Source organism: Engystomops pustulosus, chromosome 3 (genome assembly GCF_040894005.1).
Source record: "Engystomops pustulosus chromosome 3, aEngPut4.maternal, whole genome shotgun sequence".
In the NCBI taxonomy this organism is placed as follows: Eukaryota; Metazoa; Chordata; class Amphibia; order Anura; family Leptodactylidae; genus Engystomops; species Engystomops pustulosus.
Window position 1 is genome coordinate 95,775,567 of NC_092413.1, and position 140,553 is coordinate 95,916,119.

Below are 140,553 nucleotides of genomic sequence, written 5' to 3' on the forward strand. Positions count from 1 at the left end.
TATTTATATAATGCTCACAGATTACGCAGCACTGCATAGAGCTTGCCAAATTGGTCCCTGATCCCAATGGGGCTCACAATCTAATCAACCTACCAGTATGTTTTTGGAGTGTTGGAGGAAACCAGGGGACCCGGAGGAAACCCACACAAATACAGAGAGAACATACAAACTCTTTGCTTGTGATTTTATTGCCTACTGTAGGGGAATAATTGTGATAGCTACAGGAGCAGCATAGCATTATTAAGTATGTGATAAGGTGTTAACATTTTTTGTTGCAAATCTGCATAGATGAGTTGTGATTGGAAGTATCTAACATGCTGAACCAGGTAAACGGAGAAAATTAAAAAGAAATCCTTCAATCAAAGGCATCATTGGTGAATCCCCAGATTTACAGTAAATCTTTGTATCATTCATAAGCTTGCAATTTAGGGGTAGCTAAATAGAGGCAGTCATACTGGAGACTAATGCTACATTCACACTACTGTATGGAGGACGTATATACGACGTATATACGACCGATATACACTCACCGGCCACTTTATTAGGTACACCATGCTAGTAACGGGTTGGACCCCCTTTTGCCTTCAGAACTGCCTCAATTCTTCGTGGCATAGATTCAACAAGGTGCTGGAAGCATTACTCAGAGATTTTGGTCCATATTGACATGATGGCATCACACAGTTGCCGCAGATTTGTTGGCTGCACATCCATGATGCGAATCTCCCGTTCCACCACATCCCAAAGATGCTCTATTGGATTGAGATCTGGTGACTGTGGAGGCCATTTGAGTACAGTGAACTCATTGTCATGTTCAAGAAACCAGTCTGAGATGATTCCAGCTTTATGACATGGCGCATTATCCTGCTGAAAGTAGCCATCAGATGTTGGGTACATTGTGGTCATAAAGGGATGGACATGGTCAGCAACAATACTCAGGTAGGCTGTGGCATTGCAACGATGCTCAATTGGTACCAAAGGGCCCAAAGAGTGCCAAGAAAATATTCCCCACGCCATGACACCACCACCACCAGCCTGAACCATTGATACAAGGCAGGATGGATCCATGCTTTCATGTTGTTGACGCCAAATTCTGACCCTACCATCCGAATGTCGCAGCAGAAATTGAGACTCATCAGGCCAGGCAATGTTTTTCCAATCTTCTACTGTCCAATTTCGATGAGCTTGTGCAAATTGTAGCCTCAGTTTCCTGTTCTTAGCTGAAAGGAGTGGCACCCGGTGTGGTCTTCTGCTGCTGTAGCCCATCTGCCTCAAAGTTCGACGTACTGTGCGTTCAGAGATGCTCTACCTTGGTTGTAACGGGTGGCGATTTGAGTCACTGTTGCCTTTCTATCAGCTTGAACCAGTCTGCCCATTCTCCTCTGACCTCTGGCATCAACAAGGCATTTCCGCCCACAGAACTGCCACTCACTGGATGTTTTTTCTTTTTCGGACCATTCTCTGTAAACCCTAGAGATGGTTGTGCGTGAAAATCCCAGTAGATCAGCAGTTTCTGAAATACTCAGACCAGCCCTTCTGGCCCAACAACCATGCCACGTTCAAAGGCACTCAAATCAACTTTCTTCCCCATACTGATGCTCGGTTTGAACTGCAGGAGATTGTCTTGACCATGTCTACATGCCTAAATGCACTGAGTTGCCGCCATGTGATTGGCTGATTAGAAATTAAGTGTTAACGAGCAGTTGGACAGGTGTACCTAATAAAGTGCCCGGTGAGTGTACGTCCTCCATAGACAGCAATGGGCGCACGGCGCCTTATAGGAGCGGTACAGTGCAGCACACGTGCGGCACTGTAGCGCTCCGTACCTGGGAAAAAAATAGGACCTGTACTATCTTTTCCCGTAATATGGCACCGTGCGCCATTTAGCTCTATGGAGAGGGGCGGGGGTGAGCTGCGCTCACCTACCCCTCCTCTCCCCGTGCACTGCCGTTGCCCGCTATGGTACGGTACGGGCGGGCAACGGCAGTGTGAATGTAGCCTAAGTCATATTTATCATCCAGCATCAGACTTTAGATTTATCAAGCTCTCTAAAAGTCAGAATATTCTTAGTTTCCCATGGCAACCAACTACAGCTCAGATTTCATTTTACTAGTGCTCATGAATACTTTAAAGGGGAGCTGTGATTGGTAGCCATGGGCAACTACAAATATTCTGCCCCTCTATGTTATATCTGTTGCAGTATAAAGCTGTCTGACTCTTCAATTCTGTATATTTTTAGTAAGCTTGGTTCTCTTCCTGTATCTAGGATGTACGCTTGGTTCCAATGCTGTTTCTATTTAGTAGGCTTTGTTCTAGTAGTGTATTTATTTAACAACCTTTGTTCTGGTACCCTATTTAGGTTGTAAGTTTGGTTCAGTTGTTGTATGTATGTAGTAAGATTGATTTTAGTAATGTTTAATGTTTAGTTATGTTATAGTTCGTAAGAAATTTTGTTATATTACTGTTTTATGCACTAAAAGTCAGATCATTTAAAGACTCTGGACTATTGGGGAGACCTCAGCCCATGTTAGTCTTAAACTTATACTACTACTATCCCACACCAAAAACATAAGATAGAAAACTAATGTGAGCTGGGGAATGGGGGGGGGGGTAAGGAATTTGTCAGTCAGGGGCCCTGAAATATGGATACAGAAAAGAATAAAATTAGGTTCCCTCATCTAGATCTAGTAGGGGATGCCCTCTTGTGGTCAAAAGCCGAAATGTAAATAGATCGTTAAAGATAAATATACTGTCCATTTAAATTTTTCTGCATTTAATATGATTATCTATTTATTGATTTTTTTGTTTTAAATGTATTAAAATCTGTTATGGTGCAGCAATTCACCTATTCCCTTAAAAGGCTGTGTCAGAAAGGTACAAGTAAGCTGTCATCACATAGAATTTAATTTCAGCCCCCTGCTCTCCAAGGGATAAACCCAGATACAGGCTCTATTACAGATGCATCAAAATGACGGTATGCTGCAAAGTAGTTGTTTTGCAATATATTGCATGAGCAATCAGACCGCTTTAGGTTCAAAGACCATACTGGGCCTAATGAATAGTAGAAAAACAAGTAAAATGTCAAACCAACCCAGACTATCATGAACACAAATAAAAATTGGCATAATTATAAACATGTTATGTATTCCCGTATTCCAAAACTTCCCAGTCTAATACAAAAATAATTATCCAATTCAATTTAAAAAAAATGTATATATGTACTCAGTATTCAAATAACCGATACTAATCAATGGGGCACATTTACTGAGAACAGTGCAAACTGCACTAATTTTAGTTTGCCTGTGTAGTGTGCAGAGGGTGCCAAATTCAGGATTTCTGGCACACTTTCTTCATGAATCTGGTTTCCTCTGCACTTCCCCTACACCTCTTTTTTTTAGTGCACCTTTAACATGGAGTGTGCAACACAATTCTATCGGAATCTATTTCATTTGTATTAAAACAGTACAAAAACTATAAAACCTTGAATAGTACTGACCAATAGAATGGCAGAACAGTTTTTTGCTCAATGTTGCTCCATTTGGATTTTTTTTCCAGCTTCCCAATACATTACATGGAATAATAAATATTGATAACAATTACAGTTCTTTTGGCACATAAACGTATATGCTGCCAATTAATAACATGTCACCAGTATCAAAGATGCATAAAAAGAACTTCACAAATTCATTAGAAAATAAAGTATTTGTCACAAAATCATAAATGCATACAAAGTCATAAAAGCAGTGCGGATATAATGAACCCAATGAAGACTAAATCATTACCAAAAAATATATTCCCCTGTACTACAGTCGACTTCAGGGGGATTTTGGTCCCCTCTTCTCCAAGTAGATGGGCACTAGCAATATCACACATGGAAACAGGATAAGTGTCTATTTTGGCACAACTTTTTTATTTCATTTGGTCCCACTAGTATGCAGTCTCTAAAGTTCAGCCATGTTCTTATTATATACAGTTGCCCAGAATTGTACATAACATTCCATTTGTGGTCTGCAAAAAGCCAAAAATGTCTTGACCCTTAGGTCTGCAGATACAAGTCATGGCTGGAAAGAGCAATAATGACAGTCCAGGCCACATAATAAACAAAGAAAAAGTCACCACCTATGAGTCATTGGGTTAAACTTCACTGCATTCATTGTCCGTGCGGTTGGACAATTCAGTGCCGGGTTCTGTCTGGTCTGCCAGGAACCGCTGCAGGTTATAGCTAGTGCATCCCTCTACATCCCAGCATGGCCATGCCTCCCAATGTTTTTATTTACTATTTATGATATTATGAAAGCCCAATCATTCTGTAGTTCTAAGATGGTTTCTGTGTAACAAATATCAGAAAATAAAGCCATGGCTAAAGCCATAAACAAACAGGAATGGACCCAGAACAGAAATGATCACTAAATGGGATATTTGCATGTCCTTTGTGTTCTGTATCCACTCCTGCTTTTGGCTATCAATCCTGAAGCTTGTATTTCCTTCTGACAGATGAAATGAAGGGGAAAACCAAACTTAGTGGCAAAGTGTTGGAGGGTGAAAATAGCATTATGGAAATCACAGGTTGCTCCACGGAGACAGCGGTCAGTTGGCAGCGGCATGAGTAGCCAACAGAGTGGCACAATGACAAATTATGGAGGTGAAGGCAACATGGTAGGCTACAATGTGGCACAATGACAGAGTGTGGCGGCAGCAGATGCAGCAGCAGGAGCCCACAGGTGGCAGCAACATGGTAGGCCGCAGAGTGGCATAATGACAGAGCATGGAGGTGGCGGCAGCAGCAGGAGGTCAGAGAGTGGCACAATGACAAATTCTGGAGCTGGCAGCAACATGGTAGGCCACAGTGTGGCACAATCGCAAAGTGTGGAGGTGGTAGCAACATGGTAGGCCACAGAGTGGCACAATCACTATGCATGTAGGTGAGCGGCAGCAGCAGCAGGAGATCAGAGAGTGGCACAATCACTGTGTGTGTAGGTGGGCGGCAGCAGTAGAAGCAGCATGAGGCCAGAGAGTGGCAAAATGACAAATTCTGGTGGTGGCAGCAACATGTTACCCCACTGTGTGGCACAATGACAAATTCTGGAGGTGCCAGCAGCAGCAGGTAGTCGGAAAGTGGCACAATGACAGAGTGCAGAGGTGCCGGCAGCAGCAGGAGCTCAGAAAGTGGCACAGTGACCAGTAGTGCGGGTGCAAAAGGGTGGAGAGCCAAAAGTCATCCCTATGCCGGATGTTGACTACTGTCATGTGCTTCTGAGTCATCTGCCTAGTTTTCTACCTCCTCCGGATGCTCCTGCTTTTCATCTCTTGTCATCTGAGTAGAAAAACCACTAATTGCACCAGACTCTGCCTGTGCTCCAAAGTCCTCCTCCTCCTCCAGTTCAACCCCCACTGGACTCATGTGGCCATGAGATGTAGTCGCCACTTCTCCAGTGCCCTGAACAGACAGATTTTGCAGCATCTGTTTCAGGACATGAAGCAGTGGAATGATGTTATTCATCCCGTAGTCCTGGCGACTGACGAATAACAGGGCCTCTTCAAAGGGCCTGAGCAAACAGCAGGTGTCACGGATGCCAGTATCTAACATCAAAGTTACACAGGGGAATACTCATGTCCGCTTGCATCATCAAAAAATCATAAATGGCTTTTCTCTGTTCATACAGGCTGTCTAACATATGGAGGCTAGAATTCCAATAGGTGGAAACATCGCATATCAGTCTATGTTGGGGGAGGCCGTTCTGCCGTTGCAACTTGAGGAGGGTGTCCTTGACTTTGTAAGAATGGAAGAAGTGCATGCACAGTTTGCTGGCCATTTTTAGAATGTCTTGGAGATGGGAGGAACCTTTTGACAACCAGATTGAACACGTGCGACATGCAAGGCGCATGGACTATCCCTCCTCGGTGCAGCAGGAACACCATGTTCCTCTCATTGTCTGTCACCATGGTCTTGATTTGCAGTTGTCTCGGAGAAAGCCACACATTGATTTCTTCTTGCATGACGCGGAGCAGTTCCTCCCCTGTGTGACTTTGTTCGCCCAGGCAAACCAGGTGTAGAACTGCTTGACACCACTGTGACCTGTATGGTGGAGCAGTACTTAGACTTGTGAAGGCTCAGGTGGTGGTGGAGAAGGCGGAGTCAGACACTGGTACAGGAGCAGCAGTTTGACAACGTGGAGGAGAAAGCAGTGTCTCCTGTTCAAGTTTTTGGTGTGGCTGGGCGGGACGCACATTCACCCAGTGGGCCGTAACGGACATGTACTGGCCCTGACAGTAGTTACAGCTTCACACGTTCACGCTGCCATGTACCTTGGAAGAAACCGATAAGCTCAAAGACTGGCCCACCTTCTGTTCTACGTATTTTGAAGGGCTGGTACTGCTTTTTTGGAAAATAAATTTCGTCTTGGAACTCATCACCTCAGTTCGGCAATAGCCATTAGTTCTCTGAAGCGTGCAGAGTCCATGAGTTAGAAAGGAAGGGACTGCAGTACTAAAAACTTGGACAGGAGCGCAGTCAACTTCTGCACCTTAGGATGACTGGACGCATACAGTTTTCTCTTTATAATCGCCTCGTTCAACGACTGCTGGCACCATGCGTAGCAAGGAACAGGAGCATCTGGACTGGGAGATGATGTCAAAAACAAACAGCTCCCTTCGGCAGAGGTGCTGGAGCCTTGACTGGCTGAAATGACATGTGTTCCACTAGGTGCTGCTGCTGTTGCTGTGGCGGCAGGATGGACCACCAAATCTGAGACATGTTTCTCCCAGGCCATTGGATGGTGACGCTGCATGTGTTGATGCTGGGCCGTGGTGTCAACATTAGCTCCCTGGCATGCTCCACTTTCCACCCGTAGATTATACATATACACAGGGTTGGCTTCTCTGGTGTCTTAACAAAAAACTGCAACACTGCTGAGAAGGTCATTTTATCGCCAACACTCTGCACTGAGTGACTATTAATGCTGCTGCCTCGCTGAGCCCCTGTGCCACTGCTAACTTGGACCTGCGAAGCAGGTTTTGTACCCAGCGGCCTTTTGGTTCCCGTCCTCACACTGCTGTCACCCTGCTGACTCATGATCACAGTAGCGACTTGCTGCCTGCTTCGCTGCCTGACGCGCAAACTGACACCCTCTTCTCCCGACAATGATGATGACACTTGAAATTTGGGGTATAGTTTAGCATTACAGAGGGATTTGTGGAAGCTTGAGGGATGGGCAGAGAAATGGTTGATGAGGTTTAATGTAGATAAATGTAAAGTTATGCACTTGGGCCATGGAAACAAAAAGTATAATTATGTTCTAAACGGTCAATTACTTAGTAAAACTGAAGCTGAAAAGGACTTGGGCGTATTGGTGGATGGTAAACTTAATTTTAGTGACCAGAGCCAGGCGGCTGCTGCTAAAGCAAATAAAATAATGGGATGTATCAAGAGAGGAATAGATTCTCATGATAAAGACATAGTTCTGCCCTTATACAAATCCCTGGTCAGACCACACATGGAATATTGTGTACAGTTTTGGGCACCAGTATATAAAAAGGATATAGTAGAGCTGGAACGGGTGCAGAGGAGAGCAACCAGGATTATTAGGGGAATGGGGGGACTAGAATACAATGACAGATTACAAAATTTGGGATTATTCAGTTTAGAAAAAAGACGACTGAGGGGAGACCTCATTACAATGTACAAATACCTGAACGGACAGTACAAGGATCTCTCCAAAGATCTTTTTATACCTAGGCCTGTGACCAGGACAAGGGGGCATCCTCTACGCCTAGAGGAGAGGCGATTCTACCATCACCATAGACAAAGGTTCTTTACTGTAAGAGCAGTGAGACTATGGAACTCTCTGCCGCAGGAGGTTGTTATGGCCGACTCTATGTACATGTTCAAGGGAGGCCTGGATGACTTTCTGGAGAGAAAAAATATCACGGGTTATGGGGATAAAACATTTATTTAATTCTTGAAGGTTGGACTTGATGGACTTGCGTCTCCTTCCAGCCTTATATACTATGATACTATGATACTATGATGCAAGAACTGACACCCTGGACTTTGAGAAAAAATCACTCCAGGAACTATGTAGATTTGATTCAGATTTCTTGATATCTACTTCATCAACAAAAAAATATTTAAATTTGGGGTATATAGAACCACAAGAACTGACACCCTGGACTTTGAGAAAAAAATCACTCCAGCAGCTACTGAGCATAAGCAGATATACGCTACAGATAGCACATAGAGTGTGAAATGACAGGATTGCAAATGGCCGTCTGTTTTTATAGGGCTGTGACATCACATAAGCCTGCCGGTCGCTGATTGGCTTACATGTCTGCACATGTGATCAAGGGTGCTCCTTTCATCTTCCCAGAGTTCTCTGCCCCATATAACACGTTGTGCTCGCAGCCACTTTGCTAATAAAGGTGAAAAAAAAATTGTTCGCGCAAATTACCGTAAACTTCAGATTTGTGCAGAACCGAAGTTTTACTGAAATTCTAAATGAATTCCGATTTGTTAGAATTGATTCGTCCATCTCTAATAATAATAATACATTGCAGAGTACAAATTGTCACATGGAAAAATAAGATTGGGACCCTAATCGCAAGAGCTTATAGTTTATGAGGATAAAGCAGGTGACACAAGAGGTATAAGTAATTGTTTAATGGTCCACCCATTGTTTATAAGGGAACAGTATAAAATAATTTAATAAATAAAACTTCTGCTGCCTGGACTAGCCATCAGCTGGTATCTTATATTGACTTCCCAATGTGAAAATGACTGCGGAGAAGCCTGGAGCTTAATATATATCTGTTTGCCGGATTACAGACGGGAAGAGGACAAAGGACGGGTTAGTAAAGAGAGAGTTGACATTTCATACAGTTAGTGAGTGTGATAGACTTGTCGAAAAACATGGGTTTTAATAGTATGTTTGAAACTTTAGAGGGTGGGTATTAGTCTGAGAGTCCGGGGTAGGGCCTTCCAGAGAATTGGTGCAGCTCTGGAGAAATCCTAGAGACGTGCATGAGAGGTTCGAATTAAGGTAGAGATTAATCTAACATCACTGGCAGATCAAAGAGCATGGGTTGGGCAATAGACTGAGATGAGAGAGGAGAGGTAGGGCGGTGCAGCATTATGCAGAGCTGTGTGGATGAGAGGCATCATTTTAAACTGAATTCGGAAGGAGACAGGCGGCCAGTGCCATGATTGGCACAAACTGGAGGCATCTGTGTAGTTTTTTGCTCTGAAAGACACGCCTGGATGCTGCATTAAGAATAGATTGGAGGGGAAAGAGTTTAGTGAGTGGAAGAGGAGTTACAGTTCTAGTTTTTGTCTAGTTTTCCCTTCTCTGGCCGGCTTGCGGCTCACGACACACGTCCACCGCTGTGGACATATGCATGAAGCCTTCCAAAGTAAATTTTTAAGTTTCATCATCTTACCGTTAACAAAACTTATTAAGTTTGGAAACTTTTAATACAGTGCTGTATGACCCTCATTTTCTGAGGCCATTGTGGATACTCTGGAGTCCAGCCAGTACATACGTGGACAGTGACAGCGTTCATCTCCCACAATAGCACAGCTGCAGGATTTGGATGAGGGGTGTAAGCTGTAATGGCTTTTTGCTTTTGGATTTGCTTTTGAGACTTTCAGAAAACAGACCAAATTGGAGACACACATTTAAAATCATTTAAAATAACAAATGTACACAATATTTCATTGGTCAATTTGACCAAGGTGTAGGTCAACACCACAACACCCCTGTCCAATCACCTGATAATGATATCTAAACTCCCTATAATGTCATGATGTCAAAAATTATTTAATACCGGTACTACTAGCCAATTTGTAAACACTACCCTATAGACAACGTCCAACTGCTGGTACACCTAATTGCACTAAGCCCAAAAACAGGGATAAGAAAGTGTATGCTGATAAAGTAGGAATATACCAAAGTGCATGTTCCAAAGAACAATAAGAAATGATAAGTAATAAATGAATAGCTATGACCAAGTGAACATCCACATATTTACCAAAGAAGGTACACGTATAGGTAGGACATCAACTATAAATATCAATAGGCTGACAAACAGGTTGGAGGAGGAAGAAGGACATAATCGGCGGGCTCCCCACGTGTATCGTCATGCAACACGACTTCTTCAGGGGTATATTTAACATGCAAAGTCAGACAGAATTGTATTGCATGCCCAATGTTACAGGTGCACAGATTCATGAAGACTATATACAGGCAAACTGCATTTAGAGCAGTTTGCACTGTTGTTAGTAAATGTGCCCTAATGTGTGTGGTTACAGCCCTCCATGATTAGATTTTCATGGTCGATCCTGTAATTTTTAACATTTTGTAAATATGACTGTCCTTTCCTCAGGGAGGTCCCCGGGTCCCTCTTTTCCGTCGTAAGAAAAAGCTGTAATCCGCCCAACATATCCTTATTGGAGGAGAAAAGCATAAGGGGGGAACTTATTAAGACTGACCTATTAAACTCTGGCGAACGTATCTAATAAGAGGCTCCGGACGCTTAGTAGATTTAGGCATGGTCTCTGCCAGGTCTGACCTGGAAGAGATTTTTGCCATAGTCTCTGCCGTTTTGCAACTTTGGGTGGAAGACCCTCCAAACTGACAGAGATGGGGAGATTTGTGTGCCTTCTCTACCGAAAAACTGACAGAAAAGGCTAAATAAATCACTCCCAAGATGTGAACCTAGCCTAATATATATATATTTTCGGGAGATAGCTGTTGACTTTACTATTATTGGTATAGTATAAGGATCAAAGCACATGAAATATAACTGGCAAATGCTAGAAAGCTGAACTGTCAGATATTGTTTTTAACTTATTTAATTTTTTTTATTTAGAACAAACTTACACATTATATGGTGATCTGACATTTCACCATTAAGAACATCCTTGTTGTAGGTCTTCCTTCTCAGCTTTTTCCTCATGGTCTTAATTAGCCTTGGACATGGTAGGGAATATTTTTTGGTCGTTGTGTGGTATTTCCATCTCCTACTGCTGGAACGGTTGTGAACATCACAAATATTTATAATGAATTTCAGTAAACAAGTCCGTTGTCCAGGTGAACGTTTCTGATGTTTCTCCCTTGGTGAGGATCACATGACTTGTGTACAAGCTTCCTTTAGTGTAAAATGTCGTCTTACCTCATCGGAGAATATCATAACATTTTCCCTGGTAACCAACAAAATATTGGTCTCCTGAGAAATAATTATAATTATGACATCGTCACCTATGACACTTCAGGTGAAAAACAAATGTTTGTGGTACTTCTGAATACTTCTTTTACTGACAAACAAAATCATGGGGAGCTTTAGTACTAGTAGTTATTAATACCATCTTATATAAGTTGCTATAGTCAGTTGTAAGAAAAACAGAAAAAATCCAAATGTCTTAAATAATCTTTATTAAGAGTTACCACCTCATCTGGGGGGGCTTTATAGTATTACCCCAATGTAACCATGTGCAGTTATAAAGTCACTAATCTTTTAGACAAGGTTTCAAATCTTCATTTGAGGTCAATATCACCTGGTTTGTTCAGGAAAGTAGCATCCCCTTGCAATCTCTGTATGATCCTATCCTGATCTTCATCCGTGTAAGTGAACACTTTCAAAAAGTCACCTGGAGTAGACTCCATATTGATGAAAATTGAAGAAAAAGACGTGCATCAATATGGAGTCTACTCCAGGTGACTTTTTGAAAGGGTTCACTTACACGGATGAAGATCAGGAGAGGAACGAAGATTTGAAACCTTGTACAGTGAACATTGTTATATACAGGCGGTCCCCTACTTAAGGACACCCGACTTACAGACAACCCATAGTTACAGACGGACCCCTCTGCCCACTGTGACCTCTGGTGAAGCTCTCTGGATGCTTTACTATAGTCCCAGACTGCAATGATCAGCTGTAAGATTTCTGTAATGAAGCTTTATTGATAATTCTTGGTCCAATTACACCAAAAATTTTGAAACTCCAATTGTCACTGGGACAAACAAAAAAAATGTGTCTAGAACTTCAATTATAAAATATACAGTTTCGACTTACATACAAATTCAACTTAAGAACAAACCTCCAGACCCTATCTTGTATGTAACCCGGGGACTGCCTGTACATGTATTTGAAACCGATGCACTTTATCTTTGAATGTATTTTTTATATATATTTTTGTACAATGATGAATAACACAATATTGCACAGGCACTTAAGACACGCCTCTTTATGCTAATCACTTACTATGTTTTGCTATATATCCAATGTGGGTCACTTGTCTGTTGCTTGATAAAGGTGTCACACACCGAAACGTCGCCACTTGTTCAATAAAGTTCACCTTTTATTTTGAAATTTGAACCATGGAGTGCTGCCCGCTTTTTACTTGATATATATATATTATTCTAGTTTTCTGGTAGATTTTGCACGTTAGGTGCAAACCTCTTGCACAGGTATTAAAGAAGTGTCCACACTACAAACATTACGCACATGGCCGTTTTGTGGCGCAGGTGCAGATGGCATCAGGGGAAGTACCTAGAATTGGTGAATAAAGGGTTAAAGATGTATGCAGTTAACAGGTGTGATAGGCCTGCCTAAACAAATTAGTTTTAAGAGCATGTTTGAAGCTTTGGAGGTTGGGTTTTAGTACAACAGACAGCGGTAAGGCATTCCAGAGAAATGATGCAGCTCTGCATATGTCCTGGAGACATGAGTGGGAAGTTTGAATTGAGGGAGACTAATCTAAGATCACTGGCAGATCGAAGAGCATGGCTAGGAAGATAGACAGAGATGTGAGAGGAGAGGTAGGGGGGTGCAGCATTATAAAGATCTTTGTGGATGAGGATTATTAATTTATGGTTTTATAACAATATTATTTGGTATGCACATTGACAATTAAAGTAGATTATGACAATCATATCAAGTATAAAGGTTCAATTATGTAGAATGCTTAGATTGTCAGAATTAAGTACATTATGATATTAAATGTACTGGAACAAGCAAATTAAAAATTGGAACAGTCCAAAAAGGACTCTAAACAATAACGCAATTAACAAAGTGCGAACAACATGGGAACACAAGACAACATAGGGCGTAAGACAGAAAGGGTAGTAGGTATGGGGGTAGGGAAAGCAGAGACACACCCTGGGTACAGAAGTTATATTTTAAGATGTAGGGTCGCTAGCCGTTAGCCAAGTTTCCATAGCCGGTAGGGTTCTAAAAGTGATCCTGGGACTCCAAGTTTTTTGAAAAAGGTCATGTTTGCCCTCATCACTAGCCTTCGGCTCCTCCATGTTTAGTATTGCACCCACTGTGCCTTAGTAGGCGGAGAGGGAGATCTCCATAGCTTTGGGATTATCTGCCTCGCTACCATAGAGAAGTGGTAGGCGTTTGGACTAGAGGGTATAAGGAGAAAAAGACCAGCGTGAAAAGACTCAAGTGCAGGAGTAGGTACAACCAATTTAGTAAAGGAGTAGTAGAATGCTCACCTTTATGATTGAGATTATAGGCATATAGGTAGTATCTTTTTTGCGGTAGGAAGTGCAGCTCACAGTGGATTTGGAGTTACAGGAAAGGAGTAGTCCACAGCTTTAGCCCGTTTGGAGATCAGAGATTTTTTGCAAGAAAGGGTTAAACCACTCTACAGGCGCATCTTCCAAGAGTATAAAGGATTTTTATTCTTGTTCATAATACAGGTTTGCAGAAAATCTCTGACCATAGGGAAGTGTCAGAGCCAGCTCTTTTTGAATTTTAGAAAGTACCTGGGAACATTGAGAGAAGGGCCAACTCAGGTGAGAGGTCGATTCCTGGTGGGCATTTGTCTTTATATTTGTCTTTTCCCTCCAGAGTTTGTATATCGGGCAATCCCACCATATGTGTAGCATCTTACCCTCTGATTCTCCACAGCGCCAGCACAGGGATGAGACCCCCAGGAACATTCCATGCAGTTTGGCAGGCGGTCTGTCCATTGAGATAGGATTTTATAGTAAAGTTCTTGAAGGCAACAAGAGACTGAAGCTTTATGAGTTAGAATAAGCGCTTTTTGCCATTGCACATGTGAGAAAGACTTTTGAAGGTCCCTCTCCCAAGCTTTAGCAAACAGAGGTAGAGCGTCCCCAATTCTTTCCCGTATCAGCATAGCATATACCAAGGAGATTGTGTGGATGGGAGGGGAGGAATCCAGACACAGTTCCTCAAATGGGGTAAATGTGGTAGAGAGTGCAGGTGAGCCTAGAGTATCAATTAATCCATGAACCTGGAAGAATTGGAGCCATCAAGAGGGGGCCAGGCTCAGCACTGTGGTCACATCTGTCATGGAGCGGATCCCGTTCTCGTCAACCACACTATGTACCCTAGGGGGGGGGGCTCGCAAATTGGAAGGCATGTTTTGTACGTTAGGTAAGTCAGGGAGTGAGGAAGCCTGGAACTGCAGCAAAGGCGGCGGATTGCATGAATTTGCGCCAAGATTTAAGCAGCAGGGTTAAGTGGATTATTAATTTAAAATGTATTTGGAAGGAGATGAGCAGCTAGTGCTGTGACTGGCACAGACTGGATGCATCTGTGTCGCATTTCTTCTGAAAGACAAGCCTGTCTGCTGCATTGAGAATAGATTGTAGAGGAGAGAGTTTTGTAAGTGGAAGAACAATTTGTAGGGAGTAACAGTAGTCTAGACGAGAGTGAATCAAAGTGACAAAAACTGTTTTAGTGGTTTCAATTGTAAGAAATGGTTGGATTCTAGAAATGTTTTTTAGGGGCATTCGGCAAGAGCGAGCAAGAGATTGAATATTTGGTGCAAAGGAAAGGTCAGAGTCCAGCACAACCCCAAGACAGTGGGCCTGCTACCTCTGCGTTATCATACCATCACAAACAGAAATGAAGAGATACGGCTTAGGTTGGTTAGTAGACAGTGGAAAGACATGCAGTTCCATGTTGGAAGGATTAAGTTTAAAGAAGAGAAAGGACATGATTTTAGTGATGGCAGAGCGACAGTCAATGGTGTTCTGCAGTAAGACAGGAGTAATATTACGTGCAGACTTATAGCTGGGCATATAGCGGCAGTTAGAGAGATAGGAAAAAAAAAGAGAATGCAGTCCTTCAGAATCTTATCATGAATAGATCCTCCTGTCTGACACTCCAGTGTGTCTTCATTGCCCCCCCCCCACCCCCGACACTGGCTGTGTGTGTGATATAGTTGAGTTAGCAGTGCTGGAGAGTGCCTTTGTGTCATCCATCTCATCATCTCTGATCTCTTATCTCTGATCTGTCTCATCCCTCTTCTTCTATGTGTCGGAAGCTAAGTAAAAGTGTAGATTAACCTGGGCCTTGATAATGTTACCAGTTTGGCAGCACACGGCATCTCATAGCACAGAGGAATCATAATGGGGCTCATTTATTAAGGGTCCGTGGACCGCACTTTTGCCGGCTATTCCGACAATGTCCGATTTGTGCTGCATTTAAAAGGGGTTTATGTTGCACGCGATTTTGGCGCATCGGTGCCGGCTTTCATACGACACAAGTCGGGGGGGGGTCAGGTCGTTGGATGATCCAACTGATTCGGACTAAGCGCAGGATTTAGCTTTTAAATTGTGTCGCAAGCATGCACTTACAGACACCGGGAAGAAGATGGTGAACTCCGGCGGACCGGATAGGATATTGGGCGCACGGTCTACGTGGATCTAAGTGCATCATCGTCGACAGTCCGGATCGGGGATCGCAACTGGGACGGGTAAGTAAAAGTGCCCCAATGTGTCTGCTTAGAGAGTCCCTGCCCACACTCTGGAAACTTACACTGACCATCACTGAGTGTTAGGAGCCAAAAGAGCAATAAAACTGAGTATAATTGTAAAGTAAAGGGGTTAAAAATTATGTTTATAGTGTAAACATCACTAGGGAGTTAAAATTTGAGAACTTTTGCAATAGACTTGCAATAGACTAAATAGAAAACTAAATGGTAGGGATACATCAATCCACCCAAGGCTATGTAGGTTTTACGGCTTAACTGAAGCTATGGTGAATTCGACCAACAATTTCCAATATATCCAACAACTAGGTTTTTCATTTTACCTTTAAACGTTTAATGTTTCTTTCATGGTCTAGAGAGGTGGCAGCACCTGAATCAACCTGAGGTCAAGCGCTTACAGCCTCAGAATGCCCCCTCAGCTGTCAGTGACATTCCTGTTTCCAGGGACATTGCTAGTCTGCTCCTCTGAACTCTGGTTTATGACATCAATCACAATGGACGGGGCATTCCAGGGCAGGGAGAGCTTGACTAACTCTCCTTCTCCATAACTTTATACAACCATTTTGCATCTCAATTCAAAGTCGATGATACCACCAGGAGGAGCAATGATAGAAACATGATGTGAAAAGTGTTATTCTGCATCATAATGCAACACCCCTGCCAATACATTGGAAGGCTGTTAGTAGCGAATAGCGCCCTCTCCAGGTCAGGAGCTGTTAGGGGGAGTCGCAAGCCCTCTATGAAGGTTCTAGGACCTGGTCATTGTGTAGGGGGAGCACATGGTCTTTTGAGCACATGCTCCAGTCCACTTTGACCTCATGATCTGAGTGAACAGAGAGATACACCTTTAGTGCTGTCACAGAAACCAATCCCAGGAACTGGGAGACACTAACTCAGGAGAAACTAACCCAGAGCTGCATCTTCCACAGTTTGGACACAGCTCCATCTAAATTCTCCCAGCCTACATCTATTATCAGGCTGGTGCACTATTCCTGCAGACCACTCTCCACGACCACTCCAGTACCAGAATCTGAATCTGCTGTTTGACCGTTTGGCCCGTTGCCTGCTACCTGTTGTTCAATAAAGAACCGTTGATTTGCACAACGTTGCCTACGTCTGATCCCTGGATATGGACTCTACTACCACAGGCTTCCCCATCCATTACCCAGGAACCTATCTTACAGACACTCAGGGGTTGCCCCAGGGAGAACCGGTACTTCAGCCTCTCCCTCCATATTTCTTGCACAAAGTACCTGCCAGGCTGTAGGACAGCCCTCCGGTCCCCATACCAAGCACCATGACATCAGCGTGCCCTAGGCCACAATAGCCAGCCACTCCAGTATTCTGGGCCTCGGCTCCGTCCAGGCTCCAAGAAAAGCCTAGGCCCCAGTGGGGGATATTACAATAACATACTGATTGTTCTTTTTTATAAGGTCAATTTCTGCTGACAGGTTCCCCTTTGAAGTATGGTTACACATGATGGACTCATTGTGATAATAAATTCACTGTGTTGGAGTTAATCTGTTATTGTAATTAGCATTTAAATGATTGTCTCTCACATGTAGAGATTTTAAGATCAAGTGAATAAAGGTTTGTTGAGCTAATTTTGTCCAGACCTTATAATAGATACCCTCATATCTAAGGTATGACTAGAGTCAGTGTCCTCATATATAACTTATTGGTAATCTTTTCTATTTGGCCTAGACTGTAGTTTCAATTTCCTTATCTGAAGGTTAATTTGTTAGTTTCAGGAGAATTCATAATGCCTAAACATACATATATGCCTTTTATATAGTTGCTTAAAGGAAATGCATTATGAATCAAACATACCTTGAGAATGCTGTAGCTACACTGATGCAGGATCATATCTTGTTTAATCCCTGAGATGAGTGGTTTTGCTGAAAAAAAACTATTATATCATTATGATAATGAAGCTCTGTCACTTTGCGCTGGGGCTCAGTGCTTGTCCTCTCACATTAAGTATGCACTACTCCAGATAATTATGTAATCACTGTGTTATGCCTGACAGGCAGAAGTAATCAATCGCCGCACCATCCCCCAGCTGCTATGCATGAGTCATCGAGCTCAGGTTGATTAGTCTCGTCTGCACAGTTCAGGAAGCTCTGTGTAACATGCAGGCTAAAGGCAATCCAGCTTTCCCAAGATCCTGAATGTTATAATTGTTTTTTAAGCAAAACCACTCAGGGATTAAACAAGATATGTATCTGCATCAGTGTAGCTACAACATTCGCAAGGTATGTTTGGTTCATAATGCATGGAATGAAATGGTAGATTTCCTTTAACAAATCCTTATAAGGTCCATAATGTACCGTCCTTATTATCACCAGATGTCGAGAGACCTAAATTATGATTATTTTATCTGAAAGGAGGAGAAATTATCCAAATGAAATTTTAGTGGATTTTTGCAACTTACACAAAAGATAAAAAGACATGGAAACTTTTTCTCTAAAAAATTTGAACTAGTGTTAATGATCTGAAACCACATAGAAGTGGGCCATTTGAATGGATTCCAGTTCCTTTCTACTTACAAAGACAGGGATTTAATAAAGCTATTGGCTTTCTGACATACTCCCAGAAATAATAAACTTTAGCTAGCGTTCTTACATTCCTTGTAACGAGCAGAGCTGTATTCTTGTTATTGCTTTTATAATGTACTGTCAGCTAGAAAGTACTGGCAAGGGATTCTAGAAGTTCCTACTTAACTCACCCATATTTGTAATGTTATGATTCTGTCTTATTGCACTTTCCTTCAAATGGTTTATAGTGTGGTTACTGTTCTACAAAGTAAATGTAGCTTTTCATTAAAACTACAGCAGAGAAATTGGTCGGTACTTATATATGAACACTTGACCTCTCTTATTGCAGTTTTGTTTGTCCATCCAGATATATTGAATGACTTCTCATTTCATTTTATAGACATTATATATGGATTAACTATTGGTCTTATACTCATACTGGATCATAACGTATCATTTGATATACACCCAGTAAAATAAAATACAGGAAGTCCCCGGGTTACATACAAAATAGGTTCCATAGGTTTGTTTTTAAGTTGAATTTGTATGTAAGTCGATCCAGACAAAACATTTTTTGCCCCAATGATAATTGGAGTTTCAATTTTTTTTTGCTGTAATGGGACCAAGGATTATAAATAAAGCTTCATTACAGACACCTTACAGCTGATTATTTCAGACTGGGATTAAAGTAAAGCATCCAGAGAGCTTCACCAGAGATTACAGTGGGCAGAGGGGTCCGTCTGTAACTAAGGGTTGTCTATAAGTCTGGAGTTCATAGTTAGGGGTTAGCCGCTTAAAAAAATTAGCATATAAACTCATTAAAGTTTACAAAAGGATAGCTGGGACGTAAGGATTAACCCAAAAAGGGCTATCCTTACGTCGCATTCATCCACCTACCACCCGTTCTACCTTTATAGGTAGAATCGTGGTGGTAGGTGCCCTTTAAGCTACTTTATGAGTTGTACCGCTTGTACAACCAGAAAAGGTGAGCAGATTACCAATCATATTTTTTCCGAAGCCAGAAACTGTTTTCACACATGTGGCGCTTGTATCGCTTTTCTTTCTTCTAATTCCCGCATAAAATGCAATAAAAAGATATCAAAAAACGTATCTTTAAAAAATGGTACTGTTGTATAGCAAAACATGTCCCGCAATGAAAAAGATCTCATCCAGTTATATAGATCAAAAATTAAAGCAGTTATGTTACTTGAAAAATGGTGATGCAAAAATTATAGATCCCCCCCACATTAGGTTTGATTGTACAAAATTAGTAAAACATAAGCAAAAATATAGACGTTTGGTATCACGGTAATCATACTGACCTGTTGAATAAATCTAACATATCACTTAGGGCAGTGATGGGCAACCTTTTGAGCTTGGAGTGTCAAAATTCGCCAAAAAAACCAGCATAACTCGGGTGGTGTGTCACCTTGACAAAAAACACATAATTTTGTGATATTTATAGTTCAAATAACAAATATGTATATTATTTAACTTCTAGGGTACTTTAACCCTAGGTTGTCTGATTGATCCTACCATGTACCTCCATACTACAAAATGGCAGTATATGGGGATTTTCCACATCATCTATTACTATGTGCAAATCACACAATGTAATAGATTGGTTACAATCAGATACGTGTGGAAAGGCTTAGTAACCTGCAAACTTTCAGTCATGAAAGTTCACAGGTTATATAGCGAGGGCGCAGGCGCCGCTGTCCTCATTTTCTTCATGCCCTCTTGGCGTGGAAAAGGTGCGAGGAGCAAAATAATTGCAATCTCTGGCGATTTGCAAGGCGTTGCGATTATTTCAGGGCTTGTACGTCGCAAAACTGACACAAGCCCTGATGACTGTCTTCTATCATACAGTGCACTGACCTTACTCCCTGTATGATGAGAGTGGTTGTCCTCCCTCATCCCTTCTCTGGTGCTGGTCAGTGTAGAGGTGGCAGAGTTACAGTGACCTTACTCACTGTATGATGGGAGTGGTTGTCCTCCCTGGTCCCAGCTCTGGAGCTGGTCAGTGTAGAGGTGGCAGCTGCCTCCACAACTATCAGGAGCTACAGAGGAGTCTCCTATGGCCGGGTCACTTATCCTGCTGTGCCCCGTGCTGACATGGAAACCGGAGGCACAGCTCACACAGGGGGAGGAAGAGAAGGAAGAGGGGGAACAACTAGGAGCTGCAGAGGAGTCTCCTATGGCTGGTCACCTCTCCTGCTGTGCCCCTTTCTGATACCTGGAGACACAAGGCACAGCTCACACAGGGGGGAGGAGCCGGAGGAGGAGGGGGGAGTGCTGGGAGCTCAGTGCAATCTCTCAGCCTCCCGTAGAATGAAACTTCACTCTCGGGCAGCCGCATGTCAGTGAAGATGACTATGCGTGTCAGCAAATGTCGTGCAAATAATAACCTTTCGCATGGAAATATTAATAAAAAAACTAATATTTTATAGCTCAAAAAAGTGCGCCATAAGCCAACTAAAAACGACTAAATAAGGCAAAACTGGCTAATACATGACCATCCTTCTGCGATTCACTCTGTGCCCCTACAACAAGTAACGTCCACATGTGGGGTGTTTCTATACTTGGGAGAATTTGCATAACAAATTTTAAGATAGATTTTCTCTTTTTACCTTTTGTGAAAGTGTAAAATCAGCATGGGTTAATGAGGGATCGGTCCTGTCAGACTAATGTGAGCAACTTCTATAAGGATTTAAGTTCTAGACTGGACCTTTGGGAGGCTTTGTGTCACGGGTGCTCCCATGACCCATACCGCAGGTTCACCTGTGCCCCTCGCTGCCTGCCAGCGCCACCCTCGTGCCACCTGTCCTCGCTCCGGCTCTGGGTTTAGCATCCCGACGCGCGAGTCCCCGCCTCCTAGGGTGCACCTAGCTGGTGCTCGAAGATTTAAAGGGCAAGTGCACCGCTGATTGGTGCTGGCCGTCCCTGGAAATTGTTTAAAAACCAGTTTCTCCAAGAATTGCCCACCGGATCTTCATGCTTATGTAGTTGAGAAAGCTTGTGTCCCTGCCTTGTGCATGTGTCTAGATTTCTCATTGTGACCCCGGTTCTGTACTTGACTTTGATCCTTTTCTGCCTGCCCTGACCTCATGCTTTGTTCCTGACGATGATCCTGTGCTGCCTGTCTCAACCTCTTGCCTGTCACCTACCACAATTCTTCTTTGTCGTCTTTGTACCTCGCCTTGGCTGCCACCACAGACAAAGTCGCACCTATGGAACGACCTGGTGGTACCGTGCTGCATCAAGTCCAACCCGCTTTGCGGCGGGCTCTGGTGAAAACCGGGTACCACTTAGATTCTGGTCCCAGGTGTCTGCTTACTTCATTGTCCGCTTTGGTGCAGTGGGTCCACTACCCCTGGAGTCTTACACTGTTGAGGTTGTATATTTAAACTTTTCCAGGGCATTTGGTACAGTTTGGTACATAAAATGAGAATGCTAGGAATAGGATAAATTGTACATCCTGGTGGCAGCTTTTAAGCTTTTGAAGGTAACCTGTCACCAGAGACCTCATTTTCACTAAAGACAGGTTGCAGAAGCCCATCACACCTGCATTGCAAGTATGTCTTTCTGCCTTCTCTAAGCATTGAATCACTGCTGGATTAAGCGATGGGCATCCGGGGCTCCCACCACTTTGCTTCTATTGGAGACCCACCAATTGTGGTTTACAGTGTGGGTGATTCAGGCGATTGCATGTTTGCAAAACTAGCTATTCAAATCCAGCTGCTAGATTTGATGGCAGCGCAAGGGAACAATACATTCCCTGCTCTACCATGGACAGATGGGCAAGAAGGAAGTCATCATCCTGGCGCAGTGAAGTCACACACTGTGACGCCTGCATCAGATGTTTAACCTGGAAGAACAGGAAGTCGATACGTGCAACTGAGGAGCTGGAGAAGGTAAGTTTAATTATTTTACTGGGTACTTTATATAGTTACTGATCAGGGTGGGGGACTGTATATAGTTATTTCTGGGGGGTGGGAGGCTATATTTATTTCTGGTGGTGGGGGTACTGTATATAGTTAGTACTGGTGGTAGGGGGGCTACATCGCTATTGCTAAGGGTGGGGGGCTGTATATATTTATTGCTGGGGTTGAGGGGGGCTTTACATAGTTACTGTTGCGGTTCGTGGATGTATGTGATTATTGCTGGCTGTGGGGGAGCTTTATATAGTTATTGCTTGGGTGGGGGCTGTATATGGTTATTGCTAGGGTTAGGAGGTTGTATATAATTATTGCTGGGGTTGGAGGGGGCTGTATATAGTTATTGCTGGGGTGGGAGGGCTGTATATAGTTATTGCTGGGGTGGGGGGTTGTATGTATTTATTGCTGGGGGGCTGTATAATGTTATTGCTGGGGGGATGTATATAGTGATTACTGGGGGGGTGTATATAGTAATTACTTGAGGTGCTGTATATATTTATTGCTGGGGGCTTTATATAGTTATGGTTAGGAGGCTGTATATATTTATTGCTGGGGTCTCTATATTGTGATTTCTGGGAGCAGTACATAGTTATTGCTGGGGGTTCTGTATATATTTATTCTTGGGGGCCTGTATATATTTATTGCTGGGAGTCTGTATATAGTGATTGCTGAGGGTCTGTATATAGTTATTGCTAGGGCTCTGTATATAGATAATGCAGGGGTTGGTGGGGGATGTATATAGTTATTGCTGGGTGGGAGGGCTATATATAGGTATTGCTGTATATAGTTATATATATATATATATATATATATATATATATATGTATACAGTATATATATATATATATATATATATATATATATATATATATATATACTATATATAAAGATAACACATATTTAATGCAGTATGTTCCCAGAAATGGTGCATCTGTATTTGACCCTAGTCAATGTATGAAAGCAACTCTTTCCTGGCTGTCACAGAAACATGCACTGTGCAGTAACCAGTATTTTTATGATTTATGTTGAATTTTTTTCTTGTGTTCTTCAAGTCAGAAATAATCTTTAACGTAGAACACATACATTTTGTACTTTATCTCTGGAATTCTGTACATACTGTGCAGTCTTTATCAAGGTCAATATGTCAATGCTCTTGAGTTGGGAAATCCAGTTGTGCTACAAAGATTTTTTGGAGATTAGTGTAAAGATGTTACAAAAGATGCATACACATGAAAACCCAGGGGGAAAAGTTACTTAAGTTACATATCCACCTTTATCTTTTCTTCTATTTGACAGTTTAATTCCAGCAGAGAACAACCTGTACAGATCTCAGCACTGCCAGCATTTTGCCTCTATTTTTTCTCTAATTTAATCCTTGTTTATATCCAGTGCCCAAGCTACTATCTTCATGAAATGTATTTCACATTTTATCTTTTTGCTTGACTCAAAGTTATAGTTTTGTTATTTTTAGTTTCTAATTATAAAACTAAAGCTTGTTATTAAATGTCAACATGCACTTTGCCTTCGGCAGTACTTCTACTTGTCTGAAGGGGACAGCGCATATACTAAGACACAGTTAGTCCTGCATTTACAGAGTTCAATTTTAAAATTGTAAAGAAACTGCAAAGACAACTGTAAGAAAACTCCACTCTCAGGTCACGTCACGGGGTGCACTTGTGCTAGAGAACCTCATAATTTACTACATAAAACTCCACCCATCTACACTACATTATGCATGTATGCTAAATTCTACTCTCATAGTCCTGGCACATAGTCCAAAACTTAACAGCCACAGCAATACTTTACTTATTAAGTCATAATAAGAAGGCAAAAGGCAACTGTCTAAGTAAATCCCCCAACAATTTAGAAATCCAAAATACAGATGGACCGATTACCTATACAATTGCTTAAAATTAATGCATCAGTAACACTATTTCTTCAGAAACATATCTAGATGTAAGCAGGTGAAAGTGAGGGCAAGCCTGGAGTGGCTGGCTTGCCTGCGGCTTTTAAGCTTGTGTCATGGTAGCACTATGTCCAATGGTAGGCCTCATCTACCCCTGTCATGGGCTAGCTGGATGATACATAAAGAAAAGTAAAGAGTTTGTTTAATGTAGAGAACTCCAAAAGCAGCATGGTACAGGTTAACATGCTGATAACAATATCCTTAGGAGCAGAGATCTGTCAACTGGCTGGCTATGGTAGTGTTATCTTCAGGCACATGGACCAGGGTTCATGTGTAGCTAGAATCTTTATCAGTTTTATAAAGGAGCTGGACGGGCTCTGCTGGATGGGCAGCTGTAGTTGGTGCAATCTTTTTGGTGGTCTCTGGGATAATGCTAGAGCAATACCTCAGTGCAGTCTCCTTGGAATGGGATCCTGCCTCCTGGGGGGCCCATGAAAGAGACCTGCTCCCTGGCAAGTGGTGCATGGAAAAGCACACTCACTAGGCTGACTCACAGATAGGTCTTCATTAATATACCCTATGTTTGTGGTTGCCTTCTATGAACAACCAACCAATTGCAGAGCCAGGTATTTTTAACTCTATTACAAGTGTACTGCATGAGGACAATACTGACTTCTGCCATTTGGTGGTAGTATCGCATCACAAATGGGAAAGCAGTAATTAACATATAAGAATGACCATGTAAGTTGAATGGAGGGATGGAATATTTAGTATATACTTGGTTGAGTAGGGACCAGTAGAATTAAGTTGCCGTACTTAATTTAGAAATGGCCCAACTCCAGGGCATTACATACCCCTTAGGTGGGAAAACAAGCCTCCCTCAACTTGGATAAAGTAAACTGAGGTTGGTCCAGACAAACTTATACAATACAGAGATAATTGTTGCTGGACTCGTGGTAATATTACACTCTTAGCCAATTCAACCCAGAAGGTGGTGGCATCACTCTGTAGTCCTCCCAGAGCATCAAAGCCTGAATATTTGCCATTAGGCACATTACCTAGATGACTGTAAACATCAATGCACACAATGACACATTGTATCTGCTTAAGATGACGCTCTACTTTTAGTGTACAAGAATCTAGGTGCAATTGTATACACCCCAGGTCTTTTTTAGAGACCTCAGTGTTCAGACCCCATACCAGGCAAAGTAAAAGGTAGATGTTACAGATGCTCAGAAGCAGGACTGTCACACAATGATATAGGCAGAGGGTCAGGAGTTGTCTGTTGCGGCCCACACACAGGTTCAAAAACGATACGTCATAATAAGGGTAACATTTATTGATAATAACGCGTTTCGGAGTAGCGAAGACTCCTTTCTCAATTGTTGTGAGACTAAAGCGTGGGAAGCAAGGAATCCTTGCTTCGCACGCTTTAGTCTTACACCATACCACACCACTTTAGTCTCACACCACACCACTTTAGTCTCTCCTCTGTGCAAGACATATGAAAGTCTGCATACAATTTGAAAAAAAGATAATTTGGTCTAATGAGACGACACTTGTATTTTTTAATGTTAATTCTGAGTGATAGGTTTAGAGAAAAGCAGGCACTGCTGATCAATTCCAACAGTGACACATGGTTGTGGCAGCATCATGCTATGTGGGTGTTTTTCAGCTGTAAGGACAGGACAGCTGGTTGCAATTGAAGAAAAGCTGAATGTGGCCAAGTACAGAGATATCCTGGATGAAAACCTCTTCCAGAGTGCTCTGGACCTCAGACTGGGCTAAAAGTTCACCTTTCCACAAGACAAGGAGCCTAAGCACACAGCTAAAATAACAAAGCAGTGGCTTCAGAACAACTCTGTGACCATTCTGGACTGGTCCAGTTAGGGCCCTGACCTAAACCCAATTAAGCATCTCTGGAGAGACTTGAAAATGGCTTCCACCAACGTTCACCATCCAACCTGAGGGAACTGGAGAGGATCAACAAGGAAAAATGGCAGAGGATCCCCAAATCCAACTGTGAAAAACTTGTTGCATCATCATTTCCAAGAAGACTCATGGCTGTACTTGCTCAAAAGGTCCTTCTACTCAATACTAAGCGAAGGGTCTGAATACTCAATGACCATGTGATATTTCAGTTTTTCCTAAAAAATTAGCAAATATCTTTATTTCCATTTTTTTCTGTCAGTAAGCGTGTGCAGAGTGTACATTAATTAGCAAAAAAATAAATTTTTAGATCTTACCAATTGGCTGCAATGACACAAAGACTGAAAAATTTAAAGGAGTTTGAAAACTTTTCGTACCCACTCTACATTGGACATGGGACAGCAAAGGGCAATTCTTTATGATACACAAGCACCAGTGAATAATTATTTGCAAAAATGGAATAGCCTTACATATACACTTTGAAAAATATTTTACAGATCTTATGAAACATTCACTTTTATCATGTGGTAAACAGTGACATCTAGTGGCCAAGCTTGAAGCAACAAATAATTGTCAGATCCAGCTCTGTGAAGTAGAACTCAGGTGTATATGAAAGGACATATAATCGAGAAAAAGACTTTAAAAACGTGATATAAATAAGTCTGTTTTCTGTTTCATATTCTTACTGTCAACATTTAAAGGTGCCAGAATACCTGCCATAACCAGATTTACATTTGTCGATATTTGTGTTCTTACTTGGATACTAAGCATGTTTGCACTATATGGAAAAAGTTTCCAAGGAAATCAGAAAACACACTCCTTTTGGGGCCCTTACAGTGGAGGATACTACATCAAGCAGAGTAAGAAACAGGAAAAACATAACTTTATGAATTTTTGGCTACTGTGGAAGCACTGTGGCTATTGACTGCTGGAGGATCATTGTGACTATATTTTCTACAGTGGGGCATTGTGAGTCTGTGACTATAATGGTGCCTATGGGGGCATTGTGACTATCTTGGCTGCTCTAGGCACACTGTGACTATATTTGCTACTGAGGGCACTATGGCTATATTAGCTACTGTGGAGGCACTATGACTATTTGCCCCCATAATAGAGACCCTTTACAATGAATAATAAATAATTAAATATAAATTATACATATTACTCAATACAAATGTAAAAATCTATGGTGGTCTTTATTTCTCATGTGGCAAATCCTTGAATATATATATATATATATATATATATATATATATATATATATATATGATTTTTAATTTTGGGATGCACAATTTATTAATGGGTCAATAAATATTTCATAATGGCCTATAACTGATTCAATAATATATTGTCTCCATTTTTATGGGGACAATATATATAACTTGTTATGGTGGTCTCTTTGTACATAAAAATAATTATGGATGCTTAGCAACACATTAATCTTTATAGTACATGGGCTTTGAGCAACCACTTCTTCTCCTGCCACTATCCCTCCTATTTCTACATAATAACATGGGGCAGCAGGTCAGTGAGAATGAGTCTCAAGTCCTAGCAATTTGTCTCTGATCACCATAAAGAGGACCTGTCACCAGATTTTGCCCTCCCCCAACTAACAATGCCTGCTGATAAAGAGTTACAAGTGCAACATCCCACACCGGGGCCTAGCCTTTTCTTGGGGCCTGGAGGCAGTTGGGGCCCAGAATACCCGAGTGGCTGGTGGTTGCGGCCTAGGGCATGATGTCACGGTGCTTGTTATGGGGACCGGAGGGCTGTCCTACAGTTTGGTGGTGTGTGCAAGAAATATGGAGGGAGAAGCTGATGTACTGGTTCTCCCTGGGGCAACCCCTAAGTGTCTGTAGAATGAGTCCCTGGATAATGGATGGGGAGCCCGTGGTGGTAACATCAAGTCACCACCCAGATCCTGGAGGCTATACAGACCAATGTGGCTTCTTTGATTTGGATAATTGTGAAGGTGAAAATATATGTTCGGAACACATGTGAGAGATAGAAAAAAGTCGGCACTCACTGTTTTTCTTTAAAACTTCTTTTATTTCATATAATTAAAAATGCTCTGTTTCACAGGGAGAGACATTTGACAGCAGGAAAAAAGTGAGAGTTGGAGGGACGAAGCATTTCGCGCTAACCAAGTGTTTCATCTTGCCTGCTACTGCATGGTTTTCCAAACAATTTATGTTGGCCGCCATGCAAAACTCACTGACGTCGTCAGAACACAACCACAACCTTAACCCGTTACAATTGGTAAAAACATAAACAAAGGTGGAGTCGAAATTCAGCCACACCTATGAAAAGGCTAAATGCTGCGTCGGAACAGAAGGGAAACTACTTTTCTATTTTCCTCCAATCACTATTTAAGTGGGCGGAGCTATGAGTTGAAGGCAAAGCGGACCTTAGTGGAGACTGAGTTACGGGACATAATCACGTGTCATACACCTGAAAGAGAACTAGTTAAAGGGAACCTGTCACCAGGAGACCCATTTTTAGCATTCCCCCAGTCCCCACAGAGCATAGTACATACACTGCCAAAGTGTTTTTGTATAAAAAATTGGTTTTACAGAAAAAAGATATGTTATATTGTACCTTTCATTAGCATCTGCTGTGTGACTAGGCAGTTGCCAATTTGGAGGGGCTGAAAAGGAGCAGTTCCCCCAAACCCTTGGGAAACATGTGACCTTTTCAAATATATGTATAACTCCCCACACTCGGGATTGGCTGTAGAGCAGCAGGGGGCGTCGCTAAGCCAAGTGATGGGTGTTTTCATATATTTGAAAAGGTCACATGGAGGAGCTGTTTCCCAAGGGTGGGGGGGGGACTGTTCCTTTCCAGCCCCTCCCAAAAGGAAACTGCCTAGTCAGACAGCAGATGCTACTGAAAGGTACAATATAACAAATCTTTTTTTCTGTAAAACCAATTTTTAATACAAAAACACTTTGGCAGTGTATGTACTATGCTCTGTGGGGACTGGGGGAGTGCTAAAAATGGGTCTCCTGGTGACAGGTTCCCTTTAAATCGGAACCACAATTAAAGGGAATAGCTGAAAAAGGTCCCACTGTGACTTTTAGAAGAATTAAAACAATTAAAGACTTTGTAGTACGAAGCAGATTGCCTGAGAGAAATAGTGAAGGAAATTGGCTAAAAAAGATGACCCCACTAGGGAACCACAGATGTGGTAGTTATAACCATTGTCCCCAGATGATTCAATGGAAAACTTTACTTTACAAATTATCTTTTGCCCATGTGGGCGCTTTTACATAGGCAAAACTATCAGGACCCTGTTTACCCAGTTTAGAGAGCACAAAAATTCTATTATGAATGGCAAAGGAGCTCTTCATGTCAAGACGGCGCACAATGGAAATCCCAATGTTCTGTCATTTGCGGGACTAGAATTAGTACCCGCCCCAGTTCACGGGGGCGACAGACAAAAACAGCTGCTAAGAAGAGAGGCATGGTGGATAATAAAAACAGAGGCCCTTGGGGTTCTGGGTCTTAACAACAGAAACGAAATGGGGGTTTTCTTATGAAGTAAATAATTGTCTTTCTAAAATATAACTGTATTGTTATGTTTGTATCCCTTGGCTCCACCTTCTTAGACCGTGATTGGAGAGTAATGCACCAAGCCCACGCCCACTGAATGATAAGTCCTCCTATAATCATATTACCTAGAAAGAATAGATCCTAGTTCCCTTTCAGGTCCGCGCCAGTTTTCCGGACGAAATGGATATCCACCCTCTATAATGGATTGGATATCGCATCCCTCAATCCCCTCCCCGAAGTTGCCACACCACGCCCTCATCTATGACACGTGATTATGTCCCGTAACTCAGTCTCCACTAAAGTCCGCTTTGCCTTCAACTCATAGCTTTGCCCACTTAAATAGTGATTGGAGGAAAATAGAAAAGTAGTTTCCCTTCTGTTCCCATGCAGCATTTAGCCTTTTCATAGGTGTGGCCATATTTCAACTCCACCTTTGTTTATGTTTTTAACCAATTGTAACAGGTTAAGGTTGTGGGTGTGTTCTGACGACGTCAGTGAGTTTTGCATGGCGGCCAACATAAATTGTTTGGAACACCGTGCAGTATCAGGCAAGATGAAAAGCTAGGTTAGCGCGAAACGATTCGTCCCTCCAACTCTCACTTTTTTTCCTGCTATCAAATGTCTCTCCCTGTGAAACAAACAAAGAAAAGCATTTTTAATTATATGAAATAAAAGAAAAAGAAGTTTTAAAGAAAAACGGTGAGTGCCGACTTTTTTCTATCTCTCACCATCTGTTTTTTTCTCCCAGTAAAGATGTACTCTCGAAGAAATAGTGTCTGTTAGCCCAATATGCCAGAGGCTAACACTTCAAATTGAGGCTGCAAGCAGTGCCCCTATTTTTTTCCCTAGTGTCTCCTTGTAGTTTTGGAAAATATATGTTAGATTCCTGTGGCAAGACATACAGAAACTCCAAGACAGAATTCAGGTGACTGAGAATTGCAAAGCTTGACTTGCACCTTACTGCTCCGCTGCTGGAAAAAGTGGAAGCAAAACAAAAATAATTTATTAGTATTTTGGGCAAAGCAAAGAATCCCTGCTAGTAAGAGTCCCTGTTAAAACATAATCTCCCAGACATGGTTTTCTTATCAGCATTTTACAACTGACCCATCGAGCACCGACCACTCCACCACCACCTTGGGCTCTTCCTCTTCTGGACAGACTTCTTAGTTGCAAATATCGAGATACCACCCTTTGAGATGAAAGTCATTTTGGTAAGATTAAATACAACAATGCCACTGTAGCCCAGCAATTGTTTGTTACCCTTCAAAGAGCTGATTTTATTGCTGAATTTGCTATAGCCGGTTATAGGACATGTCACTGGGATACTTTATGTTTTCTTAAGATTTTTCTGAGATGATTTACAGTACTACCGTATATTTTGGCGTATAAGATGACCTGGTGTATAAGACGACCCCCCTACTTTCCTGTTTAAAATATAGAGTTTAAGATATATTCGCCGTATAAGACTACCCCTTTTCCAACGCATACAAAACACCGGTAAAAATAAAAAAAAACATTTGAATTTAACATGGTTTTGTTTTTTAATTTAAATTCTTATGACATGCAGGTATATAGCAGGAAAACTGTCGCTCATAAACATAAGGCATACAACAACAACATTACCATCGTCCATTTTACTGTAAATGTTACTATACTGTTCCTTAAATTTTTATTTTATTAAATATTCCATGCCATGTACTCAGAAGTGGGAAAAAAATTCCAAATGCAATGAAAATGGTGAAAAACGCATTTGCGCCATTTTCTTGTGGGCTTGGATATTACGTCTTTCACTGAGCGCCCCAAATGACATGTCTACTTTATTCTTTGGGTCGGTACGATTAAGGGGATACCAAATTTATAAAGGTTTTATAATGTTTTCATACATTTACAAAAATTATTTTTTTGATTTTGCCAACTTCTGGTGCTAATAACTTTTTTATACTTTTGTGTACGAAGCTGTGGGTGGTGTAATTTTTTGCGAAATTTGATAATATTTTCAATGATATCATTTTTAGGACTGTACAACCTTTTGATCACTTTTTATAGATTTTTTTATATTTTTCAAAATGGCAAAAAAGTGCCATTTTCGACATTGGGCGCTATTTTCCGTTACGGGGTTAAACACATTGAAAAAACGTTATCATATTTTGATAGATCGGACATTTTCGGACGCGTCGATACCTGATGTGTTTATGATTTTTACTGTTTATTTATATTTATGTCAGTTCTAGGGAAAGGGGGGTGATTTGAAATTTTAGGTTTTTTTATTATTATTTTTTATTATTAACTTTTTTTTATTTATACTATTTTTCAGACTCCCTAGGGTACTTTAACCCTAGGTTGTCTGATCGATCCTACCATATACTGCCATACTACAGTATGGCAGTATATGGGGATTTTCCTCATTCATTACAATGTGCTATCAGCACATTGCAATGAAGGGGTTAAAACGAAATAGCCTTGGGTCTTCGGAAGACCCGAGGCTACCATGGAGACGGATCGCCGCCCCCGATGACGTCACGGGGAGCGGCGATCCCAGGTAAGATGGCGGCGCTCGCGCGGCGCTCGCACAGCCCGCGCTGTGAAAACACCCGCGATCGGTGCTAGCACCGATCGCGGGTGTTACCGGTAAGCCCTTGCTGCAATATGCAATATGCAATATCAGCCCGTGAGCCCTCTCCATGCACCGGGACCCGACTGCCGCCGTGAATACACGGCGGGCGGGCGGGATTACCGGCGTATAAGACGACCCCAGAGAAGACAGAAGATTTTTCTGTCTTCAAAAGTCATCTTATACGCCGGAATATACGGTAAGTTAGTTTTGACATGGACTTTTGCTCGCAAAGCCCATTTTGTTTAACAAAATTGGTATCCAGTTCAGTAGATCACTAGCTGCACCAAAACTCTACCTCCCCTCATATAGTAGACTCTGTAAGCTGGACTAGTTTTTCTACCACTATGCTGTTTAGTAGTCTTGGTGTTTCTGTGGGAGAAAATATGCTTGGTCCTCAGTAGTTAACTCCTTCAAGTATTCGGAAACTTTATCTCTAGCAATCATTCTGCTTGCTGTCTCATTTTTCTTGGCAAATTACTCCCAATTCACATACTTGCAGGTGCAGTGTGGTGACAGGATCAGGCTTTACTGATGTAGTGGCTGAGACTCCTTTATGGCATAACCAGGAACTACATGAACAATTTATATTTCCAGTAGTGCGGTCCGGAGACCAATATGGTATTTTGCACCTATATGACAACTCAGAGCTTTATTCATTTACATAGCTGCAGTCTACTTTCCCAATCATTACTTTATATTTACTTCCAGATATGTCTTGGTTTTTCAATAAAGTTTCCTGACCACATCCCAGTTAAATCTAGCTATTCCCAAGGTCCTTGTGTACTATTATCAATTTTCACTTACTATTTGCTAAAGTCTCCAGCCTGGACTCTCCACCACTGGATAAGTGGGTGTTAATTCCAATACTGATGAACGAATCCTATAAGCAAGCATTGGGATCTTCGTTTTACTTTCTCTGTCACCCAATAATAAGCTTATTCAATTGTTTTTCCTCCACTAGTGAAACTTCACTTTCAACTAATTTGGGTGAACTCCAATGTAGCGTCTATTTTGAGGATGTGGTTTCTTGTTGAATAGGAGGGTCCTATCAGGAGTCTTACCTGGTACCAGACAGTTAGAGCAATCGTATACAGATTGTTTTACCTGTCTGGGAAAAATGCGTTTGAAGGTTTCCCACCTGAGAAAGAAACGCTCCACATGTTTTTCTATTTTGGTGAAGGTCCTACCTAGTCAATTTTCACAATGAAGGACAACTTCTCCAGGAACAGTCTTAATGGGCGTGTAGATGTGTATAGCCATGTGTGTAGGATCGTTTTGACCCCTACTGCAGATATCTATATAATAGTTTCCGGCAGCCTGGTGTGCAAGGATAGTCATCGGTGTCCATGTATCCAAATATTGCCCAAATTGGGTTCAATGGTGCTGCTGAGATGAGGTTGTCTACAGTGAAGCAGTCTAACCTCTTCCGGAAGGCTTGTATTCTCAGGCACAGATATAAGCAATGATACAGGTCAGCACCTTCTGATTGGCATTGGGGGCAGTTAGTAGTTGTGTGGGTGCCTATAGGGTAACCCCGATTAATATAGGCATGGTGGTATAGTTGTAGGTTCATTTCTGTATAGCTGCTGGATGATGCACATTGAATACTGAGTTCTGTTGCTTTCATTAATACAGCGGTTGTGAGCTGTGGGATATCTTTGAGCCAGCCTGTGAAGGCCGTCTTCGAGTGGGTATAATCCTTTGGGGTGTGTATGAATTTGTAGAATTTAGATGTATGGTCTTGCATGTTGGGTTCCAGTTGGGTGGGGGCAGCTCATGGACAGCCCCACGCATAAAATACTATCATTAGATGCCCTAAAAGAGAAAGATACTTCTTCCCATAGCTGCAGGAAAAAAATTATGTGGTGTGTTTACAGAATCTCTTTTGGGGCCTCTAATGATAGTATTTTATGTGTGGGGTTGTCCACAGGATGCCTCACTCTATATATGCCTCCAGTCATGTGGGAAACTGTCCTGGAAATGTGGGTTGTGGAGGAAGGTGAAACATAGTGAGAATTGGGGGTGCTGGGATTTCAATGTTCTTATCTTCTGCCAGGCCCACCAGGTAGACATCAGGATGGGATTATCTCTATTGTTTTTAGGAATATCATGAAATGATATGTGTAAGAAGTTTGAGGGTTACAGTATATACTTGAGTATATGCCGAGGTTTTTCAGCACAAAAAATGTGCAGAAAAACTCAAACTTGGCTTATACTCAAGTAAAAAGTCAATACAACACTTTCCGACACCCACCAGCAGCAGCAGGTCTGAGTGACGTTGCGACGCACAAGCTCTGACGCCAGCCATGCAGAAGAAGAGGGCCTGCTGGGGAAGTCGGAAAAGTGAGTATTGATTTCTTTTTTAATGTGTTGGCCATATTGGGGTTTGTTGTATTGGTCTCATACCAGTTGGGGGAGCTGGTACATTAGAATAGCCAGCATTATCATATGCCGAGCTGTACTTGGATTATATTTTTTTGGTTATTTTGTTCACCTTTTAAATGTCTTCATTCTCTTTGTATTGTGGTGCATATGCATTGATTTAATAAAGTGTTTACATTTATGGTCATATGGCATGCCTCTGCATTCCTTATTCTATCATTCAACAGATTTTTCTGCACCAAGACTTAGTAGTTGTGTAGCAGGGGTTCCCGGGTCTCCTACCTCAACCTCCTACCTGTGCTCTGTGTATGCAGACGGTTAGGATAGTCTGAGAGCGATTAGCCATAATATTAGTTAGAAACTTATAGTCGCTGATTGTATAGTCGCTATACAATCTTTATTTTTTGGGAAATTTGGACATATAGGAGTTTATTTACTGGGACATGAGATGCACTTTACAAATACTTCATTTTAGTAGGTCACAAGCTTATTGATGAGATTATGAATCTTTGGAGGAAAAGAAAATCGACAACTTTGGTTACTTTTTTCTGAATTTTTTGGGGCCATTCATCGTACCATAAAAATAACATATTACCTTTATTCTATAGATCACTATGATTACAGTAATCCCTCATGTATATAGTTTTTATATATTTTTACAATTTTACTGAAGATAAACTGATATAGAAAATCTAATTTATTTTCTTATTGCCGGAGTCACAACTAATTTTTTGTTTAACAGAGCTGGTTTAGTGCTTATTTTTTATGTGTTGAGTTGTCCTTTTCAATGGTATCATTTTGGCGCACATATCTTTTTTTGATCACTTTGTGGAACATTTTTGTGAAGGGATAATGTTACTGACTTATTGTACAGATTGTTACGTAGAAATCCCAAATATATGGGGGGGGGGTTTCATGATTTTGTGGGTTTTTTTTACTTTATTAGAAGTGTATAGGGCAGTGAGGGCTAACCTATGGCACTGGTGCCAGAGGTGGCACTCAGAGCCCTTTCTGTTGGCACTCAGGCCATCACCATAAATGACTCCAGGTATCTTCCTGCAGTCCCAGACAGCTTAGGATTTTCTGTGCACAGAGGTATTTTAAAGTGACAGCTCTACCTGGGACTACTGGAGGAGTGGGAAGGTGTGGACAGATCTGGATTATCATTGTAGCTCCTGCTCCGGCCCTGACAATTCTTCCTGTTTATGGGACCCCGGAGGGAAGCTACAATGATCATCCAAATTTCTTCTATTTTCTGCTTTATTGGTGTCCTCAGGAGGCTGGTATCAATGTAAACTGTGACAGAGAAGGGAGTATAAATCACAAATTAAATTTCTGTGTTGGCACTTTGCGATAAATAAGCGGGTCTTTGTTGTAGTTTGGGCACTCGGCCTCTAAAACGTTTGCCATCACTGGTATAGGGAATGTTGGTGTTCAGGTGACTTTCACTTTAATTAATTCTTTTTATTAAAAAGTGTTTTTACTAAGTGTTTTAAACTTTTTTTTTTTTACTTTTACAGGTTGGCTTGAACAAGTGATACTCTGATCGCTCTTTCAAGCTCTTATTCCTATAACACAGTGTACTACAGATGTATTGCATTGTGTTACAGTCGGGTACTGCCAGGAGGCAGGTCCCGGCTCTCGGAGAGGATTGCGCAGCCCCTGGGGTACTGGAAAGTCCCGGGGCTGCCATCTGAGAAGCTGACTCCCCAACCACCCCCCGGTAAGCACAGCAGGGGGGTCCAAATCATTACAGATGCCATGGTCATGCATGACCACTCCACGTTAAGGGTTAAAACCCACGATTAGAGGAGTCTCCGGTTGCGGGTGTTAGTGGCGGGTGTGGGCAATAATATGCAGCCGACACCCGCAGCTTCTGGCGTTGGCAGCCGGTGACTAGATAAAAACTTCTCTATGAGTTCTTTGTCAGGTTCTTGGGGCTATGGAAAGATCACTACTATATGTAAATATGGCTTGAGATGTTATTTCAGTAACAATTATTAAAGCATAATTAAACTTTGAAACATTTTTTTTTATTTTCACAAATAGAGCAGGTGAAAATAAACTTTGTAATATACTTCCTTAGGAAAGCAGCTTCTTTGTGCCTTGTTCCTGCAGTAAGAAGTGTAACTTAAAGCCTTCCTACACTAAACCAATCAACATTTTAACCATTTGGTAGCAGTTTTTTATGGCCCTAACATGGCCACATTATATTGTATGGCATCATCCTCATGAGCGTTGTTCTCACTACAAATATGATCCAATTGTCCAAGCCACAAATGGTAGAGCTGGGCCTACTCATGCCCGAGTTTGCAGCCATTGCAGACTTTTTTCTATTGTTGCATGATCAGCGCTCACCTGCCAGTAACAGTTGGGCTGCCAACAACGGCCGACAGAACCATTGTTTACAGCCTGACTGACTGCACATGTAGTAGGAAGAGTCATCAGAGCTCCACACACTTCAGAGATATAGGGCAGCTAATAATTAACAGTTTCCATACTTTGAGAAAATTTCCCTTGACAGTTCATCTATCTGAGGAGATTAGACTATTCAGTGATGTCTATAAAGGGAACCTTCCATTAGCAAATGGCCTAGTAAACCACTACCAGTATATAGTCAGGTAGTCTAACACCTTCTAGTTATTATTTCTTCCATGGTCTGGTGTGGTGGCATCATCCAGAAAATCAACTTTGAAGTGAGATGTAAATTGGATGTATTAAGTCAAGGAGGCAGAGAGTTTAACATTGAAATCAAGGTGAGGATGTATCGGACTTCAGGAGATCTGGTTAGTGATGTCTCTGGATGCAAAACCATCAGTAACAGTGAAGGGGCTTTCTGAGGCAGGGAGAGCTTGACTTTAGTGTTAAACTCTCCACCTCCTTGACTTTATACAACCAGTTTACATCTCACTTCAAAGTTGATTTTCTGATTGATTCCACCACACAGGACCATGAAAGAAACATGATCTGGAAAGTGTTCAACTGCTTGGCAACTTACTGGTAGTGTGTTATTAGGTCAATTTCTGCTGACAGGTTCCTTTTAAAGAGTTCTAAACCGTTTAACTGTAACAAACTCAACAAACAAGCCTTGAGAGATCTGTGCTGATATTCAGCCTCAATCAGATGACTATAAGCATGGTCTGTGAGAAGGAAACCAGCAAAAATACATATTTGAAACACATTTACTAAGACTGGTATCTCATAAACCAGTTTTAGCAAGACGCCCACAAAATAAAGAGTGACTTTTATGCCAGTTAGGTTATCTCTACATATTGCAGAATTGACCCCAGTGGTAATTCCCAATCAGAAATAAGTGACAGGTCATAAGTGATAGATGTTTTCCCTATGGATTGTTCCACAATGTGTTTATTGGAGTGTTATAAATTGTCATATATAGTTCAGTTAACATTCAAAACAGTTATCTGGTGTACATAATAACAAATATGTCATGTTGACAACCTTCCAATAATCCCCACCTACTTTTTAGAAAAATGGCAGCAGTAATAGAAAAAAGTCAAATGTCACAAAAGTGCAGAAGTTGTGCAAAAAATTGCAAGAAAATATTTTAAAAAAAAAATGTTTTGTCAAAAATGGTGCACAGGCCAATAAACATTTCTACAAACTAATGAAAAGTTATTCATCTTTGAAAGAAAATATTTTATTAAGTCAAAACTGGAAATCCCTTTTAAAAAGTGCCTCAGAATCATTACTGTGTATCTGCCATAGAGCTCATGCATAAGGTCATAATACAGAACCATACATACACTCTATACAGTGCATTACATGGGCTGTCCCAAGTTTAGCCATTATACCCTATTCAAAGGATAGGTATAACAAAGTGATTGTGTGGATCCGACTGCTGAGACCCCACAATCAGGAGAATGGGGATCCCATTCTCACTTATGGATGTCTATGTCTAGCATTTACAGTCAGCAAATGGAGTGACAGGGATCCCCATTTTTCAGATCGTAGGGATTCCTTCCTTGTGACTGGTGGGGTTTCCAGGAGTCGGACCCAAACGGATCACCTTCCTATCCCATATGCTGTGGATAGGGATAACTTTTAAACTTTGGAAGAAGTCTGTGTAGCATATTGTGTCCTGACTCTACAGAACCTACATATGCCAATTCTCACTGACAGTGCTGATGGGCATCTCTCTATTTTTTTAATGGAGTAATGTGACCTAGATCATGCTATTACAGAAACATCCATGTAAGTTTTATTCACTCCTGGTTTTGGCACACAATAACCGATGGTCAAACACACAGAACAGGTGCAGATCTATATCTATCATAAGTAAATATGGTTCACAGATCCGCACACCCATTGCTCCGTGTCCTCCTGGACTACTATATGCTATACTCATACAAAAGGTGGTTTGGATATATAGGTAGTCGAATTTTTTATTAAAAACAGGCATAACAATACTCATAAATAACTAGGTAGAAATGTTTTAAGCTGTAAGAGTTCAGACACAGGTAAATTTGTGTTATGAAAGAAACTGAGAGCAGTAAGAAGTTCGATATCCTTCACACGGGCTACATGCAGCTGGAAAAGTTCTTCAATCCATGTTAATTCTTTATGTGTCTATAAAAAAAAAAATATATATTATGCATTAAACTTTACCATTCCAAGAAAATAGAACATGTAAGAAAACTCCGCAATACTCAAGACCGTTATTAAAAATATGGTGCTGCAATCCCTTTAATAGCCAAGCAGTGAGGAAAACAAGATTCCAACCCCAACCAATTCTACTATTCTAACTTAATAGCACAAAGAATAAAAAGCCTAGACTCAACTCTGCTGAAGACCATGTTGTTTGGACAGAGGAGAAGTGGTCCACAGTCAATTTTAGTGATGAAAGAAAGTTTAATTTATTTTTATATGTTTGGGTTCAGTCTTTCCCCAGTTCCTCAACTTTCCAAAGTGTGTAAAGTCAGTGAAAGGCGATGGAGGAAGTGTCATGGTTTGGGGAATATTTCTTGCAGCAGGAGTTTAACTTTTTATACAGTTATTGGCAAAGTAAGTGCAAGAACCTTCAACAAAAAATGGCTTCTTTCCTAGCAATCTTCACTCAATCAGCCAGCAATTTTTATGCAGGACAATGCCCCCATCACAAAGCAAAACAGTGAAATGCATTTTCTTAAAACAGAAAACATTGAAAGATTGAAATTGCCAGCTTAGAGTATTAACATAAAAAAGTATTATGGCAAATGTTTTAATTTCACAAACAATAACATTCAGTTGGTCAATACAAATGTTTTAAAAGGTTGTTCAGTTTCACCAAATAGCGCTGATTACTCGATGATAAAGCGAGCTGTGCAACTGTGTGACTTCACATGACCATTTACAGGTTTTTAGCCACTGCAAAACCTCTTGAAGCCTAAAAGCCATGGCAATAGTGGAGTTGCTATGTTTCTTAAGTTAGTTGCCATTTAACTGAAAAAATTCTAAAAGTTCTGGTAAATACAAGAAACCTTGCTTAATGGGGAAAAAAGTGTATAATAAATACATATCCATTCATTTTTATTTCTCATGCAAACAATTGAATACTGTTTGTACTTTTAACATACTTTAAAAAAAAAAAAAAAAATGCCCGAAAAATCTATGTAATAGTTGTTAGTGAGAACAGATGGGACTTTTGGAAATAATAAGGAACAGGGCACTTAGTTATGATAACTAGGAGGGAATTCCATCAAGACATTTACTTGGTTCCATTTGTCAAGCAACCACATCTGATCTTGACATTACAGTCACGGGTGGTCCCGCGACCCATATGTATCTGAGCAAATAAGAGATCCTGCACAGACGCGGGGCTCGCAGACGCGGTGCCGGCGCGACTCACCTCTCCTCGCTCCGGAATCGCTGCCAGGTTCCGGGCGCGCGCGCACGGAATCTTCAGGAAATGTAAAGGGCCAGTGCACCGCTAATTGGTGCGCTGGCTGATCACTTCCCCTTTAAAAACCCTGCACCTTCCTTACACTCTTGCCGAATCTTTGTGCCTCACAACCTTAAAGAAAGCTCTTTTGTGATTTGCCTGCGTTCCAATCTCTCCTGCGTTCCTGTGTCACCTGCGTTCCTGACTCCCTCCGTGTTCCTGTGTTACCTGAGACCCTCTGTGTACCAGTGTTCCTCCGTGTTGCTGTCCTGTGTGCTGTGTTCCCGTACCCTTCTGCTTGGACCTCCTGTTGCTGACCCCGGGCTAGACTCTGACGTTGCATCTCTGCTGCCTGCCCTGACATTGTGCCTGGACTTTGACCACGAGATTGTCTGCCGTTTCTGTACTTCTACCTTGGCCGCCACTGCAGACAAGTCACGCCTGAGGAATGACCTGGTGGTACCACGCCGCAGCTCGTCTAACCCGCCTTGCGGCGGGCTCTGGTGAAAACCAGGTACCGCTTAGACTCCGGTCCCAGGTAGTGGCTTACGTCATCGTCTGCAGTGGTCCAGAGGATCCACACCTGCAAGCCTGACAATTACAAAACTGTACCCTCTTTCACAGCACCCTTTATGGAAAAATAAATAAAGGGCCTTAAAGTAAATGTTACTAGTACTATATACAGCCTCCTCCAGTAATGAATATATACAGCTTGCCAGTATACAGTGCCACTCCCAGTAACACACATACAGTATACACAGCGCAAACCCCAGTAACATGTATATACACAGCACCACCCTCCGTAACAGAAATACACAGCACCACCTCCAGTAACAGATATGTACACAGCCCCTCCATTAATACATAGATATATGAAGCACCTCCCCCCCAGGAGTACATAGACATATATAGCAAGCTCCTGTCCCACAGCATTGCATAGATGTATGGCATCAATAATCAACAACAAGTGGGACACAATTGTGAAGTGGAACCAAATCTATTGGATATTTTAAACTTTAGTAAAAAATAATAAATTGAAAAGTGGGGCGTGCATTATTATGCGGCCCTCTACAATTAATACTTTGCAGTGCCACCTTTTGCTGCAATTAAAGCTGCAAGTCGCTTTCTATCAGTTTTGCACATCGAGAGACTGAACAGCAAACTGTTTTCCACGTAAGAGTGGGCAAGAATTTCAAACACTCTCCTTCCAACATCACTGAGCTCAGTTTTCAGCTCTTTCCACAAATTCTTGATTGGATTCAGGTCTGGACTGTGACTTGGCCATTCTAACACCTGGATATTTGTGAACCTTCCATTGTAGATTTTGCTTCATGTTTGGGATCATTGTTTTGTTGGACAGCATCATGGACCTGACTGGTACATTCCTTGGTCTTCATGATCCTCTCTGTGCTTTAAAAGAACATGGGCCAAATAATATTGCACGTCCAAGTTTTCAGTTTATTATTTTTTTTACAAAAAATCCCCATCTCCCCCCACCCCCCACTAATATGTTAATTAATAAACAGCCCCCTGTCAAATAATAAAATTATACTCAACTGATGCCCACAGACCTCGTTGCCCCAATGCATGCCAACATTGTCTTTTTTGGGATGTCCTGATGGAGGAGGTGCAGGGTGTGATAACCATGTGCCGCAAGCACTAGGACACTGATGTCCTGTGTGCTCTGTGGTCTATACCTCGCTCTGCCATAAAAAAGTCTAATGGTTACCACTCGGACTGGGAGCTGGTCTTAGTCCCAAACACATATTGGGCGAATCTCCCACACTTTGTTGGGGCCCAACTTGTTAAATTACCTATTTAATATTAATAGTACATTAAATGGGTATTCCCACAAAAACAAGTTGCTTAAATGTGCTTAGGATAGCAAAATAACACATTCTCTAATTCACTGATTAAACAAAAATTCAGCATTTCACAGACCTGTCTCTATCAGTCCTGGTGTCCACAATTTCAGTTGCCCCTAGACACGACCCTGTAACTTCTGACTTGGGGTCAGGTAAGCAATCTTGGATAATTTTATAATCTAACCACACTGTCAGCTCACAGAACTAGATAGATCATAATATGTTGCCAAGAGAGTCCCCACCCACACCCTGGATTTTGCACCGACCATCACTGAGTGGTAGGAGCTAAACCTGAGTAAAATTGTAAAATAAGGAGTAAAATGATCTTAATTGTGTATTATTAGGGGATTGAGGTTTGAGAATTTTCTATTGTGGGAAAACCCCTTTAAGTATCAACATAAACTATTTAAGATTATCACATAATATACATAATATTGCATTGCAATATGGTCTTCTAGGGAGTGCTCTTCTCAAAGATGGCAAGCAGGCATTGCATTTTCTTGATTCCAGAGGAGTAAATTCGAACTACTGACAAAAGCTATACCAGATACCTTTATAATTTATTATTTATGTTTCTGTTACCTTAATATCTTAAGTCTGGAAGAGAAATATTATTGGCAATGCGTGCCGTAGAAAATTTCTTAGCCTTATGCCCTGCCCCTCGCTCATATTCTGGTCCCCCTGATATTGTGCCCCTAAGACCCCTCCAATTGTGGTCTCCTCATTCTACCCCCTCCTAATATTGTGGCCACCAACTCCTCCTATTGTGGTCCCCTAATATTCCGGCCCCCCCAAAAAAAGCTCATTGTCATATTATGTCCCAACAGCTTCCCCGCATATTATGCCCTGCAACAGCCCGCCATAGGGTCACCGGCCATAGGCTCAATATCAGGAAAGGGTTCCTTAAACATGGGCTCTCTAAACACTTTCTTTTAAACATCAAAAAGATGACTCTGTTTACCATTATGCCAATTGACCATGTTCCCCAAAGAGATAACAACAGATATCAGACCCTCTGCCGTGGAGAAATTTACTGGATTTATAAAATGCAAACATTGAGTCCAAACGGACTCAATGAAGTATCTGAAACTATTATTTAATCCCCTCGGCAACTTTTTTCCCTGGATTTATATACTTACCATCCGCGATCCTGCTTTCGCTCCTCCGTAGGGTGTTTACAATGTATAACACCGATGACAGATCCCCCGATCACGTGACCATTTCCCCAATCACGTGATCCGATCACGTGACCCGTTCGGTATGACCACTTCCGGTCCCTTGCGCTCCAAACAAAATTGTTTGCGTTCCACCACAGCGATCCAGTGAGTTCTTACTGTATACTTTAAAAAAAATAATAATAATAATTTTTGGGCTTCTTAAGAATAGTTGATATTGTTGAATATAGATTTTACCTACGAGGAAGGTATTGTACTCCTGCCTTGCGGACAATTGATGCTATTGTATCCCCCGCCCCCCTTGTTGCTGCTTCATAAAAAATAAAACACAGTTGTTACTCACCTCTCCCCTTCCCCCACAGCAGTCCTCACCTCTTTTTCTGCTTCTGTGTGTAGCATTGAAGCCGGCAGACTGGATGACGTCACCACATCGCACCTGCTGATTCCAGCAGCAGAAGAACCGCAGTGATAGTTCAGAGAGCTGACAGCTCTCTGCGTTACCTCTGTATTCAAATCTGTCGGCATCTCAAGGCAGTGACATACCTCTTGCTGCCCCGGACACAGCTTGAAATCTGGGAATGTCCCGATGGATGGTATGGAGGTATGTAACTAAGACACATAGTTGGAGTTTTATAGTGGTTATAAGCACCCAATGTGAGTGTTCCGGAACAAAGTGATAAGAGGGCAACTTCCCGGGTCTTGGTTACTGAAATAGAAGGATCTTTAAATTAAAGGTTTTCTATTTAAACCAAAACTTACAGCACAACTTTCAAGGTAGTCTTCCCTGTGTGGTATAATGAAAGGTATGACCTCCATGAGGCTAGAACATTGCTCAAGTGTTTCAGAGGAATTCTTGCAGCTTGTCAGAATGAAGAAGTAGTGAGATGGTATGTAAACATCTGAATTCTGTCCCATCCTGTAACAAGACAGATTGTGGACTTATTTTATCAATTTGGCAAAACCCATAATACACAAAGACAGTGTAAAGCTATAATAATTATTTATTTATATAGAGCACCCAGATTTCACAGCACTGCACAAAGCATAACAAATCGGTCCCTGTCCCCACAGGGGTCAAAATCGAAACAACCTACCAGTATGTTTTGGAGTGTGGGAGGAAACCGGAGTACCTGGAGGAAACCCAAGCAAACACGGAGAGAACATACAAACTCTTTGCAGATTTTGACCTGGGTGGGATTTGAATCCAGGACTCCAGCGCTGCAAGGCAGACGTGCTAACCACTCGGCCGCCGTGCTGCCCCTCTGCTGAAACTGAGATAGCAGAAACAGCAAACGTACAGGATCCTATAGTTTACCATTTTTAAGTCGAATCCCCGTAGATGCATATTCATTAAAAGAAAATTATTTCTGCTTTATAACTGTAAATAAAATGTGTCCCTACAAAATTTAAATAAATAACCTGTGATAATAAGTCATAGTCTGCATTTAAAGTCCAAATTAAAATTGAAATATTAAAGGGGTTGTCCACTTCATATATTTTGTAATATGTGTAATTAATATTAATGAGGTAAAAGACAGGAGGCTTTAATTAACAATATCAAGAAAGTGGTACAGAAGTTTTAATAGAGGTATATCAGTAATACTTGGTCCCCCACACTTACACTGACCTAACAAAAAAAAACATGAGGTCTAGTGGCTAACTCCTTTAATTTGCAGCTCTAGCAGCTTTAGATATGTTTCATGGACTGATCTAGTGAACCATAGCTGCAGTTTGCCAACAGATTAGTGCTGCTACCAGAGATTTATGTGTTTATTCACTCGATAAACAGTGTAATAATTGGCTGGGAGAGGAACTACCTTTTAAAGTGCTTTGTACACCAACCTTTCTTTTTGTATACTTATTGTTTTTATTAAAAAAAAATTAAAATTAGAGATGTATTAAAAATGTCCCATATTTGCCAGTTTGAATGAAGGAGGCAGCACAGATACTTTGGTGCCGTTTTAGGAAACAAACCAGGGTTCTGTTCAGATCAGAGTACAGTGCATTGGATGGGTGTTCTTACATCAGTCTCTGCCTTCCAGGCAAACATGTTGGCGTTGCTGTTAGTCCAGCAGACGAGGACACATCATATTCTCTATGAAGCAAAGACTCCCTTCCAATGCACTGTACTCATGTGCTGGTTAGATTTACACGGCCTCAGCAGGTTTGTGTGTAGCCAGCCAAAGAAGCATTCAGGAGAAAATCCTCATCCAATCCATATGGTGGGGGGAGAGGGGACAGTACATGAGTAATGTAAATAAAGGGAAATAAGAATACATAGGAGCTATAACATCTAGGTCCCCCGGTTTTTTTCCACACTCCAAAAACATACTGGTAGGTTGATTAGATTGGGAGCCCCATGGGGACAGGGACTGATTTGGCAAACTCTGTGCAGCGCAGCTTTTATAAATAAAGGAATCATTATTATAAGTATAGAAATAGGGGGCATTAGGGATATATAAGAACTGTAGGCTTAACAGAGATATACGTTTATAAAAAGAAATAGTAGAACGGTATCAGTTTATATGCATAGAGCATAGTACTATAAAAGGGAATGTATCCAACCAAAATACAGTACTTGTCAGAGAGGCTGGTAGGTTTTTAATCTATTCAAATGAATTTTTGATTCATATTCTACCTTAATGTATATATTTAGTTTGCTTCTTGTTTTTTTACATATGTGTAGTGTAACATGTATATTGGTTTTATTACATGTGTTTCCTACACCTTTTACATATGCATACTATTTGATCATATACTGTAATCTGAAAATGATCTGATAAAGAGGGAGGTCCTCCCTCGAAATGTGTCATCCTCATATTACCAAATCAATTATTCTGCCTATGTCGAGTCCGATTTTTGTTTTTAAAATTTCATAAAGAAGGATTCAGATAGTCCAGTCCATTTCCCCCATTGTGCACAAACCTTTGCTGCTGTTCTAACAGGTCCTGCCTCTCATCTCCCTTAGCCACACTCCTGAGTAACTACTCAGCTACTCAGTTCTCTCTCCCCCAAGTGTAGCATTGTTAATAGAAAAAGAAATTAGCTTCTATTACACCACCTGTTTTCACTGTCCACTCACTACTACGGTAAGGAAGGTGGTCGGCGGCCATGATAGGTAACATATAAAATTACTTACTGCTCAATTTGCTCCAGAGTGTCAGATCGCCCGTCATAATCATAGTCGAATATTGGACCACTTATAACATTAATATATTTTTTGGTTTTTGCATATTTCGCTAATAAAACATCATGAAAATATTTCCATATTCCTAAAAATGTAAAGAAAAGGCAACTAATGAGGGGCTTTTGAAAGATACCAGATAATACATTTTTTAAGACGTAATGATAGATGTAGCTATAGAGGTGCATGAACTTTCTGCTGTACTTATGTATTTAATTTCATACATACGGTAGATACTTGTCCATTAAAAGAAAGATTAACCTCTCCTATTAATAGAATACTAATAGTTTAGTTCTGAAAAAAACCTTAAAAGGACATCTACCCTCAGATTTAGGCTACATCCACACGATGTATGCCCGCCGTACCGTAGTATGGCGGGCATACATCGGCACTGCGGAGAGGAGCAGGGGATGAGCGCTGCTCACCCCCGCCTCTCTCCATAGGGAGATACAGCGCACGGCGCCGTATCACAGGAAAAGATAGGACGTGCCCTATCTTATCTCGTGCTACGGAGCGGTACGGTGCCGCACCGTACCGCTCCCGTACAGGGCCGTGAGCCCATAGGAGTGTATGGGGTACGTATATCGGCCGTATATACGTCGGCCGTATATACGTCCTCCATACATGTGTGTGAATGTAGCCTTACTCATAGTAGATTGTCCAAACTTACATGTTGGCCCTTTTGAAGAGTCATTTCCATATATTTTTAACTGTTTTTTGGAAGCGTATAGGCAATCTATTACATAAGAAAAACAGGGTCAGAGATTTTGCAAGAATATAAGCTTGGCCAGAATATAAGTTTGGAAAGCCTACCATCAGTAAATTTGAGGGTAAATGTCCTTTAACATTTTTTAACTTGACATGCTGCCTTTTACAAAGGCAACACCTTAGACATACTGGTCCAAAAGGCAAGTTATCAAAACAGAACAAATAATTTTACTTTTATCCCACACACTATGCTGCAAATAGAAACTGCTGCAGGGTCCCCGTCACCACGAGACCCCTTTTTACTAACCCCCCCTCCCCATAGAGCATTGCACATACAAAATCGGTTTTACAGAACAAAAGATATCTTATATATTACCTTTGAATTACATGTGCTGTGTGACTAGTCTAGTTGCTCCCTGGGTGGAGCTTAAGAGGATTAGTTTCCCTTCTCCTTCATTCTTACGGCCCCTGGCTCGCCCCCTGCACACGTCGAGTACCCACATCCCACCCGCTGTCCTGAATTCTTGCTGACCGCCAAGCACTCTCATGCCTGCACGGTCAGCATGTCTCGTACTGTGTGCACGGGCATGCAGGTTCCTGCATTTGACTGCGCATGCGCCACACTACTCTGCTTACTCGGGTTGGCTACGTAGACAGTGAGGCGATGGGAGCTACGCAAACTATGTAGCTACCTTTGACATGCGCAGATGACAAATTGCTGGCTGCAGTGCGCACAGTACAAGACATGATGACCGCGCAGGCGTGAGAATGCCTGGTGGTCAGCGAGAATTCAGGAGAGCAGACGGGATCTGGGTAGGTGACGTGTGCAGAGGGTGGGCCAGTGGCCGAAAGAATAAAGGAGAAGGGCAGGTGAGGGGCCGGAGTATACTTTTGAAAATCTCACACACGGAGGAGCGGTTTCCCAAGGGTGGGGGGAAACTACTCCTCTTCAGCTCCACCCAGGGGGTGACTAGACTAGTCACACAGCACATGTAATTCAAAAGGTAATATATAAGATATCTTTTGTTCTGTAAAACAGATTTTTCATACAAAAAATGTTTAGCAGTGTATGTGCAATGCTCTATGGGGATGGGGGGGTTGCTAAAATGGGGTCCCCGGTGACAGGTTCCCTTTAAACTTTACATTTTGTTCCAGTGATGCGGTTTAAAAATACCTGAAGATTCTGTGTAAACCCTGATATTTTATAACTTGTATTTCTAATCTTATCACCACAAAGACCGGATTTATTGAATCAGACAATTTTATAACTTTATAGTATGTTTGTTGCTGCACTAATGTCTACAAGACTTTGTCCTTGAGGATCTTAATGATTAACAGAATGTCGAAAATGACAAGAAATTAAAGATGAACATCAAACAACCAACTTGCAGACCGCACTCTGGAAGTCACTGTATATTAAGCATGGCAGTACTTGTGAACACAGCTAACCTTTAAATGCAGGATATATTGGAATCATATTGCTTGTTGTTAGTCCTGAATACCCATCATCTTTTGGTGATATCTTAATTCCTGAAATAAAAATCAATACAAACAATTATAGGAAATATATAAAATCAGGGCCAGATCCACAGCATAATGTATGCATAAATTCCACAGCAGATAAACAAGCTAAAATCTTCACAATATTTGTACAACATAGGCTGGATTTTCTACCCATTATCCACAGTTAGCCACAGTGTTCATCATGGTCTTACAAATGTAAATTCTTGCTTTAAACTTCTATAGAGGTGTCCAAGAGCTATATTCTTTCACCGCTATTATTGTTTTTGGTCACAATTGCCAAAAAAGTGTATTCTAATGCAGCATATACCATGCAGTACCCACTATATTGGGCCTTGGCTCAAACACAATAAAAGGCCCATAGAAGGCAATAACAATGGGAGCTTGTGATTTACTGCTAGGGTCTATATCTTATAAGCAGAGCTAAAGTTTATTTTATTCCTTTGCTCACACATTTTTACATAATTAAACATCTATTTTAGGGTAATAACATATTATAGTATGAACATTAATGTTGAAATGTATATATCTTTTTACCACTAACCTGCAAAATATTCACAGTTAGGCTTTATACAAACATGCATATAAACCATGTACTGTCATTTTTTTAACAGATGCCCAGGGTTATATTAAAATCCTTCCACAAGGATCTAGACCCACAATAAAAAAGCCGTTGATACCATGATATGGACTTCATAAACTGTTCATTAATGTACAAACATAATTTTTGCCTTTTAACCCTTTTCTCCCCTCCTATTTTCCTCCTTAATAACCAGTCTGTTTCTCCATTTTTTAATAATGTCTTTTACAAGCTATAACTTTTTTTTTGTCCTTGAAGTTTAGTTTAAAATAGCACACTTTTGGGTTTCATATATCCTACTAATTCATTTTTATTAACAGTATATTATATTTATTAACAGTATATGTAAAAATTAATGAAAAATTGGACATGGACATTTGTTTTTTCTGCAAATTTTTTTGCATTTATTGTGGAACCTAAATAAAAAAAAATTCTCTGCATTTGACTTTATGTTTTCAAATGTAAAATGGGTGAGTTTTAACATGAGGGAAGTTCAACATTTACAAGATAATTGATATAATGCATGATATAATGGTATTCTTACTTGGAGGGAAGAGAAATCCAAACTTCAGATATTGTTGGTTATTGTAATAAAGACAACTTTGACTTTTTCCTTGTGGGATTCGGACATCCACAAATACACATGAATCATTTTCCACAGAAACTGTCATAAGTTCCTAAAACAATGCACCAAATAAATATAAAGTGACAAAAACATGTAAGGTAAAGTAAGAGCAGATATAACAGTGATACACAAATGTGCAACAGAAGAAAGTACTTGTTTCCTTCTCCAAGAAAAACTTAACCACTTATTTTGCAGCTTTGAAGCTAACATTTTTGTTGTGCCAGAAAAGCTATTAGCGAGGGCTGGAGCTTTAATGAGTCTGGCATGCTTTTCCTGGAAAAATATTTGGAAACATTACACTCCCGTAAACTGAAAGATTACCAGAAACAACATGTGCAAACCATTCACTTAAAGTGGACTTGTCACTGTTCCTGGCATGCATGTTATGTTAAATCCTTGGATTCAGCATAACACTATGTGACAATTGTGGAGCATCTTTCCTTAGGACTCTGTATTGCGATACTCCCCTGGTATCTCTTAAAATTCAGAAGAGATGCCAGGACCTTCATGAATTTTTGGTACAGATGACCATAGAATAGGCCATTAGCATCCTATATTTTTAAAGGTCCTACACCTGTGTATAGAAGCTCATCCAGAACAGAAGGATCTGTCCACTCGCCAGGAAACTGTGGCACGGCTACTATACATTGGACAAAACCTTCTGCTTTCTACTCTAACAGCTGCTCCTTGTGGATTGCAGACACTGAACCAATCCTGGTGAACTACACTACAGGAAGATTAGCAATATCAGAAATGCAGGAACCCCTTTAAGAGACCCAGACCCAACAATGTTTTTAGAAAAGCCCTGTGTTCTACGTTTTTTGAAATTTCTGGTCACGCCTTCCTCATGTGTTATACATCTGTGTTAGTCCGTTGTAGATCCAATGGTAAAACCCACTGCCAGCTTCATCCTTAAACTGTACACTAGTCCATGTTACTAGACGATTTTATTAAAAACCTTTGTTCTACATATTACCTTGAGATGCTATTGTGGCATATGCAAGCTTCTCAGTGCTCTCTGTAGCTGTGCACATGTGCAGTAGCTCCTGCTCCAGTGCCAACTTCAGTGACAATATGCAATATAACCAAAGAAGGCGTGGATAAAAGGTTGTGCGCATGCACGAGCCAGGGCAGGAGCGTGAAGAGAACGTGCAAGGAGGCGGCACTGCGTTGACAATCCAGCATCTCAAGATAAGTTGCATAAAGATAATGTTTTCAAAAATGTTCCGTCACAGGTCAAGAAGCCTAAGATAACATCTCCCAGTTACAGATAACGAATATACATACATTAAGTAGAATGGACCTGTAGTACCCATGTGTATATAAGTCATTACTAGGTAAGGAAGTTAAAAATAAGTTTTTCAGAGTTACAAAATGAAACTTGCTGTATTTCACCTCCCATCATTGTTTGACTTTCAAGAACCCAGTGCCATGATATGGGATAATATCAAATCAGTGTTTTCCAAAAGCATTAGACCCTTAGTGAGCCCTTAGTGAGTTTCCTGAAAAGCAGCACTGCTGCCTACAAGAACAACCCAGTAACTGTGAATGTTACTCATTCTGATGGGTTGTGGCGAGTAAGTAATAATATCCTAGCTTTGGGTAACTAGAAGCTGATGGGCCCCAGTGCAAAGTCTGTGCCAGGCCCCAAACTATAATGTATGGTTTATAGTAATAGTCTTCTCATATGGGAAAGTGACACCATAAGGGCCCCCTAAACCTCTTGGGCCCGGGTGCGATCACACCCTCTGCACCCCCTCAAGTTACGCTGCTGATAGTAAACTCTTTTAAGGTTATAGAAAAAGAAGAGAGCTAGATAGATAGATGCACACAGAAAATAAAATAATGTTCTATGCCACTAACATACAGTACTTACATTTTTGCCTAGGGTGTATGAGCTCCACATTGGCATCTTTATATTGTAGTTGAAACCACTTACATATTTATTATGGTACAAGATGCAGTAGCTGCTATTTTGCAAAACCAGTGGTCTTCCGTATGGCAGATTAAGTTTTTTAGTGTCCGATTCTGTAAATTGAAAGAGGAGCAGCAAAGTGTTACCTCGAGGCAGGAAGTCCTATAAAATTATATATAGAAAAGCAACAAATTCTCAACCAGTTGCCTCATTCATGCTTGGTCCAGAAAAACCTGATTTTTTTTCATTATAGGTGGATTGGAAATGTCTTAAAATTATTTGCATATTCCCCTTAAAAAATGCTTACTCCTTGCTGGCCACTCCACTGCATACAGAAAGGTAAAGTTTGATCTAACTTTTCTGAAAAAGTCAGTTTTACTATAAAAACTTTGGCAATGTGTACACTATTCTCTATGGGGACATGGTGGAGCCAGAAAAAGGGCTCCTGAAGACAGGTTCCCTTTAAATAGAACAAAGTTGTCATATTAATAAGCATGGGCATCTATGTCAAAAATGTTTCCAGTACATAAAGCTAACACAAGATGGACATTTCTAAAGTAGAATACATACCAATTGTCCTTTATATGTTCTCTTATACAATTTACACCCTGTTTTAGCTTCAAGGACTTTCATAAAAATGACAAATTTGGAAACACTTCCTATGTTATTATAATGTCAGGTTAAAATCTCATATAATGAAGGTTAAAAGCTCATTACCATGGTCCATCTGTGAATCATGGAACGTGCACTGATTGGATTTACAGATTGACCACGGTGCTTACAGTGGGACCCCAGTTATTAAGAGATATGCAACAAGTATTACTATGATAATTGCTACTGACTACTGTTAGTCAGTAGGTACAGGACCTAGATCAACCTTTTCAGGACTCTGCTCCATTTTTCATATCTAATATATTACAATAATTGGTTATATCTTTGTAATGCTTTAACATACCCAGGAGATTTTCAGATTTTTTCTGGTGACACATTGGGGCACATTTACCAAGACTAGTACAAACTACACTATGTGTAGTTTGCCTGTGTAGTATGCAGAGGGCGCCAGATTCAAAATTTCCTTAGCCCATTTTTCATGAATATGGTGCCCCCTGCACTGCTCAGACTTTTTTTTGGTGCCCCTTTTGCGCCCCTTTAACATAGGGCATGCAACACATTTCTGTTGGACTTTGCATGTTAAATATGGCTCACAGCCTTCAGTGCAGAAATTTGTGTTGCACGATGTTGCAGCTGTGATACATAAAGGTTCCGTGCGACACAAATGTGGTGCGTATGAACTTAGATACCGGTTCAAGCAGTTTATACACTGGCGACTAATGAATGTGCCACATTGCTCTTCAAATTAGTTTAAAAGATTCGGATGATAGCTTTTGCGTTTAGTTATGAAAAAACTGAAATTTTATCTGCAATTTTTTACATTTTTGGGGACATTGCCAAAATCTATATTTAGAGGGATCAGCTCAGCTTTCAAGTGACTTTGAGTGGCCCAAGTAATAGTTAAACCTCATAAATTACACTATTATGGAAACTACACACCTCATTGTATGAACCACTTTTAAGAAGTTTGTTAACCCTTTAGGTGTTTTACAGGGGTTAAAACAAAAAGGAGGCACAATTTAGAAATTGGAATTTTTTTGGACAATGCATTCATTTTAGCCAAAAAATGTTACTATTACAAAAAGCTCCAAAAAGACAAAAAGCTCCAAAAAGTTTGATACCCAATAGTCTGCCGATATCCCATTGTGGTAAACTGCTCTATGAGCACACGGCAGAGCATGGAATGGAAGGAGCGCCAATCAAAACAGATTTGATACGGCTTCTGGTACCAGCTCAGTTTGTGAGCCGGTGCCAGAAGCCTGAAGTAATTTCCCAAAACAAGTGTGGGAAGGAGTTAATCACCGTGTCCAATGCTGGCTGTTTAATCTGGTGCAGTATAAAACTGGCGAGTTGTACTTTGCCGCACACAGCCTATTTTCTGTCATGACCATGCCCCTTTTTACCAAGGCCACGCCTCATTTTGTCCTCATCAAGTCCTGGAACTGGCTAAATATGGTCTGATATACTCAATAAATGTGGATCATGGCAACTCAGGTGCAAATTATTACAGCATTCTGGTGTATACAGATTGATACGTATGCCCCTTTGTGTCTAGACAAGGAGGTGGGGCTTACTGAAAAAGAAACAAAGCTTATAATGAGACACTGTTACTTGGGTTGCAAAATTTTGGAAAATAATTTTGGGCAAACAATTTTGGCAAATAAGTGGAACTAAGGCAGTTTCACACTGCCATGGCCAGTAATTGACAATTACAGTCCAGCACTGCTGCTTAGCAGGGAATCCTTGTATAATATATCATTATGATGCCAGGAATCACATCCCTTTCACAGTTTGCCATGGATGAAATCAAATCTTTGGACTCATTCACAAGGTCGCAATGGGGATTGTAATCTGGTCAGCGACCAGATTACGATCCCCATAGATTTCTATGGCTCCAGGTCACAGCGCAGTGAGCACACAGCGCATAACCGCACCATGACCGTGTCAGGCAACTCTTCTGCCTTTGGAAGCAGGAGGGCCGACCAGCGTTCACCTCTCCTCCTCCTGCACTGTTCTCTGGGATCCGGTCTGGGCGAGCACACAGCCAAGGGAATACCCCCTTAGTTTTAATATACCGTAGTATACTTTGGTGTCTACTTTAGGACCCTTTATCCACTGCTCAGATTTTTGTAATGACAATAAGACTTCCACTGTATTTATAAATTTTAACTTTATTGGCAATGCCTACCTTGTTGAGGTGTGAGGGTTAATTGTTTTTCATATCCAGTTTCTGACTGCAAGAAAGGAACTAGTATTAGGAAATGTACATGCAGTGGGAGAATTACTTTGTAATTGCATTTACTTGTAAACAACTTGCACCCCCATTTATCATTGACACCCTTTATACATTTTAATGACTTTAACGTGGCTTTACAGCAAAGGGCATGGCTTAGATAAAAATGAGTGGTCTACTGTTCAAAATTCTGTTACAGATTAAGCCAACTAATAAAAGTGTAAAATGAGACTTTCAGAGCATATTGACTGCTTCCCCACCCCATAAAAGATCAGCAATGAAGAATACCCTCAGTTATCAACTTCTTTCAAAAGATGGTTCATGAATTGTTACCAATTATTATTTATTGTTCATTCAGTTTTTAATTACTATATATATTTCTTATAAGTGTTTATTTTATGGGTCGCATAAATATATTGGTTTGGGATTTTTACAGTTTGCTCCCCATTTCCTTTTGTGAACAACTAAATCAGTTAAACAGGATATAATAATCTACAATAAAATACAATGTTCTAAAATGCCATTTATTTATTTTAAAATAGTAAGCATATTACCAGAGCTGGTAGGTTCCACTTACAGAGTAATGCCCATGTATAAATTAAGACATTGTTCAGTGCTACTTGTTGAAGCTGTGCTGTACTTCATGCTAGAAGAAGTATGAAGAGTCACTCCTTATATAGGATGTTTTATTTTCGGTTTTATAAAGCATATGATTCCTTGCAGGGGCTTTACTACAGCGATAGCAGCTGCTATGGGGCACTCAGTGTCAGGAGGCCCTGGAATCCAACCTGACACACAAAAGAATGGAGGATGTGCACCATAATATACAAATTATGCTGCACATTCTACAGCATCTTCCACAGTACACAGTATGGAATCGGCAGCTCAGATTCAAATATCGTTCAGAGTGAGGGGACAGCAGAAATACAGGACAAGGGATCTCTCATATGTAATTCCAGCCATGTACTCACCCCCCCCCCCCCCCATGTGGTCAGTATATATATTCAGTGCATAAATGTGTGGGCATGAGTGTATAAATATGTGTGTAAGAGTGTATAAATGTTTGAATATACAAATATGTATATTTTCTGGGCGTAGGGGGGGGGGGAGCCCATTCAGAAGTCTGCTATGGGGCCCAGCCTCTCCTAGTTATGCCCCTGCTCCTGTGAGTTAACAAAACTGATCTGATGTACTTACTAGCGAGTCACATGAGCAGCCAAGACCTTTCACCCTGGCTCCATGGATAACAGAGCACTGGAAGGGTTCAAATAATTCCTTTGGTAAGGTAGGATCATAAACTGGATGCTTAAGTAAATGGTTAAGACTTCCATGAGTTCCATTATTAGGTGCTGGTTCTATGTCTAACAAATCTGCAAAACATGTAAACATGTAAGTAGTACAATTTTACAAGGCAATACACGAACGCCACTATATAATACAATGAAATGACTTACCACACATCAGATTATAGAGTTCTATGTTCTCAAATGGCTGCACTTCTAAGCCGTGCTTTAAATTGGGCCCATAACCAATGAAAAGAGCCTGCAGTGAAATTTAGAAGAAGAATATGAAAAATATTGGGGAGATTTATCATTAGGCAGGTATTTTACTACAGGTTTTTGGTGAGAATTAAGAACTCTGCACAGTTTCATAAATGTACTTTAATTTTGGCACATGATGTTTGGAATGGATTTAGGTATTTTATTTTTAAGTACAAAACAGTACAAAAAAAAAAAAAATCTCAAACAGAACAGGATTGGATCCATCCAAGCCAAATTGCCAACTTTCTGAAAAGCTGCATGTTATAAATTTGCCTGCTACTTTGGGATTCACACGAGAAATCTAAAGTAAAATGTCTGAAGCAGTGAACAGCGGTGTAGGTTAGCTTATCCCACAAAAATGTTATGGAAAGATCACAAATTTGTCAATTAAAAGACAGAAAACTGATATAACTGCAATGCTCCTCCATAAATGCTCTCCTTATCTGGACGGTTTCTACCTGTGCTCCCGAGTGCTAGGAAACAGGTGTCCATTATTAATTTATAACCACGTCTATTGTTACTGCACTCAGTCATATACCTAAGCAATCTGTCTCTGTTTTTCATGTGATATGCCAAAAACGTAAAACATTATTGCTTTTTTTATGGTTTTAACTGTGTAAATAGCCAATGTCAGTTTTACAATCTGACCAGTTGACTGTGGAAAAGCAATCAAGGGCATATAAAACAAATTATCTGGGTCAGTATACCAAAAAGTCACCAAGCACAACATGAACCCAATGCCCTTTGTTAATTAATACATACAATAGATAATTGTAGAAAAGGGCGTTGGGGGCACTGTTTAAATGCATCCAATACGTAGAAGCTATATACATAGTACACAAACATAGTCAAAGAGTTCCTATATATAGAATCAATTCTGATCTTCCCTTATTGATGTAGGTAAAATTGAGCAATATTACAGCTACATAAGAACTAGATGTCTTAGAGTATAGCACTAAGTGACTACCACGTAGCAGCTGTGTATCTAGTAATCAAAGGGTCTCATAGCAAAATTTGGAATGGTGCCCCCACTACAAAATGACAGTTTCAGTCACAAATTTCTAAAAGGCTAGATAGATACAGTGATGTCACAGTACAGAGATAATCAATGTACATAGCATAAATCATACACACAGTGCCGTCACAGTACAGGAACAATGTGCACAGTGCTGTCACAGTAGAGGAACAATGTATCTAGTGGTGTTACAGTACAAGGATAATCATTGTACTTATCCTAAATGATACACACAGTGATGTCACACTATGTAGCATACACACCGAGATAATAGATACAGCGATGTCAAGGTACAGAGATAATACACACAGTGATGTCACAATACTAGATGTGGTGTATTTTTATGAATCTCCTTGCCCTGGTTAAATTAAACATTTGGTAGCCACTTTTGATCATTTGGGTCAGTTTTGACCTTCCTATGTTTAGAGTAAAGATCGATCCTAACAGACTTAAAGGGGTGTTCCCATTTCAGTAAATAAATTTTATTGTTTGTATAATTAAAAAGTTATACATTTTTCCAATATACTTTCTGTATTAATGCCTCACAGTTTTCTAGATCTCTGCTTGCTGTCTTTACATAGAAAGCTTCATTGTTTACTTCCAGTGGACAGAAATCTGATCATGGTCACACAGATCTGATTACTCTCTGTGAAGGTAATGAGCCGGGAACCTGTGTGACCATGGTCAGATTTCTGTCCACTGGAAGTAAACATAGAAGCTTCTTAAAAAAATAAAAGCAAGCAGAGATATAGAAAACTGTGAGGAATTGATACACAAACTATATTGAAAAATTGTATAATTTTTCATTATACAAACAATATTAATTTGCCAAAATGACAATACCCCTTTAAATGTGCTTGAGCATCGCTCATCCTTTTGTGGTTTGTGTTCTTTAGTTCCTTTGCTATAGAAAACGGATTTAATAGCATAAGAATAAACTAAATTATTTCCACTGTTAGGAATCAATGACCCCAGACTTTGGTCACATTGGTCTTAAGGTGGCTTTAACTTTTTCCTCTCTCAGGGATTGGCTATTCCACAAAATTCCCATCTTTGCTACACTTTTAGCCATTTTCAAATGGTCAGTTTTTGGCTAAAGGGGTATTCTGGGAATATGAACGTCTGACACAAAAACCCATGATGCTATAAATAAATGAGTTCAACAATACTCAATGTCATTAGTCACAAAACGGAGCTTAAATAGTTTGATTTTATGATTTACAAAATTTATGGCCTCTCTAAAGTAGGTTGAGTTATCGCCAAGATGGCCGCCACTAAAAACTACAAGTCCCAAGATCCTTTACTTCTCAGTAACTCCTCCCTATAATATGCTCTACTCCCAGTGATGATGTAACAGACTGTGCTGCTCTGTTACCATAGTAATGATGTGTAACTGCCATCCCTGCACAACACTGGCCATACTGGATGCACTTCAACCAACCGACTACAGCCAAACGTATAGGTGATCACATGACCTGCCCAGGCAGGTGCAGGACATGTGATGTGGACATGTGACAAGCGGCCATCTTGTGTTCTGTGTCTGCTCCGCAATGGACTGCGCGGAGGAAATTAACGGACTGATTAAAGGGCCAGTAACATTTTAATTCTTCATTACAGTCTATGTCACCAGCATTTTCTGCTAAGGGAAGCAAAATTTTAAATAACAACTAATTACATATTAGCTTATATTTTGAGTACCCATTTGTGTATTAATTATGCTTATTCCTGGAATACCCCTTAAATGTTGGCTTTCAAATACTGATACAAAATTCTAAGGTGGAACCTACACAAAGAGAAGGTATAATGGAAAGATTTACATCTAGTTGGTTATTTGGACCCACTTCTAGTTTCTGTTTCAAAACACTGAACAAATACGGACCATGTGAAAGAGGCTTTACTTGCGACTTATTCTAGCAGTGTTTCTCTTTAACCCCTTAAAAGGGGTATTCTCTTCTGGGCATTCACATTCAATTTCATTAATCTGCCATTTATAAACATTTCTTCAATTAGATATTATTAAAAAAAACACTGTTTCTTATCAAAGTGATTCTGAGATTGTTTTTTCCCCACATGTTGTACTTCATTTTAATGGTAAATTTTGGCTGATAAGTTTTAGGTTTATTTACAAAAAAAAAAACAAAAAAGAAAAAAAAATGATGATGAATTTTTGTAAATTCAAAATATTGCGTTGGCAGATAGATTTACCACCTAAATAGTGAATAACATTTCCCATATGTCTACTTTCCATTTTCATATTTTTTGAAATGTCTGGATAATTTATGTCACACGGCTTACAAATCGAGTATTTCAGAATTGACTATTTTGGGGATAAATACCTTTTTGAATAAAATTTTACATACTTAACATCAAAACCCCCTATATAACCAACCCATTTTCAAATCAGCACCCCTCAAACTATCAAAAACAGCTTTTAGGAAGATTCTTAACCCTTTAAGATCTTCATAGTAATCAAATCAAAATGGAGGTGAAATTTAGAATGGTTAAATTTTGTCATTTATGCCTTTGTTTAGCCCTTAAATCTACACATATCCAAAAGATAAAAAAAGAAATCTATCTTACAATTTGTTCTGCAATTCCTCCCAAGTACAGAGACACCCCACATGTGGCCGTTAGTAGTTTTATGGGCGTACATAAAACTAGCGAAGTAGCGCCCTGCAGCTGCCAGGATTTTAGTTTTCCTATTGGCCCCTTTTGTAGCCTATTAAATTTTAGCTTTTTCGTTAATGGGGCCATGTGACATTTTTTTTTCAGGGGGTGAGATGCTTTTTTCATTGTTACCATTTTGGGGTTTTATCCCCTATTGTTGAAAATTTGGGAACTTTTTTTTGAAGACAGCAGTAGAAAAGCATCAATTCTGTGCTGGACTTTTTACTTTTTTTTTTGGTGTTCACAGTATAGCCTAATAATCATGTTATCAAAATTCTATGGTTCTATAGCATTACAGGGATACCATACATGAATATTTTTTCTTACGTTTTATTATATTTGTCAAATAAACCCCTAATGCGGAAAAAAATCTATCATTTTTGTATTGCCGTCTTCCAAGTGGCATAACATTTTTAATTTTTTGGCAATGGAGCTGGTTGATGGCTTGTTTTTTGTGGGATATGTTGTTCTTTGCAACAGCATCAATCTGGAGTACATATGTTTTTTTGATCACTTTTTATTACATTTTTTGTGCGATTGTATAGGTAAAAATCATAATTTTTGTTGGGTTTTTAACAGTTTTTATCATGCAGGTTCAATAATTATTTACTTTTATTCTATGGGTTGTTACAGATGCGGTGATACTATATATGTGGGGTTTGTGTTATGATTTAGACTTTTTTTCAGGGTTATATGTCTCTTTATATGTTATGGGGCTTATGGGCATTTTTATTGAATAACATTTTTATTGATTACTTTATTTTTTTATTGAATAACATTTTTTGCTATTTCCACCATGGGACATGAACATGATAATACTCTGCAATACTGATGTATTGCAGGGTATTAGCAGTGTCAGCCTATGCACAGAGCGCTAAGGGGTTGAGGGAGAAACCTGGGTGCACCTCAATTTTAGGTGACTGTTGCCACCTAAAAGACAATATTGCTTTGCTACTCCCAACTTGATGTAGCCAAACTCTTTATAAATCATCTTATAGATTTGATTACCTGCATATTTGTGAACCGGTTGTCAGAGCCATGAAAGCCTCCATTGCATACTTTTACCTCTTCAGGTGACCTACAATCAGAGGAGACACTAAATGTGAGGATCATTACAAAAATATGTTTTTAGAAAATCAGAGACGTAGCTACCAAGGGGCGCAGAGAGGGATGTGTCTTTAGGCCATGGGTCACTAAGCACATATGCTCTAGTCTCTATGGTAATAAATGGGTGCTGGCTCCTGACACACATGCATTACTATTGACCTTCCAGGAACTGTGACGACCTCTAAATGTACTTTTTGGTCATCACAGTATAAATAGGGAGAGACTGAGCTCATTTATAAGGCATGTATAAGTTTAATGTCTGTATGTCTTTTTTGAAACACTTTTCCTACTTTAAGCAAAACACATCACTAATACACCGATCCTACATTTGACTATTGCACAGTACTACCATTCCTACTATGTATAAATGAACACAGCACACTACTACAACTCCTATCTTGTGTATATGGGCACAACACAGTACTACTACTTCTATCTTGTATATATGGGCACAGCACAGTACTACTACTCCTATCCTGTATATATGGGCACAGCACACTACTACAACTCCTATCTTGTGTATATGGGCACAACACAGTACTACTACTTCTATCTTGTATATATGGGCACAGCACAGTACTACTACTCCTATCCTGTATATATGGGCACAGCACACTACTACAACTCCTATCTTGTGTATATGGGCACAGCACATTATTACCACTCCTATCCTGTATATATGGGCACAGCACAGTTCTAATAATAACAGAGTTAGGTTGAAGGATATAATTTGAAGAAATTTTCTTTTCATATCTCATAACTGTCTGACCTCTTGTGTGGTGGATAAGAATTCTTCATGACCCAGATGGCATGATTATCAGATGGAAGACACAGGGAATGTGGATGAACACACGGATGGTACCTCTAAGTCCCTATTCTCTATAATTTTGCTATTAATAAGATGCACTGAGCACTAGGTGGAAACCAGTATCCACCATGAAATGGTCACTGTATGTGGTAATATTGGTTTACCTGTGTTGGGGGACCACTCTGAGTTTTGCCCCCCATATGCAGAACCCATAGCTAAGCCTCAGCATGGTATAAACAAAAAGCCATTAGACACCAGTCAGCAGAATGAAATATGGGCAAACTCTTGTAAATCAGGGTGAAAAGCTGGCCATCACTGGGTGGGGGAATATGTCTCAGGTACAGGAGGAGGATGAAGCAGGAATGTGAGTTGACTGAAGGTGTGGAGGTACCCGACAATGGTGCTGTACTAGAACTGTGGGCAGTGGGAGGTGTGAGAGGCAGAAGCACCACTCCACTCAGTCAGCAGCCACTGAAGCCTCTTCCTGTACCCAACCACCACCTTTATTGGTACCTGGGAAGATTAACATGTACAGGCGGTCCCCTACTTAAGGACACCCAACTTATAGACGACCCCTAGTTAAAGACAGACCTCTCGTAAAGCTCTCTGGAAGCTTTACTTTACTTCCAGGCTGCAATGATCAGCTGTAAGGGGTCTGTAATGAAGTTTTTTTGATAATCCTTGTTCCCATGACAGCACAAAACTTTGAAAATCCAATCCTCACTGTTGCAATTTTTTTTTTGCCTGGAGCTACAATTATAAAATATACTGTTTCGACTTGCATAAATATTCAAATTAAGAACAGATCAAAAGAACCTATCTTGTACCTAACGCAGGACTGCCAGTACTCTAGTGGTCCCGGAAGCTATAAGTTTGGGGTTTTCAATCAATAGTTCAATTACTAGTGATAATGGGGAAGAGAATTTTCTCTAAATTGTTAATAAAGTTCTCCAAACCCTTATCCGGGTTTCCTCCACTTATCATCTTACTATAGGAGTTGTCACTAAATTCTGCCACAGGTCCCATCTATGTGTACATGACACTTTCAGGTGTGGATTAGCAATTTCTACCCTTCATGAGTAATGAGAAAATGGGTAAATAAGTAGGAACTACAGCTACAAATAGGAAGATTGACCACTTCAAAACATTCAATTTGTAACATTAATTCTTAGCTCACTGGTGGAAACTCAGTAGCATATTTTCATATTTTGAGTGGGGAACATTATTTTCAGATACAATTTAGCACTTACTTTACAACTTGCCATTTTGGATCACTGTAAAAATGAAGTGATTCTATTCTATCATTTTTGGCAAAATGGAAACGTTTTGGTAAGTGTTGCTTCAGAAATGGCTTGAAATGCTGATCAGGTTTTCGACACTAAGGAAAAGATGCAAAAACAACAGCATACAAACAACAGCATACAAATTAACTCCTTGGGCTCCTTAGGATTTAGCATTTTGGGTTTTTTATTCCCCTCCTTCCACAAGCTTTTGATATTTCAAGGTACAGAGCCATATCAGGGCTTGTCATCTGCATCACAAAATGTACATTTTGATCAACTTTATGAAATTATTACCATAAATACTCAAGGATAAGCCTAGTTTGTCAGCACAAAAAAATGTGCTGAAAACCCAAACGAGTAAAAAATATACAGGTTTTACCAGATTTTTGTGGTAAAATTAGGGGCCTCATCTTATACTTGGGTTGGCTTATACTCGAGTATATATACGGTAATGGGAGGCAAAATGACTAAACGCTGTTACAGGAAATAATCTTTTTTATATTTTGATCAGACATTTTGGGAAGTGTGATTGCCTAACATGTTTATTTATTTTTATGTGTTCTAGGGAAAGGGGAGTGATGAGATTTTTTTATATGATTTTTATCATATTGTAAAACTAAAAATCTTTATTTACCTTTAGCAAGCTCACTTCTGACACTTCAACCAATCATCACCCTCCGATGACATCCCACAGGACATCGATCGGCACTTAAAGATTAGGGTTAACGTGTGGTTTAAGATATTGCGCTGGTTAATACATCATGTCATGTTTATATGACAAATCACAGAACCACTAGTGTAATGCAGTTTGAAAGATATATTTTTTCTAATCTGATACCATGGCTCCAGCTGCTATAGAACCAAAAATATAGGCTTCTAAAGTGACACTCTCCATCCAGCCTTTGAGACTTATATCTGACAAAAAAGAAATGACAGTTTTCTGCTCATTTCCCAATGACTTTGGAAGAGATTTATATTTACAAGTAAATAGGTAAGGTTTCACATAAAACAGGCAGCTATGGAGGATATATCATACCCTTTCTGAGGGTTAAGTGGGGTAAAAGGTTTTCTTTTAAATGAGTCTTAATATCTATATCCTCCTTAACCTCTTCATGCAAATGGACTGTATAGTATGTTGTGGTGAGGGCTGCTTTAGCTTAACAGAATGTATTAAACCAGGGGTCAGAAACCTTTTTGGCTGAGAGAGCCACAAGCGCCACATAACGTATTGTAAAATATAATTCTGCGAGAGCCGTACAATATGTTTAAAGGGACACAGATAGAACAATTGCTCCAGCATTAGTACAGCAGAAAGGAACACTCCTTGCTGTACTAAGCCACCACTGGACCAAAACAATAGTAATTCCATTTAAAATAAAATATAGATACTTTACATTCGAGTATGCAATGTATGACATCTTGTCCAGCATTCTGGCTTCTTTTTAATGTGCATGACTGGATCTGGCTTCTTCCTACTTGATGATGATGAGAGATGCAGCTTTCAGGCATGCGCAGAAGAAGGAAGAGGCCAGAGTGCTGGGCGAGTTGTCCTGCATGGCAAGCTCCAATGTAAATGATCTATTTTTTATTTTACAGGGAATTACGATTGTTTTGGTCCAGTGGGGGTTTAGTTCAGCTGGGAGGAACTCTCCTTGCAGTACTAATATCTGCTGGAGCCATTGTTCTATCTGTGTCCCTTTTAAAGGGTTGGTCTTAAATAAGGAAACTGGTAGCTTCAATTTACTACAGCCAATGATAAGCAAGAACAGGAGCTGCAGAACCTGCAGAAAGCATGCGCCAACCGCTGCAGAACCCCCCCAATACACGCGCAAGCTGCTGCAGACCTTCTCTCGAGTATGAAGCTCTCTCTTCTGTATGAATCTCCCACGCTGTTGACATCCAGCACCAGGATTGGCTGCAAGCAGAGGAGGCTGCTACAAGGAGGGAGGTGCCCTGAATTAAGCCCACGTACCCCTGCGCTGCCGATTACATTCAGGGGCATAACAACAGCCGAGGGAACAACAGGGGCCAGGGACACAAGCCAAATACAGGCCCCTGTTCTTGACAGGCAATGTAGCTGCTATGGCTCTAGTTATGCCCCTGGATAGGAGCCCTGGCTGTGAGCCAGATGCGGCCATCAAAAGAGCCACATCTGGCTCGCGAGCCATAGGTTCCCGACCCCTGTATTATACCATTGTGGTGTTTGCATGGGCACAGAAGCAGAGCCTGTGGGTTAAAAGCAGAAGCCTGGTATGTTTCATATGCCAGGCACATGCCACAAAGGATGCTGTCAGGAAATATGCAATTGGACCAATCAACTCTTTTTCCAATGATCGTTGATAACATACAGTACAACCATCATTCAACCATCTGTAGGTTTATTTTTCCAACATGTACTGTATAAATAACATTTAATGTGTAGTAATATGTGTATGTTATATCTGTTAAAAATAAAAATATTATTCTAATCTACACAATAATACAAAAGGTATACTATACAGTTGAAGAAATATTTACTTACCGATAGGTTTTTGGCAAGCCCCGCATAGTCAACTGAAAAAGAAATTCTGTGAGGTTATAAAAAGTCAAATGGAGGCATACAAGTGTACAGTATTCAATATTATACTGCAAGTAAACTACACACTAAATATTCTGTCTTTTCTGTATTGACAAAAAAAATTGATTTACCATACAGTCACTGCTATATATAGAAGTCCGTCCCCGGGTTACATACAAGATAGGGACTCTATGTCAAAATAAATATATATATAAAAAAAAATTATATAAAATATAAAGGAGTACAACAATACTCAACGTCATTAGTAACAAAACGGAGCTTAAATAGATTTTATGATTTACAGAATGTACGGCCTCTCTAAAGTAGGTGGAGTTATCATGCCACTGGCCGCCACTGGAAACTACAAGTTCCATGATCCTTTAGTTCTCAGTAACTCCTCCTCCCTCCTCCTCCCAGTGATGATGTAACAGATTGTCCTGCTCTGTTACCAATGTAACTGCCATCCCTGCACATCACCACAACCACCGCCATACTGGATCGAGTAGTGGTGATCACATGACCTGCCCAGGCAGGTGCAGGACATGTGATGTGGACATGTGACTAGTGGCCATCTTCTGTCCTGTGTCTGCTCTGGAACGGACCGCGCAGAGGAAATTAACGGACTGATGAAAGGGCCAGTAGCATTTTAATTCTTCATTACAGTGTACGTCATCAGCATTTTCTGCTAAGGGGAAGGAAAATTTTGAACAACAACTAATTACACATTAGCTTATATTTTGAGTACCCATTTGTATATGAATTATGCTTATTCCTGGAATACCCCTTTAAATTACAGGTTATTACACTTCGGGGTTCTTTTTCCACCAGCATTGTGGATTTTTCTTTAATGTTCTCAATAAAAGAAGCAAAAAACAACACAAGTGTGTGTATTTTTTAATTTTAGATATTTACTTATTTACTTTATTAATGTATATATGACACTTTCTAGTTGTCCCGTGCACCAGACAGAATGGCGTACTTCCCATTAAACAGATTCCTGAACAAAAATAAATAAGTAGATTACTTTTCCAAGTTGTGCACTAAAATGGGCATGGCTTCTAAATAGTGCAGAGATAGGCCGTTTTATCAACTAAAAGAACGACAAAGCTCCCTTTTAGGGTGTTCCAAAGGGTTCATTTATATTTTTATGTGAAAATACAGTCAGGAATTTAACTTGTACATTAATGTACTGACTGTATTGCAAAAATATCTAGCCAATTAAACACAAACTCAGAATTACAGGTCATCACTATCTTTTTAAACCCCTGCTGACGAGTTTATCAATACGGCAAACAGCATGTAAGAAAAAAAAACGGAGAAGAACATACAAGAGAAATACTCATCTGGTAACTGCACTGGTCTGACACGTGCTGCTGGTCCATATACCACCATGTAGTCATTGGAGGAGTTTATGTAAGATGTTAGATAAGCAATATTTTCACACCGTGCTTCCTCCATGCCTGATGAATGCAGAGAATGTACAGTTTTATAAGTAAAGTCAATAACCGCATTTAAATAACCCAACATAATCTGAGAGAACAATTAAATTCCTGTTATAAACCATTTATCTGATAATTCTGGTTCAGACCTGAACAGTCACGAGTGAAGGGGGTTGCCTGGGCTAATAAAATTGACAACATTTCCATAGAATAGGTTAATATCAGGTTGATGGTCCATACCCCACACATCAAAATTGGTAAATATCTCCTGTAAAGTTCTGGATAAGCAGTCTGGCGCCCACTGTGAACTTGGGGGAAAGTATCACTGGGATTGCAGCGCGCGGGCATTGCTCTGTACATGATGCAGTGTCCACAAGACCAATAACAAAGAGCCCTGTGTCCTGTAATCTATCTATCATGTCATCTTACATGTGACTGACATGTATGACAGGTACAACAATGAGAACACACGTCCAAATATCTTATGTATGTATTTTGTACATGTCACTTCATATATGTGTAAGCATATTTGATACAAATCTGTGCGTTTGTGTAAATATACTGGGGCAGATTTACTAAGGGAAATGCGCCAGTTTTCTGTCTGACTTTGCATGTTCTATTAGGTGCAAACTGTTGGCACAGGTATTTAAGAAGTGTCTGCGCCACATTAGTGTTGTACGCTACCGTTTTGTGGCATGGCTGCACTACTCTTCAACACAACACAAATTTCTGTACTAAACGGTGCGCCAAATTTATAATGCAAAGTCTGACAGAAATGTGTTGCACCCCCATGTTAAAGGTGCACCAAAAAAAAGTGGTGCCCTACGTCAAGGGAGTGAAGGGGCACTAGATTCATGAAGAACGTGCACCAAAAATCCTGTACCCGGTCCCCCTTCTGCACACTACACAGGCAACTGCACATAGTACAGACTGTACTGTTTTTAGTAGATGTGCCACACTGACACGAGCAACACATGCTACCCTCCTCCACAAGAAATTCGTCAGAACTAGGTTAAAAAAAAAATATATATATAGAAAAAATGAGAGCCATTAGCTGACAAGGATAGCCTGCCTGCCTATGTTTACTATAGCATCACTATCAGTTATATGGTTACAGAGTAAAGGGAATACAATTTAGACTGCTTTTACGCATTCCAGTTGAATTGTGTTAAACTCAGGTCAAGTGGAATGGTGAGGGGCTTTGTGTGATCACATACGTGATTCAGCTAAAACATGTGATCCATAAGGGTGCGGTCACACATACCACTAGTAATGTATTTACAAGCGCAGCACTAGCATACGGGGACAAGCCTGGGGACAATAACATATACGTTTCTATAGTGTCATAGTGTATAGTGTTTCTATATGCCAAGAGGAGTATTTTTACTTTGCCATGAAAAAGTTAATGCGACCTCTGCAGCCACTACACTAAGAGCAGCTGTTCAGTTCATGTTCCATTCTATCTGAGAACAAAATGATCCGTAGGGGTGCAGGGTTTTGGATCCTCACTAATCTCATAATGGAGGATCCATTCCTATTCTTCGCCTGAAATCCTCTTTAAGGTATATAAATAGACATACTTTATATTTGGTCAACAGTCACTTCTCCCAACTCCTTCATGCATATGAAAGTTTGCTGAGCATGCCTGGTTTTTTTAATGGGAGAAGCAGTCTAAGCCATTGTTGGACTAATCTTAGAAATGTAATACTACTATATTGGGTACTTAGACTTCATCAAGTACAATTGCAGATATGTTCAGGTTGAAGATCTGGAGCCTGACAAACTATAAAAAGGGTTGCACATTACAAATCAGAATTGTGAGTGCAGCCCTCAAGTACACTATAAGACAGTCTGTCCCAAGTAAGACTAAATGCACACTAATGTGTGCTTTCAAACAGCCTGTTGGAGAAGGGAGAGATGAGCACTAGACCTAACATTGCATTCTGAAAAATTAAGAATTACAGTTTTCTTGACATTTTCTTACCATGGTCAGACAGTAGCAAAATATCAACACATTTGTCTAAATTCATTTGTTTAAGTCCATCCATCAGCAATCCTACAAGTTGATCTACTTTCATTAAGGCTGTTATCACCTGTATAGACATGCAAAATAAAAAAAAAAAGAAAGAATAGTAGCAAGAATGGCATGAAATGTACATTACAACACAATTACAAGTTTCTGTAGTAGAACATATGGTAATACATTGCTTTATGAAAATATGGTGGAATGTTTGTCCAAGTTAAATCAAATCAAGAGACAAGGGGGAACTGTCTCTGTCTGGAGAATACAGCAGCAGAGGAGACGTGTTCATTTACTAAGAGAACTGTCAATCTGTGGAATAGCCTGCCTCAGGCGCTAGTCACAGTAGGGAAGGCTGAGAGATTCAAAAAGGGTCTAGATGCCTTATTACATCTAAATACCATTGAAGGTTATGTTATGTAGGATTGTTTCCCCTAAATCACTTCCTCGTCAAATCCCTTCCTAGGTTTAGCTTGATAGATATGTGTTTTTTCAACCGTAAAAACTATGATACTATGAACATGAAATACTAAACAAGCAACAGGAATATTTCCAAGGCATACTGGAATTTAATTATTGATCTTTTTTCCTATGAACTGCAGTTCATACTCTGGCCACTAATCAGAATAGTATACTGTCCCTGGTTATTCTTTGCAGTAGTTCATGAGGCTGAAGCCACCACACCAAAGTGGGGGACAGGAGGCGCACACCAATCTCACTTTAGCAGCAAGATTTGGAGATAAAATTATTTAAAGGTTTTCACAACTCGTGCTTATGTTTGGGGAACACAAATCCCCTTTTTCAAGTGAAAATTATCAGTCTCTGAGTCTTGTGAAAAGCCTGTCCGAAACAGCAAAAGTGAGTTAGGTGTGCACCTCCTGTCCCCTACTTTTTCCTGGCATTTTCCAAACTCCAGCCGGCCCAGCACCTCGAGTCTGGAGATCACAAGACATCGGCTGCACCCTATATCCTCAACCTACACACTAAAATGAGAGTTGGGCCTAAGCTGTACACAACCAGACCAGGTGAGCATATAATGATATAATTATAGAATCACATCCTAGCGGTACAATATCATCATAAGAGCACTGTTTTGTTTTGATCCATCTATTTCTGCTATTTTTCTGCAACTTATACTAGCAGACAGAGGTTTTCAGAGCTATGCCTTTGTCTAGACAATATATTTCATCCAGGAGAAAAGAATGGATGTATGACTATGCGGAGACAATAAAGCCAGTGTATTGTATCCATCCCTGACCTCTATTGAATGTATGCTCTGGGAGGTCCCCAGTGATTTAACTGACCATATACGTCCAGTTACATTACTAGGAAAACATCCTGGACATTGGCAGCAGCAAATCACTGGCTCCTGTCAATGTTCACTCTTCCTCCTGGTTCCAAGGGGAGTAGCAGAGACCTGGACACAGTGGGATACATTGTAACCCTCATGTTTTCATCCTTTCACTCCCCCCTCATATAGAGATGTGATGCTTATTGTGAGATGATTTCAAGGACACTAACCACTGTTGTGGTCCCGGTGTGGGTGGCAGCGACAATGGTAAGTACAAGGTCAGAACATGCAGTGTCCAAGCCATGTCAGGAAACAGACACTGGATTGACACAGGTAGCTTGAGGGCAAAAGTCAGTAAAAAAGCCAATGTGTTACATAGAGGATAACACATCAGAAACATAGTCAGGGAATAAACCAAGGGTCAAACACAGGGTGAATGAGTCTCTTTGTAAAGGAAGACTGGACCATCTAGGAACTTTGCTCAGGTGCTGGGAATGGGGCATGACAGGGTCCTCAATCTTAAATTGACATCCAGATTACAGGGTTTTCTCTTCTTTTTAACTGCATCACTATAGGAAAAGTTAGTAGGTGGGACTTTATGGACCAGGTTTACAGGGTTTTCCATATATTACTGTATGATCACTAAAGAGCCTTCACTAATCCACCACATACAATTCTAACCTTGATTACCATTATATAGTATAGAGGGGATCTTCCCTTTTGTAACATAGGTTAGAGCTGGACTTAAACCTTGCAATATGGAATAAATAAACCCCTGATTAGACTCATTAGCCCTCTCACTCACATATAGGAGATATACCGTACAAATAAATTGCATATTTCTTACCGCACTACTGACTGGACCATGCCTGTGTCCCGATGAATCTGGTTCTTCTAAATACAGAGTGTAAAAGTGTGGTCTAAATCAAACAGTGCCAAGAGCGACACACACTTGTCAATTATTTTGAATAAAACAACAATATTCTAAAAAAGAAGGATTAAACTGCATATAACTATAAAATAAAAAGAAAGTGTGGCCATGATGCTCCCTGGAATCATTTTATAATTTTCTCATGACCATCTTTAGGGAAATACAGGTGTTTACCAGTATAGTATAACAATTTTGAAGTTCTTATGAGAAGTGTGAAATTTCACATTTTTTGCAGGACACCTCGGCCTATTTATCTTGGGTTACATTTACACGACCATTTGGAAACATATATACGGCCTCTGTATATATACGCCCACATGGGCCAGCAACGGGCACATAGAGCGGTACGCTGATGCACACGTACGGCACCGTTCCCAGGGAAAAGATAAGACATCTTAATTTGCTCAAGAGTTGTAAGATTTTTTTGGCATAAATCTTTGATGCACAATATGTTACACATATGAGGACCTGCTCCTGCAAAACTGCAGGTTCTTTAAACAGCATCAAACATTTACAGAGCAGGATATATTTTTCCTGCTAATAGACCTGGAATAAGGAAGTGGTCTACCAGGGTATGATTTTTTTTTTTTTAATAGAGCACCATTATTTACATGGTACTGTACAATCTGTAAGGGATTCACTTACATTACATTAAGACAAGAACAAATGCAGGTACAAATACAAAAACTACAGTAAATCAGGAAACTGGTAGAATGAGGACCCCTGGCTGTCAGGGCTCACAAGGTATAGTATAATTTTAAAGTGCACCATTATCTGAAAAAATCCCTTACCTTACATCTTCAGGAAGGCGCAGCCATTTGAGAACAGACATGACTCTAGTTTCAAAAGGTACTGATCTAAATAGAGAAATTTACTATATTCAATCTATACATCAAAAATTGTACGAAAGTATTTTTTTGGTGCATGTACAAGTCAAGAAAGGTGCCTAGCATCACCCATACAGTCCTTTCAATGTTTGTTTTTACCTCCTTTATCTTGACAAAAAGATTCAAGATTAAACGAAATAATCTACTGGACGAGACTACCCAGAGGGATCCATTTTTAACTGCATATGAATCCACATAAAATACAATAAAATTTAATACTTGCATTAAAAAAAAAAAAAAAACGCTATTTGTCGCAGTCTGGAACATTTGCAAATACCTTAATGATTTACCTAGGGTATATAGTGCAACATCACTCACAGAACACTGAGGTTTTGATTTGCATAACTCAACTGGGCTAGCAAATATAATAAACTTTGTAGCATATCTTATTTCATGAAACTGCCTCCACGTACTTGGCTCATTCCAATGCCCCCACATCTCCTGATAAATCTACTTTTTCTTTGAAGTTCATGCTAAACTCTGTCTCTGAGTAAGATGGACAGAAGTGAAGAGAGGTGTCGCAATTACATATTTATGCAGCAGAGTAGTCATCCAGGTCTCCACCTACCAGCTCAAAAACAAATGCAATAATACAGGAAAAAGCTTCATACAGGAGTGTTTCCAGAAAAGGAAGACCAAAAGTCACATAATGACCGGAGACAGTGTTATTCCTTTCCCATTCCTTAAATTCTTATCTTTTTGCTTCCCATGTCTATACATAATGGACATGTGTCTTTTATTAACCCTAGTACTTAACTTTTTGAACCCAACATTCATTATTCATGCTGTTCTATTAAAAATATTGCTTACATGTCAGTTTAAACAAAAAAAAAAAAAAAATCACACTTGTCTGTTATTCGTCCTAATGTCTTTCAGGCATGTAAATCTTATTGGTCTGTTATCAATGCCAGGAAATATGTAATTACTAAGGGTCTCATTTGGGTCCATTTCAAGGCCGCGACCTACACTGAAAAACATTGTTAAAGGCGTAATACAACTTGTAATTACCCATTGTATTCTTTATAAAAATTTGGATATGTTCCATTAATCTTAACATCCGATCCTGGCCAGAAGAAAGTTGCAGTCTTTAACCCATGATTCATTGCGGTTATCCATACCTAAAAATAGATAACAATATTTAGAGCTAGGGCACAGATTTACAGTTGTAGTTGTAACTTTACATTGAGAATATTAATTGTAAAAAACTAATGCAAGTTTAAGGATTTTTGGCACATTCAGTTTAGGACCCAATGTCTTTTACTTATTTTTTAGGTAGAGGCTTGGCTAGCTTCACAGAAAGGAGGAATAACTTTGTGGAAGAGGGGCATAGGTCTATATACAAAAAAAAAAATGTAAAAATTGTCCAAAAAAATAAGCAAACCCTAAACGAATTTCTGGGCTAAACATATTGATGAAAAATCGGATAGCCATCACCACAAAGATAAGACACCGCCAATCTCAGTTTAGAGGCTGATATTTCAATTTAATACTACAAGTTTTACAAGGAAAAATAGATTAATGTGGTTTTCTAAAGATATATGGGCTAAAGAAAAAGTACTGTGTATGCCAAATCTGTTTTTTAAAATTATGTGTTACATGGTGTTCAAAATAAAGTATGTGAAACTTTACCTAGCTCCCTGCCAGATGATGCATCGGAGTCCCAGAGGAAAATTTCAAATGACAACTTCTATCTGCTCAATAATATTGATTTGATATATTAACAACAGCACTTTTGTAAACCAGGGTGTGCATCAGACTAGGGTTCCTGCACCAATAAAATGTTTCCCCCTGATGACATGTCAGCTCACTGCTCACCAGCATCTCGGTGCAAGGAGAGGATGTGGGAGGAGTGACGAGCAGAGCAGTGAATATATTACAGAGCAGACGGAAGTTGTCATTTGAAATTTTGTCATTTTAAATTTAGACATAAATGGCAAAATATGTGGCAAATTTATTATCAAGCAGGAGATACATTAATAGTGGTGTAATCTACATTCATAAGTGGCTATTAAGATAAATTATGGTACCAAAGAAAGCACATATGTGAAGGTACATTATTATTTAGTTAAATAATCCAAATTACAAAAATGAAATATACGAAAGCAAATGAGTAAACATTTAGAGAAGAAAACATGTTTCCAATGCATTTCAAGTATTAAGCTATAACCAGGTTTTTTTATATATAAAGTGTACATACTGGTTCTCCTTGGTACCATGAAGGATGAAACTTCTCTGCACTTCTTAAAGTAAATAATGCATTCCTCTGAGGATCATACATTTTGTTGTCCACAAGCCCATGTGATTCTGGGTAGAGACCCTGCAATTCAAAGAATATAATCTAGATATACAATGTGATCATAGGTGCTCACTCTTAACTCCTTCTGGATTACACCCTTTTCAGTTTCTGCATTAAAATAATATATTTGCGGTTTCCATTTACAGAGTCATATGAGGACATATCCAAGATGTACTTCCTACTGGGACCATTTAATATTCAGGGCAGCGTACTTTGAACTTAAAAAAAATCCAAATGCAATGGAATTGCACAACTGTGCCACTGTGCAGGCTTTTTTGTTTTATGATGACCTTTGTCACATGTGTAAGGTGTCATTATTTGAAGAACAGGCTTTTGTTTTCAAACATAATAATTTGATAACTGCATGTTCTTTTGATAAATTTTTAGAAAACTTTATAGGGGTGTCAAAATGGTGATTTAGCATTTTTTTCAGTCATTTAAGCACATTTGCCTACTCCGTCCCCGGAGTTCACCGTATGTGTATTGTCCGACTCCAATGCACACTGCTGCAATTCACTAAGATCGTGCTCCCAATATTGTGCATGTGTCGCTTCCCCGCTCAGATACGAGAGAGTTCACCGTCTATTTTTTTGGTGGTGCATGTAAGTGCTTAGGCTTGCGACACAATTTGAAAGTTAAATCCCGTGCTCAGTCCAAATCAGTTGGATCGTGCGATGGCCTGCCCCCCAATTTATGCCGTATGGAAGCCAGCGCAGCTGTGCCAAAAAACAGGTGCGCGCAACACAATCCCAGTGCAGACACCTCTTAAATACCTGTCAAAGCCGTGCAAACCTAGAAAAAGATGCAAAAGATGGAAAGTGCAGCGTACTACCCTTGGTAAATGAGCCCCATTGTGTTCACAGTATAATCATCAGTTAACCCCGGATTTTGTCACAAGGGAACCCGATTGTGTTGCCAATATGACAGCCAAATTCCCTTTAAGGGTTACTATGGTTACTATCTCTTAATAGGGTTTTCAATGTAATGCATTACTTAAAACACTCAATTGTTTTGCATGCTGTCAGAAAACGTGTGTAATCCTTTATTGAATGTGGATGAGCGCTTAGTCAGATAACAATACAGTCACTTAATAGTATGGTTCCAATATATCTTTGCAATAGTTTATTGGTTTTTCATCATTGGAGTGGCTTGTTATAATCAAACAAAAACATTTAACACTTAGACAGTATAATTAGTAAACAAAAAAATAAAAGCACATACATAGACTGGGATCTGTTTGGGAATATGGTTCCTTTTATACAATTAAAAGCCAAATGTTAGTCCATGGGGTTCAGTACTTTGCACAAAATAATTAGATATACAGGGTGTAACAAAAAGGTTTGGACAGTAGAATATCTCGCAAAATACACATCAGATTGAAAAACTAAAAATATACTTGTCAATATTTTTCAATTAATCCAATGATACCAAACTCAGCCTCTTACCCCAATCCCCTTGGAGAGGGGGGCAACCTTAAAATATTAAATGCAAACTCTCATTTTTTATTGCAGATTCAGATTACCCGCAAATAATTACATTGATTCAATCTACGATTCAAGTCATTTTCACTGACAGATGATGTAATCACCAAAAATAACAAAGGGTAAAAAAATTGTTCAAAAATGGGGATCTCTTGAGAAACACAAATTTTGAAAAACAAAAATATATGTGACAAATATTGCTTAAAAATCTATCCAATTAAAGTTGACCCTATATTTTCACCACCGGGGGGCGAGGTAGGTAGATATATTAAATTTTTATGTAGAAACTATATTTTGCATAACCCAGGAAGAACAACATAAAAGTAGTAGTTTTCTGTTCTCTTTGGGGCTGGTTTAATGAGAGTCACCTTGCCTCTCACACTTCGGAGAGCTTGACTAACTTTAGTTTCCTCTTATCTGAAGATGTGGATTTTTCTTGTTGCTTTACATTAAGTGCTCCAATTTGGTAACATTGGATAGCTTTTATAAAAATATTGTATGTGTCCATTTTCAGATTTTTGCATCAGATTTGTATTTATGTAAAAATATCCCCCTTATCAATGTTTTTGCACACATTTTGATTTTTGGTGCTTACAGTGCAGTCTGTCACCAAAACTGAAAAAGACCTAGGTCAAATCAATGTCATTTTTCCTGGGGAATCTGAATCTAGATGGGGGTTCCTATTTTAAGATTTTAACTAACCCTGCCCCTCCCAGGCAGTGGTGGTAGGGGACCAAGTTTGGTATCAGAGTTTGTAAAACATTTGACACATATATTCTTATTTTTTCAATCCGATGTGTGTTTTACAAGATATATCACCCCACAACATTTTTGCTACACCCTGTACAGAAATTATGCATACATGTATATGTATAATTTCTCTACATGGTGTAAAAAAATGTTGGGACATTGAAACATAAATAATAGAAGACAGATTACTTACTGTTACAATACTATAATGGTTGGGAAAGGTTTTTGATGGATACACTGGTCGTAAGGAACGTGAATATGTTCCACATTGCTCTAAATTGTAAGGAAAAGATAGGTGATTAGAGAAAATTAAAAACAATGAGATCCTAAACTCAAGGCTCCATTAGTAACAAACATTGCACGTCTGAACAACAAATTACTGGATAAATACAAATCTACCTTCATGTCACGGAATGTTAAGCTTGAAACAATTCAATCAAACATTTATAGCAATTTTTGTATAGAAAATCAATGTTCCATAAGATAGAATCTCAGTATGACTTCAGTTGACGTGGATGCAGGTCACAACTCACCAGTTTGTATTGGGAGGAAGGAACCAAGTTTGTATATGTATAAAAGAGAGCTGAAAAGGAAACCTGTTGTCTAACAGCTATTGATAGTATGTTAGCACATTTTTTTCTTTATAGGTGACTATAGCTTTCAAATCAAACCTGTATAGCAGTAAAAGACTAAAATATTTTTTGGCAGATTCTTAAACAGAATGCCACAAAAAAAAAAAAAAAAAAAAACCTTTAATCATATGATACAACTTCTCAGAGTAAACTTTTCTCTACAGATCGTTTTAAATCATTTAGGTCATTTGGTTCTTAAGTTGTTAATGGAGTTACAGGATGTTTCTTATTCATTCCACAGTTATAAGACTTGCTACGCATGTACAAATTGACATCAGCTTTTCATTATATATGTTGAAATCAGGACTGAAATCATCGTTAGCCTATTAGAATGAATTACTATTAATAGTAAAGTGCAAAGACTTTATATCGAGCTCTGCCATTAATGCAACAGAGAAAGGCTCTGGGATCTCTGAGATCTGATGCAAGGAAGTACATACTCTGTATAAACACTGTACTATATTAGCTTAAATAATACTTCCTCTATTTATATAGCGCACACAGATTCCACAGCGCTGCACAAAGCTTGCCAAAACAAATATTACAATCACAAGCTCAACTTGCGAGCAGTGAATGCAAACCTTTATTTTCTAAGTCTAGTGGATGTAAATGTCTGAAAATGCCTGACAATGTACACAGGTCTCTAGAAATAAGCATGACAGTATACCATCTCCAACCTTGGTAGCTCTTTTATTCGCCACCTGAAATTGAACGTTTGGTTGCCACCATTTAATCCATTTCTCACACACAAAGTGTTGTACTTAAAGTTAAAGTTTTTTTTTAGCTGCTGTAATTGAACTTGAAACACTTTACCACCACCAAGTAAAACAGCTGCTGATTAATCCAACATATGGTTCTGCACCATCATATCTAACTTCCAACTTATGAAATAAAGAGATACTCAGTTTTTTTAATACAGTAACCTGTGATTAATGTTCCCAAATTGACTCTTTAGATTTATTGGATTTTATTTGTTTGCTCTGGTGTCTGAAAGAGAATCTTTTGCTGTTTTTATGCAAAGGTGACAGTGTACTCACTTAGCTTGCTTATGACAGGAAGGAGTCCACCCCATGTTTGCAAATACTCTGCTCTAAACCCATCCAAAGAAAATAAGATGACTGGAGGTCGAGAGAACCTGTGGGGGAAAAAAAAATATACAGGTAAAATAGTTTGAGGATTGAAAAAATATGGCTGTTTTTTAATCTATTTATCTATTCATTAAAGGGAACCTGTCACCAGGAGTGTAATTTTTAGCTGCTGGAAGGTTCCAATACCCTATGCTATGTGGATTTAAAAATGCCTTTGTCAGCAATCTGAATCATTTCAGTAGTCTATACAAGTTTAATTCACATTACCTGGCTCCCTGCTAGCTGCACGTGGCGAGTCCCAATGAGGGCAGCCTGTGCCCTCCAAACTCATGCAGCTTCCTCACTCCTCCCCAATTCATTTCATGTGCATTGAGCAGAAAGGGGAGGGGGATGGTGAGGAGAGGAGAGGAAGAATGCATGAGGAGTAATATGCCTACACAGGCTGCAGCTGCCCCTCCCTCAGGACTCACCTCATGCTGGCATGGAGCCAGGTAATGTAAATCAAACTAATTTAAACTACTGAAATTATTCAGAATGCTAAAAAGGCCTTCAGTATAGCATAGGCCTATGATTGTGAACCTTTTAAGTACCGAGCCCAAACTACAAACCTGCTCCCACTTATTTTTTGCAAAGTGCCAACGCAGGGTTTTAAGCAGTAACTTCCTTTTTCAACTTTCAATTGTGTTTGCTTTAAGTTTCAATAAATTATGTTTACTTGAAAATCGTACAAATGACTAAACTAATTAGCATAAAAAGTAGATGATTGAAAGGAGGTGAAAAAAAATCTGTTTTCTATTAAGTATTATATTATTACGTAACATAAGTAACCTAAGATCCATTCAGAAAAGGACCAGCCGCTTTATTCCAAATTCATTTTATAAAATGGGACTTCAGGATCCCAGGGCTTCAAGGCTGTAGTGCAAGCCACTTAGCTACTGTGCTTCCCATTTTTTTTAAGCTATGCTGCTACCAACAACACACACACACATTACACCGTTCTCCTGCGCTGCTACCAAAGATTATAAAATGTTAGCATCTTACCGACATGTGACATACTATTACATCACATTCCGCAAGCAGGTGTATGAAGCTCTCTCCATACAAGGAGGACGTTTGCTGTATATTGCAGCAAACACCCACCTTTAACACCCGTAGACGGTGCTGGCATCGACCACGGGGTGTTTACCATGCCAGAGGCATTTAAATCCTTGTGTTGTGTGGGTGCTGCCATCTTGGATTCAATCACCACCCCCTGTGAGGTCATGTGGTGATCGATTGCCATGACAGCCTGGGGAAGTATGAAGACCCCAGGCTGTCAGGTTTGAACCTGTTCTTTACAATGTGTGATTTGCACATTGTAATTGATGATGAGGAAAATCCCCTAATACTGCCATACTGTAGTATGGCAGTATATGGTAGGATCAATAAGACAACCTAAAGTTAAAGTAGCCTAGGGAGTCTGAAAAATAGTAAAAAAAAATTATAATTATTATATATATTGTAAGAGTAATTGTATGGGGTTTTCTGCTGATAAGCCCTGGAGTCCATAGATTTGTTTATCTGATGTTTATCAGACAGTTTCGTGGGACGGGAGGAGGTCATGTGACAGAGTTCTATCTGTTATAACCCAAATTTATTGCGTCCCTAAAAGGTATCCTAAAGTCGGGATGACTTCCCCCGAACCATATATTAAACACCTTACAAAGAAGAGGAACTCGTCAACTATATAATGAAAACTTAATATTTTTTATTTCATCAAATTTAAAAACAGAAAAACACTTTCAAATAGTCTTACAAATGTAAGACTATTTGAAAGTGTTTTTCTGTTTTTAAATTTTAAGATTTGCTGGTTATTTTAGTGATCATGATAAGCAGGGGCATCAGGGATAAGGGGGCTGTAACCTGGACACTCGCACCAGGTCCATGACATTATTGTGTGCTCCTGATTTCAAGTGTTGGTGCCTCCAGAACGGCCAACGATTAACTTGCTTCAATTTACAATACCAGCATATTGGATGACAGAGATTTTCTGGATATTCTGCCGTTTCTCTTGAAACTCAGGAACAGTTGTGGGGAAAAGATGTGCTACTGTACTCACCCAGCTGGGCAGAGTGGTGTTTGGATATCCTCACATTTTTCTTCTACCCAGCTCTTGTTTCCTAAAAGAATAAAATTTCCACTCTGAGAAAAGATTGCTGTATTTTTCATAAAGTTTTTCAAAATGTTATTTTTTCATACATATTAAATTTACATTTTTGAAACATCTTATAGCAGTATTTCCATCTGAGCATTCAGGTTTAATTTAATTCATCCACCCCCCATTTTGGCAGCAGTGGCCAGACATGCGCTATTGAGCCCTGCCTGACCACCTGGATTCAGCGATCATTACCACATGCAGTCTCAGCCATTTCATATTCTAAAACTACTTGTTTATTTACAAACTCATGGAGATCTCAGTGCCATCACCTCCTCTTGCGATCCTTCAATGAAAGGGTGCTGAGAGAGGGGTATAAACATTAGGGCGATTTAAGACACTATATCATTAATGGTGGGTGGTTTAGTATCCAAAATGGGCCTGACAGGTTCCTTTTAACCCCCTAACACCAAAGCCACTTTTTATCTTCCTAACACACACCATTTTTTCAAATCTGCCCTTTGTTGGTATTTGTTGGGTTTATTTATGAAAAAACTGATATTTGGTGAAAATTTGGAAAAAGTCGATTTTTTAAATTGAAAATGTGCTACTTTTTCCATGTAGTCATAACAGCAAAAAAACTTGACTGACATTAACGGCATGTCTGCTTTATGTATCCATGGTTTTTTATGCATCCTCTCATTTTTGTAAGAGATTATGGGGCTTTGAACTTTAGGTGCGATTTCTCACACTTTCATAAAAAACACAAAATCAGGCTTTAGCAGGATCTGCACAGAATTCAAGTCACTTTAAGAGGCCTAAATAAAAGTAAAACCCTGTAAATCACCACATTATAGAAACTACACCCCTTAATGTATGTAAAACAACTTTCATGAAGTTTGTTAACCCTTTAATTATTTTACAGGGGATAAAACAAAATCAGATGAAATTTTGAAATTTAATTTTTTTGGGGCTAAATGAATTGTATTTTTCAATAAATGTACAACCTATTGGTTGTGATAACCTGCTGTATGTGCACACGCCAGGGCATTGAGGGGAAAGCTGTGCCATTCAGAGGAGATTATGAATTGTCACTTTTATTGGCAATACAATCTTTATTTTTTGGAAATTTGGACATATAAGGGCTTATTTTCTGCAACATTACATGCACTTTACAAATACCGTATATACTCGAGTATAAGCCGACCCGAGTATAAGCCGAAACCCCTAATTTCAACACAAAAAACTGAGAAAACCTATTGACTCGAGTATAAGCCGAGGGTGGGAAATGCATTGGTTACAGCCTCCCAGTATATAGTCTGCCAGCCCCTGTAGCATACAGCCTGCCCAACCCCTGTAGCATACAGCCTGCCCAGCCCCTGTAGCATACAGCCTGCCCAGCCCCTGTAGCATACAGCCTGCCCAGCCCCTGTAGTAGGAAAAAAAAAAATAACACTGTACTCATCTTTCCCACATCCCCCATAGGTCCTCTTCTGTCTCAGACTGTCTCAGACAGAAGAGGACCTATGATAATACCAAAAAAGAGGTTCAAAAGAACACAGAAACAAATAATAACCATAAATATACTTTATTTCAATCAAAATAGATGTTAAAAACCAAACATAATACAGCATACATGAACGGACACCAATGATATAAAATTGTGTGTATACCAAATAACGGTAGTAACTAGCCAGTACAAAACATATCACATTATAAATGAGTAATAAGTGAAAAGTAAGATGGGACAATGCCCAAAAGTAAGTTAACTAAGAGTGTACAACGCAAAGCTGTAAACCAGTGGCTGGAATACTATACCAAGAAGAGGATCACACACAAACAATGCCCCCCTTGACCTATGATGTCAGATGATGTCAGAAAGGTGAGTTTTGACTTTATTTTTTTAGTTGACTCGAGTATAAGCCGAGTTAGGGTTTTTGAGCACAAATTTTGTGTTGAAAAACTAGGCTTATACTCGAGTATATAAGGTACTTCATTTTAGTTGGTTATTAGCTTATTGATTAGATTTTATTAACTCTTAAATGTATGTAGGAAAAAAAAAAATACATTTCTGGTTTCCTTTCTTTTTGTATTTTTTTGGGGCCGTAAGCCATAACATAAAAAAACATTGGGGCAGATTTATCAAGTGTCTGAAAGTCAGAATATTTCTACCAGTGCTCATGAATATTTTAAAGGGGAGCTGTGATTGGTTGCCATGGGCAACTAGAAATATTCTGACTTTCAGACACTTGATAAATCTGCCCCATTATCTTTCTTCTATAGATCAATACAATTATGGCGATACCTCATTTCTATAGTTTTTTACATATTTTTGCAATTTTACTGAAGAAAAACTAATACAGAGAAAAATTCATTTATTTTCATATCTCCATCTTTTCGGAGACATAACTTTAATATTTTTTGGTTAACAGGGCTGGTTCAGGGCTTTTTTTTTTACTGGTTGAGCTGTCCTTTTCAGTGGTACCATTTCGGCGCACATGACTTTTTTTGATCACTTTTAAGAACATTTTTGTGAAGGGATTTTATGAAAAATGTACATTTTTGGCAAGTTTTTTGCACGGGTCCAATAATTTACAGATGGTACAGATGTACAAATGGTTATGAATCTGGCGATACCAAATATGCTGCGCATGCTCAGTGTGTAACAGCCGGGTCCTGCCAGGAGGCAGGACAAGGCTCCCGGAAGAGGCCGAGCATCCCTGGGGCAGACAAGAAGGGGTCCAATTTTGTGCACGGGACCCTAGCACGCCGCGGTAATAATGCCCGCGATCGGAGGACACTATGATCGAGGGTGCCAGCGAAGGGTGCCAGCTGTAACATACAGCTGGCAACCGATGCTTCTGGTATCGTCTCCATTTAGGAGCTGGTGCCAGAAGCATGACATAATGGTACTGCCATGCAGTACTATAACGTCGAATGTCGGTAAGGGGTTAAAGAAAATTTACCTTCAAAATCAAGTAATTTAAACCAGGGACACTTACCCATAGATCCAGGCACATTGACTGTGGTAATCTTCATATATTTGTTACCCAATCCCTCCTTCCTTCTAAAATCAACTTTTAAAATTATGCTAATGAGCCTGAAGGACTCTGGGGGTATTACCAGAAACCCTCAGTTCTGCAGATTCACTGCTTTGTACAACAAGCAGAGTATGTCCCGCCCAACCACCTACTCTCTCCCTCCTTCCTCTGCCTCTTATCTAGCAGCAGCAAAAACTGCAGGAGGAAGGGAGTCCACCTCTGCTCATTGTAACAGCATGTGAATCCAGAGCAGAAAAGAGCATTGGAAACATCCATGAGAGCCCTTCAGGCTCATTAGCATAACTCTAAAAGTTGATTTCAGAAGGAAGGAGGGCATGGATAACAAATATAAGATTGACACAGCCTGATTTATCATGCTTGATTTTGGTGTTAGATTTCCCTTAAAGGAGATCTACCACCAGGATGTTCCCCTAGCAGGATCTGCTCTTATTTTAGATTATGTTATTTTTAAAAATTATGCAAATGAGCCGGAGAGGCTCCAGGCTCAATACATGTCAATGGAGCCGTTCAGACTCTTTTGCATGATTTTTAAAACCTTTTACAGGCGGTCCCCTACTTATGAACACCGAACTTACAGACGACCCCTAGTTACAAACGGACCTCTGGATTTTGGTTAATTACTCTACCTTAGTCCTAGACTACAATGATCAGCTGTAACAGTTATCATAGGTGTCTACAATTAAGATTTATTGTTAGTCCTGGTTCTTAGGACAACAAACATTTTTAAAATCAGACCAAAAAAAAAACAAAAAAAAACAGTTGGCTCAGGTTACAATTATAACATATACAGTTCTGACTTGCATACAAATTCAACTTAAGAACAAACCTACAGAACCTGGGGACTGCCTGTATTCATAAAAACAAGGGATTAAGAAGCTAAAAGAAGAGCAGATCCTTACAGAGGGGGGCGCAAACCAGCATACAAGTGTGCCTGGTTTACAATCCTTCATCCTGGTGGTAGATGTCCTTTAAGAGTCATATTAAAGGAATACAAATAATTGATCTAAGATACTGTGAAACATTAGTGTAGTTCCAGGGAGACTAAAACTAGATACACTCACCTCTACAAACTGAGTCATAGTTAACACAACAGTCATTTGTGTCCTTGCAGTCATCAGAACAGGAGCACAGGCTCCCAGCAAGTCTTTTCTCCCCACATCTTAATTTGTCACACGTCCAAACATGAGCTGCAAAATAGAAGAGATGAGAATTGAGGCATATATGCACAGAACTTAGAGAATTCCTTTCCATTGGTATACAGGCAGTCCCCTACTTAAGAACACCAGACTTACAAATGACCCCTAGTTACAAACAGACCTCTGGATGTTATTAATTTACTGTACTTTAGCCCTAGGCTACAATAAACAGCTGTAACAGTTATCAAATGTGCCTGTAATTAAGATTTATTGTTAATTCTGGTTCTTATGACAACCCAACATTTTTAAACCCCAATGGTCATAGACAAAAAGATTATTTTCCTGGGGTTACAATTATAAAGTATACAGTTCCGACTTGTCCCAGGGACTGCCTGTATCTGCAAATGGTTTCAAAATATTCTTTATAGTATTCTGCTATATATTCACGATTACAAGAGCAAAGCCACATATACGTCCCCATAGACGGCAATGGCGGCGTGTTCCGCGCCACACACCAGGAAAAGATAAAGCATGCTCCATCTTTTCCCAAGTGAGCGGCCAACCGCCGCTGTTTCCTATAGAGGGGCCACCTCCTCTCCAGCGCATGGCGGTATGCCATGTACCCAAGTGTTCAGTCCTCAGCTCTATTTGGGTACCTACAAATTAAGTCCTTCCTTAGCTCTAAGGCACTTCTACTTTTTGCCAACCCATGTGAATAATTATGCAAGGAAAGTACTTTGACTGCCAGTCTTAATTCAGCTATGAATAGGATTCTGGTAGACCCCAGCCTCTCTGATCCCCTTCCCATCAAGCCTTTAAGTATATATGAGAGTCCTTCCTAGGAAGAGATACCAAACACCTGCATTATTACACAGAATCTATCCTATTACAACTTATGTCTTTTGGAGGAATAAATCAGTACCCCCCAATCTTTTGCCATTAACTAAAGATACTAAAAGGCAGTGTAAAGTTCGACTACAGTTTAACTACACTGTAAATAAAGGGAGCACGACAGAAAATTTTCTAAGGTTTTCAAACAAGGAATAGCATAACTGTTATAGAACAGTGAACTGGGCCCAACTGGGTCTAACCTGTGCTGTATAGTAAATACACCAACAAAGATCAAGCTTGATAAACCAAAGGGGACATATTCATACAACCAGGCACTGTGACAATGGAAATCTTTATATGTGTTATCCATGGGCTTCTTTCTTCCAAAATCAACTTTTTAAAATTATGCTAATGAGCCCAAAGTTCTGTGTTAACAGAGTGCCACCATGCTGGAGATTCACAGGTTGTTACACTGTTTCACCCTCCCCCTCAGGACTTCTCCCTCCATTTTCCAGTTGTAATCTAATAACATCAACGGAAGTTTCAGCACTCTGTGGGAAAGGGAGGGTAGGGTGTTCCAGCACATTGTGAAGACCTGTGAAACCGCAGAATGGCGAGTTTCTAGTAACACCCCCAGGAATCCTTCAGGTTCATTAACATAATTGTAAAAGTTGCATTTACAAGGAAGAAGACCAAGTTTAATAAATACAAAAAGATCACCACAGGCACCGTAAGGGCTCCTGGTTTATCATGATGGATTTCCATAATTTACAGAAACTATAGGTGTTTATTTTCGGTGTGAAATGAAAACTATGCACTTTTGGCAGCAATAGCATTTTCAGCAAAGTTTCATCTATTTCCAGACCAAACCTCATAACCAGGTTAAAAACCAATACATTGTCATTTCCAGCCTTCTATTTGGTATTGTAATTTATTTACATCAAAATTTTTACAGGAAGATACTAAATCCTATAGATCTAACTGAACAGTTAAATTACTCAAATAATACCTACATTTACCAGTGACTTCCCTTACCTGGTTGTATACATACATCTTTATAATCTAAACAGCAGTTTCCAAGTTCGACACAGGCTGCATCACAGCGGCAGCTCCCAAATTTGCGCTCAAAGCAGCGATTTTTGCAGCTCTTTACTATAAGTGGAAGACAAGTAATATGATTAGTTATATATAGTTCCTTAAGATTAGAATATTAATATTTTTCAATATTTTTATATTATCATTCAATAAACGTCAGTGATTATATCAGATCCCAGGCCTATCTGCAATAAGTAAATTATTTTTTTTATTTGACTCTTTTTGGACCGCGTGCTGACCTTAGTTGTCAGCGGACACAGGTCTAAAGTCTGGACCGGGTCTCCAGCTGTCAGACACGTAGAGTCTCTAGTGAGAAGGGAGATGCGGTTTATTACCACTTCTCCGCCAGGTCTAAAGGCATTACATCAGAGCTGCTGGGTCTGATTTACAGGGGGTTATTTCTTCCTGTAGATGGGGCTCTTATAGATGCAGGGGAAAACTTGTAAAAGAAAAAAAAAAAAAAGAAAAAATGTGCCCCAGGGGTATTTTATGGCCTCATGGTATATGTTTGTAAAAACACACATATATTCATTAATATTCAAAAAAATATATTCACATTTCCCATAAAAAAAAAATCCCCCACTACACTACAAAACACGTAGCCATAGTCACCCAGTGTGCCCGAGACTATACATATATTATATATCCACTTTTGACCACAAATAAAACAAAAATGAAAAAAAAAAAAAACTTTACATGTGTCCTGAAAGAAACGCAGCAAAATTATTTTAGTTAGCGCACAATAAAAAAAAAAGTTATGGCCCTTAAATCACCACGTACGAAAATTTGCTAAATATACCCTGGTCATTAGAGCCTTTTAAGGCCGTGTCACTAGGTGCTTAAAAGGTTTTACAATTTTGAATTAAAAAAAAAAAAAAAAAAAGGAAAATAAAGTAGTGTAAGCTTCCTGGCGGTTCCATTGGTTGCAACAATGACTCCCTGGTCTCTGGTGCTTTCAGACTAGAAGTGCTGTTGCCACATTCAATGTCACACATTCTGGTGCTGCAGCACAGACAGCATCAGGGACAAAGTTTCTTACAGAAAGGTACATTTTTTTTCTATTTTAAAACAAATGCAGATTTTTTTTTTTTTTTATGAGGTTGCAGTGCAAGCAGCAGAAACAAAGCCTTAAATCCACCAAAAACACTGTCCCGCAAATAAAAATATTGCTATAAAATGACCTGTCAGAAATTAAATATTTTGCATTAGGGGCCATTGCGCCTTTCCATCAATATTCTCGGTCACAAATGTCAGATAAATCGTATAACTCAGTTAAGAATCTTGCTATGTTAGCTACATTCACACTGCCGTTGTCCACCGTACCGTACCACGGCTGGCAAAGGCAGGGCGCGGGGAGAGGAGGAGGGGGTGAGGGCTGCTCACCCTGCCCCTCTCCATAGCGATGTATGGCGCACAGCGCCGTAATACGGGAAAGGATAGGACATGTCCTATCTTTTTCCCGAGGATGGAACGGTACGTTGCCGCACGTGTGCTGCACCGCACCGCTCCCATAGGGTGCCGTGCGCCCATTGCCATCTATGGAGGGCATATATCAGCCGTATATACGTCGGCCATATATACTTTCCCCTTGCGGCAGTGTGAATGCAGCCTTAAGGATCCCAAATTGGGCTAAACCTGAGGCTTGTCACACACATGGGCCTCATGCACACAGACGTGCACTCAACTTGGTTGGAACCCTGGTGTAGCCCTGGCTGGCTGCAGAAGAGGGAGGCAGCTCTCTCCATAGGAGCTGGGTCGCTGCTGTGGCAATCTGGTAGAAGATGGGACATGTTGAGTTGCCCGGTTACGGTGCAGCGACACACGATGTGCTCACCATGATCGAGTGCCATAGACCACAATGGTGCCGTGATATGGTGAGCAGTCTCTGGGCATTGACATTCCCATTCTGTTCCCCATAGACTTCAATGAACCTTCTGTTAAGCTTCTGTTATCAACAGGGGGGAAAAACAATGAGGGCTGCAGCACAATTTTTTCTGCTATTTAATAAATGGAAAGGTGAGTGAAACCTCCTGAATGCAGGTGTGAACTTAGCCAAAGATTGTGGAGACTGGACCTTTCTTATGGTAGTCATAAATCTCTATAATTACTATGTTACTCAAATCATAGCTTTTCATAAGGTAGTTCTTGTTCCATAAAATATATTTCACCTTCTCTAGAGCAGCTTGGCTTTAGTCCAAATATACACCCAAGGATAGCGGTTAATATGCATACACAGATTACCTAGTAAGGAAATAAAAGAACCATGTCAATTTATGATACATTTTTAATATTGTATTGTTTGTTTTTATATACATTTTACATCACCATTAAAAAGTATAATATGGAGATTTTTAAAAATAAAACTGGCTACAGGATATCCTATAGCAGTGATGGCAAGTGCCCAAACTACAATCAATCCCCACTTATTTATTATAAAAGTGCAAACATGGCAATTTCTTAACTGCTCAGCCTCAGCTTTAATCATAGAAGCATCCTGAGGACAACAATACGCTGTAAGAAGGAGGGGTAATCGGGATTATCGTTGTAAAATCCTTCCAGGTTCTTCACTGACAGAAAATATTGAGGGGCCCACATTATTGCTCCAATGAAAATCCAGCCCACCTCCTTGTTCCTCAGGCAATCTCAGGCAATTAAAAAGGTTTTCATTTAGAATTTGACTGAGCATGGAATGTCCTGGGCTAGGAGGAAAATACCTTGAGTCCTGTCTAGTACACTCTATGCTGGGCCAATGCCCTGGGTGCCCAAAGAGAGGGCCCGAGTGCAGCAGAATAGGCCACTGGTGCCATAGGTTTTTTTCCATCATTATCCTATAAAGTAAGGGAAGAAGACCTATTTAAACTGGCACAGGCCCTAATTGCCACTTCCATCCACATACTGTAAAAAAAGTTAAAATAAACACCAGATTCTTGGTGCAAATTTGAGCTAAGAATTTGGGACCCTGTAAACAGTAAACAGTTGGTGCTGGGACCACCAACTTTGTAGAAAATATTAAAGGGCCACATTACTACATTAGAGTAAATAACCTTTAAATTGTTTGGATTCATAAAATTCCCAAGCACAGGCACTGGTTCAGAAAGTGTTAATATCGAAATAAGCAATCACTGTTTGGGAGGTCAATTCCCCTGCTTTCGTATTATCCCACATTGTACGGCATCAGAAAATTTTTGTATAAAAACTAAATACTATAACTAACATAGATAGGCACGGTCTTATTGTGGAATCCATAACACACAAATGTGTCTTTATATTTTATATATAATTTAATACATAAAATGCATCCACGGTACAGTCACTGTGGTCAGATCCACCATCATTTACAAGCCTTCCAGTGCTACTACCTACTACCACTACCATTAGCAGCTTTGTATGGTAAAAAGATTTCCTTTAATCTTTATTCCACCACCGACCTAATCTACTGTGTAACCATAAGTATGTGTGTGCTCTTAGTAGCAGCAGAACTGTAAGAAAATGCATTTAAGGATTTTAGGCTGGTGACAAATTCCAATAGTCTATGCTATGTGGATTTTAAAAATGCCTTAGTCAGCATTTCTGAATCATTGTAATCATTGTGATAGGGAGCCAGGTAATACCAAATAAACTTCTATAAACTGCTGAAATGATTCTGAATGCTGAAAATGGTATTTTTAGAATCAGCATAACTTAAGCTATTTTTAAACATTCCTAGTTTTTTTAATATAGGTATATATCATATCCAATCAACCTGTATATGGAACCCAAACAAATGTGCCAAATAATTACATTTGTATCTATTTGCTCACATTCCAGGAGCAAGTGGTCACAACAGCACAGCTCCTATACAAGATCACCCGAACTGTTCCCTAAACTCAAAGTTTTTATCCCCTTCTGGCAGTCACACTGTGTATATGCAAGTATAGTCAGCCTCATATTATTTCAAATGTTCATGCCGAATCATAAAAGCTTTTAATTTTCAGTGGCTAATTTGCATCTGTATTAAATCCATCTGTGATCTGCCGTATGTGTCGGAGGAGGAATGGGCCACCTTACTGCGTAGGTAAGACGAATCCACGAAATGAGGTCACCATCAGATTCCGGACATCAATCATCTTTATTGGGTAAAATCACCAATAAAAACCATCTACAAAACGTTTTCTACCTCCATGTTTTTTTTTTAATCAGTGATTTTACCCAATAAAGATGATTGATGTCGGGAATCTGGCTGGACCATGACCTCATTTCGTGCATTGATCTCTAGACTGATATTGATTTTAATGTAGCGGAGTAAAATGAGGATTACAACAATTTGTAGATTTCTATTAAAAAAATGTTTATCTTAATTATATCTCCAAGATTATTTTTGTTTGGAAGGCAAAACCTCACACAGAACTCAGATGCTCTAACAGGTTTCTTCAGTCTGTGGGACTGTGGGCATGAATTTATCTACCCACAAGTTTTAGTTATCTTATTTAACACATTATATTTGTTAAAAACAAAAAAAGCATGGAATAAAATGCCCACCATAATAATAGTCAGTGGATATTTCCTCCCAGAGTGGGATAATCACAATTTCCTTAAGGTGTGCCACAATTTAAATCTTTGCTTTTTCCGGTTTGAGGAAAACTACCAAATCCTTTTACAGCTGCCTCAACCACAAACCTCACCACACTCTTGGTTCTCTCCTAAGATAGAGGTTTCAATAGTAACTTTATAAAAGCTAAACTTTTACTTTGGAAAGTGCTGATCATAAATTCATAACCCAGGCAGGACAATTGTTCAGATGACCCCATCATGGAGATGCCAAGGGGCATTTATTAATTTTGGTGCAAGGTGGCAGTGGAACCGTGCTATATTTTTCAGTGGGATATACGTTTTTGGAGCAAGGGATTAATGAATTGGTGCACGGACTAAAAGTCGAGGTGCCAAAAAACTGTTGGATTCACAAACAGCGCCGTTTCTGAGACCTGCACCTAATTCTGACACATTGGGGCACTTTTACTTACCCGGCTGACCGAGTTCACCCGAAGTGCATTGTCCAACATCAATGCACTGAGCAGCGATTCACAAAGATTGTGCGCCCGATTTCCTGCATCTGTCACTTCCCCGCCCAGATCCCGCCGGAGTTCGCCATCTTCTTCCCGGTGTATGTAAGTGTATTGGACACAATTTGAATATTTAATCCCGCGCTCAGTCCGAATCTGTCAGATCGTCCGGCGGCCTACCCCTGATTTCTGTCTCATGAAAGCCAGCGCAATTGCACCACAACCTGATCGCGTGCAACAAAATCCCCAGTTAAATACCTGTCACAGTGGCGCAAATCCCAAAAATCTGATGAAAGTGCAATTCGCAGACCCTTAGTAAATAAGCCCCATTGTGCGGGTATGCCATAAATGAGAATATACTCTTGAATATTACTACTGACACATCCTAAGGAGTTTTACTGAAATCAGCAATTCACATAGTGATGGGCTATACTTAGGATATGCTATTACTGACTGGCTAGTGAGGACTCAACATAAAACCCCTACATTGGTCATCTGGAGGCCAAGAATTAAGAGAATGGGGCAAAAAGCAGTGGGCACTGAGCTTGGTAGTCACCTGAAGCCCATTGAGGATAAGCCATCAGAATTATTTCCTGGGATACCGTTTTAATGGGTTGATGGTTGCTATAAATGTTGTTTTTGTTTGTATCTATATCCAGAGGGGAGGTATGTCCCTATAGATACAAAACAACATGTGCCTCCCAAATTACTACTCATAACTTCTCTGCATCTCCCGAAATATCCAGAGGCCACTCAGTCAGGTTCAGAGGTCCACGTATTTCTGTCCAATTAACACAAAGCCATAAGATTTTGGGCAAATTTTCTATTGGCTGATGTTGCTCAGATAGGAACATGTCCCCCATACCACACAGGACATGATTTACCTCCAGGACTGCATGACTTTTAGGCCATATCCCAACCCCTGGGACTAGGCACTGTATTGTAAATCAGACAGTTATAGGAAAGGTGATTAAATAGTGATGCTAGTTTGGGTTGAATAAACACATGAATATCTTTAAAAACTTAATTTCCAACCGTTCCCTATAGAACATATGCAGCTTATGCAAGGTTCACATGTTTAATATTCTGTCTGGATTCATGCACATTAATCTCAGTGGAATTCACCAATAATATTTTCACACAGAAATATAAGCCTCACTAAAAAGGTCAGAATAGTAAAAAATTTTTTTTTTTTAAATTAAAGAGTCAGAATGAGCGATAAAGGGGATCAAGACTTCCAAATCTTTCAGATTAGCATCCAAAGTCACCTATTCAAATTTTCTTTAACTTCATAGAAATACAGCAATACTACTAAATTAGACGTACTGTGGTTACTTGTGTAGTGATTCCATCAAGTGGGTTGTGAGTATTCAGGAAATATTATTCTTAGTTATTTCCAGCCAAGTAATAATACGGAACACAAGCGTGAATGTAAAATCTTTATATGGCATAGTGTATATGACAATGCCAGGCTTCTATTGTTGTGCTACACATTTTTTTTTTCTGGCAATGATTCTGATTCAGAGTCAAACAGTATATCCATTGGTTTCTTCACCTTTGGTATCCGTAAATATTCTTTATTATTGTTTTTTCCTGCTTCACCACATTTTGTACTTAAAAATTTTGGCTTCTGAGGAGCTTGTGTCAATCTTACTTCCTAAACCATTGAGCTATTTTAGGTCTGCAGCCACAAACCCACATATTCTTCCTTCTCCTTCTGAAACTTGTGTATATTTGATTTGCAACCCTCTCTTCTTGAAGTAAACAAAGTAATCACAGGAACCGACTTGAATTTCACAGATGAACTAGACTATTGTTTCTCAATGTACCCTGAACCAAATTAAAGGGTTTGTAAATAAAGCTGTACTTGCCTCCTTTGGCACTCCTGGTGTTTACAGGGGCTCAGCACCTCCGCTTCAACTGTTTCCAGCCGCTTGGCACGCCCACAAGTCCGCGCTGGGACCTGGTGACGTTTTTGAAGATTTTAAATTTAACTAAAACCAAGAGAACAGAGCCCTTTCTGTTTTTGTATTTGCATTTTTTTCTGTGTATGGAGCTGTATAGTGTCAGTATTTAATATTCCATGCCATGTGCAGTAAAATTTATGAAATTTGCAATATTTTCTTGTGGGCTTTGTATTTATGGTGTTCACTGTGCTTTCTAAATTATACCTCCCCATTATTCTTTGGGTTGGTATGATCGCAGAGATACCAAGTTTATATAGGTTATAATTCTTCTTTTCGCCTCACTTTTTATTCAGTTATATAAATGTGGCATTTTGGACATTTGGGGTTCACCGTTGTGAATAATCATTTTTCTTTTATAATAAATCTTGACTTACGTAACACGTTTAGGATTTTGTTTGTTTATTTTTATCTCAGTTTTATGGAGAGAGGGGCGCTTTAAAAACAGTTTTATATTTATTTGTTTTACTGTTTGTTTGGTTTTATTTTTTTAGACCCCATAGGAACACTAGGGGGTCTGATTGTTCCTACCATATATTACAATACAGCTGTAGATACAGCAGTATTTGGGGATTTTGCTATAGATTTGTAAAAGTGTGCCATTGGCACACCATTTTTATTTCTTTTATGCCAGTCTCAGTACAGGTTTAATAAAATAATCTCATTCTCTTAGTCAAGTTCACTACACATGTCTATGAAAAAGAAAAATAAGGTTCAGCTCACCTCCCTTGAAACCAGTGCTTTGAGATTGTATTGTCGATGTATGGTGAACTGTGTGAGTGGCAGTCATCGTAATGGATATTGAAAATTCCAAAATGAAACTCCAGCATTCCAAACAAAAAATATGTTAAAAGTCCATTCCTTTATTAGGAAAAAAAAATGATTAAAACCTGTGCATGTTGTAAAAAAAATAACTAATTTGGGGGGTTTTTAAATTTATCTTTTAACACACTCAGAAATGAGTGATCTTTGGGGTGTTTTTTTAATTTATATTTTATTTAAACTTTTTGCGGCTGGGCCCAATATGCCTTTGTACAATTAAGTTGATGAGGTGCGGTTGGGGCAATACCCGCTTTCCTCTGTCTCTCTCATTAGCTTCTGCAATCTATATTACTTGACGGGTTTAACTGCCCTGCACAGAGATCTCTGGGGCAGATGTAACTGGATATGTGTTAGGGTGGTTTCACACTGTGTGTGCTGCATGTCCCTTGTGTGTGCATGACATTGTGTCTCAGTTGTGCTTCAGTTTTGTCTCCATGTCCACAAAAAAATGATGGTTCAACATTGGTTAGAAAACATGACATCTAGTTCTCCAGCCTCATCAGTTTTTATTATGGACCCATTTACTACAATTGCCTTTCATGATCCACATCAGTGTAAAACAACAAATAGGTTTCAATTTTTTTTTTCCACAGGCCATGTATCAGTGAAAAGAAAAAAGTGAATGACCAAAGGAAGATGACAATAGATTGCAAACAGACATGGTATATGAAATATTACAGAGCTGTTCTTTTGTACAACCATTGCTCCTACAGAAAAATCTCAGGAGGAACCAACCCTCAGAGGCCCTCAGATCCACAATGTCCATGCACTTCACTAGCCGAGAAATGTACACTCACCGGCCACTTTATTAGGTACACCATGCTAGTAATGGGTTGGACCCCCTTTTGCCTTCAGAACTGCCTCAATTCTTCATGGCATAGATTCAACAAGGTGCTGGAAGCATTCCTCAGAGATTTTGGTCCATATTGACATGATGGCATCACAGTGTTGCTGCAGATTTGTCGGCTGCACATCCATGATGCGAATCTCCCGTTCCACCACATCCCAAAGATGCTCTATTGGATTGAGATCTGGTGACTGTGGAGGCCATTTGAGTACAGTGAACTCATTGTCATGTTCAAGAAACCAGTCTGAGATGATTCCAGCTTTATGACATGGCGCATTATCCTGCTGAAAGTAGCCATCAGATGTTGGGTACATTGTGGTCATAAAGGGATGGACATGGTCAGCAACAATAATCAGGTAGGCTGTGGTGTTGCAACGATGCTCAATTGGTACCAAGGGGCCCAAAGAGTGCCAAGAAAATATTCCCCACACCATGACACCACCACCACCAGCCTGAACCGTTGATACAAGGCAGGATGGATCCATGCTTTCATGTTGTTGATGCCAAATTCTGACCCTACCATCCGAATGTCGCAGCAGAAATCGAGACTCATCAGACCAGGCAACGTTTTTCCAATCTTCTACTGTCCAATTTCGATGAGCTTGTGCAAATTGTAGCCTCTGTTTCCTGTTCTTAGCTGAAAGGAGTGGCACCCGGTGTGGTCTTCTGCTGCTGTAGCCCATCTGCCTCAAAGTTCGACGTACTGTGCGTTCAGAGATGCTCTTCTGCCTACCTTGGTTGTAACGGGTGGCCATTTGAGTCACTGTTGCCTTTCTATCAGCTCAAACCAGTCTGCCCATTCTCCTCTGACCTCTGGCATCAACAAGGCATTGATGCGGCACAGAACTGCCGCTGACTGAATGTTTTTTCTTTTTTTGACCATTCTCTGTAAACCCTAGAGATGGTTGTGCGTGAAAATCCCAGTAGATCAGCAGTTTCTGAAATACTCAGACCAGCCTTTCTGGCACCAACAACCATGCCACGTTCAAAGGCACTCAAATCACCTTTCTTCCCCATACTGATGCTCGGTTTGAACTGCAGGAGATTGTCTTGACCATGTCTACATGCCTAAATGCACTGAGTTGCCGCCATGTGATTGGCTGATTAGAAATTAAGTGTTAACGAGCAGTTGGACAGGTGTACCTAATAAAGTGGCCGGTGAGTGTATATAGTACATAAATACATCAATTTTTATAATAGTGGAGTTATAGTTTATGGTTGAAAAGTCTTTGATCCTACATACTTATATTTGTACTTGTATTGTGGTGCGTATTAGGATTATTTACGGTAGAAGTGGGTATTCTTATTGGTATTCACAACATGCAATCCCATTCACAAATTTCAATCCCCTAGTGATGTTTATACAATAAAGATCATTTTTAACCCCTTACTATTTTATTCAGTTTTATTGCGGTTTTAGCTCCTATAACTCAGTGATGGCGAGTGCCAGATTCCAGAATGTGGGCGGGGACTCTCTAAGCAGACACGATGGGGCTCATTTACCAAGGGTCCGCGGACCGTACAAACGTTGGATATTCCTATGTGTCACGGGTGGTCCCGCGATCCCCGTCACGGATCGCGGGCTCACCCGTGCCGTCGGTCCCCCGCCAGCGCACCGCAAGCGCTACTCACGGGTCCCGGCTCCTGCCCCTCCGGCGTCGGCTCCGTCTGCAGCTTCCTCGTCCCCTTCGGCTGTGCGCGCGTCCCCGACAGCTAGGGCGCGCGCGCGGCAAGTTCTGTAAATTTAAAGGGCCAGCGTGCCACTAATTGGCGCTGGCCTTTTCCCTTTAATTATTTAACCCTGCCTCTTCCTGTTACCCTTGCCGGATCTTTGTGCCTTGCGCCCTAGAGAAAGCTGTATTTTGATGCCTTGTGCTGTTCTTGAGATTTCCTGTTGTGACCCCAGTTCCGTTTCTGACTACGCTCCTTTGCCGCCTGTCCTGACCTGTTGCTACGACTCTGACTACGAACCTGTGCTGCCCGTCCTGACCTCCTGCCTGACCCCGACTACGAGATTGCCTGCCGATTCTGTACCTCGACCTTGGCTGCCACTGCGGACAAGTCACGCCTGTGGAACGACCTGGTGGTACCACGCCGCAGCAAGTCCAACCCGCTTTGCGGCGGGCTCTGGTGAAAACCGGGTGCCACTTAGACTCCGGTCCCAGGTAGTGGCTTGTGCCATCGTCCGCAGTGGTTCAGAGGATCCACAACCTCTAAGCCTGACAGTAAGATCCGGCCATGGATCCCGCTGAGGTGCCGCTTCCTACTCGGCCGACTCTGGCTGCCATCGTGGGTCAACAATCCCGAGAGATTGTCGCTCAACGCCAACAGCTGGAACAGGTTACCGCCATGCTGCAGCAGCTGCTGGCCACGCAGCAGCAACAACAGGTTCCTGAGGCCGCTCCAGTGGCTCCCGCTATCCCGGCTTCTCCTCCCGCCGCTGAACCGAGGCTACGGCTGTCTATGCCCGGGAAGTATGATGGTGATCCCAAGTCTTGCAGGGGCTTCATAACCCAGTGCTCCCTGCATTTTGAGTTGATGCCGTCTCAATTCTCCACGGAGCGTTCCAAGGTGGCCTTCATCGTCAGCCTTCTCTCTGGTAAGGCCCTGGCCTGGGCTACTCCTCTCTGGGACAGAGACGACCCGGTCACAGACAATCTCACTGCATTTCTGGCGGAGTTCCGGTCCGTTTTTGAGGAACCTGCACGGGCCTCTTCTGCCGAGACTGCGCTGTTGAATCTCCGCCAGGGGGGCTCATCCGTGGGAGAGTATGCGGTCCAGTTCCGTACCTTGGCCACGGAACTCTCCTGGAACGATGCGGCCCTGTCCGCAACCTTTAAGAAGGGACTTGCCCCTCATATTAAAGACGCTCTGGCCGCTCGGGATCTGCCGTCTACCCTGGGTGGTCTTATCACCTTAGCCACCCGGATTGATGTGCGATTTAGAGAACGTGCTGAGGAATTACGCCTAAAGCAACCGCAAGTTCGCCCACGACGATTGCCTCGCCTGGCTCCAGCTTTTCAAAGACCGCTCCAGCCCCCAGATGTACCACCCGTGGAGGAGCCTATGGAGGTGGACAGGCTCAGACTCTCTCCCCAGGAGCGTATCAGAAGGCGTCAGGGAAACCTCTGCTTCTACTGTGCCAGTCCTGGACACTTCCTGGGGTCTTGCCCAATCCGTCCCCAACCTTCGGGAAACGCCAGCACCTAGGGTTCTTGGGAGAAGCGTCCCTAGGTGTGAGCAAAGCTTCTCCACGTTTGATGATACCGGTGCTTCTCAGCGTGGGTACCGGCACCCAGATCCAGGTCTCTGCCTTCTTGGACTCAGGCTCCGCGGGGAACTTCGTGGATGCCGCCTTGGTCTCCCGGCATCACCTTCCTGTGGTCCGTCTTGAAAGGCCGTTGGTCATCTCCGTCAGTGGACAAATCCTTTCTGACCCGGTCCACTACCGCACCAAGCCACTGTCTATGCAAGTCGGTGTGCTGCACAAGGAGAACCTGTCCTTTTATGTGCTTCCACGTTCCACATCCTCCATCCTGTTGGGTCTACCTTGGTTGCAGTGCCACGCACCCGTTCTTGACTGGAAGACGGGGGAGATCCTTCGGTGGGGACCCGACTGCCAATCTCGTTGTGTGGATTTGCCTCGTCCTGTGCCAGTTCTGGTCTCTTCTGTGTCCCTTAAGGCCCTGGAGGGTCTTCCGGCATGTTATAAGGACTTTCGTGATGTCTTCTCAAAGAAGCAAGCTGAGACGTTGCCACCTCACCGCCCCTACGATTGTCCTGTGGATCTGTTGCCGGGCACTTCTCCCCCACGGGGTCGTGTGTATCCGCTTTCTGTACCAGAAACCTCAGCCATGTCGGACTATATCCGAGAAAATCTGCAGAGGGGATTTATACGCAAGTCTTCCTCCCCGGCTGGTGCAGGTTTTTTCTTTGTGACCAAAAAGGACGGGTCACTCCGACCATGCATAGACTATCGCGGTCTTAACAAAATCACGGTTAAGAACCGTTATCCGTTGCCATTGGTCACTGAGTTGTTTGACCGCCTTCGTGGAGCCAAGATCTTCTCCAAGTTGGATCTTCGTGGGGCTTACAACCTCATTCGTATCCGCCAAGGGGATGAATGGAAGACCGCTTTTAATACCCGTGATGGACACTTCGAATATCTGGTGATGCCGTTCGGACTCTGTAATGCACCAGCCGTCTTTCAGGAGTTCGTGAATGACATCTTTAGAGACTTGCTTTATGTCTGTGTGGTGGTCTATCTGGACGATATCCTCGTGTTTTCTCCGGACCTTGAGACCCACCAAGTCCAAGTACGACAAGTACTCAGTCGATTAAGGACCAATCGTCTCTATGCCAAGCTGGAAAAGTGTCTGTTCCATCAGCAGAGTATTCCATTTCTCGGCTATGTCATCTCGGACAAAGGCCTTCGTATGGATCCTGCCAAGCTGTCGGCGGTTCTTCAGTGGCCTCGCCCAGTGGGACTGCGCGCTATACAGCGATTTCTGGGCTTTGCGAATTATTACCGCCAGTTCATTCCACGTTTTTCCTCTCTGGTGTCTCCAATTGTGGCACTTACCAAGAAGGGTGCCAATCCCCGACTCTGGCCTTCGGCAGCTGAGGAGGCCTTTAAGAACTTAAAATCTTTGTTTGCCTCGGCTCCAGTCCTGGTGCGTCCCGACGTTGAAAAGCCTTTTCATCTGGAAGTGGATGCCTCCTCTGTAGGGGCCGGAGCAGTGCTCACGCAGAAGGGTCCCAAAGGCCGCACAGTCACCTGTGGATTCTTCTCCAAGTCTTTTTCCTCCGCGGAGAGGAATTACGGGATAGGAGATCGAGAATTATTGGCGATCAAGCTTGCCCTAGAAGAGTGGCGTTATCTCCTGGAGGGAGCTCGGTTTCCGGTCAGCATCTATACAGACCACAAAAACCTCCTCTATCTCCAGACTGCTCAGCGACTCAACCCACGCCAAGCTCGTTGGTCACTCTTCTTCACCCGGTTCGATTTTCTCATTCATTTTCGTCCGGCCGAGAAGAACATCAAGGCAGACGCCCTTTCTCGTGCTTCGGATGTCGTTGGGGAAGAACCGGTTCCTCGTCATGTTATCTCTCCTGACCGTCTTGTACTGGCCGCGCCAGTGGATCTTCGTCTATTACCTCCTGGCAAGACATACGTACGACCTGCGCTACGGAGGAGAATTCTGTCTTGGGGACATTGCTCCCGTGTGGCTGGGCATCCTGGGGTGCAGCGTTCTATCGCCCTCATTACCCGATTCTACTGGTGGCCAGACCTGGCCAGAGATGTCCGGGATTTTGTGGGTGCCTGTACTTCCTGTGCCCGGAATAAGCCTTCACGTCTTAAGCCTGCTGGTCTTCTTCTGCCGTTGCCAATACCCAGCTGTCCATGGACTCATATTGCTATGGATTTCATCACGGATCTACCATCTTCTTCAGGCAATACTGTCATCTGGGTGGTGACTGACCGGTTCTCTAAGATGGCCCATTTTATTCCTCTGCCAGGTTTGCCAGCTGCTCCATGTCTTGCCGAACAGTTCTTTCACCACATCTTCCGACTCCATGGACTTCCACGACACATAGTCTCTGACCGTGGAGTACAGTTTGTCTCGAAATTTTGGCGTTCTCTCTGTAACCAACTACAGGTGAAGTTGGACTTCTCTTCTGCCTATCATCCCCAGTCGAACGGGCAGGTGGAGAGAGTTAACCAGACTTTGGGCTGCTATCTACGCCACTTTGTTTCTGCCCGTCAGGACGATTGGTCCCAATTGTTGCCTTGGGCGGAGTTCTCCTATAACTCCTTGGACTCTGCATCAGCAGGTTCCGCTCCATTTTTTGTCAACTATGGACTCCATCCTCGCCCGCCTCTACCTCTACCCGTGGCTTCTGATGTTCCTGCTGTTGAGGAGTTGGTACAGGACTTAAAAACCATCTGGGAGCAGACCCGCCTTTCCTTATTACAGGCTTCGACGCAAACTAAGATTCAAGCCGATAAAAGACGCAGACCTTCCCCCGTCTTCTCTCCTGGTGACAAGGTTTGGCTGTCCTCCAAATACGTCCGGCTTAAAATTCCTGGCTACAAGCTCGGTCCTCGTTTCCTGGGTCCCTTCGAGGTGATGCATCGCATCAATCCAGTCTCATATAAGCTGCGCCTTCCTCCTACCATGCGCATCCCGAACTCCTTCCATGTATCCCTGCTCAAGCCTGTCATCTTGAACCGCTTCTCCCGACAGCTGTCTCCTCCTGCTCCAGTGGCCGACTCCTCTGACATCTATGAGGTAAAGGAGATCCTTGATGCTAAGACTGTAAGAGGTAAGCGGTTCTTCTTGGTTGACTGGAAGGGGTTCGGGCCTGAGGAGAGATCCTGGGAGCCCGAGGACAATATCCTGGACCAGGATCTCCTGCAGAGATTCCTCCAGCCCAGAAAGAGGGGGAGGCCGAAGGGGGGGGGTACTGTCACGGGTGGTCCCGCGATCCCCGTCACGGATCGCGGGCTCACCCGTGCCGTCGGTCCCCCGCCAGCGCACCGCAAGCGCTACTCACGGGTCCCGGCTCCTGCCCCTCCGGCGTCGGCTCCGTCTGCAGCTTCCTCGTCCCCTTCGGCTGTGCGCGCGCGTCCCCGACAGCTAGGGCGCGCGCGCGGCAAGTTCTGTAAATTTAAAGGGCCAGCGCGCCACTAATTGGCGCTGGCCTTTTCCCTTTAATTATTTAACCCTGCCTCTTCCTGTTACCCTTGCCGGATCTTTGTGCCTTGCGCCCTAGAGAAAGCTGTATTTTGATGCCTTGTGCTGTTCTTGAGATTTCCTGTTGTGACCCCAGTTCCGTTTCTGACTACGCTCCTTTGCCGCCTGTCCTGACCTGTTGCTACGACTCTGACTACGAACCTGTGCTGCCCGTCCTGACCTCCTGCCTGACCCCGACTACGAGATTGCCTGCCGATTCTGTACCTCGACCTTGGCTGCCACTGCGGACAAGTCACGCCTGTGGAACGACCTGGTGGTACCACGCCGCAGCAAGTCCAACCCGCTTTGCGGCGGGCTCTGGTGAAAACCGGGTGCCACTTAGACTCCGGTCCCAGGTAGTGGCTTGTGCCATCGTCCGCAGTGGTTCAGAGGATCCACAACCTCTAAGCCTGACACTATGATTTTGGTTTTTTCGCCTCATTTAAAAGGGTATTGTGTCGCAAGCGATCGGATTTTGGCACAATCGAGCTGGCTTTCATGCAACACAAATTGGGGGTGGGGGGGACCATCGGACGATCCAACGGATTCCGACAAACGCCGAAATGTTACTTAAAAATTGTGTTGCAAGCCAAGCACTTACATGCAATGGGAGGAAGATGGTGAAGCTGATCGGGGAAGCGACACATTCAACATGATGTAAGTGAATCACACTTTTGGGATCTCCTCCAGACCAGGTAAGTAAATGTATCCCATTATGATCCATTTAGTGCTATCAGATGCTGTGAGCTGACAATGTGGTTAGATTATCAGGGTACAGGTTTATATACACTTTCATTCAGCTTCTGAACATTCTACTAGTATCTGACACAGAGAAAAAGAGAGATGAGACAGATCAGAGATGAAAGAAGATGAGATCCATGAGATGCATATAACACAAAATGACATTCTCAGCTCTGCCATCACAGCTTAACATACACTGTCAGCTCTGTTGTGCCTCCCTCCCCAAATAAAGACCTTATCTGTCTGTAGCTTGTAGAACAAGTCTCCTCACGCTGCTGTTTGCTGGAAGGAAGTCTCTGTGTATGAGCTAGTATTGGAATGCAAGAGGAGAGGCTGATGCAGGGAGGAGTTTAGTGCAGCATTAGACAGGATAAGAATCTGTCCAGTCCTACTCAACTCTAAACTTCTGATTTACTGTCGGATACCGGGGAAACTGAAATATTTAAGAGTATATTTAAGAATCTTGTCTTTGTGGAAATACCCCTTTAAAGGAAATCAATGAAAAAAAAAAAAACTCACCTCCGCTCCTTTTGATGTTGATCCCGGCACTGTCCTCTGCTAGAAATTCCGGGTTGACTTAGCAGCCCGGAGCGTGGGGACAAGATGTCCGGCACTACTGGCTGCTTATTATGCACTAACTCCTCCCTCTCTCATGCCTCTCGGGTGACGTCACCTCCCTTTCCCATGGGAGAGGGAGGTGCGGGCCATGCATAATTAGCAGCCCGGAGCCCCGGACATCTTATCCCTGCATTCTGTACTGCTAATTATAAAAGTTTCTTTTCTAGGGGATCCTAGCGTGTGAAAACTAACAGAGGCCAGGCCCAGGATCAACATCAAGAGGAGTGGAGTTGAGTGTTGTTTTTTGAAATAGTTGATTTGCATTAAAGTGTTTGTCCAGCTGAGAAATGTGGCTGCTTTTTTGCAAAAATGACCATGGTTTGTGCTGGCATTGCAACTCAACCCAATTTATGCAGCTGAGTTTTAATACCAGCACAAATCATTGATAGCTGTGGCATTGTTTTTGCAAAAAAAACAGCCATGTTTTTCGAACATCTGGACCATACCTTTAATGCTAAAGGGGGACTTGTGCCTGTGGGTTTTTTAAAACAAATATCATGTGAATAGTGTCATATATACATAACACAAGACATATCAAGTGGATCTTTCTGTACTACATTTTACTCTATAACTTAAAGGGGTTGACCACTTTAACTCATGTTTTTGAAATGTGTGTGTGTGTGTAAGCATGGGGGGCAGGATATTAGGCAATTTACCAATATACATATAAGTTCTGCTCTGCTTTCTTGAAATGTGAAGAGAAGCCTCCTGTCTTCTACCTCAAGAAAGTAGAGCAGAACTACCATATTATTAGATGTATATTGGTATCTTACCCAATATCCTGCCCCCCACACATTACAAAAAAGTGAGGTAAATTAGACAACTCCTTTAATATTTGAATATGTTACTATATTTCATTCGCTGACAAGTATCCATTTGCTAAATGTTGATCCTCAAATTGGTTTTTGGCATAATTAAAATAATCAAGCTCATAATGGATAAATGAAGGAGCTATGATATATAAATACAGCTTTTAGAATGTTTATCTACAGAGTCTAGACTGAAGAGAAAATTATATCATTTTGCTGCCAAAACAACCAAACACCAACATAATACATTTTACAATGACAAAAATAAAGTGATTTTGTGACCAAAATATTCTGCTCATACTCTTTAGCCTTCTTATAATAGTAGTAGAAGTGAAATAAATCATTAGAATAAAAGAAATGGAAATGTCATACAGAGGAAGTTCTGTGTTATAGAAGAGGGCATGGGCAAGCAGTCTGCATGAAAAACAGGTAATAGGGGAGAAATCTATCCAGAGGTGTAGGGATTACATCACACAAACACATGTTTTTTTTACCCTTATATGTAATTTTTTTTGCTTTATCAATTAGAGGAAAGGCCCATCTTCTATGGGAGCCCCAATCAGAATGTTATCCCCTATCCACATCGGGGATGCTCACTCTGGAGTACCTGGCCTGCATTGTAGAGATCGCTTTGTGGAAAAAAAACAGGATATTGTAGGAGTAGGAGATAATTTAATACTTTAGTCCAGAGTATTGGTCCAACAATTTGAATCCCAGGTTACTTTGTAGGTTGCAGTTCAGACCTTAGGGTTAAGCGCCCCTTCTTACCTGTAATCATGCGTGCATTAGATCATATACTGAATATATTTCTAATAATCAAAAAAAAAAAAGAAAAAGGTCTGAATGGGATGGAATCACATCACAACAAGTTTTTGTACCACAGTACATCTAAAGTCTCTTTTAGTCTCCATTTACGGCTGACGTTTTGCAGTAGTGATTCTTTTGTGAAAAATCATGCATTTTCGTGTAGACATTACACACCTTTCCCACAAAACTTATTAGTGATGTACTTGTAGCTTTCCAACTGGAAACTAGTTGGGACCTTACTGAAAAAGGGTGCATATTAAGATGTAGCTATATGAATATGTGATGCAACTATAATGGTATACAGTGTGACTCGAGCTCTTTTTGTATATTTGATCTGTTCTTGTGGCTATAATGAGTTTTTTTCCAATGAGTTTTTTTAAAATTTTCATCAAAATCAAAACAAAAAGGGTTAACATCTTATGACAATGACTGGTCTTTAGATCATTATGAAGTCACAATAAAATTTTGCAAATGTTCAGAAATTGTTCACATAGTTTAGACACATCCACAGCCCTGGTAGTAATCTCATCATGTGGAGAACAATGGTTCTGTAGAAATGAATTAGTGCTTACAGTCCTGATTACTGGTAATAATTAACAAGGCCTATTCTTCACAAGCAATTACCCTCTCCCCAGATTATACTAGAGGTAAATAGTGAGAATGGGAATAAAAGGCTCAGTATTCTTACCAGAGAGAGAACTTTCCACTTGCTGGATTTCTTCTTCTTTCTGGTTTGAGCTGCTCTCACTGTTTCTTCTGCCATATCCAGTGAATTCAGCATGGGCTCAGCCTGCATGTCTCTGCCGGTGCTTCCATTCTTTGCCTCACTAGCCATGCCTCACTTAGTGATCACAATGCTCCAGCTGCAGCAGCTATACACACTGCTTGTAGCTACGCTAGTGGAGAGGCTTGCTCCGCCTGCTTCCTGGATAATGTTATACAAATGGAAGCAAGAAAAAAAAGGCTTCCAATAAATACCAGTCATGTTTCCTGTGCAGACAACCATCTTTCATCTGTATAGTTATATATTTTTCTTAATAAATCAGAAATATTTATGTTGAATAAATGTAAAGTTGTAATAAATAAAATTTAGCTTGAACATTTTGTTCCCCTGGTCATATTATTAAGATGAATTATTTTATGTACATTATACCAGTAATTATACAATGACATGCATAGTATTATACATTGCAGCATGCATTTATACATAATCAATAAATAAAAGTTCACATGTGCTATTTTCGTGGCATTTGTGTTGCTTTACAAACTCCTGCTATGCAAACTCTTTCTGCGATCAGCTAATGAATTAAGCATTGCGTTTCGCGATCTTTCTTCAATAAGTGATCACGGGAGGAGTCTGTGCTTTCATTTGTAAACACAAAAAAAACGCAATGCAAACACCACGCAGGAACGAGGCCTTATACATGTGTAGACTACACGTCGCGAGATTAGATTTCCAAAATAACTGTAACCTCTCAATGCAAAAATAAAGACCCATATACTTACCCCATTTTGTTACTACACGTTTCTTCATTCTCCCCCAATGACGACCAATTGTGTTTCCACTGCATTTGCTAAAAGCCAATGTAACTTCAGCATGTGATCACGATTCAAGCCTGGAATGCATCAAAAACGCAGCAAAAAACGTGACGCAATGCTTTGTGTGAACGCGACCTCAAGCCAGTGTCACACGTGGCCTTCAAGTTGTTTTCCAGTTTTTGATTCCTATCTTAGATAAAGATATCTTAGATAATGTCTTAACATTGTGTTAACGCATTCATTAACATAGTTCAGTGTTTTTATGATGTCGACTCAGCTCCGATCTCACTCTGAGCCGGCATCAGTTCTATGTCCGATAGATCGGACACTGTGGGCGCGTTTACACATTGCGTTTTCTCCTGCATTTTAATTGCGTTTGAAATGCATTACAACAGCTGGAAACGCATACGATTGATAACCAAATCGCATGCGTTTCTCTGGAAACGCATATGCGATTGCCCCGAGCCCCACCCCCTGTGCGTACACAAATGCACAATATTAATAAATATTTTAAAATAAACAAACATTTGATTTGATGCAATATGAACCAAGCATACCTTGAGGATGTTGTAGCTACAGTGATGCAGAAACATATCTTGTTTAATCTCTGAGCTGAGTGGCTTTGCCGCAAAAACAATTATAAAATTATGATAATGAAGCTCTCTCGGTCCTTTGCCTGGCTCAGCTCTTTTCCTCTCACATTAGTTATGCACTGCTCGAGAGAATGATGTAATCACTGTGCTGTGCCTGACCGGCAGAAGTAATCAATCGCTGCATAATACCCCAGCTGCTGTGTATGAGTGACCCAGCTCAGGTCGATAAGTCCTGTCTGAACAGTTCAGGAAACTCTGTGTAATGTGTTTATGTACGGCAGTCAACAGCACCCAGCTTTCCCAAGGTCCTGAATGCTATAATTGTTTTTTTAGCCAAACCACTCAGCACAGGCAACAAGATCTGTGCCTGCATCAGTGTAGCTACAGCATTCTCAAGGTATGTTTGCTTCATAATGTATGAAATCAAATGGTAAATTTCCTTTAATTGTAAGCCTCAGTGACAAGAGAAATAATAAATATAATCATTATAGTAAATTGCTGTAATTTCCTTTCAAGCATTATTATTTTGCACAAAAAAAATTTGAGTTAAGGATACAACGATGGATTATTTTTATGGCTTGCTAATAATATGCAGAGCCCAGTTGTTTCTATATTATAAAGCATGGCTGTTGCACATGAGTGTGAGAAATCTCTCCTGGCCATGTAAGATAAGCTTCTAAAACAGCTGGCAACAATTCAAGGTTTCTGAGAACAAGTTTGGAAGATATTACATTTCCAAAGTTTGCCAGCTCATGGCTAGAAGCATATACTGTATTTGTTTTCTTAACACAGTTAAGAGGAGTTTCCCACTCCTAGATACCCTTCCTTTAGGCAACTCATGGCACTCTTTATTTTTAAGCTAAAACTAGGAGCTGAATCAGTGTTAGATTAGGGGAAAAAAAAACAAGTGAACCCACACATGTATATAATAAATGCATAACAGAATGTCCTTCAATCCATAGTCTCTGAATTCCTAGTACTATGTTCAGAGCTGGGACAAACCTTTTTGGTGCCCTAGGCAGACAAGCAAAATTTCACCTCATCCCCCATAGCAAAAATGTGGCACAATCAGGACCAATCATGAGCAGAAAAAAATTAAATTTCTCCTTCTCATTAAAAATCATAGGAAAGAAGCCAACTGCTACGGGATCATCTAAAATTAAGCCCACCAACAATAAATATAGCGCAAATATTATTGTTATTATTAAATAGAAAAATATGTACCTCCAGCAAAAATACTACGCATATAAATATATACCTGATATGTATATCCCATAAATATATACCTGCAATGAATATAACAAACACATAAATATATGCCAGCAATAAACAGACCAAACACATAGGGGGACATGTCTGGGAACATGTGTTTAGTTTTGGGGCTTTTTTGTAAGGTTTTGGGAATGCCTGATTTAGCCTAGTGGTTGATTTAAGAAACATGTGTGTCATGTTAGTTTTTTCAGACTTTTGTAAGTGTAAAATTCTGCCCCTGCAAACTTTGCAAAACAGGTGTAAAAGCTGCAAATTTTGCAACAATTATGCTAAAAAGACGCAAAAAAAATTAGAGAAAAACTTTTTTTTAAAGTTTGACACCCCCATAGATGCCAACGACTATGCCGTACATATAAACGTTTACCAGAAATGAATAAACAGTACTCAAAATATCCTTCACATATTAATTTACATAAAAAAATAATAAACATATGCATAAATATATATCAGCAGTAAATAATTACACAGTAATATATACCAGCATTAAATGCACTGCACACCTGGGCAGAACGTGATGATGACTTCTCCTTTTCATGACTTATCACGGCAAAAATTAGCCACCTTGGTGACAAACATCTCCACACTCTGTTCCTAAAAAAAGTAGATATAATGCTCTTGTCATGTCTCTGAACACAAACAACGCAACCATTACCAGACTTAGCACAAGCTGTCAGACTAGTTAAATGGCGGTCATGGGTGCCCCCGCGACCCACGTCTCTCTCTGGTCCCCAGCTCCCTTCTCCACTGTCAAATCATATAAAATAGCTTTCTCAAAGGCACTGGGCACAATGCGAGCGTCGGCCAGCGTGCCAAAGATTTAAAGGGCCAGGGCACCGCTGATTGGAATGGCCATTCCCAGGAAAACGTATAAAAGCCGGCCTTTCCCAGCATTCCCCGCATTCTATGTGCCTAGTGCCTCTGAGAAAGCTATTTCATGCAATTTGCTGTATTTCTGAATTCCCATTGTGACCTTGGTTCCGTTATCAAATCTGATCCCATGCTGTCTGTCTTGACCTTCCGCTACGTCCCTGTGATTAATTGGCCTAATAGAGTTAATAGAGTTTTGCCTAGCTCTTGTAAAACAGACCCATGACCCTTCTAGGGGGCGGACAGAGGTGTGTCTAAACCTGATATAATCAGACACCTCTGAAGCCAAATCGTCTTTGTCTGGGAACCCATTTTAACATCAAGAGCAGAGGAAGATCTTAAGGTGTGGACTATCAGGTTCCATTAGGTCCACACACAAGGTGACTAACTTACTGAACTGCTGTTCAGAGTTGCTGTTGTAGAGTTACCTGTGTATTTGTACTCTGCTTAACTGTATATATATATATATATATATATATATATATATATATATATATATATATTGTGTGTACTGTTTGTCTAGTCTGCTCATAAGGCAATTAAACATAAAGCTTAACCTGTGTTAGTCTTTCATCTTGATCCACTAATCTCACGTCCAGGTTTCTCGGTTATATACATGCTACCGGGCTAATTCCTCACCCTACATAATCCCGTTACGGACTGGGCTCGTATTAAAGGAGAACTGGTGGCAGCTTCATTAGGTTGATAAGATTCTGTTTCACTGAGGCTAGTAAGGGATCTTATAGCAATTTTATGACCTGCGATAATATAGCAAGGGGCTTGGAAAAAGACAAAATACACAGACAGAGACAGTGGGCCCTGAGACGAATCCTCTTCCTAGCTGCCCCCGCCTACTTGCCTCAATTATGTTAGGTGGCAAAGAACAACTATACCATATTTCCTCCCTGCACCCAGAGATGAAGACAAAACAAAACAACCACAGAAGAATAGTCTCAAGAACTGAGTCACAACAAATAAGGCAAATCTAGTACAAAATTGCAAGGCAGAAGAGAAGTCTGAATACAGCCACAAGGTCAAGATACCAGTATACAGAGATCAGAATTAACATGATACTTAGATACCAGGAGCTTACTACAAACTGGGTGTATAGCAGACACAAAATTAATGTGAGCAAATGATTTATATGATACCAGAGTCCCGGGCCCCTAGAATGATTGGAGCTGAGCTCCGACATTCAAACCAAACAGAACAGCAAGGGAGTGATGTGAGTGAATAAAGAGTCGGTAATCAGTAATTAAGGGTTAACCAGAACAGAGGTGCAGGAGAGTGATGGTTGTGGTGCAAATCAAGATATTCAGGAAACTACTGTTCCTACTAGTGGTGTCAGAGTGAAACATAATAACCCAATCAGCTCTTCATCAGCTATACTTTACGGAGACGTCGGCACAGATGTTACAAGAGTACTGTCCAGCGGTTCAGTTTCCAAGGCAAGGGAATCAGACTCTACGTCAGTATGTCATAGTACATGTTGACATTAATGGTTCCAACAGCCAGCAGCTCTCATACAGCCTCAAACCATTCCCACCACTGTGCTTGACTAAGCAAAACACATTTGCCTTTGTGTTCCTCACCTCGTTTCCAACACACGCCATCTGAAGAAAATATGCTTATCCTTGTGATTAGAATAATGTAACAGCAATCTCACCTCAGAGTACAGTATATGATTTTTTATATAATTTGTTATTGTTTAAAAATATCAGTAGAATAGAATACTTTATTGTCCCCATAGGGACATTGTCCCCAAATAATAAAAGATAATGGCATACATACAATACAGAAACATAAAAAAGTAAAAAAAATATTAAAAAAACACAAAATGAGCAAAAGTTAATGATAAGAATTACATGCCTTGGTTATAATAGCCTCAAATACTTGCCCATGTTAACTAGCCCGATTGCCCTAGCTAAAAATTATTTTTTAAATCTATTTGTTCTTCATTTGATTTGCAGAAACCGTTCACTGAATGTAGGAAATATATTAAAATGTATTCAATAATGATAGCTAATTGATAAATAATGAATTATATGTTTTTAATAAAATGTTTTCATTTTAAAATATCTCTTGCTGACATTTTTAAACAATAACAAATTATATGAAAACTCATATTGGGCTCTGAGAGTGATATCACGGTATTCCAATAATAACAGTTTAATTAACTTTATGTGACACCCAAATAGTGTCACCCCTGATTTTTCATCTCATCAACTGCAAGTTTATCTTTGTATCATCAGACCACAGTAAGCTATGGTTCCAGTAACCTATGTCCTTTGTCAGCAAATGCTTTGCAATCTTTCTTGCGAAACATCTTTAGAGGAAGCTTCCTTTTGAGACGACAGCCATGAAGACCAATTTTATGCAATGTGCAGGGTATGGTCCTAGCGCTGACATGCTGACCTGCCATCCCTGTAAACTCTGCAGTACCCATCTATTTCAAAACAGACAACCTCTAAATATAACGCAGAGCAAGTGGACTCAACTTTTTTTAGTCAAGCATGTGAATGGACCCTGCTTTTCTACACCACTGTACGGTCAGTTTCCAGATCCCTTTTCCAATTTTGTCATATTAACAAGTCACACAACACTATGATGGAAAAATAGCGCACGGACACGAGGAGATCCCCCATGGACTCGGGGCAGTAGCACAATTGTAGAAAAGACCAGCGCTTCAGAAGAATGTGCCAGTAAAAATAGTAGTTCCTTTATTCGTACCTCTTTAAAAGCATAAGTAGTGGCAGAGTGCACAATACAATGGAAACACAGGGTAAATCCAACGCGTTTCGCTCAGATGAGCTTATGGTATCCATGACTAAGCTCATCTGAGCGAAACGCGTTGGATTTACCCTTTTTTTACATTGTGTTGTGCACTCTGCCACTACTTATGCTTTTAAAGAGGTACGAATAAAGGAACTACTATTTTTACTGGCACATTCTTCTGAAGTGCTGGTCTTTTCTACAATTGAACCTTATACATATATATAATTAAGACATTGAAGTGGGGAATCATGAATCAAGGTAAAAGAACAATTAATATGCAATTGATACACAAGGTTTTCTAGATTTACATTTACATTAACATTGTGTGTTTTCAAATCCCGTGAGAATTGTGTTTACATTTTTTGTTCACAGTTTGTTTACATTGCGACTAGATTGGGACTGCATTCACATTTGTGCTTGCATCACATATACATTGCATTTTCTGCAATATCGGGTTTAAATAGCTTTTTGTATTTTTATCTCCCTAACATTCACTTTGTGCTTGCATCCTGTTTACATGTCAATTTTGTAACATTATGTTTATGCAAACACAATGAATAAACACAGAAGATATACAGTGAAGGAAATAATTAGTTGATCCCTGGCTGAGTTTGTAAGTTTTTCCATTATCAAAGACATGAACAGTCTATAACTCCCGATGGGCCTTCAGATGTGCCTTCTTGAGTAGGGGGACCTTGCCAGCATTGCATAATTTTTAAACATTAAAGCGTAATGTGTTACCAATGGTTTCCTTGGTGACTGTAGTCTCAGCTGCCTTGAGATCATTAACAGGTTCGTAATTTTAGGCTGATTTCTCACCTTTCTCATGATCCACAATTCCCCAGGAGGTGAGATTTTGCATGGAGCCTCAGATCCATGTCGGGTAATAGTTATTTTGTATTTCTTTCATTTTCTTACTGTTGCACTACCAGTTTTCTCCTTCTAACTCAGCGTCTTACTTATGTTTCCAGCCTTATGCAGGTTAATGATCTTGTCCTTACCTCCTTAGAAAGCTCTTTGATGTTATCCATGTCGTAGATATTAAAGTCTGACTGATAATTGAGTCTGTGGACAGGAGTAGCACGTCTACCAAAAAATTATAAACTGGGAAATAAGCAGCCAATAAAGTAGGCTTCAACAGGGTCCCTTCACTGTAATTAGATGTCAGCTTGAAGGATTACTGCATGATTTCTGTTGCTTTTGTCATCTTCTTCCAGTTGGGAGTTTTGTAAAGTGACTAAAATGAATTGAAACCTTCTAGTTTCATCAGCTGGGTGTAGGTGTAAAAATCTACTGACTGACTGCACTGAAGAGTGAAAATGTGCTGAAAAACCTCACCTTGGCTTATGCACAAGTCAATTAAAAAAATAAATTTTCTTACTCACCCTCCAGCGCCCTGATGCTTGGCGCGGCTCCCTATCTTCAGCAGGGCCCCTCTTCTGTCTTCTCTCTGCTGTATTAGCCAGCAGAGACGCTTCCTTGCGATCTGCCGACCGGCGCACACTATGATGCGGCTGTATCGCTGTGGACACGTCTCTGCCAGCTGAGAGAAGACCGAAGAGGAGCCGCGACGAGCATCGGGGCGCCGGAGGGTGAGTATGTAAGTTTGGCTTTTTGCATGTGCTTGGGAAACTGCAGGCTGTATACTACAGGGGGATGGCTGGCTGTATACTACATGGGGCTGTCTGGCTGTATACTACATGGGGCTGGCAGGCTGTATACTACATAGGGCTGGCAGGCTATATACTACATGGAGGCTGGCTGTATACTACATGGAAATAGCTGGCTGTATACTACACGGGGATGGCTGGCTGTATACTACATGAGGCTGGCAGGCTATATACTACATGGGGGCTGGCTGGCTATATACTACTTGGGGCTGATTGTCTGTTTACTACTTGGGGCTGGTTGGTTGTATACTACTGGGGGCTGGCTGGCTAAGTCTCGTGGATCTAGTATCTGATCTTTCTTTAATGTTTTGTTATATTTAGTTCTGAAATAAGTTGATACTGTTATTTTAGCAAATTATTAATTTCTCACCATGTGTCTAATAAAGATATATATCGTTACTAGTGTATTCCTACACAGAAACCTTGATTGATTTCCAGCATACCCATCTGTCTCCAGTGCACTCTGCTCTGGCTCAACAACAGTTAATCTGTAGTGAATGACAGAATCTTTCCCCATTTTTATTACTGCCCTGTCTGATGTCAGCTAACTGATCCAATGATCTTCTGGACCGGTGCTATGCCATTCTAAATAAGGTTTTGTGGACTGGTTATTCTGTCTTCTATATTCTGCTATCTTTGACCCTTGGTTAGATTTGCTGACTATATGTATGCCTAGTGATTTTGTATTGCATTTTCCTATTGGTCTTCACCCTTAATGGCAACTATCCCTCTCTGTTTGTATTGTCTTGTCTTTGTCTCCATGTTTTCACTATGGCACAGGAAGGGAACACTGACCAGTTGTCTTCTACTGCTTAGGGTAGGTAGGGCAAGAACATATCACTGATATAAAAGGAAAGGAAAGATAAATCTTAATATTTATTAGGCATACTTAAAAAACAAGGGAGAGGGATATTTCTGGTATCAGTCAATTGTCACCCTAAATGAATATTCAACAGCCTTTAGAGACCTTAAGACAAATAGTTTTTTGTAGGATCACATAGAAAGCTATGTCAGTGTAATTGAACATAAATTGCATCACTGACAAAGCATAGCTGTGCCATACAAGAAAAATGACAACAAAAGAAGTGAAGGGATGGTATGAATCTGACAGCATATGGAAACAGTCAGCCCTATGTTTGTTTAAATAGGGAACCACTTGCCATACTTCTCAATAATCTAAGGTCTCAATGAATTATCGATGTGTAAGCTGATTCTTAGCCCTACATCATATTTTCTCCTACTCTGGATATTGCTATCTCAACACATTTCTCCCTTAGCTCAGGGATCATCAGGAGAATAGACTGTTATTGGTACAGAGAGAAAATAATAAAATCGCGCCGGCGTCCTGTTGGTGGGCGCCAGCAGCTGTGATATTAGCCGGCGAAGAGACACCAAGGTTATAAAGGAGATGACTCCACCCATCTCCTCCCACTGTGTGACATCAGACTCCATTCCTATTGGTTCAGGGTGGGTAACCAATCACGAATCATATACAAGTTTGGGGGACGAGAGAAAAGGATCTCTTCTACAGATGCGGTTAATTAACTTGCCAGTATATCGTCTATGACAGAAAAGTGACATAATGCATTACCGTCATTATATCACATACATGCAATGACAATTCCACAGGGATTCCCCATCATGGCATGGACTAAGAAGGATCAGACCAAAAAAGAAGGGTTTAAGGTGATTAACCCGATGACTGTTAGCCCAAACAATGACCACTATTCCAGATCATTAGTACCCAGGGGGAGGGGAAGGATTGATGGGGGTGGGAAACCCTATATTAATCCATAAAATGGGGGAAAAGAGATGCCATTGTTAAGGCCTTCTGGTTTTACGCATCTCACACGAAATATCCTCCGTGTCTCCTTTCTCTGGATTTTATTGTCCCAGTCACCCCTCCTGGGTGAAGATCTTACCGTTTTTATTTCCTGAAAAGACAATGCTTTTAGTTTACCATGGTGACGCTGGAGTACGTGGTTAGAAATGGGCTTGTCCTTGGAGTTGAGGATGTCAGCCACATGTTCCAGGATCCGGGCTTTAAACTCACAAAAAGTTTTACCCACATAGTTAAGTGGGCATGGGCAGGTAATTAGATAGACTACGCCAGTTGTTTGGCAAGTCACAAATTCCCTGTTGTCATAGGACCTGCCTGTGGATACACTGCGAAAACTTTTGCTTTGGCAGATGTACTTGTATCTCTTTCATTTGCCGCATTTATAGGTGCCTTTCAGACGACATTTATCAAGCCATGTATTCTCTGAGATGTATGGGGGTCAGCTGGCTATGGACTAAACTTGGAGCCTACTTTCGATATCCCCATCCTTCAGAAGAATGTACCAGAATTTTTCTAAAATGTCTCTAGCTGCTGAGGCTTGATTGTCGAGGGTAGCAATCAAGTGTATGCTCCCCTAAGTCTGTTCCCGATTAGTAGTGAGCAATAGGTCTATTCTATCAGTAGTTTAAGCAGTCATTTTCGCTGATTCAATAAGCCAGGGATAGCTTCTGTTAATGAATCTTTTTTTCTAGATCCAGTGACTTGGTATTAAAATCTTCCTCAGAGGAACAGTTCCTCTTCACTCTGAGGAACTGTCCCTTAGGTATTCCTCAGGAGGATGGTGGCTATGCCATGACAATAGGATATTCGATGCTGTGGGTTTCCAGTACACTGATGTCCTCAGAGATCCATCCACTTGCAGGGAGATATCCAGATCAAGGAAGGCTAGCCTATCATCATGGATTTCTGATGTGAATGTTAGACCTATGGGATTGTCATTTAGGATGTTAACAAAGTCCCCAAAGGCTGTTATCATGTCTGTCCACAGAATGAGCACATTGTCAATGTAACTAAGCCATAAATAGATCTTCGATGTCCAACTCTCCATTTCCTCTGTGAACACCAGGCGCTCCTCCCACCAACCCAGGAATAGATTTGCATATGTGCCGGCAATTAGGTAGGGACATATATGAAGGGGGTTTAGTCTAAGGTTGCACTATTTTCATCTGTTCTAGTTCACCCATTTGGTACTCTTACCCGGCATTACATATCTTTAAAAATTGGAACTGGAAATTAGTGTGGAAATGTTTGGCCATACACGGTGCTATATTTTCTGTTGCATATTTTTTTTCTATTTAAAAAAAAAAAGAAAAAGCAATAAAAAATCATCCTAATGTATAATCATGTATTTAATATATCAGTATTGAACTGCCATTTAAAATATGAGAAATATGTAGAAATGTAGAGAACCATAATGGCCTGGTACTTAGAAATGTACGATAACTTGACACATAAATAGGTTTGACAAATATTAGTAGGCTTAATTTTGTCCTTTTGGTTTCTGCATATGTTTTGAGACAATTTGTTAAAAAGTAGTAGGAGTGGCAGCTTATTTTGTGGATGTTCTTGAAAGAACATTTCTTTCAATCCCTTGAGGCATGTTTGATTATTTTCTAAAATGTTTAGAAATAGAAAAATCTTCAATCATAAAAATAAATTTTTCTTGTGTGTAAAAGCTTTTTAAAGTCTTTATTTAAAATATTCTGCATTCTTGTGCATGGAAAAAGCTCTCCCTCTATAAATAATGTAATGTCCAACAAGAGTTTCTAAAGGAAGGGAAATATTTATACCATCTGTTCAAGAAAAATGTCAAGCTGATAACTTACAGGAAAAAGCTAATGGCAGCAATTAGAAATTTTATAAAGACTGTTATAAAAATCTGTACATTCCAAAAAAAGATGTCACTTACTGAAATAATTCATTTACACTTATTTCTTAATACATTGTGAGAGCTGGACAGCTTGATGGCATTGCAACTATAATAGTAACATAAGCTTTGAATGGGGGTCCAAATCCACTTAAAGATCATGAGATTTGACCACTTACATCTACTTTTTAATGCAAGAAATATATAGCAACATAATTTATAGTGATAACACCAAACTAACACTGGTTCACAGTTTTTTATAGGGTTCACAAAGTAGATTCTGACAGTAAAAGTGTCTCAGTGTTGGAATGTGTCAGTTATCTCTCTTCACTTTAAAACTATTTAACATGTTTTTCTCAAAAGAATGATTATCATAAAATTTATTTTGATTTTTTTTTACACTTAGAAGGCTTATATTACCAGATCTTTAGGAAATAATATTAGAATAGTTTAGCCTATAACGCATCTTTGTCTACCAGGGGCATTGCTAGGCTAAAAGATTCAGGGCCTGTGCTGGGGGGTGGTGGGGGACATCAATTGCTGGGGGGTTGGGCCATATCAGTTGCTGGGGGGCTGTGGGACACATGAATTGTTGGGGGTGTGCTGGGGGGAGCATCCATTGTTGAGGGACTGGGGGAGACATCCATTGTTGAGGGGGCTACAGAGGACATCAATTGCTGGGGTGCCTGTGGAGGACATCCATTGCTGGGGATGGGGGGGGGGGGGGATTCAATTAGTGGTGAGACTTATTTAGTGTGGGAGAATTATTCAATGGGGGCATTATATATTGTGGGCTGTGGAGGACATTACTTACTGGTGAGTCTTATTTAGTGTGGGACAATTATTCAGTTGGGGCATTATTTAGCATGTGTATTACCAGGTGGCTCCTTTCACTGCACATGAATAGAAGGGGGCCACAATTAGGTGGTATTAAGTGTAGGGGTATAATTCAGTGTATGGTCACATTTAAGGGGCATTATCAGAGGCTGCAGGTATAAAGTACATTATTACATGTTAGGTAATGTTTGAGGAACATTATTAGGGGGGGGGGTGGCACAATGGTGGGTTTAATATAAAGTATGGGGTCCATGTATTGTGGCTGGGCAGTAATTGTGGGGGCCACAATATGGACAAATGTACTGTGTGTAAAGCAGAATAAATAGTGTCTATATATATATATGGGTTGTTCTTAGGGTGGGATTTAAGGACGGTGGAGGGGTAAAACCAAGACAGTATAATGTATATTGCCACAATTGCAGGCATCATATATTGTGCATTTTCCTAGTAGCTGTATTATAGTACAGGCGGTCCCCTACTTAAGGACACCTGACTTACAGACCCCTAGTTACAGACGGACCCCTCTGGATGCTTAACTATAGTCCAAGGCTCCAATGATCAGCCGTAAAGTGTCTGTTATGAAGCTTTATTGATAATCCTTGGTCCAATTACAGCAAAACATTTTGAAACTACAATTGTCACTGGGACAAAAAAATTTTTTTGGTGGGAGCTATAGTTGTGAAATATACAGTTCCAACTTACATACAAATTCAACTTAAGAACAAACCTATGGAACCTATCTTGTACGTAACCCGGGGACTGCCTGTATTTAAGGGAGAGTGTTAGGGGTTAAAACAAGATAACACCGTTAGGGGACCAAGATGTAGGAACAATGCAGAACATAAGATGTCTGTGTGGTAAACAACACAGGGAGGACATGTGGCTGAAGAGGAGACGCTGTGGTGATGCTGGACCTAATGGTGAAGAAGGACGCATCATCTTTAGCCACTGTATTGAAGGGTAGGGATTTCAATCGTTGTTTCAGTTGGTACCCATGCCCAGGATCTGTTATGACCCCAGCAATGCCGTGGTGTCCACCTCAGTAAATCTGTTCAGGTGCTATCTTCTCCTTTTGTTAAGTAAGTAATTATTGTGTGGTGGGTCAGCTGCTGTTGGAGCTTAACCATGGGCAGGGCATTTAAAAGACTCCATTATTAGAATATCATTGTATATAAATGTATATTGATATAAAAACTGGACCAAAATAAAGGGGGAAAAAATTGCTCAAAAGGCAAGGACCTGTTTGTCTACTGAAATAGAAAAAGCTTTCACGTGGTAAAAAACGTGGGATGCTGAAGTGTCTCCTTCGGTTCATCATCAGAGGAATGGAGGACAGAAAAAGTGGAGATATACAACCACACTGCCTCACAGGGAATAAGACATAGTACTGTATATATCATTTTTCGTGGTTTCACTATGCATATATATTAGTAACTTATGCTTACTATCTTCTTTCTACTTTTATATTTTAAAGCAAGTATATCCCTTTCCTTTTACATATATTTTTGCACTTTTACTTTTTGGTTGCTCACCATTCGTATTATATATCTACTTATATTTCTAGCATATTTATATCAAATTTGTAACTTTTTTGTGTCTTTTGAACCTGATGAGGAAAGCAGTGCGCTCTTGAATCATATTGTTCTGCTATTATTGAATGAAACCTTTGATGGTACTATGTCTTATTCCCTACGAGGCAACGTGGTGGTATATCTCCGCTTTTTTAGTCCTCCACTCCCTAATATATATGTACACTCACTGGCCACTTTATTAGGTACACCATGCTAGTAACGGGTTGGACCCCCTTTTGCCTTCAGAACTGCCTCAATTCTTTGTGGCATAGATTCAACAAGGTGCTGGAAGCATTCCTCAGAGATTTTGGTCCATATTGACATGATGGCATCAAACAGTTGCCGCAGATTTGTCGGCTGCACATCCCAAAGATGCTCTATTGGATTGAGATCTGGTGACTGTGGGGGCCATTTGAGTACAGTGAACTCATTGTCATGTTCAAGAAACCAGTCTGAGATGATTCCAGCTTTATGACATGGCGCATTATCCTGCTGAAAGTAGCCATCAGATGTTGGGTACATTGTGGTCATAAAGGGATGGACATGGTCAGCAACAATACTCAGGTAGGCTGTGGCGTTGCAACGATCCTCAATTGGTACCAAGGGGCCCAAAGAGTGCCAAGAAAATATTCCCCACACCATGACACCACCACCACCAGCCTGAACCGTTGATATAAGGCAGGATGGATCCATGCTTTCATGTTGTTGACGCCAAATTCTGACCCTACCATCCGAATGGCAACGTTTTTCCAAACTTCTACTGTCCAATTTCGATGAGCTCGTGCAAATTGTAGCCTCAGTTTCCTGTTCTTAGCTGAAAGGAGTGGCACCCGGTGTGGTCTTCTGCTGCTGTAGCCCATCTGCCTCAAAGTTCGACGTACTGTGCGTTCAGAGATGCTCTTCTGCCTACCTTGGTTGTAACGGGTGGCGATTTGAGTCACTGTTGCCTTTCTATCAGCTTGAACCAGTCTGCCCATTCTCCTCTGACCTCTGGCATCAACAAGGCATTTCCACCCACAGAACTGCCGCTCACTGGATGTTTTTTCTTTTTTGGACCATTCTCTGTAAACCCTAGAGATGGTTGTGCGTGAAAATCCCAGTAGATCAGCAGTTTCTGAAATACTCAGACCAGCCCTTCTGGCACCAACAACCATGCCACGTTCAAAGGCACTCAAATCACCTTTCTTCCCCATACTGATGCTCGGTTTGAACTGCAGGAGATTGTCTTGACCATGTCTACATGTCTAAATGCACTGAGTTGCCGCCATGTGATTGGCTGATTAGAAATCAAGTGTTAACGAGCAGTTGGACAGGTGTACCTAATAAAGTGGCCGGTGAGTGTATATACACGGAAACATCTGGCAGAAACAGCAGGAGAAGGTTGGTGTCCACAGACAGAGAAAAGATGCTAGCTTGTGATCTACATCCCATGGCAGTAAACAAAGATTTGCAAACCATAGACTTTTCGGTTGTGTGCCCAGCTTTACATATTCAATATTTTTTCATTGTAATGTTTTGTTTTGTATTTGCTTTTTTTAACATCGTCACTGCATGAAAAGCCCAGTCAGGTGTCTTGTGCAAGTCTTACTTCTCTCTTGTTTGTCTGTAGAAACACTAGAATAAAGGTCTTAGACAGGATTAACTCTTACTCAGACTGGCAAAAAGAGGAGCAGACTAACATCCCTGAAGCACTGTGCACTCATTAGACTACAGAGGGTTGCAGAGGTCCACATCCCTCTGACAAATATCAAGGATCTGTAAAGTGTAAATCAATTATATATGTTTTTACAAGTTGGAATACAATTGAATATGCTTAGCTTTTGTTGTATATTTAGTGTTCTTGCCCTGCCAAAAGATGAACCAAAGCCCCAGGCTCTAGTCTTTTTCAGCCTCAAACAGGTTGTCAGGATTGCCTTGTATATATTTAATGGCTTTCTTCTCTTAACTCTTCCATAAATGCTAGATTTAAAAGTTGTGATGTGGACAGATCTTCCCACCGAGCATTGCAGTTCCTGACCTTTGGCCTCCAGGTTCTCTGTGTTGGCCATGTATTGGTAGGTTATCAGTTGTGCCATACTCCTTCTATTTGTAGATGATGGATGGAACAGTGCTCCATGAGATGTTCAGATACTGGGGCAGATTTACTTACCCGGTCCATTCGCGATCCAGCGGCGCGTTCTCTGCGGTGGATTCGGGTCCACCAGGTGGCGCTGCTGCGCTGATGTTTCCCGGAATGCACTGAACTTCACCAAGCTGGACCGAGTGAAGGTAAGCGCGAGTCCCGCAACACTTTTTTTTTTTTAAATGTGTCGGGTTTTCGTTTGGTCACGCCCCTCGATTTCCGTTGCGTGCATGCCAGCGCCGATGCGCCACAATCCGATCGTGTGCGCCAAAGACCCTGGGCAATTCAGGGAAAATCGGCGCAAATCGAAAATATTCGGGTAACACGTTGGGAAAACGTGAATCGGGCCCTTAGTAAATGACCCCCACTTTTTCTAAACCTAACACTTTGCCTCAATTTTATCTCTGAGTTGTCTGGTGTGCTTCCAACAAACATGGGCGGGTGTGTTCATATACATTTACATTATGTTTTGAAACACAAGGCAAAGGTTGCGTTGAGGAGATTTTCATTGCGTCAAAATTGCTTTCATGTAAACACTATGTTAACACATTGCTTTTGCAATGTGTTAATATCATGGTCAGGGGCGGATTAAAACTGCCATGGGCCCTTTTAGCTCCTATAAGTCTGGAAGTCACTTTCCAAATATGATACTAGAATCAGCTTCTTGGGGAATGGGGGATGTGTCCCTTCTGCCCGGGTTCAATCTGTGATTTCAGGACCTTCGAATGACCTTCAAAGGTCCTGAAATGGCTCTTATGTAGATGTGTATAGAGGGCAGGAACAGATGTATGAGGATTTCATGGGTGAAGGTCCTTCTCAGTATAAAAGTTGGTGGCTGGTTTGGGTGGCCATGGGCCCAAACCGCCTACAATACAATCCACTACTGATCATGGTTACATAAAATAAATGTTAAGATGATCTAATGAGGTAAATCTCCTCCAGCCTTTGCATTGTGTTTCAAAATACAATGTAAACACCACGTGTGAACACACCCTGAGGCCTTCACATATACAAACATATACAACAGGGGGCTGAATATACATTTATAGGGTTTTTTTTAATAGCTACATTTTGCAAACACACTTCATACTTGATACTTTGTATTGCTCTATATAAAATATTAATAAAATACATTTAAGTTTTTGTCTGTAAGATTTAAAAATTAGGAAAAGTTTGAGAGGTATGAATACTACAAAACTAGATATGCAGGGTTTTTAAGAAATAGGCAAGAATTGGATTTTTTATGTGGAAGCACTAAATTGCACTGTATTAATTATTATTAATTGTATTATTAAAATTAACTCATGGAGGAGGGAGTGGATACATTCAACAATTTATCATATGAGGATTCACTATCTATTATAATTTATTATAAATGAAAATATACTATATATATTTCACTGTATGGGCTCTATATTAGAATGTATTTTGTGGATAATTTATTATATAGACACTATATATTAGAATACATTCATATGTATTATACATTATGGGGATAATAAACAATTAATTGTAATTACAAGTCTTTTTATACCTTATTAATCAGGCATCTGTAAATAGTATAACTTATAGAGGAGGTTTTATATATCATTAAATTAATTACAGGTACACTGTATAAAATACTCCTTAAAGGGGCGATATACACTCACCGGCCACTTTATTAGGTACACCTGTCCAACTGCTCGTTAACACTTAATTTTTAATCAGTCAATCACATGGCGGCAACTCAGTGCATTTAGGCATGTAGACATGGTCAAGACAATCTCCTGCAGTTCAAACCGAGCATCAGTATGGGGAAGAAAGGTGATTTGAGTGCATTTGAACGTGGCATGGTTGTTGGTGCCAGAAGGGCTGGTCTGAGTATTTTAGAAACTGCTGATCTACTGGGATTTTCACGCACAACCATCTCTAGGGTTTACAGAGAATGGTCCGAAAAAGAAAAAACATCCAGTGAGTGGCAGTTCTGTGGGCAGAAATGCTTTGTTGATGCCAGAGGTCAGAGGAGAATGGTCAGACTGGTTCGAGCTGATAGAAAGGCAACAGTGACTCAAATCGCCACCCGTTACAACCAATGTAGGCAGAAGAGCATCTCTGAACGCACAGTACGTCGAACTTTGAGGCAGATGGGCTACAGCAGCAGAAGACCACACCGGGTGCCACTCCTTTCAGCTAAGAACAGGAAACTGAGGCTACAATTTGCACAAGCTCACTGGACAGTAGAAGATTGGAAAAACGTTGCCTGGTCTGATGAGTCTCGATTTCTGCGGCAACATTCAGATGGTAGGGTCAGAATTTGGCGTCAACAACATGAAAGCATGGATCCATCCTGCCTTGTATCAACGGTTCAGGCTGGTGGTGGTGGAGTCATGGTGTGGGGAATATTTTCTTGGCACTCTTTGGGCCCCTTGGTACCAATTGAGCATCGTTGCAACACCACAGCCTACCTGAGTATTGTTGCTGACCATGTCCATCCCTTTATGACCACAATGTACCAAACATCTGATACTACTTTCAGCAGGATAATGCACCATGTCATAAAGCTGGAATCATCTCAGACTGGTTTCTTGAACATGACAATGGGTTCACTGTAGTCAAATGGCCTCCACAGTCACCAGATCTCAATCCAATAGAGCATCTTTGGGATGTGGTGGAACGGGAGATTCGCATCATGGATGTGCAACCGACAAATCTGCGGCAACTGTGTGATGCCATCATGTCAATATGGACCAAAATCTCTGAGGAATGCTTCCAGCACCTTGTTGAATCTATGCCACGAAGAATTGAGGCAGTTCTGAAGGCAAAAGGGGGTCCAACCCGTTACTAGCATGGTGTACCTAATAAAGTGGCCGGTGAGTGTATATAATGTGGTTTTTTATGGGGAGCAATGAGACATCATAAAATCAGAGGAAGGTGCTGTATATAATGTAATTTATTCAGGAGCACTGTACATAACATTTGGTGAGACTGTATTTATCCTAATTAAGTCAGGGGGGCTGTATGTATTTATATACAGTACATATATATATATATATATATATATATATACTCTTTCAAAAACAGGCAGCACTCCAAAGTAGTGGTAAAAACGATGGGGGTGTCTTTATTCCATGTGCAACGTTTCAGCTCTCACAGAGCCTTTATCAAGCATAGTATACATGGCCAGTGTGCAAACATATAAGGGCCAGTCTTACATCTCATTGGTCCGTGTGCGGACTCTAGCAATCATTAACAAACTTTCACAAAATATGATAGTGCTTATTACAAGTGGTACATATGAAATATCAAAGTGCAGTAATATATTGTGTACATTGAAATTACATCGTTAAATAGGTGAACAATGCAAGTGTAGGTGTTAGTGAAGGGAGTAGTGCCCTCCCATCGGTTGTAGGACCGCCCCTAGTCTCGGCTTTCCATTCATCAAATCGTAAACAGGAGGGGCAGGACACCGGAAGTGTCGATAATGTTCAAGTCGCGTCACCGGAAGTCGTCATAGTCACGTGGGCGAGTTCCGTCCACGTGATCTTGGCGCATGTGCACTTGTTTTTGCGATGTCGGGCGCCATTTTGGGTAAGGGAAAAGAGGAAAAAAGAGGGAAAAAAAAGAAAAAAGAAACACACAGACATAGTCGGGTCCCATATTAGGTTACGTGCAATGCTGTGACACTCCATAACCAGGGGCCTGGTAGTGACAATAAGTAGTGAAACCACCACTCATGTCACCAAGCTCAGATCGTTGGGGTTAAACACGGTATCCTGTATATGGACCACCGTTGTTATGTCCCGACGTCTTACCTGGTATTGCTGGAGTGGTAGTCACAATCTGAGGTGAAAACCTCTGGCGTTATCCCTGATGGTTACGACTAATGCTTTTCTGTGTCTGTCGAGTAAAAAACTGAATAAATGAATTATCATGGCACACGGTATGAAGAAATAGACAATGTGACTAATCCGGTGATACGGATGTGATTTGTTAGAAGGCGAGAAAAGTAGAAAGCACGAGACTTTCGGGGGTTTGTGATCCATCCGATGAGGGTTAAGTATTCCAAATGTGTCTAGGAAAATGGATAAATAAATGAATAAGTAACAGAAGTAGATTATCATATTGCAGTATTATCAATATTCAGACCACAAAGGTCTGATTCATTACTGGCGGGGATATTTTCCCCATACTATACATTAACCTACACAGAAGAACACCAGGGGGGCTACACAATGTGTCGAAGGACGACCCATACCTCAGAGCACCATTATTGCTATCAACAACAAGGGAATATGTAATTAAACAAGCCCACTCAAGTTGTACTCAACATTTAGACCATGGGGTTGTAAAGTCCCTAGTCTCTGTATCCATCTTAATTCACATCTCCTGAGTATAGCTTCTCGGTTGCCACCTCTTCTCAGTGTAGGAATGTGATCTATAATCATGCATTTCAAGTCACTCTCCTTGTGCCCTGCCTCGGTGAAGTGTCGGCTGACCGGTAAGTCTTTCTTCTTTTTGCGAATTGTATACCTGTGTTGCGTAAATCGCGTCTTCAAGTCCAGTGTGGTCTCTCCCACGTATTTCAAGTCACATGGGCAACTGAGTAAGTATATAACGAAGTCGCTATTGCAATCTAGATAATGGTGTATCTTAAACTGTGTTCCTTTGTGGGTAAACGTGTCACCTTTAATGACATGGGAACAATTAATACATGTGCGACATGGGTAGCACCCTTTTCGAATAGGGCCTAGTATGCCTCTTTGTACTGATGTCCTGGATGGACCTGTATCAGTCTTAACTACTCGATCCCTGATGTTTCTAGCTCTTCTATATGAGAGTATTGGGGGATTCTGTAATGCTGGCACTCCTGTGGGGTCACTTTGTAGTAGCCTCCAGTGTTTCCTCACTATGGATGCTACTTGTGTACTTGTGTCACAATAGGTGGAGATGAAGGGAATCCTTTCACCTTTGTTTTCCGATTGTGTGGGTGATAGTAGTTCATTCCTACTTTTGCGTTCCAACCTGTGTTTGTTGTCGAGAAGTACCCTATTGGGGTATCCTCGTTGTTTGAATTTTGATAACATCAATCTAGTGTTTCTCTGCAATTTCTCATCATCACTAGCTATTCGTTTAACTCTGTAGAGTTGGCTGAGGGGTAGAGAATTAACCATAGGTCGTGGGTGATTACTGTCAAAACGTAAAATGGTGTTTCTATCTGTAGGTTTATAGAAAACATCTGTTGTGAGACCTTGTTGTGTATTCTCAATGAGTACGTCTAAAAATTGTAGGCTCTCCTTTGATTGTACCATAGTGAATTTAATGTCACTGTCAACTGTATTGAGGTATTCATGGAAGTCCGTCAGTTGTTGTGTGTCACCAGTCCACAGGAGGAAGACATCGTCTATGTATCGCCACCACCCCATAACATGTTGGAAGTGGTGGGACCCATAGACGAAGTCCTCCTCCAGCGTGGTCATGACGATATTAGCATATGTGGGGGCCATATTGGCCCCCATAGCCACACCCTTAAGTTGCACAAAAAAGTCACTGCCAAAAAGAAAATAATTGTTAAATAATATCAATCTTAAAAGATCCAGAATGAAAAGAATTTCAGATTGCTTGAAGCTGGATCTCTGTAGTTGTTTCTCCACACAGTTAAGACCCATTTCATGGTTGATAGAAGTATACAACGATACTACATCAAAGGAAACAAGCGTAAGTCTTTTAGGGTCACATGGTTGTATCTGTTTCAGTTTGCACAAAAAGTCAGTGGTGTCACGTATATGTGATTGTCCCCTGGTAGATAGTTCCCTCAGTGCCTGATCTAAAAAGATGGCTATATTCGATGTAATAGACCCCCTCCCGGACACTATTGGTCTCCCTGGGGGATGTTCAAGATTTTTATGTATCTTGGGGAGGGTATATATAATGGGGGTACGTGGATGCATGACAGTTAGAAATTTGTGCATGTTCTCACTGATGATCCCTGTGTTCACAGCTGTGTCCAAGATCTGTGAGATACGTCGTCCCAATTCAAATTTAGGGTCAGTAGAGACCCGTTTATACACTGTTGTGTCATCCAATTGTCGACGGATCTCAGTGTTGTACATTGACGTGTCAATGACTACTACCGCTCCACCCTTGTCGGCGGGGTGGATCGTGATGTCATTGTCACGAGCAAGTTGTCCCAACGCTAAGATTTCCTCAGAGTTGAGGTTGGTGTGTGTTAACTTGTCGCTTCTGGTCTGTTGTAATAGATTTATATCATGCTGCACTGCGTCCTTAAATGCTATAATGGCTGGGATCTCTACATTAGGGAAAAAGTTACTCTTACTCGATAAACCAAATTGTCTTGGGTCAAGATTGGTGTGAACCTTAGGGGTAGCTGGATTATTGTGAAACCAGTGTTTAAGACATATACTGCGGTACAATCTATGTAAGTCAACATCTAATTGAAACCAATCAGTGTTAGTACATGGACAGAAACTCAAACCTTTTTCTAATACAGACAATTGACTCACATTTAGCTGTTTTGAGGAAATATTGACCACCACCGGCTTTACTTCTTCTTGTTGTTCACTGTCCTCAATGGTAAAGTCCTGTTCTTTGCTGTTTTGCTTTTTTCTCCACCGATAGTGGCGTCGGCCACCCCTCCTGGTGGATCGTCTCTGTCCGGGTTGTCCCCTAAAAAAGACTCGCCTGGCATTGATGAATTTGTAGTGGAGAATTGATCATCATGTTGTGGTTTCCTACTAGGGCTGCGTTTTTTCTTTCTCGTAGGAGCTTCTTTAGATGTGGTCCCCATGGTGACGGAGTGTGTGCCCTGCCAATTATAGATTCTGCCAATCCGGTAATCTTCATTGTCCCTTGCCCACTTCGTTCTTTTCGTCTGTTCCTGTTCATTCTTTAGTGTTGTTAATTTTTTGTCGACTTCTTTTACAAACTCTTCAAATTCCGTAGTGGTATACATCTCTTTAAGTTTCTGTGACAGCTCAATGGTGAGAGCGTTCAGTTTTTTAATCTCAGTCTGGAGAAATTCAATGTTTAACAAGATAAGGTCAAGTGAGTACTTATTGGAAATATGCATGAATTTCAAACAAAATGACACATCCTGCGAGAAGAGGTTCGGTCGGACATTGGACCGCATGCCCCTTGGAATCCGTTTGGCTTTGAAGTATTCACCAAGTGTTACAAGATGGAGTTGGAGAGACACTGATTTCTTCATGGCTTGTTCGTATTGTTTTCTGAGTTCGTTGGCTGTAGGAGTGCTCAAAAAGGTCGTGTCGCCCTGCAGCCCACGTACAATCTGCTCCTGGTCTTCCTCTGTGTAGGCAAAGAGCTGGAATGGCTCCCCCGAAAATATATCCATAGTGAAGAAAAAAACAAAAATTATTGAGAAAAACTTGCGTGCAAATAAGCTCCGATGCCAGGAAGATAAACAATGGAAAGTTCAGAGCAGCACAGCAACCTGGTTGGGTGCAAAGTCCTTGACCCTCTGGCTAGAGCGTCTTCAAATATACTCTTTCAAAAACAGGCAGCACTCCAAAGTAGTGGTAAAAACGATGGGGGTGTCTTTATTCCATGTGCAACGTTTCAGCTCTCACAGAGCCTTTATCAAGCATAGTATACATGGCCAGTGTGCAAACATATAAGGGCCAGTCTTACATCTCATTGGTCCGTGTGCAGACTCTAGCAATCTTTAACAAACTTTCACAAAATATGATAGTGCTTATTACAAGTGGTACATATGAAATATCAAAGTGCAGTAATATATTGTGTACATTGAAATTACATCGTTAAATAGGTGAACAATGCAAGTGTAGGTGTTAGTGAAGGGAGTAGTGCCCTCCCATCGGTTGTAGGACCGCCCCTAGTCTCGGCTTTCCATTCATCAAATCGTAAACAGGAGGGGCAGGACACCGGAAGTGTCGATAATGTTCAAGTCGCGTCACCGGAAGTCGTCATAGTCACGTGGGCGAGTTCCGTCCATGTGATCTTGGCGCATGTGCACTTGTTTTTGCGATGTCGGGCGCCATTTTGGGTAAGGGAAAAGAGGAAAAAAGAGGGAAAAAAAGAAAAAAGAAACACACAGACATAGTCGGGTCCCATATTAGGTTACGTGCAATGCTGTGACACTCCATAACCAGGGGCCTGGTAGTGACAATAAGTAGTGAAACCACCACTCATGTCACCAAGCTCAGATCGTTGGGATTAAACACGGTATCCTGTATATGGACCACCGTTGTTATGTCCCGACGTCTTACCTGGTATTGCTGGAGTGGTAGTCACAATCTGAGGTGAAAACCTCTGGCGTTATCCCTGATGGTTACGACTAATGCTTTTCTGTGTCTGTCGAGTAAAAAACTGAATAAATGAATTATCATGGCACACGGTATGAAGAAATAGACAATGGGGGTCATTTACTAAGGGCCCGATTCGCGTTTTCCCGACGTGTTACCCGAATATTTCCGATTTGCGCCGATTGTACCTGAATTGCCTCGGGTTTTTGGCGCACGCGATCGGAATTTGGCGCATCGGCGCCGGTATGCACGCGACGGAAATCGGGGGGCGTGGCCGAACGAAAACCCGACGTATTCGGAAAAACCGCCGCATTTAAAAAAAAATTTGTGTCGCGAAAATTTCACTCACCTTCATCTTGGATAGGCCGGTGTATTTCGAGGCATTCCAGCGAACTTCAGCGCAGCAGCGCCACCTGGTGGACGTCGGAGGAACTGCTTTGATGAATCCCGGCCGGACCCGAATCCAGTGCAGAGAACGCGCCGCTGGATCGCGAACGGACCGGGTAAGTAAATGTGCCCCAATGTGACTAATCCGGTGATACGGATGTGATTTGTTAGAAGGCGAGAAAAGTAGAAAGCACGAGACTTTCGGGGGTTTGTGATCCATCCGATGAGGGTTAAGTATTCCAAATGTGTCTAGGAAAATGGATACCGTGTTTAACCCCAACGATCTGAGCTTGGTGACATGAGTGGTGGTTTCACTACTTATTGTCACTACCAGGCCCCTGGTTATGGAGTGTCACAGCATTGCACGTAACCTAATATGGGACCCGACTATGTCTGTGTGTTTCTTTTTTCTTTTTTTTCCCTCTTTTTTCCTCTTTTCCCTTACCCAAAATGGCGCCCGACATCGCAAAAACAAGTGCACATGCGCCAAGATCACGTGGACGGAACTCGCCCACGTGACTATGACGACTTCCGGTGACGCGACTTGAACATTATCGACACTTCCGGTGTCCTGCCCCTCCTGTTTACGATTTGATGAATGGAAAGCCGAGACTAGGGGCGGTCCTACAACCGATGGGAGGGCACTACTCCCTTCACTAACACCTACACTTGCATTGTTCACCTATTTAACGATGTAATTTCAATGTACACAATATATTACTGCACTTTGATATTTCATATGTACCACTTGTAATAAGCACTATCATATTTTGTGAAAGTTTGTTAATGATTGCTAGAGTCCGCACACGGACCAATGAGATGTAAGACTGGCCCTTATATGTTTGCACACTGGCCATGTATACTATGCTTGATAAAGGCTCTGTGAGAGCTGAAACGTTGCACATGGAATAAAGACACCCCCATCGTTTTTACCACTACTTTGGAGTGCTGCCTGTTTTTGAAAGAGTATATTTGAAGACGCTCTAGCCAGAGGGTCAAGGACTTTGCACCCAACCAGGTTGCTGTGCTGCTCTGAACTTTCCATTGTTTATATATATATATATATATATATATATATATATATATATATATATATATACATATATATATTAAGCATTAGCAGGGGTCGCAGTGTGTTTTGGAATACAATCTGGGACACAGTTATCAGAGAACATAAGAGAATGTCTGGGGGGTTAGCAATGGCAGAGTATCGACGCCCATCGTGTGAGCTCTGTCCCAACATCCACTCACCTACCTAGCAATGTCCAGCAGACGGGGAAGAAGTTCTAATTGTCCCAGCAGTACCTCTGGTCTGAATATGGAGTGGTTCCTTCAGCCGCATGGGGAGGTGCCTGTTTCCACTGAACAGCGGACTGAGGAGCCACAGCACATGATGTACATAAACAGCAGCCGGGACACATCTCTAAAGGCATCTCAGGTACTGCCAGTGTCCCAAACTCCACACCATGCTCAGAGACCCGTGCTTCACCCCAGTCCAGGGCTCTATTACAACACCAGTAACAGAGGACATGATCTATTGGCATGCACACTGAATTTCAACTCCTTAGGGAGCTCATACAAGTCCTCCCCATCAGACAGGATCTGGACTATTCTATTCAGAGGCTTGAATTAGCTCATCAGCAGGCCCTAGAATGATTTAGGGAGGAACTGGAGGAAGTGACCACTTGTACTTTAAATGTGGAAAATGCTAATGTGGCAATGCATGAACATGTAACTGTCCTGGAGACAGGGTCGCCACTATGAAGTTTGGGGTCCCTGACTGGCAAATTCTGTGGGCCATCCACCTCCCAATAATAAGTATCTGGCCCTTTGTGCACAGTGAGTTCCCTGAACCAGGGAAGGGAGGCGGGTATCCTGTGACTTCCCCTTTTTGGGGCCCCCTGAACAAACGCAACCTGTTGGCTTTCCTGCCTGGAGCAGAAGATGAGTCAGTCCAGGTTGCACATATAGCACTTAAAACTTCTCTTCTCATAGAAGACCAGGAGAACTGCATCAGGCATAATAATGTACACATAAAAATCCTCCCCGAACGCTCACACGCTGACAATCAGCTTGAAAGATTAACACGTATTTTCAATGACATCCTCCATCAGCCTGCTACCTCTGAGTTACTGATAGGCAGAGTTCATAGAGTTTCCACAATGTATAACTTTGACTCAACTACTCCAAGAGACATTTTATGCCACCTCCACTACTATACAGATAAGAAAAGGATTATACCTGCAGCCTGGGATAAGGGCACGGTGATATAAAGACAATATACAAAAAGATAACAAGAGAGGGTGGCACCTCATGTGTGAATGTCAAGACGGAACAGTGATACCCTGGTGAGTAATTAGAGGTGTTCACCTGGTTCCCTCTTGAAGTTTTGCAGAAAGGACCCAATGTGGGGTCAAAAATCCTTGGTGGCAATTGTGGATTACCTCAGCAGCTCTCAATAGCTCCAGATCGGGTTCCAGATGGGAACCATGGTCAAAATAATGCAGAAGGAGAAAAAAACTGAGCTTAAGTAGAGCGCTGGTAACCTTAAACGCTTGGCCTTCCTTACCAGGCAAACACTGATTCAACTTATACATAATAAGCATATATATTCTAATATTCTTCTCCATCGTTCCCTCTGTCCAGCTCATCAGTGCTTGTGTCCCTGTTTATTTAAAGAGACAGGTGCCGACACCAACTACTTAGATGCTGTACCAGGCGTGTGGTACTGGACGCCTGGTGTGGGACAACGGGGGTGACAGATGAGGTAAGTATACATTTTTTATTACAGCCCCCTCCCACCAGGTCTATATTTGGCAAAGCCTTGACAAACCCTTTAATGTGTTTCAGGTACTTAGCGCTGTCACATTGACGCCTATTACATCTAGTCACCTTGACAACGCGTCGCCTAGCTCTAGCCGCTAACTTCCGGTTTCCCCTCTCCTACTTCCGCCTGCCGAGCGCTTATACGCGCGTCACACACAAGCTTGTGTGTTATGTGCGCCGGCTCCCCAACGCCAAACGAACTCAGAGCCCAACCACCGTAAGTCACTTCATTATAATATATTATATTATATGTTATTGAATCACACTTTTATGGGCTTTTATATTGGTCCTAACCACTTTTAGAACCTAACTGAACCGATACAGCCACATTCCTATTGTATGATTGAAGTTTTACCTATGAATTGTTTTTCTGATTATGAACTGTATGTTAATCTTCTATGAATTATTATAGAGCTTGGTCCTTACTATTTCTACTCAATCATTATTTATTAATTATTATTTTTATTGATAATATTTTTAAATATATATATATATATTTTTATTTTAAATCCGTCTGTGAACTATGTATTACTATAACTATATAATTACCCTTAAATCCTAGCTACATGTGAACGATCTCTTGCTACCATTGCGATTACTACTATCATTATTAACATCTTTTATATATATATATATATATATATATATATATATATATATATATGTTCTTCTACATTTTATAATTATAATTATCTACTTTTAAGTACTCATTGAATATTCTTTTAATGTTGCATAGAAACCATTTTCCATATTGTACTTGAGGAAGGGCTTCCCGCCCGAAACACGTCTACTTTTTACTTGGAATAAATAAACCTAAAACCTACAGAAGACTCTCTCTCTACAATAGCGCCGTGCCAGCTTTCTTTCCGGTTTTCCAAAACCCTACTCTGTGCATTTCAGGTACTTTCACACTAATTCATAGCACAGGGTTAGCCCATACATTCATAAATGAATCAGTCATTGATCAAGGGTCATTGTGGAACACTGGTTTACATTTTCATAGTAAACTAATCTAGCTGAAGCTGCACAATGTACATATGTATATATACATGTAGTAATACCTTCTGAGTGGCATTCTACATTACTATTCAAACAATCTAACTCCCTACCTTTGTATTACTACAATTGAATGAAAACAGGTATATCCACATTTCTACAGACACAATTACTGACATTACATTATAAAGTAAAAAATAATCTAAGAACAGAGCATGGGAAAGCTGGGTTTGCTACTAAGGTTTTGGCAATTAATTATGTGAATCAGCCAACAGGCTGCTTGGACACAGTGGGGGCACATTTACTTACCCGTCCCATCGCAATCCCCAAGGTGCCTTGCCTGGCGAGGATTCGGAGCTTCCGTGATTCACTAAAACCATGCATCCAATTTCCTGCATGTGTCGCTTCCCCGATGAGGTCCGCCGGAGTTCACCTTCTTTTTCCCGCTGCATGTAAGTGCATGGCTTGCAACACAATTTTGAATGTCCGAAGGCCCACCTCCCGGTTTGTGTCGCGTGAAAGCTGGCTCCAAAATACGATCAGAAAGCCCTTCTAAATGCGGCGCACATTGGAAATCGACGAATATTCTGATGATAGTGCGGTCCGCTGACCCTTAGTAAATGAGCCCCAGTGCATAGCACAGGGTTAGCCCATACATTCATAAATGAATCAGTCATTGATCAAGGGTCATTGTGGAACACTGGTTTACATTTTCATAGTAAACTAATCTAGCTGAAGCTGCACAATGTACATATGTATATATACATGTAGTAATACCTTCTGAGTGGCATTCTACATTACTATTCAAACAATCTAACTCCCTACCTTTGTATTACTACAATTGAATGAAAACAGGTATATCCACATTTCTACAGACACAATTACTGACATTACATTATAAAGTAAAAAATAATCTAAGAACAGAGCATGGGAAAGCTGGGTTTGCTACTAAGGTTTTGGCAATTAATTATGTGAATCAGCCAACAGGCTGCTTGGACACAGTGGGGGCACATTTACTTACCCGTCCCATCGCAATCCCCAAGGTGCCTTGCCTGGCGAGGATTCGGAGCTTCCGTGATTCACTAAAACCATGCATCCAATTTCCTGCATGTGTCGCTTCCCCGATGAGGTCCGCCGGAGTTCACCTTCTTTTTCCCGCTGCATGTAAGTGCATGGCTTGCAACACAATTTTGAATGTCCGAAGGCCCACCTCCCGGTTTGTGTCGCGTGAAAGCTGGCTCCAAAATACGATCAGAAAGCCCTTCTAAATGCGGCGCACATTGGAAATCGACGAATATTCTGATGATAGTGCGGTCCGCTGACCCTTAGTAAATGAGCCCCAGTGCATATAATATACACACTTTACAGCAGAAGAACCACAATGTGGTGGATGTATAGAGATCCTATCCACACAATGCATATAAAACACACAGTGGGGCACATTTACTAAGGGTTTTGTGCCAGTTTTCTGTTGGACTTTGCACGTTCTTTCTACTGTAAACTGCTTGCACAGGTTTTTAAGAAGTGCCTGCACCACAAATGTGATGCACGCAACCGTTTTGTGGCGCAGTTGCACTACAGTCATGGCCATAAGTTTTGAGAATGACACAAATATTATATTTTCACATGCTCTGTTGCCATCTTGTATTTATGTGTATTTGTCAGATGTTTTTATCACATACAGAAATACAAGTGCAATCATATTATGAGTAACAAAAGTTTTTATTGACAGTTAGAATGAGTTTATGCAGTAAGTCAATATTTGCAGTGTTGACCCTTCCACTTCAGGGCCTCTGCAATTCTCCCTGGCAGCTCTCAATCAACTTCTGGACCCAATCCTGACTGATAGAAGTCCATTCTTGCACAATCAATGCTTGCATTTTGTCACAATTTGTTGGTTTTTGTTTGTCCACCCGTCTCTTGATGATTGACCACAACTTCTCAATGGGATTTAGATCTGGGGAGTTTCCAGGCCATGGACCCAAAATCTCTATGTTTTGTTCCCTGAGCCATTTAGTTATCACCTTTTGCTTTATAGCAAGGTGCTCCATCATGCTGGAAAAGGCATTGTTGATCACTAAACTGCTCTTGGGTGGTTGGGAGAAGTTGCTCTTGGAGGACATTCTGGTACCATTCTTTATTCATGGATGTGTTTTTAGGCAAGACTGTGAGAGAGACGATTCCCTTGGCTGAGAAGCAACCCCACACATGAATGGTTGCAGGATGCTTTACAGTTGGCATGAGACAAGACTGGTGGTATCGCTCACCTTGTCTCCGAACAAGCTGTTTTCCAGATGTTCAAAACAATCGGAAACTGAATTCATCAGCAAAAATGACTTTACACAGTCCACTCTCTGTACCTTTTGCAGGATATCACTCTTTCCCTGGTGTTTTCTGTTAATTTTCATTTGCATCACTCTCAAAACTTGACTGGCCATGACTGTAGGCACCATGTGAGACAAATTAGGGGGCGTTCCGGTGCTAAGTCAGACCGCGTGCCAGATTTAACATGCAAAGTCTGTTGTACGCCCTGTGTTAAAGGTGCACCACAAAAAAGTTGGTCAACTCTGTCGGGCCAGTGCAGGAAAGCGACATATTCATGATTTTTGGTGCACTGATCATTATAAACAGGCAGAGCACTTTTAGTGCAGTTTCCTACATTCTTAGTAAATGTGCCCCTGTATATCACTTTATTGTTGTAGATTCTGATATAGAATTCAAACTCTGCAACGCAAAGGTTGTGCTCTGCTATCCTGCTGCAGTAAAAATGCTGCATAAAAGCACCTCGTTTTCAGCTGATTTTTTGTTTCCGGTGGAATAGAAGTAGAATTCTACCTTCTACAATGGAATCAGCAGCAAATAGCTGACATGCTGTGGAATATAAAACTGCAGCTGAAATCCATTTCTCCTGTTACTTCCGTATTATTCTGTAAAATTTTTGTGTGAAACATGCACTGTAGATGGCCTTAGAGTTTATGTGTGTGGTGTTAAAAGCACTTACATAACATGACCTAAATACAAATATCCAAATAGAAATTAGTTATATACATTTATAAAAAGTAAAAATACAAATGTTAATGAAAATGTACCTTTCCTCCTCCTATGCGCCCAATTGTGGCTGGCCTAGGTTCCTTTGGAAAAAAGCTGGGACAATGGGTTGACAGTTTGTTACAACCTCTCATCATTAATATTCCAGGTTACTTGAAAGATTCAAAACATCTGCTACAGGCAATGAGTGAAGTGGTCTGGAGGGATACCTATTCCTGGATTACTGCAGATGCACTGTATTCCTCCATTGCACAACATCTGGCAATTGTGGCACTTACTGATTTTTTTTTGGTTCTCATAGTTTATATGAGAACAATTTTAAAGAGTTTTTAGTTATGTCTGTGGGTTTTCTACTTCAACATAATTTTTTTTTTTTAATGAAGATTATTTTTTGCAAATACGGGGAGCTAGCATAGGGGCTTAATTTTCATGTGTTGGTGGGAGGAACGTTACATCTATAGTGCTAGTAACCCTTTCTTTCATGACGTGGTGTGGTATGGGCGTTTCATAGATGATTTCCTTCTTATATGGGGGGGGGGGGTCGTCTGTGTGATGCCCCCAACCTCATCACGTACATGAACAATAACCAATACAATTTACAATTCACTGCTCACATTAACCCAATTTCTGTTACTTTTTTGGATCTCACATTTAAGATACTTTCCATTTCATTAGTAAGCTCATCTTATAGGAAACCCACCACAGCCAACACAATTCTGCATGCTGACTCCTGCCACCCATTTCATGTTGTAAAGAATTTACCAAAAGGGGAATACATTAGGGCAAAAAGAAACTGCTCATCAGGTGATGATTTCCAAAATGAATGTATCTCAATGAGAGATCGTTTACTACACTGCAAATACCCTGAATGGACAGTTAAAAAGGCAGAACATAGTGTGTCCCAAATTAATAGATCTTCTTTGCTGGAAAATAAAAATAGGAACAGACATCAAGGAACTTTACATGAACAAAACCCAGTCACTTTTGTAACTACATATAGCCGAGAATATAGACAAATAACTAATATTGTTCAGAAATACATACCATTACTTTTTCAAGAGGACATTTTAGCACATATCTTAAAAGCGAATCCAAGATATATTTCTAAAAAAAGCTCCTTCTTTAGGCACAATTTTGTCCCGCAGTCTTTTTTTCTTAGAATCGACTTGTTATTCAACTTGGTTACAACATAAGGGCAATTACAAATGTGGGCACAAAATTTGTAAATCCTGCAGTTTTACGATTATATAACAACATTTTTTTTTTCATTTTCTACAAACAAACAATATAAAATCACAAAATATATAAATTGTAACACCAGTTACATAGTATATTTAATAGATTGCACAGTATGAAAATCCAGTACAACCACCCGCCAGACAGTACAAATTCCTTGGTCTCCAATCCCTCCGCGGTCTCGAAAGATTTTGCCACAGTTTGCACTGGCGATAAAAGCGGCTTTAAATTTAGAGGCATAGAGCAAGTTTTGAGACCTGTCAGAGGTGGAGACCACAGATGCACATTATTAAACAGGGAAGAGTACTGGATTGTTGTTTTGAATACAACATATACAAATGGTATGAATAGACGCCAAGATTTATCATATCATTATTAGTTTATTTTTACATTTTCATTGACATGTGTATTTTTACTTTTTATTTTTACTTTTTATAAAAGTATAGCTAATATATCATTCTAATATAACATCATATAAAACTGCAGTTACACCTAAATACTATTTTGTGCTCCTCTGTTGTCTATAGATTTATATAACAATATTCATATTTACTTTTGTAATTTGCCTAATTATGTTTGTATAAATACACAGCATTGGATATACTGTACTTTCTCATGTTGTGCATTCTGCTTTTTGTTAGTTTTTTTAAATTAATCTTTCCATGCTTTTTAACACCTGATAACTAATTGATATGTGACATCATGTGAATAGTAGATTATTATTAGCTGTTTTTAGCAACTTTTTTTCTATTTATTTGTTGTTGTATTTAACTAAGTAATTCAGACCATGATTAAGAGCTTCCGCTCAAAACGCGTCAGTCTGGACTGTGTATGCTGTTCTTATTTCTGAATATCCAATAAAATTGAGATTTTATACCGTGGACACGCTGTGCCTGAGGATATTTTCCTTTCTTCCAAGTTTCCCTATTTGCTGCTCCGGTGAGCCTTGGTAGCACACCTGCCCTAATTGCTGACGACCTGCAGCCAGTAAAAAATGCAAAACCTTTTGAACACATAAACATAAACGTGTAAATAACTCATGAAAGAGTAAGTTATGTTACAACCAAACATGCCATTGTTTTTCTTGTGAAATTCTCAATAAGTTTGATGTGTTACATGACCCTCTTCAATAGGAAAAAAAAAAGTTGGATCCAAAATGGCCGATTTTAAAATGGCTGCCATGGTGAAAAGTTTACCCCTCTCATATACTAATGTGCCACAAACAGGGAGTTAATATCACCAAACCATTCCCATTTTATTTGGGTTTATCCATATAAATGGTACACCCTGTAGTTTTATTTAGTATTTTATTTTGCTGAATATGAAATAAACACTAAAGGGCTATTCCTACCTGTAGCTAAAATAGCTACAGAGGTGGTTGTACGTTCCCATTCATGCCGATGTGTTCCCTGTGTGCTGTTGATGGCCAGGATTAAGAGAAGACTTCTGTTCATATGGCAACACATTAGTCTTGCAGCCATCTTACACTGATAC

General features: G+C 40.7%; 1 protein-coding gene across 1 annotated transcript; it reads right to left on the reverse strand.

Moving 5' to 3' along the window:
• Nucleotides 1-38,466: 38,466 nt before the first annotated feature.
• Nucleotides 38,467-106,262, reverse strand: ENPP1 (ectonucleotide pyrophosphatase/phosphodiesterase 1). The gene is made up of 25 exons (XM_072141517.1): nucleotides 106,023-106,262; nucleotides 89,119-89,191; nucleotides 86,891-87,007; nucleotides 84,950-85,075; nucleotides 80,791-80,851; nucleotides 78,642-78,739; nucleotides 77,166-77,245; nucleotides 74,643-74,762; nucleotides 73,454-73,563; nucleotides 72,350-72,415; nucleotides 71,475-71,547; nucleotides 69,301-69,409; nucleotides 67,206-67,337; nucleotides 65,842-65,873; nucleotides 63,288-63,415; nucleotides 61,131-61,200; nucleotides 56,354-56,441; nucleotides 56,097-56,269; nucleotides 54,855-54,900; nucleotides 52,016-52,167; nucleotides 50,059-50,191; nucleotides 48,863-48,943; nucleotides 46,661-46,793; nucleotides 44,281-44,437; nucleotides 38,467-39,190 (listed from the first exon to the last, which is right to left on the reverse strand). The coding sequence occupies exons 1-25, from the start codon at nucleotides 106,167-106,169 to the stop codon at nucleotides 39,032-39,034; spliced, it is 2,664 nt and encodes an 887-aa protein (XP_071997618.1). The 5' UTR covers nucleotides 106,170-106,262; the 3' UTR covers nucleotides 38,467-39,031.
• Nucleotides 106,263-140,553: the final 34,291 nt, after the last annotated feature.

What these genes read in the sequence shown, in the direction of transcription:
- ENPP1 (XM_072141517.1), bottom strand. Translation starts at nt 106,169, where the DNA reads ATGGCTAGTGAGGCAAAGAATGGAAGCACCGGCAGAGACATGCAGGCT. An exon ending in AGTGGAAAGTTCTCTCTCTG is followed by an intron (nt 89,192 to 106,022) that starts GTAAGAATACTG and finishes TTTCCTTACTAG; the next exon opens with GTAATCTGTGTATGCATATT. An exon ending in ACACCACTCTGCCCAGCTGG is followed by an intron (nt 78,740 to 80,790) that starts GTGAGTACAGTA and finishes TTTCCCCCACAG; the next exon opens with GTTCTCTCGACCTCCAGTCA.